At 50.2% G+C, this 134,325-nt stretch overlaps 10 protein-coding genes, 1 long non-coding RNA gene, 1 other non-coding gene and 1 pseudogene across 44 annotated transcripts; 7 read left to right on the top strand and 6 right to left on the bottom strand.

Moving 5' to 3' along the window:
- Window positions 1–9,214: 9,214 nt before the first annotated feature.
- RESP18 (regulated endocrine specific protein 18) lies at window positions 9,215–14,981 on the top strand. Of its 4 annotated transcripts, none has more exons than XM_044937838.1 (6): window positions 9,216–9,459; window positions 11,330–11,434; window positions 12,647–12,779; window positions 13,007–13,046; window positions 13,168–13,257; window positions 14,826–14,981. In XM_044937838.1, exons 1-6 carry the CDS (start codon window positions 9,336–9,338, stop codon window positions 14,874–14,876), a joined length of 543 nt encoding a protein of 180 aa, XP_044793773.1. In that variant the 5' UTR covers window positions 9,216–9,335; the 3' UTR covers window positions 14,877–14,981. The 4 variants fall into 4 exon arrangements, with proteins under 4 accessions (XP_044793775.1, XP_044793773.1, XP_044793774.1 ...); XM_006058971.3 differs by having other exon boundaries at window positions 9,217–9,441; XM_044937840.1 differs by lacking the exon at window positions 11,330–11,434 and having other exon boundaries at window positions 9,215–9,459.
- A 9,911-nt stretch (window positions 14,982–24,892) lies between these two features.
- On the top strand, window positions 24,893–26,046 carry LOC102394884 (annotated as a pseudogene).
- Window positions 26,047–28,988: 2,942 nt separating this feature from the next.
- On the top strand, window positions 28,989–48,342 carry PTPRN (protein tyrosine phosphatase receptor type N). Of its 3 annotated transcripts, none has more exons than XM_006058973.4 (23): window positions 28,989–29,182; window positions 30,620–30,670; window positions 30,939–31,052; window positions 33,749–33,845; window positions 34,821–35,082; window positions 35,165–35,519; window positions 35,944–36,075; window positions 37,295–37,329; window positions 38,005–38,279; window positions 38,491–38,577; window positions 38,877–38,956; window positions 39,142–39,206; window positions 39,857–40,075; window positions 40,496–40,696; window positions 40,797–40,899; window positions 41,096–41,169; window positions 41,379–41,456; window positions 41,579–41,698; window positions 42,937–43,103; window positions 46,424–46,477; window positions 47,140–47,204; window positions 47,412–47,485; window positions 47,693–48,342. In XM_006058973.4, the coding sequence occupies exons 1-23, from the start codon at window positions 29,068–29,070 to the stop codon at window positions 47,762–47,764; spliced, it is 2,895 nt and encodes a 964-aa protein (XP_006059035.3). In that variant the 5' UTR covers window positions 28,989–29,067; the 3' UTR covers window positions 47,765–48,342. The 3 variants fall into 3 exon arrangements, with proteins under 3 accessions (XP_006059035.3, XP_006059034.3, XP_044793772.2); XM_006058972.4 differs by having other exon boundaries at window positions 28,990–29,182; window positions 40,797–40,944; XM_044937837.2 differs by lacking the exon at window positions 38,491–38,577 and having other exon boundaries at window positions 28,990–29,182; window positions 40,797–40,944.
- A 1,880-nt stretch (window positions 48,343–50,222) lies between these two features.
- Window positions 50,223–57,584, bottom strand: DNAJB2 (DnaJ heat shock protein family (Hsp40) member B2). Of its 5 annotated transcripts, XM_006058979.4 has the most exons (10): window positions 57,424–57,583; window positions 57,073–57,174; window positions 56,274–56,383; window positions 55,144–55,197; window positions 54,839–54,961; window positions 53,874–53,966; window positions 53,565–53,667; window positions 53,306–53,376; window positions 52,254–52,460; window positions 50,223–51,153 (listed from the first exon to the last, which is right to left on the bottom strand). In XM_006058979.4, exons 2-10 carry the CDS (start codon window positions 57,135–57,137, stop codon window positions 51,143–51,145), a joined length of 837 nt encoding a protein of 278 aa, XP_006059041.1. In that variant the 5' UTR covers window positions 57,138–57,174; window positions 57,424–57,583; the 3' UTR covers window positions 50,223–51,142. The 5 variants fall into 5 exon arrangements, with proteins under 5 accessions (XP_006059041.1, XP_006059039.1, XP_006059040.1 ...); XM_006058977.3 differs by lacking the exon at window positions 50,223–51,153 and having other exon boundaries at window positions 51,950–52,460; XM_025278304.2 differs by lacking the exon at window positions 50,223–51,153 and having other exon boundaries at window positions 52,321–52,460; window positions 53,565–53,639; window positions 57,424–57,584.
- Window positions 57,585–61,917: 4,333 nt separating this feature from the next.
- Window positions 61,918–62,997, bottom strand: LOC123332183. Its single transcript, XR_006548956.1, has 3 exons — window positions 62,858–62,997; window positions 62,381–62,498; window positions 61,918–62,249 (listed from the first exon to the last, which is right to left on the bottom strand). It is a non-coding gene; the product is annotated as an uncharacterized LOC123332183 (long non-coding RNA).
- Window positions 62,998–64,792: 1,795 nt separating this feature from the next.
- Window positions 64,793–70,734, bottom strand: LOC102397197 (tubulin alpha-1D chain). Of its 2 annotated transcripts, XM_006058980.4 has the most exons (4): window positions 70,607–70,734; window positions 66,991–67,213; window positions 66,535–66,683; window positions 64,793–65,791 (listed from the first exon to the last, which is right to left on the bottom strand). In XM_006058980.4, exons 1-4 carry the CDS (start codon window positions 70,607–70,609, stop codon window positions 64,808–64,810), a joined length of 1,359 nt encoding a protein of 452 aa, XP_006059042.1. In that variant the 5' UTR covers window positions 70,610–70,734; the 3' UTR covers window positions 64,793–64,807. The 2 variants fall into 2 exon arrangements, with proteins under 2 accessions (XP_006059042.1, XP_044793770.1); XM_044937835.2 differs by lacking the exon at window positions 66,991–67,213 and having other exon boundaries at window positions 70,607–70,623.
- A 5,468-nt stretch (window positions 70,735–76,202) lies between these two features.
- Window positions 76,203–76,309, top strand: LOC112583146. The gene has a single exon (XR_003107490.1). It is a non-coding gene; the product is annotated as a U6 spliceosomal RNA (small nuclear RNA).
- Window positions 76,310–83,098: 6,789 nt separating this feature from the next.
- On the top strand, window positions 83,099–86,994 carry LOC102397626 (tubulin alpha-4A chain). The gene is made up of 4 exons (XM_006058981.3): window positions 83,099–83,240; window positions 85,021–85,243; window positions 85,557–85,705; window positions 85,950–86,994. The coding sequence occupies exons 1-4, from the start codon at window positions 83,238–83,240 to the stop codon at window positions 86,919–86,921; spliced, it is 1,347 nt and encodes a 448-aa protein (XP_006059043.2). The 5' UTR covers window positions 83,099–83,237; the 3' UTR covers window positions 86,922–86,994.
- Window positions 86,995–88,418: 1,424 nt separating this feature from the next.
- On the bottom strand, window positions 88,419–91,880 carry STK16 (serine/threonine kinase 16). Of its 6 annotated transcripts, none has more exons than XM_006058989.4 (8): window positions 91,738–91,880; window positions 91,191–91,380; window positions 90,428–90,647; window positions 90,044–90,177; window positions 89,753–89,873; window positions 89,532–89,627; window positions 89,016–89,137; window positions 88,419–88,908 (listed from the first exon to the last, which is right to left on the bottom strand). In XM_006058989.4, exons 2-8 carry the CDS (start codon window positions 91,274–91,276, stop codon window positions 88,770–88,772), a joined length of 918 nt encoding a protein of 305 aa, XP_006059051.2. In that variant the 5' UTR covers window positions 91,277–91,380; window positions 91,738–91,880; the 3' UTR covers window positions 88,419–88,769. The 6 variants fall into 6 exon arrangements, with proteins under 6 accessions (XP_006059051.2, XP_006059052.2, XP_044793768.2 ...); XM_006058990.4 differs by lacking the exon at window positions 91,738–91,880 and adding an exon at window positions 91,588–91,724; XM_044937833.2 differs by lacking the exon at window positions 89,532–89,627.
- GLB1L (galactosidase beta 1 like) lies at window positions 91,874–100,275 on the top strand. 3 transcript variants are annotated; one of them, XM_006058988.4, is made up of 17 exons: window positions 91,875–92,031; window positions 93,566–93,692; window positions 93,872–94,038; window positions 94,288–94,438; window positions 94,600–94,660; window positions 96,826–96,920; window positions 97,019–97,193; window positions 97,282–97,340; window positions 97,444–97,565; window positions 97,677–97,717; window positions 97,916–98,034; window positions 98,348–98,422; window positions 98,522–98,611; window positions 98,726–98,839; window positions 99,112–99,243; window positions 99,465–99,680; window positions 99,849–100,275. In XM_006058988.4, exons 2-17 carry the CDS (start codon window positions 93,624–93,626, stop codon window positions 100,104–100,106), a joined length of 1,944 nt encoding a protein of 647 aa, XP_006059050.4. In that variant the 5' UTR covers window positions 91,875–92,031; window positions 93,566–93,623; the 3' UTR covers window positions 100,107–100,275. The 3 variants fall into 3 exon arrangements, with proteins under 3 accessions (XP_025134081.3, XP_006059050.4, XP_044793766.2); XM_025278296.3 differs by lacking the exon at window positions 99,465–99,680 and having other exon boundaries at window positions 91,874–92,031; XM_044937831.2 differs by lacking the exons at window positions 93,872–94,038; window positions 94,288–94,438 and having other exon boundaries at window positions 91,876–92,031.
- Window positions 100,216–106,735, bottom strand: ANKZF1 (ankyrin repeat and zinc finger peptidyl tRNA hydrolase 1). 7 transcript variants are annotated; one of them, XM_045164599.1, is made up of 14 exons: window positions 106,594–106,735; window positions 106,139–106,317; window positions 104,950–105,062; window positions 104,632–104,734; window positions 104,316–104,509; window positions 103,809–103,921; window positions 103,568–103,715; window positions 103,071–103,299; window positions 102,752–102,898; window positions 101,576–102,047; window positions 101,304–101,415; window positions 101,004–101,171; window positions 100,775–100,866; window positions 100,216–100,553 (listed from the first exon to the last, which is right to left on the bottom strand). In XM_045164599.1, the coding sequence occupies exons 2-14, from the start codon at window positions 106,284–106,286 to the stop codon at window positions 100,430–100,432; spliced, it is 2,163 nt and encodes a 720-aa protein (XP_045020534.1). In that variant the 5' UTR covers window positions 106,287–106,317; window positions 106,594–106,735; the 3' UTR covers window positions 100,216–100,429. The 7 variants fall into 7 exon arrangements, with proteins under 7 accessions (XP_045020534.1, XP_045020533.1, XP_045020532.1 ...); XM_045164598.1 differs by having other exon boundaries at window positions 106,139–106,314; XM_045164597.1 differs by having other exon boundaries at window positions 106,139–106,314; window positions 106,431–106,705.
- Window positions 106,736–106,887: 152 nt separating this feature from the next.
- ATG9A (autophagy related 9A) lies at window positions 106,888–124,568 on the top strand. 2 transcript variants are annotated; one of them, XM_044937826.2, is made up of 35 exons: window positions 106,888–107,069; window positions 108,062–108,119; window positions 108,545–108,676; window positions 108,799–108,842; window positions 109,366–109,430; window positions 110,188–110,349; window positions 110,531–110,672; window positions 110,898–111,646; window positions 111,730–111,883; window positions 111,993–112,172; window positions 112,571–112,819; window positions 113,023–113,201; window positions 113,308–113,425; window positions 114,398–114,620; window positions 114,823–114,968; window positions 116,618–116,850; window positions 117,224–117,620; window positions 117,918–118,055; window positions 118,302–118,488; window positions 118,685–118,786; window positions 118,954–119,137; window positions 119,962–120,083; window positions 120,591–120,700; window positions 120,886–120,951; window positions 121,123–121,248; window positions 121,389–121,465; window positions 121,553–121,616; window positions 121,727–121,812; window positions 122,037–122,094; window positions 122,667–122,771; window positions 123,196–123,370; window positions 123,514–123,626; window positions 123,871–123,965; window positions 124,039–124,107; window positions 124,295–124,568. In XM_044937826.2, exons 3-35 carry the CDS (start codon window positions 108,574–108,576, stop codon window positions 124,398–124,400), a joined length of 5,127 nt encoding a protein of 1,708 aa, XP_044793761.2. In that variant the 5' UTR covers window positions 106,888–107,069; window positions 108,062–108,119; window positions 108,545–108,573; the 3' UTR covers window positions 124,401–124,568. The 2 variants fall into 2 exon arrangements, with proteins under 2 accessions (XP_044793761.2, XP_025134072.3); XM_025278287.3 differs by lacking the exons at window positions 116,618–116,850; window positions 117,224–117,620; window positions 117,918–118,055; ... (15 more) ...; window positions 124,039–124,107; window positions 124,295–124,568 and adding an exon at window positions 115,254–115,392 and having other exon boundaries at window positions 106,890–107,069.
- Window positions 124,569–124,683: 115 nt separating this feature from the next.
- On the bottom strand, window positions 124,684–127,611 carry ZFAND2B (zinc finger AN1-type containing 2B). 9 transcript variants are annotated; one of them, XM_025278302.3, is made up of 10 exons: window positions 127,512–127,610; window positions 127,313–127,386; window positions 126,968–127,062; window positions 126,596–126,727; window positions 126,315–126,466; window positions 125,987–126,082; window positions 125,851–125,911; window positions 125,698–125,765; window positions 125,274–125,383; window positions 124,684–125,077 (listed from the first exon to the last, which is right to left on the bottom strand). In XM_025278302.3, the coding sequence occupies exons 2-9, from the start codon at window positions 127,365–127,367 to the stop codon at window positions 125,305–125,307; spliced, it is 738 nt and encodes a 245-aa protein (XP_025134087.1). In that variant the 5' UTR covers window positions 127,368–127,386; window positions 127,512–127,610; the 3' UTR covers window positions 124,684–125,077; window positions 125,274–125,304. The 9 variants fall into 9 exon arrangements, with proteins under 9 accessions (XP_025134087.1, XP_044793769.1, XP_006059055.1 ...); XM_044937834.2 differs by having other exon boundaries at window positions 124,684–124,973; XM_006058993.4 differs by having other exon boundaries at window positions 124,684–124,973; window positions 125,311–125,383.
- Window positions 127,612–134,325: the final 6,714 nt, after the last annotated feature.

Raw genomic sequence — 134,325 nt, 5'->3', positions numbered from 1 at the left:
CGAGTTTCCCTCCCCTCAGACCCCAGGGACCAGGGTGAACTGGGAGCAAGATGAACCCGGAAGCGGTTTCAGATAGAGGTCCTGAACCAAGAGATGACCAACCCTACCCAAGTCCTCACTGCAGGTGAGGGCCTAACCTTGTCAGGAAGGTTGAGCCCACCAAAAGCCCATTAAAAGAGGGAGGCAGGGGGCAGGAGGGGGTGAATGTTGGTTGATAAGGAAAGACAGGACTCCACTGAGCCTGACGGAGAGCCTTCTGAAAGAGAAGGCCTGAGGATGGGAAAGAATAGCACTTTCAGTACAGACAGCCAACCCAGTCCTGGTTCTGCCGCTGCCAGCCGTGACCTGGGACCCATTGTCTAAGCTCTTCACGTCCCTTCTTCCACAGCTGTGTAATGGGGATGGTAGTAATGGCAACCCTCACGGAGGTGGCTGTGAGGATTAAAGACAATGTGTGAAAAATGCGTAGATGGTGAAGGACAGGGAAGCCTGGCGTGCTGCAGTCCACACGGTCGCAAAGAGCCGGACATGACTGAGCAACTGAAACAATGAAAAATGCCTGCCAGGGTGGCCGGATTCTAAGGGAGATTCTTCCCCTCCCCACTAGAGGGCGCCCTGTGTTCTCGGTCTCTCACACACCTTCACACAGATTTCATCAACCGTGGGATGCTGGGGCTCTGGGGCCTCCAACAGCCCGGGGCTCTGTAAGATCAAGCATAGGAACAGAGCTTAAAGCGCCTGCAGAAATCTACTTCAGAGCTTTCCTAAATTAAAAAATATAGATACACACAGGTTCTGCTTTTCGAAGAAAATCTTGAGTATGACATGACCCTAATCCTCCCCTCCATCCATGAACATTGTGTGAATATACCAGAAGTTTTTGTCCTTAAATGGGAGAGAAGTATCCAGAGCCCCTCGCATTCAGCCTCCCCCTTGATCTTCTCTGTGGTGTGGAGGAGGTCCACTGAGCAAGGCTTTCAGACATCTCCCTGGGACCCTTGAGTTCTCTGGAGCCCAGATACCTGCCCATCTAGCAGGCATCCATCCATCTTCATAGCTGAGAAAATTAGTGGTCAAGCATGGGGCTGGACCAACCCAAGTCCCAGCCTTCCCCCGCACTGCCGCATCCTTCCTCGGAAAGACCCCTCAGTAGAGGCTGGGCTGCTTCACACCTCAGGTGTCTTCACACTAAGGACAGCCTGAGAAGGTGACTATTTAAACTTTGACTTCAAGGACACAAGGCAATAGCCCTTGTGTGTACTGGAAGAATAGCACTTTCAGCAGAGAGTAGAGATTTGGAGGAAGAGTCCCTAAGCTAGGGAGACCTGCAAGTACAGTTGCCCTTAGGTTTGTGATGATGGTGGGGCTCTTAGGGCAACAGCTTGATATGAGGCCCAGGACTACTCAGGGTTTATAACCTACAGTCAGCATTTGGGTTTTATTCACAATGCAGTAGGAAATCGTTAAGGGATTTCAAAGGAAAGGCATGGGAAAATACGAGCATTTTCTAAAGATACATTGATGCTGATGGAAAATAGATTATGAAACAGATAAGAGTAGGGGCAAGTAGACCTGTTTGGGGCTAGTGAATTATCCAGGTGGAATCTATTGGTGCCTTGGCAGCATTGCTGGGCATCTCCTAGCTGGGCTCCATCCGGAGGCAGCCAGCCCCTCACCCTTTTCAAAGACACTGATCTCCATTCCTGTCACATGGCAGCCGGGCCTCTTTAGCTTAGATTGGCTGCTGCACCTCATCAGTGGTACTGTGACTGACCCCGTGGTGGATACTGGTCACCATGGTTCTATCAAGTTGGTAAACAAGGAGCTGCCAATCTCCTCTGGGCTCAGGGGATCGACCAGCCCTGTGTCTAATGGAAAATCCCCAGAAGGAAATGGGATTAGAGATGGGGACAAGGTAAGGGCCTGTAGTCTGACAGTTCCTGAGTCACCAGTCTTAGAGCTTATTCAGATCAAGACTACTATTGAGACTTGTTCTGAATTTGCTGGGGGGCGAGGTGGGCGAGGGAGGAAGTGGCAACACCTGCCTCATGGCATTCATTGAAAATCCCTAGTTTCTTCCCATTTTAGGATGTCTTTGAGCTGTTCCCTGCTCTGAGTCACAACGTTGCAACTGATTAAAGCCTCAGGGGAAGACTCCCACCCCCACACTTTGCCTGGTGCTTTCAAGAAGCAGTTTCAGGCTGACCCAAATTTGGATTATTCATGCCGATTTTCAAGCAAACTCTTTCTACAGGTTTGTCTGGAGGCAGGAAGTGGGGTTTAGAATTGACCAGAGTCTCTGAGGTGAGGGAAGTGGGATCCGAACACAGGGCATGAGACATGCAGAGCACAGCCCCTGTTTGCACTGAAGGCCTCGTTTCAGATTGCTTCCTCCTCCCACGGACCATTTCTGAGGTGGGTAAAAGGCAAGGTAGAACAGTAGCTGGAACAGCCGCCATCCCCACCCACACCCCTCCTTTCGTGGAAGGAACTCTTCCCCCTAGACCCCAAGAAATCACACAGAGAATAACACGGCCAAGGCTTTGCACATTCAACAGGTTGATACCTATGACCAGTTTGCCCCTGTGAGCAGGGAGATCAGCCCCACCAAACTCCAGCTGTCCCATGCCTCAGGCTTTATCATTTCTCAAAGCACTTTCATACTCAGTTCATTCGATCCTCACAAACGGGAGCACACTGGAAAGGATCAAGCCCACTGTTTTACTCTGTTCAGGCTTCTATGCCAAAACACCATAAACTTGGTGGCTTATAAACAATGGAGATGTATTTCTCACAGTTCTAAAGGCTGTGAAGACTAAGCTTAAGGCACTGGCAGATCAGGTGACTGGTAAGGGCCTGCCTCCTGCTTCATAGAGGGCTCCATCTTGCTATAACCTCACATAGGAGAAGGGCAAGCGGTCTTTCTAGGGTCTCTTTTATAAGGGCACTAATTGCATTCATGAGATCTTGACCCTCAGGACCTAATCACCTCCCAAAGTCCCCACTTTCAAATACTATCACCTTTGAGGTTAGGATTTCAGACCATAGAACTCAACCACTTATACAGCCCAGAGAAATTAAGAGACACTCCTCTGGTTGTTGTTGCTGTTGTTCAGTCGCTTGGTCAGCACTCCAGGCTTCCTTGTCCTTCACTGTCTCCCAGAATTTGCTCAAACTCATGCCCATTGAGTCGATGATGCCATCCAACCATCTCATCCTCTGTTGCCCCCTTCTCCTCTTGACCTCAATTTTTCCCAGCATCAGGGTCTTTTCCACTGAGTCGGGTTTGCATCAGGTGACCAAAGTATTGGAGCTTCAGCTTCAGCATCAGTCCTTCCAGTGAATATTCAGGGTTGATTTCCTTTAGGATTGACTGGTTTGATCTCCAAGGGTCTCTCTGTAATACGGGCTTAAACATGTTGCCAACCATGTCCTCTCCTCTTATCCTTGCATCTAAGGACATAGCTAAACATAACCCTCAGCCTATTTCTCTATATCTAGTTCTTATTAACTAGGTTGACCCCAATCACCCACTTTGCTTTTTCCCATCATACATTCACTGTGCCTGGCCACTGCAGTGCATGGTTCCTGCCTTAAGGCAGTTGAAGGCTAGTCAGGGAAAAGAGTCATAGATACAACATATTCATACAATAGTTGTGTAGCTGACCCTGTAGAAGCTTTGTTTCCTGTCCCCTGGCCTATCTCTGTGCTCACACGTAGGTGCAGGTGGAGGGTGTCTGCATGTGCTGACAGCTTCCCACCTCAAGTCATGGGACTCTTCTCATCTAGTGGATTTTCTGGAATGCCTGGGGAAGTTGCCTACCTATGCTCAAGACAGGCTTGAAATATTTGGGGATTAACACCTTCTGGGGCTCCCCTCAACCAATTAAGGACTTAATTTAGTGGATAAATGTTCCAGTATATCCTTCCCTTGGTGGGAGTCGATCTGAAATAAGTCCTGCACAGATCCTCAGGGGTCCCCAGCAAGGTTCACTCCAGTTGCTCACTGTGAAGATTAATTTTCTATATCAATTTGACTGGGCTAAGGGATGCCCAGACAGCTAGGAAAACGTTATTTCTAAGTGTGCCTGTGAAAGTGTCTCTGCAAGAGATTAGAATTTGAATCAGTAGATTGAGTAAAGAATGCCAATGCAGGGGATTGAAGTTCAATTCCCGGTCAGGGAACTAAGATCCCACATGCCCTGAGACAACTCAGCCTGTGCCTGGCAACTAGAGAGTCCTAGCATGCTGAGCATGCATGCTCTAGAGCCCATGCCCTGAAACAAGAGAAGCCTGAGCACAGCAATGAAGACCCTGTACAGTAAAAAAAAAAAGAGAAAAGGTAAAGAAGACCACCCATGCAGGTAGGCATCATTCAATTAATAGAGGATCTTAATAGAAGAAAAAGATGGAGGAAAGGCAAATTTTCTCTCTCTGCTTGAGCTAAGATGCCCATTTTCTCCTGTCCCTGTATGTCATAGTAAAGAATACTAGTTCTTACACAAGGGGCAGAAGAAAATCACCAGAGGTTTTAAGGAAATGAATAGAATGATGATATAAAAATTTTAAAAGACTATCTTAGCACTGTTGGAGAATGTACTGAGAGAGGGCAAGAGTAGAACAGATAGATCTGCTAGGAAGTATTGTTTCAGCTCAAGGGATGCTCTGGAGGCTTGGACTGGGCAACTGCACAAGGCTGAGCACCTCTAGCCGGCCATGAACTCTACCCAGAGGAGCTTGAGCCTCAGGGCGAATCCAGACCCGCACACTCACCAAGGGAACAGCTTCTGACTCCTGTCACCATGGCAACTGTGCTTCCTTTGCCCAGATCGGTTGCTAGGGTAACATATCAGCACTGAGTTGACTGAGCCCCATGATAAGAACTGGTTACCATGGTGTAGTCTGCAAACAACAATCTGCTGTTCTCCAGGTGAGGGTCCTTGACTGGCTCTAAAACAAAGGGGAAATCAAGGGGCTGGAGAAAAGATCAAACACAGAAGCCAAGGTGAGGCCAGTTTGTGGGGCAGGTGCTGACTCACTGTGCCTCAGGGCTTGCACAAATCAGGACTGTTATTAGAGCCTGTTCTTTACTGGGAGAGGAGGAATTTACATTTTAGAGGGGGAGCGATATAGCACATATACACACAAATTGAGAGTCCCGTGTTTCCTCCCATTTTAGGGTTTCTTTGAACTATTTCCTTCTCCAAGCAAAACTTTGCAGCTAACTGAAGCATTTCTGTCCTCCCCACCCCAGCCACCTTGCTATCTATAGGGGCAGTTCTAGGACAGCCTGTTTTTGAAATTTTTAAGTCATATGAAGCATGTTCTCAGGCCACATTGAAATTAAAAAAAATAAATAAATAGCCAAAAAGTCTTTAAAAATCCCCTATAGCAACATCCTTCTAAATAATCCATGGGTCCAAGGAGTCACAAGAAAAATTAGAAAACATTAGTCATTGATAGTCAAAACATGAAAAACTAATGCTTAAAGGGAAATGTATAGATCTACATGCCTTTATTGCAAAGAAGAAAACATTTAAATCAATGATGTAAGCTACCAACTCAAGAAGATAGGAAACAATAAGTGAAACTCAAAAAAATAGAAGGAAATAATAATAAAGAATGGATATCAATAAAACGGGCAAACCAGAGAGAAAAAGCAATGAGACCAAAAGTCAGTTCTTTAAAATGATCAATAATATTTATCTCTAGCTACACTGATGAGTAAAAAGACTGAAAAATACAAAGTATCAAAATCAGGAATTTAAAAAGTGAAATCACTTCAAATTCCTGCAGCTATTTAAAGGATAATAAATAAATATGAATATCTTTATGCAACAAATGTGATAGCTTAAATGTTGTGAATAAATTTTTTGAAAAATTCAAGTTTCCAAAAGAGATGTGAAAAGAAATAGAATATCTGAATAGCTAAAGAAATTAAAATTGTAATAAAACTTACTCACAAAGAAATTCTAACTCCATACACTCAGAAAAATATTAATCATACAGAAACTCTGCTGGAGAGAGTGTGGAGAAGCCTCCTACACTGTTGGTGGGAACGTAAATTGGAACAGCCACTATGGAGGACAGTATGGAGGCTCCTTAAAATATTAAAAATAGAGCTATCATGTGTGCACACGTGCTAAGTAGCTTCATTCATGTCCGACTCTGCAACCTTATGGACTGTAGCCTGCCAGGCTCTTCTGTCCATGGGATTCTCCAGGCAAGAATACTGGAGTAGGTTGCTGTGTTCTCCTCCAGAGGATCTTCCCAACCCAGGGATTGAACCTGCATCTCAAGTCTACTGCATTAGCAGGCAGTTGTTTTTTGGTTTTTGTTTTACCACTAGCGCCACCTGGGAAGCCCAGAGCTAACATATGACCCTGCAGTTCCATTCCTGGGCATATATCTGGAAGAAAACATGATCCAAAATGATAAATGCATCCCAATGTTCATTGCAGCACTGTTTACAATAACCAAGACATGGAAGCAACCTAAATGTCCATTGACAGAGGAATGGATAGAGAAGAGGTGGTATATATATACAGTGGACTATTAGTCATAAGAAAGAATGAAATAATGCCATTTGCAGCAACATGGGTAGACCTAGAGATTGTCATACTGAGTGAAGTAAGTCAGACAGAGAAGGAGAAATATCATATGACCCCTCTTATGTGTGGAATCCAAAAAAAAAAAAAGATACAAATGTACTTACTTAAAAAACAGAAAGAGACTCACAGACTTGGAAAACAAACATGGTTGCCAGGGGGAAGGGTTGGGGCGGAGGAATAGTTAGGGAGTTTGGGGTGGATATATACACACTGTTATATTTAAAATGAATAACCAACAGGGATCTACTGTATAATGCATGGAACTCTGCTTAATGTTATGTGGCACCTGAACAGGAGGGGAATTGGGGGAGAATGGATACATGTATATGTATAGCTGAGTCCTTTCTCTGTTCACCTGAAACTGTCACAACATTGTTAATTTAAAGAATAAAATAATTTGTATCCAGATCATGTCATCTGTCAATAAAGATAGTTTTAATTTTTTCTTTCAAAAACAGTCATACTGAAACTTTCAGAGCGTAACAAAAGAGAGAATGCTTTCTGATTGTTTTTATGTGGTCTGTCAAATATTTGGAAGAAAACATAGAAGAAAATCCTTGTGAGTTTGGGGTAGGCAAACATTTCCAAGAACAAAAAAAGCTTTAGCCATAAAAGATAAACTTAATAAATTGGATTTCCTCAAAATTAAACATTTTGCTCTTCAAAAAAAAAGCACTATTAAAAAATTTAAATGAAATGCTCAGAGTTGGGGAAAATACTCACAAACCATTAATCTGTTAAAGGAGTTGTATCTGGAAGTATTGGGGATTCCCAGTTGGCTCTGTGATAAAGAATCTGCCTGCCAGTGCAGGATGATGCAGGAGACATGGGTTCGATCCCTGGGTTGGGAAGATGTCCCTGGAGAAAGAAATGGCAAAACACTCCAATATTCTTGCCTGGAAAATTCCATGAACAGATTAGCCTGGTGGGCTACACAGTCCATGGGGTTGCAGAGTCAGATGCAACTGAGCACACACACATCTGAAAGTATTAGAGAATTGTGTTAATTAGGGAATAGTAAATATTTTTAGACGTGTTGATTTCCAAATGCTGGTGTAACAAATCACAGCAAATCAAACTTAGTGCCCCCAAACAATTTTGTTATATTTCTGGAAGTCAGAAGTCTAAAATTAAAATGTCTGGACTTCCTGGTGGCCCAGGTGTTAAGATTCTGCCTGCCAATGCAGGGGACACCAGTTTGATCCTTGGTCTGGGAAGATTCCGCATGCCACGAGACAATGAAGCCCATGTGCCACAACTACTGAAGTCCACATGCCTAGAGCCAATGCTTCACAACAAGAAAAGCTACCACTATGAGAAAACTGAGCACTGCAACGAGAAAGTAACCCCCGCTCTCTGCAACGAGGGAAAGTCCCTGAGAAGTAATCAAGACCCAGCAGAGCCAAAAATAAATAAATAAATATTTTTAAAGATAAATAAAATGTCAGCAGCTCTCTGCTCCTTCTGGAGGTTTAAAGGGAGAAAACACGTTCTTACCTTTTCAGCTTCTAGAGGCTGTTTGTATTCCTTGGCTTGGCCCCTTCCTTGAATCACTCCAACCCCTAGCTTCCAATGTTATATCCTCCACTACTGACTCTAACCCTTCTGCTTCTCTCTGTGAAGACCTTTGTGATGATGTTGCACACACTCAGAAAATCCAGCATATTCTCCCCATTTGAAGTGAACCATCTTCAAAGGCTAATCACACCTGCAAAGTCCCTTTTTCTATGTAAAAAAACATGGTCATTATTTCAGGGATTCAGACGTGGACATCTTTGGGGTTCATTATTCAGCCTACCATAGGTATCATAATGGTATTGTGGCTATGCAGAAAAATATCATTAATTCTAAAAGATGTATATTGAATTATTTAGGAGTGAAATGTCATGGTGTCTGTAAATTACTCTTAAATACTTCAGCAAGGAAAAGAAGCAATTGTGACAAACTCTTAACTCTTAAGTCTGGGTGATAAGAATATTCATGTTTCATGTTTATTCATTTGAGACTTCTCATTTTTAATATTTGAAAACTTTCATAATAAACTTTTAAGATTAATGAAAAAGATATTCAAATGTCTAGAGCTTAGGAAGCTCCATATTAGCCTGTAACTAAGAAAGTGTGGAAGCTACGGATCAGTTAGTTACTTCAGCAGTTAGTTATTGCAATAGCTCTATTAAAATGGGTACAGTGATTTGAACTAGGATGATGGCAGTGGATGTGGAGAAGATAGTTTTGCATATACTTAACAGGTCAAACCCATGATGGTTGGGGATTTTAAGGCAGGTAAGGGTGAAGTAAGTATCAGGAAAATCAAAATAGACTAGATTCATTGAATGCCAGCTATCCAGTTGCTGTACATATTTAACCCTCACAACAAATCTATGAGGCAGGTGCATTTCACACCAGCATTTTACATGCAAGCCCTCTCTCCAACTTTGGGACTGGGAATAGAGGCAGTAGTCCTTGGGATCTGTTTTATTAAAAGAGGAGTGGGCTCCTAGGAGTAGGTTTGGGTGGCTGTGGGGCCGGTAGGAGAAGTAGGGGCTGGGTAGGCGTAGGCAGGGGCAGGGCCCGCCAGCGATTGGCCCAGCTGCCAAGGGAGGGTTGTGCAGATTCAGTCTGGCTAGCCAGCGGGTGGGAATCGACAGTCCGGCGCAGTCCCTCCGGCAGCTGTCTGCCATCTCTTCGACTTAGGTGGGGAACCAGCGCAGCAAGCCCGGGAGGATGCAGCGCCCGCTGTGGCTCGGGGGCTTCCGGGGGCTCTGGCTGCTCGTCTGCTTCCTGCTGCTGAACAGCCACCAGGGGGGCTCCAGCGACGTTAGTGGTCACGGTCAGGAGGAAACCTGGGGTGGGGTGCGGGCAGGGCCAGAGAGCGGTGAAGTGGGTCTGGGGACCTCAAGGTTAGGAACTTCGGAGGAAAACAATGTGTTTGAGGAGTAAAAGAAAAGTGCGCGGAAGGACGCGCAGGCTTGGAATGGGGCTCGGTGTATGGGATCTGGACCTAAGAGAAGCCGACTCAGGGGAAGACTGGGGATTAGGAAGAAGGACGGAAAAACACAGGGGCTCAGGGAAGTAAAACTGGCATGTGCGGCCACAAGAGAAGCCGAGGAGCGGGGGAAGAGATGCCTATGGCTCAGGGAAGGTCAGGGGCCAGGATCTCTGGACAGTAGGAGCAGGGACCCCGGGTATCCGGGCCCTGGGAGAAGACTGGGCCGAGAGATGAACCAAGGCTTCTTTGTAAGCCCCTGGAGTCTGGTGTTTGCGATCCAGTTTCCGGGAAGAATGGGAGGGCTAGGCTGGGGGAAAAGAAGATGAGGCAGAAAAGGTCCATCTTCTTCCTCCCCCTTCACTGCGCCATCCGAGTAGACCATGGCTGACTTACATTTGAGCAGCCAGAGACCGACTGCGCAGACTCGAGGATTCCAGCACCCGGAGCTTCGGGCAGACGCCGCAAACTCCTAGGCTGGCGCCAACTCTGCTCGCCCGATTCTTGGATTTAGAAGCCAGTGCAGAGAATTCACGAAAACCTGTAGGAGGAGGCCCGGGCTGTGGGGGTGGGGAGAGGGTAGAACCCTGAAGCTTCTTAGGGATGCCTAGCTCTCTTTACAGCTCGGAGCTTCCTCCATGCCAGGGTTTGGCCACCGCTCAGCACCGCGGACAGCGCCAGGTGCCCCTGTAGGTTTGACTGAGGGTGTCCGGGTCACCCTGCCAGTTCTGGGAACGCTGCCCCAGAACGATCTCTCCTTCCAGAACTTATAGTCCTTCTCAGTATGACGTTTTCCTCCTTCTCAAAGCCAGGGAAATAATAGAATCCATTTAAATAGGGAGGAGAATTTCCTTTCCATAATGACTCATGGTAATTCCACCATCGGAAACAAACAACCACCCCCCCCCAAACAAAACAAAACAAAACAAAGAAATAAGCAAACAAAAAAACCAGACTCCAACTCTACCCCATCTACTTGGAATGAGAAAAGTGTATAGCATTAGGGATTATCTCCATCCCCCTAGCCTTTCCATATGCCCAGTGGCAAATTTTAGCCTTCAGGACAAGGATCCAGACACTCAAAACCTATGCATACCAATACTTTCTTCCTCTAAAGATTTCAGGACTCCTCTCCAATCGTCATGCGTGTGTGCTCATGTGTACTCACATACTCAGTTGTGTCCAGCTCTTTGCGACCCCATGGATTATAGCCCACCAGGCTCCTCTGTCCATGGAATTATGCAGGCAAGAATACTGGAGTGGGTTGCCATTTCCTCCTCCAGGGGGTCTTCCTGACCCAAGGATGGAATGATTCTTTACCACTGAGCCACACTCAAGTCCCCTTCAATCCCCTCCAGGCTTTAAAGCCTTTCCTAAATGCAATTCCCCTGCTTTCCATGCCCAACCTGTTCACCTGATTATCCATTATGTGTGTGGCTTTTTGAGTATCTGCTTACCTCACCCTTCATGGGCTGCTCTTTGCCTGTAAGCTTGGCTCTTATCTGGAAGTTGCTACCAAAGTGAATGAGGTGGCAGGGGTTAACAAACAGGAAAGGTGGTGATGTGGGGAGGGAAGAATAAAAAGGAAGACCTGAAAGGAAGAGGGGATCAGGTGAGGGGGACAGGGACCATTGAACCCAGGGGAGATAGTGGAAGGAAGCTGCTTTATTTCAACTGGAATTTGGAAGGCTTCTAGTCAAGATCCTTTCTCACACCACTTTTTTGCCCTCAGATGGTCAGAGCCAAGTGGGAGTGGGGCAGCTCTGGCCCCTCCCAGGATTTACCACCCCCATCTTCAAGCACTTCCAAGTTTTACTCCAGCAGATTATGCCCCACGGTGAGTAAGAGCTAGAGAAGAAAGGCTGGGGTTACATACAGAGGTATAGTGAGGGGCTTTTGATCTGAGAACAGGCTTTCTTCCCCTAATGTCTCTACTTGACTCTCTCTGTCATGTTCACTTCATGGAGAATGGGGAGAGACCAGAATGGGGATGGACCTGGAAGGGCAGGCTGTTTGCCCTCAAACCCCTGGAAGGGCCCAGCACAGGCTTCTAGAAGAAGCCCCTGGAAAAGGTCAGCATCTAATTCCTTGAGACTAGCCCCAACTCCAGGCACTAGCAGATTTTTTCCAGAACCAGGAATCCTTAAATTCTCAGCCAGGAAAACATACATACACACACACACTTAAGCCTCTGAGTAGGAAGCATAATAAATTGTATGACAAATACAAAAGAGGAAGGAAGGGAGTGGGAAGTCCTTTGAAGACAGATGGTTGACCGTTTCTTAGAGGAGAGTTTCATGAATGAGGGAAGAGTCAGATAGGAAATCTGGCCAGAATTCATATTACTACTATCATTACTGATGTCTAATATGTGTGTAATGCCTTAGCGCAGTCATTCTCAACATGCATCCTCAGACCAGTAGTATCAGCATCACCAGGAAACTTCTTCAAACTGCTAACTCATGAACTTCACCCCAGACCTCCGGAATCAGGAACTCTAGAAGGGAAGAACAGCAATCTGTGCTTTAACAAGCCTTGCAGAAGATTCTGATGTACCCTGAAGTTCAGACCTCCGGAATCAGGAACTCTAGAAGGGAAGAACAGCAATCTGTGCTTTAACAAGCCTTGCAGAAGATTCTGATGTACCCTGAAGTTCAGACCTCCGGAATCAGGAACTCTAGAAGGGAAGAACAGCAATCTGTGCTTTAACAAGCCTTGCAGAAGATTCTGATGTACCCTGAAGTTTGGGGATCACTCACTGCCTTAGAGTTTTCACAGCACTCTTCACATCCCTAACTCATTCAATCCTCACAATAGTATCAAATGAGTTAATGAAAAAAGTACAGTCCCAATCTTAGCCGAATATATATTACATGCCAGGCACTGTGCTAAGCAACTTTTATGTGCCATCTCATTTAATTCTCTCCATAAATTGTGATTCTTTGTCTTACTTTGAGGGAAAGGGGGAGTGTTTGCTTCACCCTGGTCCCTGGAGTGGGCCAGTCAGAGCATCCCACGTGTTAATTCACCACATCCTTTCACCCTGCAGATTTGTTCTGGAAGGATGACATGACCCAGGAAGTGATGACCCAGAAGATGGGTCACACCAGCAAACTCCATCCTGAGGATCCATGTGTGAGGAGTGGGCCAGCAGCCTTGCCCACCAGAACCCCGGGGGTGAGGTGTGTGAAGCCTATGGTCAGCCCATGCTGTCTAGTGGAGGGATGGAGCAGGGAGGGAATGGGTGTTCAAACTGCAGGAAAGAACTGCCAGGAGTACTCTGTGAATGATTCAGAGGTCCTGTCTGGGATCTGCAGGAGAAAATTCCATGAGCCTTAGTGACCTGCAAAGGCAGACGAGAGGGGTTCTGGCAAGCCTAGGTCCCATTTGCCATCCTCATCTCTTCTAGGGGCAAGCAAGAGGAGAAACTTCGACTCCTGTTCCCCAAGGTGAGACTCATGTGTCTTCTCAAGACTTCTAAAGCCCTGACTTTGAGTCCTATCTCTTTTTCTCTGGGGCCCTGACACCCTTTTCAGCCTCCTTCTTGACTCCTGGCTTCCCTCCTCACAGAGCCCAATGGTCAAGGTGAACAAGGATCAATGCTTTACCTCCAAAGTGGTTTCAAAGGCTCTGAAACGTGAGGTGGCTAACCCAGTCAAGGTGAGGGGCTCTCGCTTTTTCAGGGGAGATTGGAATTGCCAAGGACATGTTTAAAGGAAGGAGGCAGGTGTGAAGGACAGAGTGGGTATTGGGTTGTGAACAGAGAAGCTGAAGAAAAGATCTCCCCCAATTGAAGGTTACCCTTACTTTCCTGCCTTTCTCAGACTACTTGTGAACATCCATGTAAGAGATTGGGGGCATGATGCAGGTTCTGGGCATCCCTAAGGATCATCGCATACAATCATGCTTCAGCACTGAGTTTACAATAGACATGGGAAACTGCAGAGTTTTCAATATTGAGTAAAAGGTCCTCCTTTTCTCCACACACTCCCTTGTATACAGGAAGTGACAGCAAAGCTTCTTTGGATGAACAGGAGAGAGTCCAGAAGCCTTCAGCAATTCCTGACTTTGCTCTACTTTGTACCCTGGGCAAGTCACCTGGGCAAGGCTCTGGGTTACCTCCTTAGGAGGCTTAAACTCTTCAGAATCCAGGTTGAAAACACCCATCTAGCCCTCCCATCTATCTTTACATCTGAGACTTTGAGGCCCAGGCTGGTCCAGCGACTTACTCAGGGCTGCAAAGGAGGTTCTTGGCAGACCCAAGACTGGACCGAGGTCTCTTGATTCTTAATCCTTTCCATTGCACAGCTCCTGCCCTTCTTTCTGCTCAGACACTGCAGTGGGCATGGGGCTACCCCAGACATCAGACTTCTCCACATTGACAAAAGTCTTTTTTTTTTTTTTTTTTTGGACTAAGACCTAAATTACAAGAAGGTGGTAGCCAACAGAAGATATGAAGGAAGGGCCTCCCAGGAAGAGGACAACACAATGAACATGTCTGGAGACAAGGATACTATGGCATGTCTGAGGAACAGATGGGAAAGTCAGTGGTAGAAGATTAGGTTGGAGAAGTAGGTCCAGGGTTGACCACACACCAGCTCATAGATCTTGGTGAAAGTTTGGATTTTATTCCAAGTGTGGTGGCAAGTTGACTGGGAGATTCTGAGGAGGGGAATATTATAATGTGGTATGATATTAAGAGGCCACTCCAGTGATATCGGGGATGGACTATAAGGAGAGTGAGAGTGAACACTGAGACCTGGAAGGAGCTGATCAACCTGGTCTAGGGGAGACAAGGGTGTTGGCTGTGGAGCTGGCTCTCCAGAAGCAGTCTGCACCTCTGGGGGCTTCTAGCCCCTCATGCTCTCCTAGGAAACCACTTCCCACTCATAGGATCGCAGCTGGGCTTCCAAAGCCCAGATTGTTTGCTGGGTCCACACACCCAGAGCTGAGTGACAGACCCACCTTGAAGAACAGGTTGTTGGAGAGCTTTTGTGAAAGCAAACAAGGCCCTGCCATTCTTCTCTAGGCCAAGCCCTAGGGAAAACCATGGGACAAGAGCTCTGTGAATTCTGTGTGGGAGTAAAGGTGACAGGCCCTCAATCGATGGGCTGAGTCACTGCGGGCTGACTCAAATCAGACTGTTATAGAGGCATCTGGGGGAGGAGTAGGTGAGAGAGGGGCCACCTCCCCGCGTACTGATTCCGATCTTCTGTTTCTGGTTTCAGGGCTTCTTTGAGTCGCCCCCCACTGTGGGCCACAACCTTGTCGCTGACTGAGACCTCATGTGAAGCCTCTTTGCCCCAGTGCCCTCCTCATTGCCTTCCAGAGGGGCAGTTCCAGGATGATCAAAACCTGGATCAATAAAGTGACTTTGATGCAAACACTCTGTGACTTTCCTTGAGGCAGGACAGGTCAGGTTTGGATGTGAGAGAGGTGGGGCCAGAACAGTGGCTGGGGTGAGGAGAGCACAGCTCCGCAGTGCTGCCGCAGAGTCTTCTGTCTTGTTTTCCTTCCAGTGACCATTCCTGAAGTGAGGATAGTAAGGGTGGGACCACAGCTGGAATGGCAGCCTTCTTTACACATATCCAGCCATGCTGTGTGATCCAGTTGCCCATCCTTCCATGTCATTGGAAAAGACCCCAATGCTGGGAAAGATTGAAGGCAGGAGTAGAAGGGGCTGACAGAGGTTGAGATGGTTGGATGGCATCACCAATCTGGACGGGCCTGGACTCTGCTGTTTTATGAGGGTCTCCACCTCCAGTATTATAGCCCCTGCCAGGGCTGCCCCACTCTTCGTGCCCCCAAAAATCAACACACAGGTGCTACAATCAAAGTGTACACACGTTAAATGATATTTTGCTGACTCTTCCCAGTTTGCTCCTGGTAGCTTGTTCAGTTGCTCAGTCATGTCTGACTCTTTTCAACCCCATGGACTGCAGCACCCCAGTACTCCCTTTCCATCACCAACTCCCAGAGCTTGCTCAAAGTCATGTCTGTCGAGTTGGTGATGCCATCCAACCATCTCAACCTCTGTCAGCCCCTTCTCCTCCTGCCTTCAATCTTTCCTAGCATCAGGGTCTTTTCCAATGAGTCGGCTCTTCACATCAGGTAGTCAAAGTTTTGGAGCTTCAGCTCAGCATCAGACCCTCCAAGGAATATTCAGGATTGATTTCCTTTAGGATTGACTGGTTGGATCTCCTTGAAGTCCAAGGGACTCTCGAGTCTTCTCCAGCACCACAGTTCAAAAGCATCAATTCTTTGGTGCTAAGCCTTCTTCATGGGCCAGCTCTCACATCCATACATGACTACTGGAAAAACCATAGCTTTGACTAGACGGATCTTTGTCTGAAAAGTAATGGTAGCTTAAAAATCTTACAATGGAGTGAGTGATCTGATCATTCATACTCAGCCCAGTCAAACACCAGAATGTCCTATTTGCAAAGCTTTATACTTTCAAGGTACTCTCAAACTCATTTGACATTCCCAGATGTAAGCACATGGGCAGATAACAAGATTTTATTCCTCTGAAGAACTGGGATTTGGCCACACATCTCATCCAATTAAGCAACCCGGAGAAGTTAAGTGACTAGTTCTTGATGGCACAGAGTCATGGTCATGCTGCTATTTTTTTCCCTCTCTGCCTCTACTTGGTGTGTTCAGGAAATGTTTCTAAACCCAACACTAGACCAGTCACATTCATTTGTACCTAGTTCTCATTAAACTGAAGGCAATTCCTGCACTTACCCACATATCCCCCTTATTCATTCCCTTTTAATTTCTAAGAAGGAAAATGGGGAGAAAAAGATGGGTATTTTTTAAAAGGAAGGTAAGTTCTTATTGCAGAGGAGCAGGTTATATGATTTGGATGATATAATTTGATAGAAAATGGGAAGCCAGTGAAGGTCTGTTGAGCAAGGGAGTGACACCATGAAAGCTGAGCTTAAGAAGAACAATCTCACATTTCTGTGTAAGGATGGACTAGAGACTGGGAAAGGGGTGGAAACATGCCAGAAAAACTGCTGAAATGGTGTGGCATGCCACATAAGGACCTGAATTGGAGTCAAAGAGGACATATAAGAGAGATAGTTTGAAGGATAAATTAATAAGCCTTGGCAAATATTATGGGTTGAATCCTGTCCCCGCCTAAAACTCATATGTTGAAGTACTAATGTCTTGTACCTCAGAACATGATGTTATTTGAAAATAAGAATGTTATAGGTGTAAATAATTTAAGATGAGATCATTAGGGTGGACCCTAGTCCAGTACAATAAGCTTCCTTACAAAAAGGAAATTGGAGACAGACAAGCATAGAGGGGAGATGACATGCAGAGATACAGGGAGAAGATGGCCACCAATAAGCCAAAGAGAGGGGCCCTGAATAGATCCTTACAGCCCAAGAAGGAACCAACTCTCGTTGATTCTAGACTTCTAGCCTCCATAACTATGAGACAATAAATTTCTATCATTTAAGTCCCCAGTTTGTGGTACTTTGTTTCAGCAGCCATAGGATACTAGTTCAAGTGACTTTTGTTTTTGTTAGATATGTTCTATCTCAGTGAATAATGGACATCTGGATGGTTGGTCAGGGAAGAAAAATGGATGTTCTTTTAAAGCTTAAAGCTAAAAGCCTACTCAAGGACATCAAAACGACAATGCTCTCCTAAACCATTACTTATTGCCTGCATGCCTGATTATTTTCATCAACATATAAGTATACTACAATATCTCCTTTGTTTACTTCAGTTTAGTTGCTCAGTTGTGTCCAGCTCTTTGCGACCCCATGGACTGTAGCATGCCAGGCTTCCCTGTCCTTCACAAACTCCTAGAGCTTGCTCAAACTCATGTCCATCGATTCAGTGATGCCACCCAACCATCTCATCCTCTGCCATCCCCTTCTCCTCCTGCCTTCAATCTTTCCCAGCATCAGAGTCTTTTCCAATAAGTCCATTCTTCACATCAGGAGACCAAAATATTACAGCTTCAGCATCAGTCCTTCCAATGAATATTCGCAACTGATTTCCTTTAGGATTGATTAGTTTGATCTCCTTGCAGTCCAAGGGACTCTCAAGAGTCTTCTCCAACTCCACAGTTCAAAAGCATCAGTTCTTCCATGCTCAGCTTTCTTTGTAGTCCAACTCTCACATCCATACATGACTACTGGAAAAACCATAACTTTGACTAGATGGACCTTTGTCAGCAAAATGTCTCTGCTTTTTAATATGTTGTGTAGGTTGGTCATAGCTTTTCTTCCAAGGAGCAAGTGTCTTTTAATTTCATGGCTGCAGTCACTATCTTCAGTGATTTTGGAGCCCAAGAAGATAAAGTCTGTCACTGTTTCCTTGTATCTCCATCTATTTGCCATGAAGTGATGAGACCAGATGCCATGATCTTAGTTTTTTGAATGCTGAAATTTAAGCCAGCTTTTACACTGTCTTCCTTCACTTTTATCAAGAGGTTCTTTAGTCTTCACTTTCTGCCATAAGGGTGGTGTCATCTGCATATCTGAGGTTATTGATATATTTTCCCACAATCTTGATTCCAGCTTATGCTTCATCCAGTCTGGCATTTTGCATGATGTACTCTGCATATAAGTTAAATAATCAAGGTGACAATATACAACCTTGATGAACTCCTTTCCCAATTTGGAACCAGTCCGTTGTTCCATGTCTGGTTCTAACCGTTGCTTCTTGACCTGCATACAGATTTATCAGGAGGCAGGTAAGGTGGTCTGGTATTCCTATTTCTTTAAGAATATTCCATAGTTTGTTGTGATCTACACAGACAAAGACTTTAGCATAGTCAGTGAAGCAGAAGTAGATATTTTTGTGGAATTCTCTTGCTTTTTCTATGATCCAACAGATGTCGGCAATATCTCCTAAATTTATTTATTTTTTCTCAATTTCTGCTTCTTCTGGTAATAGTTCACTAGCTAATTCATGCTATCTGACCTGCTGACAATTTGTCTTAATCTGGTTCCTCCTCAAATCAAAGCCTGAAGTAAGGGTTTACCTGGGAATCATGTAAATTAGGATTAGATTTCAAGATGAAGACTGAGAGAATGCTAAGGCTGAAATGTGGGGACTCTCTTAGGCATCAAGTACAGTGCACCTCAGAACTGTCCTCTGAGATAGAGAAAAGGAGAGTATCCTATAGGTCTAATCTCCATTAGATCAAACGTTTCACTGTAAGATGCTAAATTCCTCATATATTCAGGTTTTTCTTGCATGAGAATGTCTGAGCAGATTCCCATGGATACCTAAAGTTGTGGTAACAGAGAGGACCCAGGCCAAAAACAAAAGATCTGCAGTGTTTTTGCTAGTGGGCCAAGTGGTGTCAGCTTACATCTGTATGCAGGTGGTGACTGCAGTGACGGCTGGAGTTGAAAGGTAACCAGCAGGATGCAAACTGGAGCAATAAGTGGTGTCTGATATACCTTAAAAGCTGCCTGGAAAAATATCCAGAATCCTCTTAAAAGCATTAAGAAACTAGCAAAAGACTGAAAAGCGATAAACTCGGGTCAAGATCCAGGAAAGGAACAGAATCCAGAGGTGGTAAACCCAATGTTCACAGTTGCTTTGGCCTGGGGAAATTCTGCATTTTAAGAAGCAGAAAAAAGCTGATTTAGATAGCCTGTGGAGCTAGAGGAGCAGGTATCAGTGTCCAAGCCCTTGAAAGGAAGAACTGCTCTCTGTTTTGATCTGGGACCAAGAAGCAAACTTTAGGAATAAGGAGAAAATGAAGTCAATCTACCCTTACTCACATTGCATCATGTATTAAGGTTAAGGTTATACAAAATCACTAGTGCTTTTAGGCACCTGTAGAAGTAAATTAAAATCCTCTAAGACTTTAAATTATTTCTACAAATAACTTTTCAAATGCCATACTCTGCACGATAGATAGGGCTTCCCTGGTGTCTCAGTGGTAAAGAATCCACCTGCAATGCAAGAGAGCTGGGTTCATTCCTGGGTTGGGAAGATCCCCTGGAAGAGGGCATGATAACCCACTCCAGCATTCTGGAAAATCCCAAGGACAGAGGAACCTGGCACGCTACAATCCATGGGGTTGCAAAGAGTTAGACACATGAAGTGACTTAGCATCGCCCAGCACAATAGATAACAGAAACAGACTCACAGCAATCCAGTGTTTCCAAAGCAAAGCAACTGTGCTTTACCATGTTTAAGTATATAAATGCCAAATTGTAATTTTTGACAAGGATCTATAAATCACAGAAAGTAATATTGGAAGATTTTTTTTAAAGAATCAAACATGTCAAAATACATGAGGCAAAAACTGATAGAATTGAAAGGAGAAATAGAAGAATTACCTTTTATAATTGAAGACTTCAACACTCCTCTGTCAGAAATTGATAGATCAAGCAAGCAGATCAGTAAGGATATACCTGAACAGAACAATTATTTGATTTGATCTAATTAACATTTTGGCAAAGGAAATGACAATCTACTCTAGTATTCTTCCCTGGGAAATTCCATGTCCATGGGGTCAAAAAGAGTTGGACACGGCTGAGTGACTGTCAGTTTCACTCAAACATGTAGAATATACCATCCAACAGCAGCAGAATACGCATTCTTCTCAAGCTCATGTGAACTGTTCATCAATACAGACCACCATAAAGCATGCCTTAACAAATTTAAAAGACCAGAAATCATAAGATACGTTCTTCAACCATAATGGACTTAAACTAAAAATCAATAACAGGAAGATAGCTAGAAAATCCCCAAATATCCAGATACTTTCCAGAAAACACCTTTCTAGACAATCCATGGGCCAAAGAAGAAATCTCAAGAAAAATTGTAAAATATTTTGAAATAAATGAAAATGTAATTTATCACAATTTGTGGCATGAAGTGAAAACAGTACTTAAAAGGAAATTTATAGCATTGCATGCACACATTAGAAAATAAGAATGATCTAAAATCAATAAATTAAGTTCACACTTTAATAAACCAGAGAAAGAAGAGCAATTGAAGTTTAAACAAGCAGAAGAAAACACATAACAAAAATTAGAGCAGAAATCAAAAAAACTGAAAACAAGAAAATAATCTCAAAACAAGAAATCAATAAAACTCAAAATTGTTCTTTGAAAAGAAAGAGAATCAAATAAAAATTCTAAAACTTAAAAATGTGAGAACCCAAATTTTAAATTAATTGAATAGATATAATAACAGATTCAGTTCAGTTCACTTCAGTTGCTCAGTCGTGTCTGACTCTTTGCAACCCCATGAATTGCAGCACGCTAGGCCTCCCTGTTCATCACCATCTCCCAGAGTTCACTCAAACTCACGTCCATCGAGTCGGTGATGCCATCCAGCCATCTCATCCTCTGTTGTCCCCTTTTCCTCCTGCCTCCAATCCCTCCCAACATCAGAGTCTTTTCCAATGACTCAACTTTTCTCATGAGGTGGTCAAAGTACTGGAGTTTCAGCTTTAGCATCATTCCTTCCAAAGAAATCCCAGGGCTGATCTCCTTCAGAATGGACTGGTTGGATCTACTTGCAGTCCAAGGGACTCTCAAGAGTCTTCTCCAACACCACAGCTCAAAAGCATCAATTCTTCAGCACTCAGCTTTCTTCACAGTTCAACTCTCACATCCATACATGACCACAGGAAAAACCATAGCCTTAACTAGATGAACCTTTGTTGGCAAAGTAATGTCTCTGCTTTTGAATATGCTATCTAGGTTGGTCATAACTTTTCTTCCAAGGAGTAAGCGTCTTTTAATTTCATGGCTGCAGTCACCATCTGCAGTGATTTTGGAGCCCAAAAATAAAGTCTGACACTGTTTCCACTGTTTCCCCATCTATTTCCCATGAAGTGATAGGACCGGATGCCATGATCTTCGTTTTCTGAATGTTGAGCTTTAAGCCAGGTTTTTCACTCTCCTCTTTCACTTTCATCAAGAGGCTTTTTAGTTCCTCTTCACTTTCTGCCATAAGGGTGGTGTCATCTGCATATCTGAGGTTATTGCTATTTCTCCCAGCAATCTTGATTCCAGCTTGTTCTTCTTCCAGCCCAGGGTTTCTCATGATGTACAAAAAAGATCTTCACGACCAAGATAATCACAATGGTATGATCATTCACCTAGAGCCAGACATCCTGGAATGTGAAGTCAAATGGGCCTTAGAAAGCATCACTACGAACAAAGCTAGTGGAGGTGATGGAATTCCAGTTGAGCTATTTCAAATCCTGAAAGATGATGCTGTGAAAGTGCTGTACTCAATAATGGACTAGAGATCGCTGAAACAGAACTGGTGTACCAGAAGATAGGTCACAATAAACTTGGTCCATCCCTCCAAAAAATACAAAGAGGCAAAGGGTGGAAAATGCAAAAGAAAGGGTAAGAAACCAAGAGCATCCAGTGAAGAGGTCCACTATTCATTTACTTGAAATCCCAGAAAGAGAAGAGAGAGAATAGGACATAAGCAATATTTTAAAAGATTATGGCTGAAAAATCTCCAGAGCTGTTAAAAGATATCAACCCACTGATTCAAGATTGGCAACAAATCTCAAGCAAACTATTAAAAAAAATAAAACTAAAGCAAAAAATATGATGAAACTGCAGGAAAGCAAAGACGAAGGAAAAAAATTTTTAAAGCAGCTGCGAATTTGGTGGAGGAGAGGATTACTTTCAAAAGAGCAACATTTAGTCTGATAATTGACTCTAAGACAGCAGCAATAAAAGCCAAAAGACAGAGAAATGATATCTTAAGTGTGTTGAAAGAAAATAACAGTCATCCTAGAATTCTATAACTAGCAAAATTATCCTTCAAAAGAAAAGAGCTCCACTTCTGTCTGGGTTGCAGGAAACTCGAAAGATAAAGACTCTCATTCTAACAACAAGAAGATAGCTGAATCATTTTTTTTTTTTTTTGAGCACATCACAGGAAATGTCTGGTGTACACAATAAGACTTCTAGGGTGCTGCTGCTGCTGCTGCTAAATCACTTCAGTCATGTCCAACTCTGTGCGACCCCATAGATGGCAGCCCACCAGGCTCCCCCATCCCTTGGATTCTCCAGGCAAGGACACTGGAGTGGGTTGCCATTTCCTTCTCCAATACATGAAAGTGAAAAGTGAAAGTGAAGTCGCTCAGTCGTGTCCGACCCTTAGCATGGACTGCAGCCTACCAGGCTCCTCCGTCCATGGGATTTTCCAGGCAAGAGTACTGGAGTGGGGTGCCATTGCCTTCTTCAATTTCTTGACCTGGATTACATGGGTGTTCATTTTGTAATGATTTATTGAGCTATTCCCTTTTGCTTTATGCATTTTTCTGTTTTTTATGTTTCACAATTTACAAAGTTTTTAAAAAGGAAATAAATGGGGTGAAGTGATAGATAGCAGGGGCAATTGTGGATGGTGTAGAGAAGACTTTCCTGAGTATATTTTATTATGTGAGTTTGATCTTTAAACAATGCAAATATTTTACATATTCAAAAAATAAAAGTGTAAAAATAAAAAGCAAATCTTAATACTGAAAACAAACAAACCAAATTATATATCAGATTGGTAAAAAATGACTAAACAAACAAAAGAATTATTTCAAATGACTTTAGAACACAGTATTTTGATGGCATAGGAAATAGATGGGGGAACAGTGGAAACAGTGTCAGACTTTATTTTGGGGGGCTCCAAAATCACTGCAGATGGTAATTGCAGCCATGAAATTAAAAGATGCTTACTCCTTGGAAGGAAAGTTATGACCAACCTAGATAGCATATTCAAAAGCAGAGACATTACTTTGCCAACAAAGGTCCATCTAGCCAAGGCTACGGTTTTTAGTGGTCATGTATGGATGCGAGAGTTGGACTGTGAAGAAAGCTGAGCGCCAAAGAATTGATGCTTTTGAATGGTGGTGTTGGAGAAGACTTTTGAGAGTCCCTTGGACTGCAAGGAGATCCAACCAGTCCATTCTAAAGGAGATCAGTCCTGGGTGTTCTTTGGAAGGACTGATGCTAAAGCTGAAACTCCAATACTTTGGCCACCTCATGTGAAGAGTTGAGTCATTGGAAAAGACTCTGATGCTGGGAGGGATTGGAGGCCGGAGGAGAAGGGGACAAGAGAGGATGAGATGGCTGGATGGCATCACCGACTCGATGGACATGAGTTTGGGTGAACTCCGGGAGTTAGTGATGGACAGGGAGGCCTGGCGTGCTGCAATTCATGGGGTCGCAAAGAGCTGGACACGACTGAGTAACTGAGCTGAACTGAACTGAACCCTAGGGGTTATAAGGACAAAATAAACTACCCAAAGTCTTAGGTATGTTTGCTGTTTTATTAGGAGAGAAATATTTATATTATTTGCAAATTATTGTGTGCATATTGTAGGATCAAACATATAAATGATTGTGTTGGTATTATTAGAAACCAAATTTTTCAGATACATGTATAAAATTAAGAGGTCAGTAAAAATCAAGCTAAATTTTAATTGGAAATAGTGTGAGTGAGGTGTGTGTATATGTGTGAGTGTATCTTTATATCCTAAGTCTATGCACTGAAAGGACCTGAAGCAACATCAATCATCTCAGTAGTCATTATGACCCCTAGGACCCAGATTGTGGTCCCTAAAATCAGTTTTTACTAAAAGCTACCAAATCTCTGGAGGAATGGCTGCTTCCATGTCTAGGGCAAGGAATAAAAAAGATTAACACATCTTCAATTCAGTTCAGTCACTCAGTCATGTCCGACTCTGCGATCCCATGAACCACAGCACACCAGGCCTCCCTGTCCATCACCAACTCCCAGAGTCCACCCAAACCCATGTCCATCGAGTCGATGATGCCATCCAAGTATCTCATCCTCTGTCGTCCCCTTCTCCTCCTGCCCTCAACCTTTCCCAGCATCAGGGTCTTTTCAAATGAGTCAGCTCGGGTGGCAAATAAGTTTCTAAACAGTAATACAAAAATTGTCTATAAATATATTATTCTATAATATAAAGCAAGGAAAGGAGCTTTAAGTGATTAATGGGATGTTTCAAATGGAAACAAGAGCCAGTTTAAAAAGGCTTTCACTTACTTACTTCAGGACAATTTTTATATTACTGTGATATACAGATACACATTGAATATATAAAAATCCATACTTCCATAGTAATGCTCAAACAAGAAAAGTGATAACAAATATGTTTAGAAACTTATTTGCCACCCTTAACAGTAACTGTTATACCAACTCATTACTCTGCAAATGAATAGTTAAAGAGAAGAGACTACCTTCTGAATTCTGAATTCTTCTTTATGAAATAAGATCAGCTAAAGGAAATAAGATCGGTTAAAAGAATGATAGATGGCTCTCTGCTCCTGCCCGTTCGACAGATAGCCGTAACTTCTGTGCTGTGCCAGCCGCATCCCTGAGACAAGATGGTGAAGGTCAGAGTAAATGGATTCGGCTGCATCGGGCACCTGGTCACCAGAGCTGCTTTTAATTCTGGCAAAGTGGACATCGTTGCCATCAATGACCCCTTCATTGACCTTCACTACATGATCTACATGGTTCCAGTGTGATTCCGCCCATGGCAAGTTCCATGGCACAGTCAAGGCAGAGAACAGGAAGCTCGTTATCAATGGAAAGGCCTTCACCATCTTCCAGAGCGAGATCCTGCCAACATCAAGTGGGGTGATGCTGGTGCTGAGTACGTGGTGGAGTCCACTGGGGTCTTCACTACCATGGAGAAGGCTGGGACTCACTTGAAGGGTGGTGCCAAGAGGGGCATCATCTCTGTGCCTTCTGCCAATGCCCCCATGTTTGTGATGGGCGTGAACCACGAGAAGTATAACAACAACCTCAAGATTGTCAGCAATGCCTCCTACACCACCAACTGCTTGGCCCCCCGGCCATGGTCATCCATGACCACTTTGGCATCGTGGAGGGACTTATGACCACCGTCCACACCATCACTGTCACCCAGAAGACTGTGGATGGCCCCTCCGGGAAGCTGTGGCATGATGGCCGAGGGGCTGCCCAGAACATCATCCCTGCTTCTACTGGCGCTGCCAAGGCTGTGGGCAAGGTCATTCCTGAGCTCAACGGGAAGCTCACTGGCATGGCCTTCTGCATCCCCACCCCCAACATGTCAGTTGTGGATCTGACCTACCACCTGGAGAAACCTGCCAAGTATGATGAGATCAAGAAGTTGGTGAAGCAGACGTCAGAGGGCCCTCTCGAGGGCATTCTAGGCTACACTGAGGACCAGGTTGTCGCCTGTGACTTCAACAGTGACACTCACTCTCTGCCTTCGATGCTGGGGCTGTCATTGCCCTGAATGACCACTTTGTCAAGCTCATTTCCTGGTACGACAATGAATTCGGCTACAGCAACAGGGTGGTGGACCTCATGGTCCACATGGCCTCCAAGGAGTAAGGTCCCCGGACCCTCAGCCACAGCAGGAGCACTAGAGGAAGAGAGAGTTCCTCAGCTGCTGGGGAGTCCTGCCCCACCTCGATCCTCCACCACACTGAGAATCTCCCGACCTCCACACGTTTCCATCCCCAAGGCCCTGAGGAAGGGGAGAGGCTTAGGGAGCCCTGCCTTGTCGTGTACCATCAATAAAAGTACCCTATATGCCTCCCCCCCAGAAAAAATGAATGATAGAAAATCATGATTTTAGTCAAGGATCATCAATGAATGGCAAAACAATTAGGTGAAAAGTTGATGGGGGACTAGATATTCTCACAGTGCCAAAATATTTTTCGACAGATTGCATCCATACTGGTCACAAGAGGGAAATGTAACTTTACCATAGAGATCTGGCTGTCTCTACCTTAAATCAGTGATCAATTTTAGCATCACTAATAGTGAGACAGCCAGACACTATGCACTTCCTGAAATAATGTAATTGGAATCATGTAGCACCACCTGTGAATTTTAAAATATTTTTACCTGATCCAATCAAGACTTAACTCCTATTTTTCAGGAAATACAGGGGCTACACAGCATACATACAGGGGAAATATAGGGAAACATGTCATGAGGAAACAGTCAGACAAATCAGGAAGGTGAGGAGTTAGAAAACCTGACCTGATCTCTTCCACAAGAAACTGTCAAAAATGGGGGGAGGGGTGGCGAGGAAAGCACTGTTTATGCTAAAATTATTAAAGAGAATTAAGAAATATAACCAAATACAATGGTGGTCTTTGATTGACTGCTATTTTGAATGAAACAGTGGAAAAAGGACATTTTTGGAAACGGTTTGAGACATTTGAACATGAACTGAGTATGAAATGCTATTTAGAAATTATTGTAAATTTTGTTAGGTCATAATGGCAATTTGGTGGTATAGGAGAATATCCTTATTTCTTGGAGATGCATGTTGAAACATTTAGAAGGGAACCTGGACTTCCCTAGTAGCTCAGCTGGTAAAGAATTCACCTGCAATGCAGGAGACCCCGGTTTGATTCCTGGGTTGGGAAGATCCCCTGGAAGAAGAATAGACTACTCACTCCAGTATTGTTGGGCTTCCCTGGTGGCTCAGGTGGTAAAGAATCTGCCTGCAATGTGGGAGACCTGGCTTCAGTCCCTCGGTTGGGAAGATCCCATGGAGAAAGGCATGGCAACCAACTCCAGTATTCTTGCCTGGAGAATCCCATGGACAGAAAAGCCTAGCAGGCTATAGTCCTTGGGGTCACAAAGAGTCAGGACACAACTGAGCAACTTTCACTTTACAATGTCTATTGTTTACTTTTAAGTACTAAAAAGAAGTAAATATAGCAAAATAATAACTGTTACGTCTAGGTGATGAGTATATGACTATTTACTATGCACCACTATCTTCTTTATCTTTTTATTTATTTTTTTGTATTTTGGAGAAGTTTTACTGAAAAGCAAGAGAGAAAAGTGATCAATTTTGAACTTTAGAAAGCTCACTCCCAAGCTTATTGGGTGACAAGAATGGAAGCAAAAGTCTAGTTATGTGATTACAGCAATAGTCATGAAAGAGCACGTTGGTTGGGGTAGGACCATGAGCATGGAGAGAAGTGGGATAATGGGAGATATATTTTTCAGGCAGAAGCCATAAGATTTTAATAGACCAGCCATGGAAGGGGGTGAAATAAAGGTGAGGCAAGGCTAACAAAAAAAGCCAGTACCTATCCAGTGTTTAGTACAATGGCTGTTCTAAGTGAGCCACATGAGTGTAATTCTCTCAGTCTTCACAGCCACCTCGTACTGCTGGTACCTTCATTTCACAGACCAGGAAACTTGGGAGTAGAGAGGTTAAACATCTTCCCCAAACTTATATCCCTAGTAGGTGGCATTTCTAAAACTGGAGTCCAAGCACACATGTGTAACCATTTCTGCTTTTAAGGATGACAGTCAGTCAGTCAGTTCAGTTGCTCAGTCGTGTCCCACTCTTTGCAACGCTATGGACTGCAGCACACCAGGCTTCCCTGTCCATCACCAACTCCCGGAGCATACTCAAACTCATGTCCATCGAGTCAGTGATGCCATCCAACCATCTCATCCTCTGTCATCCCCTTCTCCTCCCACCTTCAGTCTTTCCCAGCATCATGGTCTTTTCCAGTGAGTCAGTTCTTTGCATCAGGTGGCCAAAGTGCTGGAGTTTTAGCTTCAGCATCAGTCCTTCCAATGAATATTCACAACTGATTTCCTTTAAGATTGACTGGATGGATCTCCTTGCAGTCCAAGGGACTCTCAAGAGTCTTCTCCAACACCACAGTTCAAAAGCATCAATTCTTCGGTGCTCAACTTTATAGTCTAACTCTCACATGCATACATGACTACTGGAAAAACCATAGCTTTGACTAGACAGACCTTTGTTGGTCAAGTAATGTCTCTGCCTTTTAATATGCTGTGTAGGTTGGTCATAGCTCTTCTTCCAAGGAGCAAGCGTCTTTTAATTTTATGGCTACAGTCACTATCTGCAGTGATTTTGGAGCCCCACAAAATAAAGTCTCTCACTGTTTCCATTTTTTTTCCATCCATTTGCCATGAAGTCATGGGACCAGATGCCATGATCTTAGTGACAGAGGAATCATTAATTGAGATGCGAAAGAGGACACATTCTCTTCACTTTTATGCTCCACATCTTAAGGTTATCCTTATCACTTATCCTTCCTGGTCCCCACCCAACGGGAACCCTTCCTGCCAACCCTGAGACTGGGTGATAGAGGCGGTGGCCCTTGGAGAGAAGAATATGTCAAGTTGAGGCCAAGCGAGAATTCTAAAGAGGCACCTACAGTTGGGTGTAGGAGGGCTGAGGTAAGTAGGAGCCCCACGAAGACTGCGCTTTTACGCCATGAATGACGCAAATCGACGCCAGAGCCGGGGGTGGGAATGTCGTCACCAGCCGCCTGGGGTTGGCAGAGTTGCGGCGAGAGGGGCGTGTAGACCCCGCCTCGGTGGGTGGGGAGTGGCAGGCCCCGCCTCGGCCCCGCTGGCAGGCTCGGGCTGGCGTCGCTGCGGCTCTGGCTGCCGGGCTGGAGAGCCGAGCCGGGAAGGATGCGGCTCCCGGGGCGGCCTGGGGGTCCCGGGGGATCGGGGGGTCTCCGGGTGCTACTCTGTCTGCTGTTGCTGGGCAGCCACCCGGGAGGCTGCAACGCCATTAGTGCCCACGGTCAGGAGGAAATGGGGGGTGGGGGCGGGTGCCGAGAGCAGAACTCGGTGGGGTGTGCTGGGGGTGTGGAGGGGAGGGAATGGGAAGTATCACGAAGGTCGGAACCTCGGCTGGAAGGTGTGTGTGGAGTGGGGTAGGGGGAGGCCCGGTGAGCGGAGAGAGAAGAGAGGGCGTCTGCGAGGAAAGGGGCGTAGGCCTGGAGGTGGGGCTGGGAACCCGGGGGCGGGACCTAAGAGAAGAGGGCTCAGGGCAAGTTTGGGGTTTGGGGAGAAGGAATGAGGGTGCGTGTGGACAGAGGGACCTAGAGACGGGATACAAGAGAAGGAAGTGTCCCCGAGGCGCCAAAAAGTGGCGGCGCTGAGGGGTGGAGGAGGGGAAGGAAGGAGAGAGAACCCTGATTTCCAGGCAGTAGAAGTCGGGCCCACGAGCTCCGGGGTCCCATATTTCCGTAGAGGATCAGGCCAAGGGAAGGGCCAGGGTTTCTCTCTTAGCGTGGAGAGGCCGATCGCTGTAATCTGATCTCCGATAAGAAGCAGACGGCTGGGGAAGGGGGCCAAAGAAGGTGAAGAGGGAGGGGTCGTCTCCCGCCCCCTCCCCACAGCCAGGCCTGGTGCTGACTCACATCTGAGCGGACGGAGACAGTCAGCGCTGACTCATGGGCAGGGGGAGGGTAGGGGCCAGGGGCGCGTGGGGGAAGGGGCGCAAGCTCGCAGTCTGACGCCCTACGTCCCCATCGGGCTTGGAGGCCAGGGCAAGGTACTTCTTGTGGCGCTGCGGGTTGGTTAGGGTGGAAGGCTGGAATGGCGGAGAGGTCAGGTCTTTTGAAGGCTCCTCACCCGGTCGCCCTTCCCTCCCCCATAACTGCTTCCAGGCAAACCCTCAGAGGCTCCGGGCTCAGAGCTTCAGCACCGCGAACAGCGCCAACAGCGCTAGGGCCACGGACTTAGAGGGACAGTGTGGGGAGCACTGCCTTAGAGCCATCCCACCCTTTCCCATGCGAAGCGAAAGTGTGCTAGGGTTCCCATCTCTTCTGAGTCCCAGGCCAGCATAAGATACTTTTGGAGATATGGGAAGGAAAGTCCCTTTTCCCTCTGAATTTGGACATAAACTACCCCGCAGTAATTCTATCAGAGTAGAAGTTTATGATTCTCCACCATCACCATCCCCACGCACCTGAAGGGCTTCTTCTCCCCATTACTTAGTTAAACAAACTGAGGCTTTTAGGGAAAGAATCCAAACTTGCAGATCTTTGAAAGCCAAAGCCAGATCCCCCACTTAAGAAGAGGAGGCCTCTTCCCTCCTCTCCTCCCAGCTTAAAGCCTTCCTTAGAATGAAAGACTGGATCCCATCTGCTTCCCCCTTCCCTAGCCTGTTCATCCATCTGACCACTGTATGCATGGGGGTATCTGAGCCTCTCTGCTCACCTGTTCTCTACAGGCTGTCTGTTTGACCGCAGACTCTGCTCTCATCTTGAAGTCTGTATTCAGGGTGAGTGAAACCGAAAGTAGGACTTACAAGTCGGTTGGGGGATGGGGGGAGGGTACACAATGAGACAGTAATGTGTGTGTGTGTGTGGGGGGGGGGGTCCCTGGAAGTCAGAAGGGGAATTGCACTTGGAGAGAAGGGGGGATGACCTGGAGGAGCAAAGCCCTCTGAAGCCAAGAGAGGAGATAGAGACAGAGCTGTCTATTTGCAACCTGGACTTTGGAAGGCCTCTTGTCCAAGCCCCCTGCTGACACCACTTTTGTGCTCTTAGATGGCTTGTTTGGACAGTGCCAGGTGGGAGTGGGGCAAGCCCGGCCCCTTTTGCAAGTCACATCCCCAGTTCTTCAACGCTTACAAGGTGTGCTCCGGCAGCTCATGTCCCAAGGTGAGGTCTAGATGCACTGGAGGAGAGAGGCTGTAACTTGGTTAGAGGAAATGGGGAAGGGAGGGGCCATCTGACTCCAGGTTTTCTCTCATGGAACATTCCTATCACACCCACTGTGGAGCCTCAACTTCCCAGACCTTACTGGAGACAGGAGTGGGAGTAGAACCCTAGAGATATGCTGTTCACACTTAGACTCTCTGGAGGAATCCAGAGGAGGCTTCTGGAGGAAGCCACTGGAAGAGGCCAGCATTCATCTCTTTGAGATCAGCCCACTCTCTGGAACTGACTGAGTATTCCAGAGCTGTGAATCCTGGGGTCCTCAGCCAGGAGAACACCCCACTCATTCAATTCATTCATTCAAATAAATTCATTCATTTATTGGGTACTTCTATGTGGCAAACATAGTTTTAGGTGTTTAGGATTTATCAAGGGGTGAAATGAAGATCTCTGCCTACTGGGGTTTATATTCAGGAGATGAAGGGAGGTGCTACATTATATAAATTAGAAAATATTAGTATGTTAGAAGGGGAAAAAAACAATTACAGCAGGATAAAGGGATCAGAAATGGTGAGGTAGGAAGCCATACTATTAAAATGAGTGGTCAAGATAGATCTTAGTGAGGCTATGAAATTTGAATAAATACATCAAGGAGGTGGGGATGTTTTCCAGAAGGTTATCTTAGGAAAGAGTATTTTGGTTGGCCAAGGATCTAGAACAAAAGCCCTAAGCATGAGTTTGAGGAACACCACGGAAAACACCTCTACAGAAGGCTGTAGAGGAGTGATGGAGAGGCAGAGCAGAAGATGCAGTCAGGTAGGTAATGATGTTCTAAGATTTTATAGGAGAATGTGTGGACTCTGACTATACTCTGAGTAAAAGAGGAAACCATCACAAGGTTCGAGCATAGGGGTACTTGATATCACTTCTACTTTAAAAGGATCACTCTTGCTGCTGTGCTGAGAATAGGATGTAGGGAATCAATGGTACAAACAGAAACACTAAACATTAAAATATTAACTATTCAGAAGTATAAACTTGGGGAAGGGGCGGGGCTCAGTTTTGATTATACTGAGTTAAGATGTCCACTCAATTAGAATGGAAAGTTGAGTATATAAGATTGGGTTTTGAAAGAGAGAGAGAAGTCTGAAGTAGAGATATAAATTTGGAATTCTTTGGTGTATAGATGGTAATTAAATCCATGAGATGGATGAAATAGTCAAGGGATTGAGTCAATATGAAGAAAAACCCTAAAGAATTCTATTAAGAGGACCAGGAGAAGGAGGGGAATCAACAAGAGAGACTGAGAAGGGAGAGCCAATGGGGTAGAAGGAGAAACAAGAGTGTTTGGTGTCCTAGAAGCTAAGTGAGAGTGTATCAAGGGGGAAGGAGTGATCAACAGTGTCAAATGATGGTGGTAGCTTAAGTAAGATGAGATCTGAGAACTGACCCTAGATTTAGATATGCAGAAGCCACTGGTGATCTTGATGATAGTTTTAGTAGAGTAGTTGGGGGGGGGAAATCCTGAATAGAGTGGGTAAGAGGGAATGGAAGGAAAGGAAGTGGATACAGCCAGCAGAGATAACACTTTCAAAGAGTCTTGCTATAAATAAATGGGGTGACAGCTGGAAGGGAATGTGGGGTTCAAACAGTATTTTTATTATAACATGGGAGAAATTGCATTGTGTTTGTATATGAATGGGAATAATTCAGTAGACAACAGGAGAAAACAATGATATAGGAAAAAGAGGAGAATTGTGGGGAAGATGTTCTTGAGTAGGTTAGCAGGGGATGAAATCTAGTGCCCAAGTGGAGGATTGACCTTTTATAGAAACACAGTTCATCTAATGTTAATAGGCAAAAAGGCAGGTATAGATCCCATGATATGAGTTAAAAGCAGTATGAGTATTAATCCAGAAGCAAGCAAAAAGGAATGGGAGTAGGTGGGACTGGAGAGTAGGAGGTTATCCTTTTAGAATAGATGACTGACTTTTCCTGCAAGCAGAGTTCATTGAGGGAAATGGTCAAACAGATCTGCCTTCAGGATAAGATGATGATAATGAAGGCTTAAAACAGGTGTATAAATGCTTTGGAGGTTTCCAAGCATTTTCAAGTCCCTGATTGCATTTAATCTTTACTACTGAACTGAACTGAACAGACCCATAAAGTATATGTTATTCCCACTTAAACCACCACCACCACCAAAATAAAGAAAACTAAGGTTCAGGATCAATAAAAATAAGGTGAATAATAATATTGATGATAGTAATAATAATAGCATTTATTGAATACTCATAATATGTCAGGTACTATTCTAACCATTTTATATTGTGTTTTAATTATCACAACAATTTTAGGAGGTATAAAGCCCCATTTTCCAGATGAGAGCACTAAGGCTCACAGAGGTTCAGCTAAGGACATACAGTTAGTAAGTGGCAGAGGATTTAAACCCAGTCTCACCGGAAGCAGTCTCATTTCCAGATTTGCACCTGGGGGAGGGGTGGGGGGAGGCGGAAAGGACAACTCAGATCACCCACCAGGTCTCTGGACCCCCTCCACTGCTCCTGGGCTCTTCCCAGTTCAGTACACTGCAGGGTAGAGCGTGCAGTTTTGATCTGTGCTGGCCCCTGTTACTGAGCCCTCAGACTGTCCCAAGCCTGAGGGACAATCTCCATCTCACTCTTTTCTCTCCCTGGAAGGACTGTCCTGGCATGATGACCTCACCCAGTATGTGATCTCCCAGGAGATGGAGCGTATCCCCAGGCTTCGCCCCCCAGAGCCTCATCCAAGGGACAGGTAGGCATCATTTGTCATCAGCTCTAGCATTGCAAGGCTGGTGCATCTGTGGTCCTCCTGATGGAGAGAGGAAAGTATGTACAGAGACCAGCAGGTTAGGGCATGGGTGAAAAAGGCTCTGGCGTGGTCAATTGATATTCCCACATGCCCAACATGAGCTGAGCTCATCCCTGGGAATCTAGCAAAACAAGGGCATTCAAAACTGGGGGATTTTTTTTTTTTTTTTTTTTTTTTTTGCCGGATAAAGTCTTTTCTTAAAATTTTCATCATAGCATAGTTGATTCACAATGTTAAAGACTACTTTGAAACATTTGGACATTTGGTATTTTAAAAGAAGCATCAAAGCAGTCATCATGGAACAGATTAGAATTTTGTCAGACTGAGGCTGTTTAATGTTCATTTTTATTACTACATGGTAAGAAGTACCATCTTCCTATTATGGTTAGGGGCTCTGAAGGCATCATTCAGGCCCTGTAAAGCAAAGGAAAATAAATGAGGGCTTGGGGCTCAGAGGATGATACCAGGTGAAGAAGGCAGAGTTGGGTAAGGCAGGACATGGCATTGAATGTTTGGATGTGTACTTGGCGACATGCACACAGGGGCAAGCTGCAGCCACAGTTCATCTAGAGCAGTTCCCAGCTCCCTTCCTCTGCTCCCCACTCTCCCCTTTTCTGTCCTTAGCTTCATGCTTCATCAGCTCTGCTGCTGTGTTTCAGGGACCCAGGCATGCTTACCAAGGAGGTGATGACCTCTACCCAGGCGTAGACCTCTGGCCCTTCTCCACGCTACTCTCTCCTCTCCTGAGGCTACCTCATCTCTTGAGAGATCAGGTTTACTTTAGGCTAAGCCTGCCTGGCCCCCAGCATCTCTGCCTCATAGATTCTGTACACTGTTGCCCCACACAACCAACATGCGTGCGCACACACACACGCACACACACACACACACACACACACACTTTGCTTTCCTCCTCAGATCTGGCTTGGTGCCCAGGAGACCTGGTCCCGCTGGGGAGCTGCTTTTACAGGGCATCCCCACTGGCTCCGCCCCAGCTCCACAGCATCGGCTTCCTCGACCTTCAGTAGGTGGGGGCGGAGCTGGGGCAGGCTCCCCCCTGTCCCCTTTGCAGGCTGAGCTGCTGCCCCCTCTCTTGGAGCACCTGCTGCTGCCCCCACAGCCCCCGCATCCTGCCCTGAGTTATGAACCTGCCCTGCTGCAGCCCTACCTGTTCCATCAGGTGAGCTCTAGACACTGGCCCCCTCCCAACCCTAATCCCCATGCTGACATCTGCTCTTATCCCAATCTCTGGTTTCCCACAGTTTGGCTCCCGCGATGGCTCCCGGGGCTCAGAGAGCTCCCCAGGAATGGTCAGTGTTGACCCCCTGCCCAAGGCTGAAGCCCCTGCCTTCCTCAGCCGAGCTGGCTCCAAGGGCATGTTTGGGGCTCATCCTGGCCACTCCTATGGGGACCCTCCAGGGCCTCCACCTGCTCAGCTTTTCCAGGAGTCAGAGCTGTTCTACCTGGCCCAGGAGTCACAAGTGCCCAGCAGGGCCAGGGCACCAAGGCTGCCAGAGCCAGGGGGCAGCAGCCGGGCAGGGGACTCCTCGGAGGGCTATGAGGAGGAAGGACTAGAGGGTCGTGAGGAGACACCTCCTGCCCCAGCAGAGCAGCCAGGTAACCGTGGCCTCAGCATCCACTCCATGCCTATGGGGCTGCTTTCTGGGGGGGCAGAGCCGGGGGTTCTGTCCTGACTATGCATGCACTTGTTAATTTGTCCTTAAAGTCATCTGTACACTCAACTAATGCCTACTGACTGCCTGCTCTCTGCCAGGCATAAGTAGGCATTGAGGATACAGTAGTGGGTGGAGCTGATATGCCTTCTCCAGCTAGGGAATTGAGGAGTCCCTACTGGGCCTGAAGTTTGGTCTTGACACCCGAAGGGCTTTCCCCCAAAGTGTGGACAAAGATGGGAAGGGGAGGGCATCCGTGTCCTGGTGTCTGAGAAGTTCCTAAATGTGGGGGTCCCTGCCCACCTGCAAATTCATCCTGTAAGTTCATCCCGGCACCAGTCCTGAGCTCCGTGTCTGGCTCCCAGCAGATGTGACTCTGCAGAGAGTGGCCGCTGTGCTGGCGGGCTATGGTGTGGAGCTGCGTCAGCTGACCCCGGAGCAGCTCTCTACCCTCTCGACCCTGCTGCAGCTGCTGCCCAAGGGTGCTGGACTAAACCCGGGTGAGTGTCGGGGCAGAGAGACTGCCAACCCCACAGAGGCCTCTTGCCCCACTTCTCAAGGCCACAAGAAACAGTCTAGAGGGGAAGAGCCAAGCTCAGGGGAGGGAGTTGGTTTGAGACACGGAGTCATTGACAGCCATGGTCAGGAAGCAAGGGGTGAGGTGGTGAGCTGAGGAGTTAGAGCAGGAAAGGACTGGGAGATGGAAGTAATGGGGAAAGAAGCCAATGAGGGTGTGAGCTGGGGATCTGGAGGCACCGGGAAGGCTAGGCAGAAGATGCTGAGGACCTAAGGTCATTGTCAAGAAGCCACTAATTGACAGGTAAGAGAGGACTGTGCAAAGAATAGCTTTGAGGGATGTGGCCAAAAATAGGGAGGAGTTGATCAAGCAATGGTTGCTTAGAAGGTAAAGAGTCTGCCTGCAATGTGGGAGACCTGGGTTCCATCCCTGGATCAGGAAGATCCCCTGGAGAAGGAAATGGCAACCCCACTCCAGTGTTCTTGCCTGGAAAATCCCACGGGTGGAGGAGCCTGGTGGGCTACGGTCCGTGGGGTCACAAAGAATCAGATACGACCGAAGTGACTGAGCGTGCATGCATGAAGCAGAAGGGACTTCCCCAGGTGGCGCTCGTGGTAAAGAACCTGCCTACCAATGCAGGAGACATAAGAGACGTGGGTTTGATCTCTGGGTTGGGAAGATCTCCTAGAGGAGGGCACAGCATCCCGCTCCAGAATCCCGTGGAGCCTGGCGGGATACAGTTCATGGGGTCACAAAGAGGCGAATACAACTGAAGTAACTGAGCCCATGATGCAGAAGCCCAGAAGCATGGGGCTTCCCAGGTGGTACAGTGGCAAGGAATCCACCTGCCAATGCAGGAGAAACAAAAAAAGTGGGTTCAATCCCTGAGTCAGGAAGATACCCTGGAGAAGAGCATGGAAATCCAGTCCAGTATTCTTGCTTGGCGAATCCCATGGACAGCGGAGCCTGGTAGGCTACAGTCCCTGCAGTCACAAAGAGTCAGACATGACTGAGGGACTAACACACTCAGAGGCATGAGGCCATGCTTAGGATGAACTCAACAACAGCCTCGGTTACTGACTGCCAGGAGAGCCCATAGCAGATGCCACAGACTCAGAGCTACCAGCCCTTTCTCCTACCTGCGTTGTGTGGACCTTGGCCTTGGCCCTTTGCCCAGAGTTTTGTTTTTCCTGTCTCTACAGGAGGAGCTGTAAACGTTGGAGCTGACATCAAGAAAGTGAGTTTGCAACACCTCCCTGACCCATAAGGCAGCAAACGCCCTTAGCTGAAATCTAAATCTCAGGCTCAGGACCCAGAATCTGTATTCTCTGACCCTTCAACAGAGGCCCGGAGGCTGCAAGTCATTGTTTAAAGTCTCACCTCAGGCTGAAGGCAGAGGTGGGACCAGAAGCAAGAATTCTTGATTCACTGCTTTTTTTTCACTACGGTCGTGTCAGACCATGCTCTTGAAATGAGATCCTTAGGCAAAGGGAGGGAAGGGAGCAGGCAGGCTCCTGACTGCCCTACAGCTTGAGGCTCTGTCCGTTTCACACGTTGGATTTCTAAGATTGTGTGGCTAAACAAAAGTTGAAAAAGCACTGCCTGCCTGTTCATCTTCTCCCCTAACTCCAGCTTTCCTCACTCTGGAATTTCTCCCCACTCCAGCTCCATCCTGTCGATTATTACTTATCATGAATAATCATTCATTCAGCCCTTTATTCATTCATTCATTCATTCACTTGGCTCACTTTCCTGGATGCCCTCTCAGTACCCAATGCTGACCTGGGTCTGGGGATAAAAAGAGAAACGAGTCATAAGCACCCCTATGGGAACTCAGGGTCCAGATTGTAGACCCCCTTTCCTTAACCCCTTCACTGTTAGAGACCTTACCTCTAACCTATCTTCTAAACAGACAATGGAGGAGCAGGTTCAGGGCGAAGACCCAGCAGAGCCTCCACCCCCAATGCCCTCCCTGCCTGGATCCCCCACGGGCAGTTCCACCTCCAATAAAGCCCAGAAGGAGCTGAGCACTGGATCCTCTGAGACCCCAAAAGCTGCTGGCCCCCCCGCCACGCCGGTCCTGGTAGAGAAGAAAAGCCCGCTGGGCCAGAGCCAGCCCACCATGGCGGGGCAGCCCTCCACTCGGCCATCAGCAGAGGAATACGGCTACATTGTCACCGACCAGAAGTAAGGGCTCCCACGCGGGGCAGCCTCTTGTTCCCTTGGGGGTTGGGCTGGCCTGCCTTGGGAGGTAGAGAGCAGAAGCGCAGATGTGAAGTAGATGGGGGTGGGGGGACTGCTCTGCACCCCTGGATGTCTTGGCACCCTTGGAGGGTGTTTCAAGAAAGTGGCCAAGAGGGTCCCCACTTTCCTTCCTCTACCGGCTCTGCAACTCCAGGCCCTTGAGTCTGGCTGCGGGAGTGAGGCTGCTGGAGATCCTGGCTGAGCACGTGCACATGTCCTCGGGCAGCTTCATCAACATCAGGTGGGGCTCAATCTGGCTGGTAGCTTGAAGGGGGTGGGGCCTAGGGGGCTCAGGGGAGGAGGGGAAGACAAACTCCAGGTAAGGGGCCGAGGTCAGGTCACAGATGTTTCCAGCTTCATTGAAGGTACAGCCACACTTTGCCCTGCTGCTGGCCTGTCCAGTATCTTCCCTCCTGAAACACCCTCGTATGGCATGGGTTTCAGCCCCATCCTCTAATAGGGAGAGGACCAGAGCGGATCTCTCATTTTGAATCTGGGATCTGTGATGGGTGAGGCAGTAATATACCTCCTATTCGGCAGTGTCGTGGGACCAGCCCTTACCTTCCGCATCCGGCACAATGAACAGAACCTGTCTTTGGCCGATGTGACCCAGCAAGCCGGTAATTACTTCTTCACCCCAGCCCTAGTTGTATAGACCCAGACCGGTGGCTGATGCTCTCCTTGAAATATTCCCAGATCCAGGAATATTCCCAGACCCGGGCCCGGCCTGCCACAGGGCATTGCATGGCATGGGGTGGAGACCATATAGGGGCTGGAGAGGATCTGACCTCCATCCTCCCTGCAGGGTTGGTGAAGTCTGAACTGGAAGCACAGACAGGGCTCCAGATCTTGCAGACAGGAGTGGGACAGGTATGAGATAACTGAAGAATCAGTCAAAGTCCCTGCTGGCTGATGCTGCCCACCAGAAATGAAGGCAGTCTTGGCAGAACAGGAGCTGAAATACACCACCTTTGCTGAAGCAGCCCTCCTCCATACAGTTTTCTTTCCAACCAGCAGATGGCCCCAGTGGCTCCAGCTCCCTGCAGGATCAGCCTTCTATAGGCAGCCAGGTCACCTGGAAGAACTACCTGAGATGGCCCAGCCATCCATAGATATGCTAGAGCAAAGTCTCAGATTCCAAGGGAAAACACTACACAGAAAGGACTTTGACCTCAAAATATGCTTCTATTATGCATCCAACACTGATGCCTCATGTTCTACTATTTGACTTCCTGGGTCTCTATACTTCTCTACATCCATTTTTTAATGCAAAAACTCCTAGGGAGAGTCACCCACTAAGTCTCTGGCAGTACAATGTGGTTGAGTTGGTCCCATGGGGATTGAGAAAGGGATCTTGGGTCTACATGAGTCCCTCTGCCTGTACCACCATGTCCCTGCCTCTCAGCTTTTCCCCAGGAGATATCCTAGCAGGGAGTGGGGTGTGGGACAGGAGTGAGGAGCAGCTCCTAAGTCTCCCCCCACCACCACTGCCCACCTTGATTCTAACCTTGTTCCCACAGAGGGAGGAGGCAGCCGCCATCCTTCCCCGACCAGCCCACAGCACTTCTCCCATGCGGTCCGTGCTCCTTACTCTGGTGGCCCTGGCAGGCGTGGCTGGGCTGCTCGTGGCCCTGGCAGTGGCTCTGTGTGTGCGGCAGCATGCACGACAGCGGGACAAGGAGCGCCTGGCAGCCCTGGGACCCGAGGGGGCCCATGGTGACACGACCTTTGAGTACCAGGTGTGCAGCCCCAGAAGCTTGTTGATGAAAAGGAATGGAAGGGGCTCAGGAGTCTGGGTCTCATGTAAGATGAGGGCAGGGAGTTGGATATCCAGGCAGGGGCTGGAGAAGCCCCAGCAAGGGGGTGTCGTGGGGGCATTTTGAATGGATGGGAATTGAGAACAGGTGGTTCCTGAAGTTCTCCCCAGTACCACCATTCAGGGGGTTCTGGATTCTGCTCTGTAATATCTGAGGTTGTCATGGGCCACACCCAAGCAGAACAGCCCTGGAAAGGATGAGGCAGAAGACCCCACCCCAGAGGAGACAGGTTTCATTCAAAAGCAATCCAGGACCATCCTAAGGACTCTGTTGAACTGAGTCCAGGACTCTGTTGCAAAGGCTTCAGGAGAACATGGATCCTGCCCTGTCCTTCTTCTGCAGGATCTATGCCGCCAGCATATGGCTACAAAGTCCCTGTTCAACCGGGCGGAGGGTCCACCCGAGCCTTCTCGGGTGAGCAGCGTGTCCTCCCAGTTCAGCGATGCTGCCCAGGCCAGCCCCAGCTCCCACAGCAGCACCCCGTCCTGGTGTGAGGAGCCCGCCCAAGCCAACATGGACATCTCCACGGGACACATGATTCTGGTCAGGATGGGGCATGGGCCCAGAGGCAGGGAGGGGACCGGGTGGTGGGAGGGGCAGGGCTGGCAGTGGGGGCCGGCGCCAGGCTGTGGTGTCCCTGCAGGCCTACATGGAGGACCACCTTCGGAACAGGGACCGCCTGGCCAAGGAGTGGCAGGCCCTGTGTGCCTACCAGGCGGAGCCCAACACCTGTGCCACCGCCCAGGGTGAGGGCAACATCAAAAAGAACCGCCACCCTGACTTCCTACCCTGTGAGTGAGTCCTGTTGGCCCAGCCTTCTGTCTGCTGGGAGTCCGGAGGGCTTGGGGTAGGGGCTGGGCTCCTGGCTGAGGCTGAGTGGCAGAGGTACCAGGACCCCAGTGACCGGAGGGGTTTCTGGGGTGGGGTGTGGGGTCTGTGCAGATGACCATGCTCGCATCAAGCTGAAGGTGGAGAGCAGCCCTTCTCGGAGCGATTACATCAACGCCAGCCCCATTGTGAGTGGCTCCCATATCCTCCCCCATATTCATCCTGCCCCTATAGACTCCATTTCCTGCTCCCCAAGGCCCTGGAATTGTGGGCCTGATATCTGGCATGGAAACAGGAGTTCCGAGGCTCCCCCAGACCCTGGCCTGCTCCCTTTGACCAGACCTCTCCATAATGGCGTTTCCTATTCTGGTTCATGATGTATTTTCCCTGCCCCCAGATTGAGCACGACCCTCGGATGCCAGCCTACATAGCCACACAGGGCCCGCTGTCGCATACCATTGCAGACTTCTGGCAGGTGGGCTTTTGGAGGGAGGGTGTCTCCAGGGACCGGGGTCCCTTGTGGGCAGCCAGGGCCAACCAGGTCCCAGGGAGGTTAGAATGGAGCTGACCCAGGTGCTAGACATCATCTGTCCCTAGATGGTGTGGGAGAGTGGCTGCACTGTCATCGTCATGCTGACCCCGCTGGTGGAGGACGGTGTCAAGCAGTGTGATCGCTACTGGCCGGACGAGGGTTCCTCCCTCTACCACGTCTATGAGGTCAGCAGAACCCCACGGCCAGGAGAAAATGGGGGTGGGGAAAGTGGGCGGTGCACCCTTCATACATGTGCAACTGTATATGTATATAAACATCCATGTATTACACACATTCACACATGCTGTGCTGTGCTTACTCACTCAGTCGTGTCCAACTCTTTGAGACCCCATGGACTGTAGCCCGCAAGGCTCCTCTATCCGTGGGGATTCTCCAGGCAAGAATACTGGAGTGGGCTGCCATGCCCTTCTCCAGGGCATCTTCCGAACCCAAGAATTGAACCCAGGTCTCCTGCATTGCAGGTGGATTCTTTACCATCTGAGCCACCAGGAAAGCATTCACATACATACATATACGCATATACGTGTGTGTATATGTGTGTCTAGTCTAGGGCTGAAAAGCACTTGTAGGGACCTATGATGAAAGGTACAAATATAAAACTATAAAACCACTGAAACTAAGGTAAGAAGCTAAAAGCCAGGAGTACAGTTTTGAGACAGGGAAGATAAGTATACTTGAAGACTAAGACTTAGTCCTACTTTTATTGAGTCTAGTTTAGATCTGAGTTTCTTGGAGGCCAAAGCAAAGAAAGAAATACTGCCAATCACACATGTTGCTGATGAAAAATAGAAAAACACTGGGGGGGTCTGGGCAGAGACAAAGTAGAGGAAGAAGAAACATTCCTGACCAATAGGAAGTGACCCCTCTCCCCAATAAAACAAGAGATATTATTTGCACAACAGAAGCTTCTTATCTCTAAGTGAGCTCTGGATAACAAATTTTCAGCATTAGATGAGCACACAATACTTTCTCTTTTTAAGCTTTAAAAATTGGTCCTGCTTGGGGTTAAAGAAAAAAATCAAATGAAAATACAGAATTTTATCAAAGTTTATGGTGTGTAACACAGACACTGTGCTAGTCTTTGCACAAAACAGGAATGAGACACTGATTTCAGGAAGCACACAGGACTTCCCGGAGGGTCCAATGGTTAAGAATCCGAGCTGCCACTGCAGGGGGCACGGGTTCGATCCCTAGTCGGGGAGCTATGGTCCCGCTGTGCGGCCAAAAAGACTAGTTGTGTCTAGGTGGAAAAGCCTCCAGTTGTCCTGAGCAGTCCATAAGTTCTAGACACAGATGGCTAGGGTTCTTGGGGACAGCTGACTGAGCTTCCTAACTGGCCTGGGAGGCCGGGAGGATTTGGAGAGGCCCTGCCGCGCTCAGGCCTGCGCGCCCACCCTCGCAGGTGAACCTGGTGTCAGAGCACATCTGGTGCGAGGACTTCCTGGTGCGGAGCTTCTACCTGAAGAACGTGCAGACCCAGGAGACGCGCACGCTCACGCAGTTCCACTTCCTCAGCTGGCCGGCAGAGGGCACCCCGGCCTCCACCCGGCCCCTCCTGGACTTCCGCAGGTGAGCCGGCACCCCTGGGCGGTGGGGCGGCCCGAGGAAGGCTCCCAGAAGCCCGGGAGAGAGCAGCCCAGGAGCAAGGGGGCCGGGAGCCGGGCTCTGGCGCCTCCCCGCAGCCTATCAGCTTCTTCTGGGGCCCCAGGTCAGGAGAGGTAGGCTCTCTCGCCCGACCTGGAGCCTCAGCTTCTGGTCTGCTGGTGTCCCCTTCTAGACACCCCCAAACCAGGACTGACTCTGACCTCCTGGCGTCCCTTTCCGGACACCACCCCCCAAACCAGGACTGACGCTCTGTCTCGCTGTGCCCATCCGTCCACTGCTGTGGTCCAGCTCCTGACTGCTTGCTCTCTCTGCTGGCTGGCTGCCTCTTCCCTCTCTCTTGCCCTCTTTTTCTATCTCCCACTCTTTCTCCATAACCTTCTCCCTCCGCCCCCCTATACCCTGAAAGGCTCATCTTGTTTCTAGCCCCCTCCCTCCCTGTCTCCTTCTCCTTGATCCTTGCTATTTCCTCCTGTCCTGTGTTTCCTGGTGTCCAGTCTCTATGTCTGCTGTCCCCCTGCTTTCTCTCACTCCCCCCTGCCTTCCCCCTTCTTTACCCTCTGTATCTCTTTGCTTCTGTTTTTATTTCTTTCCCTCTTTCCCTCCCTTCCTTCCCACTTTTCTCTCCCCCACCCTCCCTCTCCCCCTCAGCTCTCTCTCCATCGTTCTGTCTCTCAGTCTGTCTCACTCCCCCACTCCATCCACATTTCCCCGCTCTGCACCTCTCCCTGTTCCATCTCTCAGCTGTTTCCTCCACCTCCCTCCCATCTCTGCCTATTTACTCTGCCTCTCTTTGTCTCTGTCTCCCCCCTCCTCTCTTTCTCTACATGTCTGCCTCTCCGTTGCTCTGTCTGTCTCCCCTCTCTGCTCCTCCCTCTTCTCTCTCTCTCACGGCTGCCAGCGTCATTTTTGTGATCTGCAGCTAGTATTCTCACTCCAGTTGCATAGTCACAAAAGTGATCACTGGCAGGTGTGGCCGCTGCATGGATGGGACATGAGGACATGTGGCCCAGGGACCACCCTGAAGGGCGCTGGGAGAGCTGGGGGCTGGGGAGATTCAGGGAAAGGACAAATACTATCAAAGGGAGTGGGGGGAGCGGATCTTTGGACTCTTGGGGACTCATGGAACCAGGTGGGGGCTGGGACAGGAAACCAACAGGGGGACTTGCCCTCTTCAGATGCTAAAACCGTGTCCAGGCCTCCAGAGGGCCCTGCCTTCCCTCCACAGATAGGTGGCTGAGAAGCCTGCTGCCATGGCAGGGACCTCATCCACACTGCAGCTTCCTCCTGCTTCTCTGCCCCTTGCCAGGCCTCTCTGAGGTCTCTAGGTGCTGGGCAGAAAGCAGAGGAACAGAACTGGGGTGGGAACCTGGGGGTAGTTTCTGAGCCTCAGGACAATGGTTTCTAACTGGGGTCCATGCAACCTGAGGTACAGGCTTCTTGAAGGGTATCAGGGGTAATTTTTGTTTTCCATATTTAAAAATCTTTATAAAATGAGTGCATGGATTTATTTTAAGACTGTACAGGTAAGTGAAAAGGTTATGTTTCTTTGCTTCAGGCTGGAATTATGTAAACTCAATTGGCTTAGAAACCCAGAACAAATTAATTGCTGCTTTAATAAATGTTTTGGTGAAGGTCCATCAGAGGGAAGGCAAAATAAATTTTGAAGTCTTAGAAAATGACTCTGATCAAGTTTCTTGATCTCCATCTGTTTTCTTACCTGTGAAATGAGATTGGTGACCCATACCTTAAGGGATTGTTACAAAAGTCAATAGCATGACATCTATAAAATCTACTTTAAGTGCCAGGTACATAGCAAAAGTAAAAGTCGCTCAGTCGTGTCCGACTTTTTGTGACCCCCTGGACTATACAGTCCATGGGATTCTCCAGGCCAGAATACTGGAGTGGGTAGCCTTTCCCTTCTCCAAGGGATCTTCACAACTCAGGAATAGAATCCAGGTCTCTTGCATTGCAGGTGGATTCTTTACTGAGCCATCAGGGAAGCCCAAAAATACTGGAGTAGGTAGCCTATCCCTTCTCCAGTGGATTTTCCTGACCCAGGAATTGAACTGGGGTCTCCTGCATTGCAGGTGGATTCTTTACCAGCTGAGCTATCAGGGAAGCCCCAGCACATAGCAAAGGCTCTGTTAATTCTAAGTACTATTTGTTGTCATTATTATTAACTGATTGGGAACCACCGTGACAACTTCTGTTCAGCCCCAGTCCTGATCTACCAGCCGATACGCTAAGGAATCATGTGGACTCCTAGAAAACCATTCAAGTCACCTGGCCCCAGCAAGTCTGGGGGTACCAGACTGGGAGACCACTAAGTTCCAAGCTCCTCTGCAATGCTCTAATAACCCCTCAAAAGGTTCTCCCTCACCCTTGTCCTTTGGGAGTATCAGGAGTCTGCAAGTGACTCTCAAATCAGGAATGTCAAAAGGAACAAGGGCAGGTTAGACTGGGCCACGAGAGAGGGAGAACCCACCTGCTCCTTGCTGAGCTGTGGTCCAAGAAGCAGAGTCTGAGGTCCAGGTGGAACCACAGTCTGAATATGACCCAATCACAGAGCACCTGTGCTGGGGTAAGACTTATCCAGGGAGACAGTGGGCGGCAGCATATTCAGAGCTGAGGGGTTGTCATCCCCTTGCCAGAGGAACTCTGCACCCAGGGCTACAACCAGACCTCACTGCTGGTGAGGACCACAAGGAGCCTGGGTGGGGAGGGGAACACCCAGGGGCAGAGCAATAGTGTGCTCTGACACTCTTGAAGTCACCTGAACACCTATCCTCCCTGAACTTCAGGCAGGGGAGACTGTTAATATTATGACACTTTATCTTTAATAGTGCCATCATGTAATGAGCACCTACTGTGTGCCAGATTTAGCACTTAGTCCTTTATATGGATTAGCTCATAATCCATGTAATAAGAACCCTAAGAAGGAGGTTACTATTACTATCATACCCCTTTTACATGTAAGAAAACTGAGGCTTCAAAGGTTTTTATCGGTTGATCTGATTTATCAGGTTTTATCTGATAAATCAGAGCAACTGATTTATCAGTTGTTCCAGGTGCATAGCCTAGGCCTATAGCGACAAGGCAAGTCCAGTGCCCCCCAACACCATCTCTGGTTCTTAGCCTCCAGCCACGACTCCTCCGTCCAGCCCTCTTCCCTCCTCGGCCCTGGGCAGGTGGGGAGAAAAGGAAGACAGGCCCACGGGTGTGTCTCTCAGCTCCCCTTTGCCTCTGCTGGTGCCCCCTGGCCTCATGCCCATTTCTTGTTGCAGGAAGGTGAACAAGTGCTACCGGGGCCGCTCCTGCCCCATCATTGTGCACTGCAGGTGCGTACGGGACTGGAGGGGGGTGGGGGGTGGGCGGACAGGCCAGGCCCAAGCCAGAGGGCCCTGAAGGGGGCACATTCCTGGTTCCCACCCCCCTCCAGTCCTGCTCTCCGTGTGCATCTCCCAAGCACGCTGTTTGCCTGTCCCCTTGATACCAGCAAACAACAGCCCATAGGCCAAATTCAGCATACCATCTATTTTCTTAATGGCCCATGAGCTAAGAATGATGTCCCCATTTTTAAATAGTTGAAGGAAAAAAAAGAACACACGACAGAGGCTATATGTGGCCCACAAAGTTGAAAATATTTACCATCTTGCCATTTACATAAGACGTTGGCTGAAGGAAAGCCTGCCCAGTGGCTGGAAATGGCTATTCCCATTCCCTCTCACTGCCTCCACCTCAGGGTGGAGCCAGGGCTCTCCTTTTCAGTTGGCTCACTTCCCAAGAGACACCCCATGAGTCACAGGTTCCCCACTCAAGGCCCAATTCTCAGGACCCAGGAGCTGTGACCCCATCCCTAATCCTCGGCTTACTCGTGCCCTCCAATGCCGCAGCTAACCCTAACGGCTCCACCACCGTCTCCACCCCAGGCCTCCATGTCCCCTCCCCTCCCCCTTCCCGCTGGGTCCCCAGCTCAGCCTGTCACCATCTCCTCCTGCAGTGATGGTGCAGGGAGGACAGGCACCTACATCCTCATCGACATGGTACTGAACCGCATGGCGAAAGGTGAGGCCCCGCCCCACCACGTCCCCAGCCCAGCCCCAGATTAGAGTCTCCCCAACCCCTGGGGTCACAGGAGTTCGTGGAGGGCAGGTTGCCACACCCCCAGGTAGTCCTCTGAGCCTCCCATCCCAAGATGCCCTAGGCTTTCTGGGTCCTCCCTCCTCTGGACACCCTCTGAGCATCTGTGTGTCCCCACACCCCTCCCACCAGGAGTGAAGGAGATCGACATTGCTGCCACCCTGGAGCATGTCCGTGACCAGCGGCCTGGCCTTGTTCGCTCTAAGGTGACTGTTTCTCTCTACACCCACCCTAGCCATGACCTTTCCCCAGGGAAAGTGGCAGTGGCCTGCCTCTCCTGCCTGCCTCCAAATCTCCCCCAGGAGGGCTCCCTCCTTCTCCCCCAAGTAACCGCCCCAAAGCTGCGCCCCCATCCCAGGGCAGGAGCAGAAGCCGAGCCTCCCCATAACCCTCCTCCCTCTACCCTTCCCCAGGACCAGTTTGAGTTTGCCCTGACAGCTGTGGCGGAGGAGGTAAATGCCATCCTCAAGGCCTTGCCCCAGTGAGACCCCTGGGGCCCCTCAGTGGGCAGCCCAGCCTCCACTCCCTCCTTGCCTGTGTGAGCATCTATCTGTGCACTCGCTCTCACCGCCACACCCGCCACCTCGGCCCCTCCTGGGTATGTCCAGCCCTTCCAAGAGGAGCGTGTAAGGAAGGGGAAGCAAGATGGGGCATACAGGAACCCCCGGTGTCCCCTGGGGGAGCTGGCAGCCAGTCAGAAGGAGAGGAAAGTCATGGGCACCAAATTCTACCCACAATCTCCTCCTGTCCAAGTTCCCTGACCCCCATTTCCCGCCACTCTGGATGCTCCCAATATGTCTGTGTGGACGCCCTCCGCCCTCCAGTGTGGCTAGAATGGGGCAGAGGGGCCACCATGCCCAGATCGTTCTGCTCCCCTAGCCCCTGCTGCCCGCTGTCCTGCCTCCATGACCCACACTGTGGCCCTTGCCCCTCCTGCCCCCTCCCCTCACCCTTCCGCCACGTGCCACTCAACTCACTCCCCCTGGCACAAGAGAACATTTCTGGAAAAATCTACTTTTGTATCAATGTGAATAAAGTTAGTGTGTCGTGTGTGCAGCTGCAACCCAGACCTCCTACGCATTTCTCTGCTCTGCTTCCAGGCTTCAGCCCCAGCCTCAGCCTGGAGCAGGCCCTGCTGTGTTTCAGGAGGTGCAGACAATTATGGGAGAGCCAGGCAGTGGAGTCAGGCTCTTCAAGGCTTGCATGGAAGCAAATGACAATCGGGCAGTAGTTTTTTATGCTGTACTTCCTACATGTCTGATAGCCTCCAAGGTCCTTGACAACCATTAACTGGTTTAATCTTCAGGACACGCTACCAATTAGCCCCATTTTATAGACAGAGAGACTGCACAGAACTTGCCTGAGGTACCACGACTAGTTAAGTGGTGGAGTTGGGATTCCAACACAGGCACGCTTGGCCTCTGTGCTGCATCTCCTCTCAGTTCTAGGGCAGCATCTTCGCACCCTTCGGCCTCAGGAATAATACACATCATGCAGGATGGAGGTTAGGACTGAATGAGGTGATACAGGCCAAGTGCTCACCACAGCTTAAGCAGAATTAGCTAAACTCTGGTAACGACTCACAGACTAGGCCTGTGAGATGTCACAACATCCATTCACCTCAGGGCAAAGGGCACTTTCTCCCCATTCCCCTGGAATGCCCCCACTCTGTATGGCCTCAGAGGAGACTCCATCCGCGTGTTCCTTGGACAACAGTGGTACACACAGAAATGAGGCAAAAACAGCCTTGAGCCTGGAGCTACTCAGGAATTAGGGCCACCTCACCCTCCCAAGGCTCAGAAAGTGAAAGTGTTGGTCACTCAGTCCTTTCCAGCTCTTCACAACCCCATGGACTGTAGCCCACCAGGCTCCTCTGTTCATGGAATTTTCCAGGCAAGAATACTGGAGTGGGTTGCCATTTCCTTCTCCAGGGGATCTTCCTGACCCGGGGATCAAACCCGTGTCTCCTGCATTGCAGGCAAAATTATTTACCGTCTGAGCCTCCAGGGAAGCCCAAGGCTCAGGCCCCCACATGAAAGATGGGCGAGTACCACCTGTCCTGCTCAGAGAGCGAAGGGACAGTGAGTGGACCTCTGGCCCCCCACCCCTCACCTGTGCTCTGCTGCAGCTCACCACCACTGTTGGTCATCGCAAAGGCTGGAAGTGGGCAGAAACTTCTGACAGATTCTCTCTCTCTCTCTCAAGACAGAGGCTTGAAATTCCTTTCAGAGCATGCTGCTTCCTTGTTTGGAGGAAAATACAATATAGGTCCTTTGGCCATTGAGAATGAAGCCCAGTGCTTACCCCCAAATGGAAGAGAGAGTTGGAGGCGAACCACACTGCCCTGCATGAGGATGGAAAAGTGCTTGTCCTGTGGCTGGGAGGGCATCTCTGCAGGTGTCTGAAGAGACAGGATGGGGGAGGTACCTAGTTTTCACCTCCCTGGGCCCTGGACCCTGCGTGGGGCAGACTTACGCCACTCCATGCAAGAGAGGCAGGCTTCTGACACTGGATGCTAGCCATAAGCTAAGAGGACCTGTGGAGGGGGTGCTCAGTCTCTGGGCCTCGGGAGGAGGTTTTTAGAGGTGTTTCACCACATGTCTCTGGCTTTCTGTTGGCCTCAGCTTTCAGTCCAGTCAGATCTGGTCCTAGCTGTGCTTGCAGACCCTGCAGTAGTTGGGTGGTGGGGTCCTGCATTCGGAGAACAATAGCTGCCTGTGAAAGCCCGCTGTGGGGCCCCCAGAGGTGAGGCATGTGAGCACAGCCTGGGATTCCACACCATATTAGGGGAGGGCCGCCTGGTCAAAGAGGGCACTTCTGCTGTCAGCCGGGAAGGCTTGCGACCTCTGGATGCCTGAGAAATAAAGGGAGGTGTGTCACCCGCTGGCCCCACAGGGTTGGCCGGCAGGAAGGAAGCACATAGGACACAGCACACCACCAAGCTCTCGAAACTCAGCTTTATTGACTTCCAGTGTTTCCCTCTTGGTCTGAGCTCAGCCCAGCTGGCTTTGATAGGTCACTGAGACTCAACGGCACAGGGGCTGGCAACACCCCGGCTCCACCACTTCCCTCCCCGGCCACTGGGCTCCCCAGGGAGGGAGGAGGAGAGGCAGCTTCTGTGGTGTTGGAGAGAAAGAATGGGCAGCAGGGTCAGAGGCCAAAGGAGCCATACAAGCAGCAGCATGCCTGGAGCACCCATCATACGCTGATTCCAGCCACACACACACACACTCACACACCCCAGAGCGCTAGGGTGGCCTTCCACCTTCCAAGCTCTCACCAGCCCATGCCCATCAGCCCTCTTGAGACCACGCCCTGCTCAGCCAATCCGCCCTGGCTCATTCTCAGACCCCAGGACTGCCCACAGGAAAATAACGTCTCCCAGGTGCCTCAGGGCCTTGATTTGTACACTCTAACCCCAGCACTAGCAAGAGGTATCAGGGGAAACGAAGCTCAGGCCATTCCCCCTTCATCCACATTCTTGCCACCCCTGCCAGGGACAAATCAAATGACAAGATGTCCCCATCCCACAATGAGTTAACAGGCCGACCAGAGCTGGAACTACATATCCCAAGATGCACAGCTCCGTTAACTGCGCACCACTTCCCCCAAGCATGATCTAACAGAAAGGAGGCGAGGTGCGTTGCATTCTGGGACTTGTAGTCCCCAGGAAACAGCACCAAACACCCTGGGACGCGTTTACAGGCTAAGCCTACCTCCCACCCGGCCCCCGCCCACCGCCCAGGCCCGGCTCTATGCTCAGCACGGGTGAGGGAGAGGGATGGAGGGTCCCCTCCCAGTGCACAGGGTTGGGCGCTGTCCTGTTGGAACTGTGCAGCAACTCTGGGTCCCGGACATCCAGCTCAGAACACATCTGGGGAGAGAGCGGGGGTGGGGTGACAGGAGAGAGGATCAGCCGCAAGCCGTGGAGGGCAGAGCTAAGCATGCAGCCCTGGGCTAGCCCTGTGGCCTCTCCCTGAGCCCTGAAGCATGGTGCGGGACGATGGGGTATGGTCCCTCCTAGACCTCCCTCCTGGGGCACCCTGGCCCTATCCCCCCTCTCCAGGGTTAGCCGGCCTCACCTCTGGCTAGTCCGGAGGCTGGGGGCAGGCTGAGGCAGCAAGAGGAAGGGAGGAGGAGTAGGCTCCGGTTCTGAATCTGGACGGCCGAGAGGCTCCCGCCCCACCCAGCTAGCCTCCCCGGAAGACCTTATGGCCCTTCGGGCCACAGCATCTTCCTCGCCACAAAGAGGCCTTCTGGGGAAAAGGAAGAAGGGAGTCCCAGCCAGGCAGGAGGCAGTGAAAGCAAGCGATGTAGCTCGCGGGGAATTGCAGAGAGAAGAGTGCAAGGGAGGAGAAGCAGCACCAGGAGGGAAGCAACAGAGACGTCAGAGCTCAACACTGCGCACGGAAACCAGGGTGGGGGTGTCTGCAGCAGACCAGGAGAGCTGTGGCTGCCCACTCTGGCTCAGAGAACCTCAGGCCAAGTCCTCCTTCCTTGACATCATTCAGCAACACAGGTGGCAGAAGGCCTGGGCATGAAAGACCTGACCCAAGCCACTAATGCCCCTTAGAAACTCCCCGTCTAATAAGAATTAAGTTCATCCTGGCTCCTCAGGCCCTCCCGCTGCCCTGAGGTCCCCCCACCCTGGACTTCACCAGGGACCTATCAGCCGTGGGCTGAGCACAGCAAATCCACGCTGGAGGGAGGGGTGGACCTGGGAGGGGGCACCGAGGTGGAAAGGGTCTCCTGCAACTCAGGCCATGCCCTTCTCTGACCAGGACTCCCAGTCCCCCTGAATTGGGTGGGCTGGGCCTGGTGATCAGAGGATGAGGCAGCGTGTGGCCTTCTCCTCCGGAGAGGGGCTGGGCTTGGCTGTGTCACCCCTTGCACCCTCATGGGGCTCCCGCATGCCTGGATCGTGGTTCTGGGCCTTGGGCTGCCCCTGCCGTCGCCGCTGTGCCCCCCGCCCACCTGCCGGTTTCTTCCCAGCTGCCTCCATCTCTGACAGGCTGTAGGCCATGGCAAGCTGCAGGTCCTCGTCCTCTTCAGAGAGGCTGCCGTCAAGGGGTCGTGACACAGGGGTCTGCCGGACCTGCGTGGCCCCTGACCTGGAGGTGACAGACTGCTGCTGCTCACGACGGCTCAGCTCCAAGCCCAGGGCCAGGTCGTCTGGGATACCTGCAGGAGTCACAGCCACCATGAGGCCCTTTGATCCAGGCCGCCGGAAGCCTGCCAGGTGGCCTCATGCACTCTGGCCACTCTCAGCCCCTCCTTTGGAAGTGGGGGTGCATGCATTTTGAAACCTAGCATGGTTATGAGCATGGCCAGTTATTCAGATTCAGCAGGTACAAGCTGTCTCTTTGGGCAAATTACTCAATCTCACTAAGCCTCCCTTTCCTCATCCATAAAATGGGAATGACAAGAGTGCCTACACCTTCAAATGGTTCCAGTGATTAAATAAGACAGCTTGCAAAGTGCCCTTATTAGCACACAGAGCTCCCAGAGTCAGCGGGCACCAAAAGGTGACCATCCTGTACCGCGTGGCATTGTGGGAAGAAGAGGTCAGCCCCAGGAACCCTGCATCCTGTAGTTTCATTCCTGGCTTCACCCTTCACTAAGTAGGTCAAAGCCTCGGGCGTGGGGCTACCCGGGAGTTAGGACCGTTTAGCTATGCTCAGGCTCCATCTCTGCAAATGAAAAGTAGGGCGAGTGCAAACTGCCCTGCTTTCCCCTGGTTCCTGTAAGAATATTGGGGATATGGTGGTGTGTGTGCAAGGGCTTTGAAACTAGTCACATGCTCTGCAAACTCCAGGCATCCCAACTTATGACAATGGTGACTAGCGGGCACTCTGAGAGCCCACGATTCTGTGTCCCGGCCCCCCTACCCCTTCCCCGGATCACCATCTCCGATCCTGCCAGTCTGATCTCCCTGGCCCAGGGGAGTTCAGAGAGGAGTAGGTTGGGGAGGGGGCTCTGGGGCCTTGGGCTTCCTGCCAGGGATCAGTGGCTGGGCCCTTCCTCACCATTGATTGTGACGGACTTCAGCTGCCCATCCTCCTCCACTTCTACCCGCTCCTGCCCGTTCTCCATGATCCTGTGGGAGACAGCACGGTTCACTGGGCAGGCGGGCCTGAATCCTGCGGGAGTCTGTCCGGGCTCCGCACTGCACTGGACAAGACGTACTGGGCTCTGCCCTCAGGGAGCTGCCTCTTGAGTTGTCTGCAGCCCCCCCACTGCCACTTTACCCTCCAGCCCTGGCATGGTCCCAGAAGAAGCCCTCACCTGCGTGTGGTGATGCGGCGTCCTTGGACAAAGGTGGTGGACGTAGAGACGGAGCGAAAAGCACCAGCCCCAGGACTGAAGGAGAAAGACGAGGAGGAGAAATCTGGCATCGGGACAAGGGGGGTGGGGGAGGAGGGGGCATTAGACAGAGGCTGCACCCGGCAGGCAGGCTGTGCTCACAAAGGGCCGAGAACCTCTGTGAGGCAGGGCTCTGGAGACATGAGAGAGAAGGCGTGGGAGAACAACAAGCTGAGGTGAGGGGCTGCAGGACTCCAAACGCTTGCAAGCATGGGAAAGAATGGCACTTACCAGAGTGCCCAGGAAAGGAGGAAGAGAAGGTGAAGAAAGGGCCCGAGTGTCGGGAACCCCGGTTCTGAAGCTCTGAGAAGGGGCCCAGGTCATCTGCAATGAGTAAGCAGATGAACCATCATCTGGTGAAAAGATCCTCCCCCGCCCCCCAGAATGTGTGAACCCTTCTTTTTTTTTTTTTAAATATTTATTTGTCTGCACTGGGTGTAAGTTATGGCATGTGGGATCTAGTTCCCTGACCAGGGACTGAACCCCAGTCCCCTGCATTGGGAGCACAGAGTCTTAAGTCACTGGACCACCAAAGAAGATCCTGAACCCTGCTTAATCTTAGTCTTGAAATAGAAGCTGCTAAGCAACTGGGTACATTTCAGCTTGGACTGATTTATAAATCAAATTCATTTTTAGTATTATATATGAAAAAGTTCCCTGGTCAATTGCGGCCACCGTTAATACAGGAAGGCGGGCAGAAGGAACATCTCCTTCAGTTTTAGGCATAAGCCTGGTGTGATGTCAGGCAGACGCTCTGCCATCTGCTGTGTGACTCTAAGCAAGTTATATGAATGTGCCTCAGTTCTCTCATCTCTAAGTGGGGATAAAGTTATCTATCTCCCAGGGTTCATTTAACCATTCAAATAGGTAGCGTCTGTTGTTGTTTGTAATGGCATTATCACTGTCCCATGATGTTCTGAGTCTTGCTTGCATGGCTGTCACTGTGGAGGTTTAACAATGAATTACTGTTGTTATCATTTACGTAAGGCGAGTCTCTGAAGTGTCACTGTAAGGTCACGCGGGTTCTGGCATGTGTGAGATTCTGTCCCAGCGCTCACTTGGATCCACCCCCACAAAGTCTTCTGTCTGTGGAATTCTGTTTCCCTCTCAGCCTCCTGCCTAAGGCCTCCCGGCTGATGGAGGGCGGGCCTGGAGGGAGAAGTCCAGCTCGTCAGACGCCCACCAAGTCCACTCACCAAAGAGCTCTGCAAAAGGGTCTCCACTCCCGAAGAACTCCCGGAAGACCTCCTCTGGGCTGCGGAAGGTGAAGGTGAAGCCAGGCCCGCCACTACCAGCTTCCGCGCGAGATGGGCCGGTTCCTGGAGGAAAGGCAGCATGGGGAGAGGGCTCAGGGCAGGCACCCTGCCCTGAGTGAGGGGACCCCACCCGAGGCTCAGAGACTCCAGGAGCCTGGAGTGAGAGCAAGAATCCACTGCAGAAGACTGGCCTCCCTATTCCTCCCTGACCCACTTCTGTCCTGGGGTGTCCCCGCTCCACCTACCTGCCCCAGTCAGCCCTTCCCGGCCATAGAGGTCATAGATCTCACGCTTATGCTCTGAAAAGAGAGACTGGATCATTTCTCCCTTCCCCTGGGATAACGGCCACCTCCCCCCACCCCCAACTTCCAGGGTAGGCCTGTCTGAAGACTGTCCAGAGACTGACACTTGGGGGGCAGGAGGGTGAACAGGGGACATGAACATGGCCATGGTTTTAGCAGCAGCTCAGCCCTTCACATAGGGGATCCTTCCCATCTGTAAAATGGACACAATAACAGCATCAACCTCATAGCTGCAAGGATTAAATGAGATAATCCACCTAAACTGCCTAGCACAGTCCCTGACACTCAGTGCTTCATAAATGTTAACTAATGATTACTGTGTTATCATTAATCAGGGCTTTAACCTAAATGTCACAGCGACCTTCCGTGACTACCTAACAAAATTTGGTGCCTGTGATTCCCTATTCCCTATCACATCACCCTATTATTCCTTTAGAATAACCTTGTCTCTGCGTTTACTTGGTTAATGTCCATCTTTCCTGACCAGACTGTGATAAACCCATCAGGGCAAGGACATATAGCCTGTTTGTCCTTCATTGTTCCTCTGCCCAACAAGAGCCTGGTACCTTGAGCACTCAGTGAATATTTTTTGAATTAATGAATGAAAGACCTGGAGTCATATTCCTTGAGCAAGTTACCTCACTTCTCTCAGCCTCAGGTTTCTTGCCTGCCAAATGGGATGATAAATCCTGTCTTGAAGAATGGCTATGAAGACTCATGGAGATTACACCCCCTAAGGCCTGGCTCAGAGAAGGCTCAGCATACCTTGGTTCCCTGCCTTGCTTCCTTCCCCTTATCAGGACATATGCTGCAACTATCAGACCCTGGGGAACAGACACTTAGACAGGGGATCAGGGGAAAAATAAAAGGGTGCTTGGCACAGAGTAGGTGCTCCTCTGAATTGAAACAAAGAATTCCAGAGTCCCTGTGAGAGAGAAGCACTTAATTGCCAGGTTGAAAGAGGCATGGAGGTGACGAGGGTGGTGGCAGCATGGCTTTGGGAAGCAATGTGATGGGCATGACGTGGGAGTGACAGGTGCTGGCCTGCCCTGACCCCTGACCCTGGCCCTTACTGTCGGACAGCACTTCATACGCCTCGGCCACCTCCTTGAACTTCTTCTCAGCAAACTCTTTATTATCTGGGTTCTTGTCTGGGTGCCACTGTAATGCCTTCTTCCTATACCTGCAGGAAGTCGGTTCAGAGGGGAGGGTCAGGGGACAAAGGCAGGCACTTCCCACAAGGAAACACAATGACCCATTTCCTGTTAGCCCACCATAGCCCTTCCACCACTCAGATCCGGGTCAGCCCCAGCTGCTAGGGCTGCCTCTGCAGCAGTGTTTTAATGGAGTCCCTCTCTCTCCCCTCTGCAGCCAGTGCTAAGACTACATACTTGTATCAGCAGATGATAACCTGAGAGTGAGAAAGTCCCAGCCCTAACCCTTCCTTGGGGCTAGCTTGGTCTGGGGTTGCAAAGGACGGTAGGTACATGTGTCCATGGAGGGTACGGAGGCTGCTGGTCCCTCCTGGTCTCAGTGCTTGAGCATGTCTGCACTGCATGCTCAGAAAGCCCACACTTAAGAGGCTGGGGGATGGGGTAGGAGTGAAGACTGAGGGAAAGGACGGGAGGGTGCACTGGAAAAAGAGCCCACACTGCAGCTCCTAAACAGAACTTCTCCCTACACATTTTCCCCTATTTATCCAGGGGTTTCCTTCCTCCCTAACGGGGGTCACTCTCTGAGGAAGCCTCCCACCCCACCCCAGCCCTTTCTAAGGACCTGGCTCTTTCCGCACTGCCTCTGAAGGGCCCGGGGGTGGCGGCTGGGGGGTGGGGTGGGGTGAGTGGCTTTCTGATGCACGGCGGAGGCACTTACGCCTTTTTGATGTCGTCAGCGGACGCACTTCGCGGTACGTCTAGGATCTCGTAGTAGGATGCCATGGCAACTCGTTAGTCGTCAGGCGGGTCTCCTTGAGGGCTGCGGGGTAGAGAAGGTAGAGTCAGACCCGAAAGAACCGAGAGCCCCTCCCTGGGGCTGAAGACCCCCTCAGGGGGCTGCAGAGCCCACTGGCTCTCCTCGCGGCTGGTGACTAGACTCCTTCCGGCAGCCTTATCGGCCCTGGCAGGCGGGTGCCACCGGCTATCTCGGGACTCAGAGCCGGGGCGCCCTATCGCAGCCCGCAAACGCCAAGGGCCCCCCAGCCTAACCGGGGCCCCCCGCCCGCACCTCCTCCGCCAGGAGTCCCTGGCCTCCAGCAGCGCCCCGCCCCTGCCCCCCTCCGGGAACCGTCTGGCACCGGCTGCCCGGCTCGCGGCTGCTGCGTAGGAGGCGGCCGGCCCAGCTGTGCGCGCAAGCGTGCGTCAGCGGCACGGAAACTACTAGAGACCCAGAGGAGGCCGGCTCGGCCTGTCACCTGGGGGGTGGACTGGGGGCCGTGCTGCTGCAGGGGCTGCCGGGAGATGGAGGCGGAGCCGGCTATTTTGGGCTTGCACCAGGACAACGTCATCCCCAGATGGGACCTGGGAGACAGCGGCAGGTTCCATTCAAGCGTGACGCATTCGCCAACAAACAAGCCGCCCAGCCCCTGGCCCCTCTGTGGCCTTCCTACAGACAGGCTCGGTGACTCGGGGAAAATCGCCACCTCAAGGGCTCACAGACTCCCCTCGGGGCCTGAATCCTCCCCTTTCTTCAGATCCTGCTCCAGCGCCATCGTCAAAAGAGGCCGCCCAATTTTCCTGAGTAGGTCAGACCTGCCTCTCATAGCTGTTCTTGGCATATTTCCTCACACTGGTCAGAGATACAGATTAGCATTTGTTTATTTGACTGACATTCACCTCCCTAACTAGGATGTCAATTTCGGAGGGTAGAGATTATGTCCTTTTTTCCTCTCTCTCTCACTAGAGTATTAAGGACAGTTAGTGGGATTCAAAAATAATCCGTTGGATGATTAAATAATGAACAGATGGGAACATGTTGTTAACGGTTTTGACACATTTGGGGTGGGGGCAGAAAGAAAATTCCCCAAATTTGAGGTTTTTCTTTCCAAAATGATCCTGAGTAGACCTCTTCCACTTTAAAGTGATTTCTAGCCCATGGCCTCATGGGAAATTGAGAGAACCTTCTAGAACTGGCTTCCACTTGCTATCCAGGCCAATCCACAAACATTAATTGAGTATGTTATATATTGTAGATGCTGCCAGGATGTAAAAAGAAGACTGTGGCCCAGTCCCTAACTTAACAGAGCTCCAACCTAAGATACCATCCCAGCAGTATAGACCACTGGGAAAACCCAAGGCTTTGGAGACAGACAGACCTGGTTTTGCAACCTGGTGCTACTGTGTGACAGGAAAACTTCTAAGGACTCGTTTTTTTCCCCCTAAATACAGGTAATGCCTAGGGCTCTTTGAAAGTCACATGAAGTATAGTGAATAGGCGGTACAAGTGGGAAAGAATCCACCTTCAAATGCAGGAGACACAAGAGATGCAGGTTTGATCCCTGGGTTGGGAAGATCCTCTGGAGTAGGAAATGGCAACCCACTCCAGTATTCTTGCCTGGAAAATTCCATAAACAGAGAAGCTAGCAGGTTACAGTCCATGGGGTCGCAAAGAGTCAGATACTACTAGGCACACAGCACAGGCTCTTAGTACAAAAACTCTGGCATCATTACAGGCTGAACAATAATGGTTATGTGAATCCAGTATTTTAAGCTGGGTGACCCAGAAATGCTTTCATCAAAGAGAAGGGCTTGAGCCAGACATGAAAGCAGAGCCTGGAGTGCATTTGTCCGGTTTTCCTGGCTGCTCACAGTCTCTGAGCCTCCTACCTACCTACACCTGGCAAATTCCCACTGTGTAGGCTTTGATGGGAAGCAGGCCACTACTTGCCACAAAACCTGACACTTGCTCTCCCAGACTCCCTGGCTCCAAGGGCGCAGGCAAAAGCCAGACACTCTGCCAGTCGGGAGGGCCAACTGGGAATCTCCAATCTGGAACAAGTCACAGAGAAGCAGGGGCAGTTGAGAATTCATTTCTACAGTGGTGGCAGCAGAGCCAGCAGTGGCCTCTAGTGTCTGGAGGAGGGAATGTCAACCTCAATGCCTGGGTGGGAGGAGGCCTCTCTGCAGTGGATGGAGGAGACAGGGGTCTTTTAGGCAGTCTGCCCCATGCCCTGACCTTGACTGTGGTACGGACTGCCCAACTTCCCTTGATGGCTACCTGTTTGCAGAGTCTTGTTTGGCAGCCCTTGTACTGATACTGTATGCTACCCAGTATCTCTCCAGTTGTGTGTGTGTGTGTGTGTGTGTGTGTGTGTGTGTGTTGGATGGGGGTGGGATTGGGTGGATGATTTCCTGTTTTGTTTTTTTTTTTTTTTTGTTTTTGTTTTTTGCCAGAGTTTCTACTGTTTCCAGTCTTGACTGACCTTGGTATAAGAGGAAGGAATCAATTAGGTTCAGTCTGTTCAGTCACTCAGTCATGTCCAACTCTTTGCGACCCTATGGACTGCAGCATGCCAGGCTTCCCTGTCTATCACCAACTCCCAAAGCTTGCTCAAACTCAGGTCCATCGAGTCGGTGATGCCATCCAAACATCTCATCCGCTGTCATCCCCTTCTCTTCCTGCCCCCAATCCCTCCCAGCATCAGGGTCTTTTCCAATGAGTCAGTTCTTCACATTAGGTGGCCAAAGTATTGTAGTTTCAGCTTCAGCATCAGTCTTTCCAGTGAATATTCAGGACTGATTTCCTTTAGGATTGACTGGTTTGATTTCCTTGCAGTCCAAAGGACTCGCAAGAGTCTTCTCCACAGTTTAAAGGCATCAGTTCTTTGGTGCTAAGCTTTCTTTATAGTCCAACTCTCACATCCATACATGACTACTGGAAAAACCATAGTTTTGACTAGACGGACCTTTGATGGCAAAGTAATGTCTCTGCCTTTTAACATGCTGTCTAGGTTTGTCATAGCTTTTCTTGATTAGTTTAGGTCACTCCAAAGTCTTCCAAATCTCTTTCTTTTTACTTCTCTTATCTCAACAGACTTTTGTCTAGCACTTACCATGTATGTGCTATTATGTTAAGACTAGGAATATAAAGAGGTTTAAGTTTCAGTCCCTGTACTGAGAGAGATGAAAACCTTGTTAGGGCACAGACAAATGACAGCTGAGGGGAATTATGTGGAACACGAGTAGCAAGCAAAGGGTTAATTTCCTTTGTTCACAAAGGATTCCAACAAACCTATGAGCAAAGACAAGCAGTGTAATTTTTAAATGGGCAACGGGCACAGAAAAGACAGTTCACAGAAGAGAAAGTACTGGCTTTTAAATATGGAAAGCTGTTCAATCTCATTCATAGTAAGAGAATTATAAAGGAAAGCTGCAAGAAAATACTTTCACTCCTCAGATGATTGATGCAGATCAAAAAGTGTATGTTATATGGGCAAGGCTGTGAGCACAGGAGGTCTCATACATTGGTAGTGGGAGGGGTAATTTGGATATAACTTTTAAAGAGAGCAGTGTGAGGTATATATCTAAATTAAAGGCGTGTGCCCTTTGACCCAGTAATGCCAATTATAGTAATCTGTAGTTGTACATATGTGCAAAAAAGTATGTGCAAGTGTTGCAGCATTCTTTTCAATAGCAAAGAATTGGAAATAACCTAAATACTACACCATTAATAGCAGACTGGTTAAATAAGTAATGATACAATGCACTATGGAATACTATATTGTCACCAAAAAGAATGAGGCATATATATATGTAATGCTATGTTATTGTTAAGTGAAAAAACAAGATGTAGAACAAAGTATATTTAAATGTGTGCACACATTAGTATACATTAGTGTGCACACTTCAGCAGTCTGAAAGGAAATACCATAATAATAAAAAGCATGAACAATGATGGCTGCCAAGAGGGGAATAAATGAAGGGGACTTATTTTTGCTGTTTGTAAATCTCTTTGGTACCTTTTGAATTCTGAAGTGTGTGTACATAATAACTGGTCAAATGCACATGTAATCTTTTAAAATCTAGTTGGGGAAATGGGATATCAGAAAGAAGCTGAGTGCTACACTACAAGGCGATCCATGCCAAGTATCAAATGAGCAATAGAGACAGAAGAGAGAGACTCTAGAGGAAGGAGAGGTCTCGGAGCTGGATGGGTTCTGGATGACTGTGACCTAAACTGGAAGGAATGGCAACAGTGAGGCAAGCAGGGGGAGGGAGGCTAGAAGGGAATGCAACTTTGGAGGCAGGCATGTTCCTGACACATCAGAGGTAAGGGAGAAAATGTGTTGGGTGGAATCCAAAGTTGGGGCTCTGTCTCTTGTGTCTGCCTTCAGGAGGTAATTGTACCCTGGCTTTAGAAGCTTCAGGGATGAAAGCATTCCCCTACACTGAGGGAGTCCTCAGGAGCTGAGCTAGATGGGCACTCCCAGCTACCCCATGGAGATCTGGGTTGCCACCTCCCACACCCACACCCAGCCCAACCTAAGCCTGCCAGAACTTGCCCACAGAGTTACTAACTGGGAGGCCTCACCAGATCCGAGAGGAGGTGGTCCTCCAACTACCCAGAGTGGGCTGGCTGGTACAGCCATCAGGAGGGGAGCCTGGCCACCTCTTTGGTTGCCCAGCCATGTTGGCAGGTGAAGACCTCACCTTTCTCAGGGCCTTCCCTCACCTATTGGTGGTCACTTGTGGGGAGCTTTTGAAGCTTGGCCCCAGAGACGCCTTGGCCCTTGTTCAGCCCTGGAAGCTGGGTCCCTGCACCGGCCCCCCCGCGCCCTCTCCCACAGTGCCTGGGCAAGGGAGTGTCAAGCGTCACCCCCTCCCTGCCTTCGAGGCAGCTGCGTCACCGTCTGGGCACCGGGGACCTGGCAGGTCTAGACGAGGTGATCTCTGGAGTGGTGCCCCGATCTATTGCAGGTGGGAGGAGAGAACACTGAGGAAGAGGAGGCAGCAGTTTTGGCCAGACTGACCCAGGTTTCAATCCCCACTCCTCCACTTCCTCGCTGAGTAGCCTTGTGCCAGTCACATGCCTTCTCCAGGCTTCTGTCACCACATCTATAAAAGAGGCATTCATTAAACAGATTTGAGAATCTAATATGTGTCAGGCAGCATTCTAGATCCTGAGAGAAGAATAGGCCTTGTTCCCATGGACCTTCCAGTCCAGTGGGTACAATAATTATATTTACCTCAGGATTAAAGAAGGTAGTATTGGGCAGTCCCTGGTGATCCCATGGTTAGAATTCCATGCTTCTACTGCAGGGGCATAGGTTTGATCCCTGGTCATGGAACTAAGATCCCGTAAGCCTTGAGGGGTGGCCAATAAAAATTCATTAATTAAAAAAATCAAGAAGATAGTATGAATGTGGGCGTAGTATATAATAGGTGCTTAATAAACAACAATTTTTCTTGGGTTTTAAAAGCTCCTCAAATAACCCCTCTTCCCTCCCCAAGTTTGAATCCAGTTGATATAAAGACACAGGATAGAGATTTGAAATTCAGCCCTTTTAGAGGGGAAAAAAAAATCAATAAAAGCAGATTAGAGGATACGGCTGAGCTAGCTATTCAGCCAAAATGGGTTTCAGAATAATTAAATGATTCTCCGAAGCCCATCGCATAAGTAGACACACAATTGCAGGCCTCTGTCTTCCCAGGACAGAGCTTACCTGTCAGCTGAAATCCTCAGAGAGGCATTGAGAATCTTTTCTGTCTCTGAGAAAATCATTGCAAAATAGAGGGAGGAAACTGTTGGGCCGGGTGTGCCTGTTTTCTGCTCTAAACTTCTCACCATCGTGGTGCCGCCACTCCATCCTCTAATTACAAAATAATTATTGAGACAAGAGACAAGAGTGACAGGGACAGGTGAGGGGGACTGTATGGGGAAGGGGAGGAGTCACTTCCTTTCCAGTTTTACCTGAGTGGCCTCCTGGGCTAGGCCCAGGTGCAGGTGTGTGGAGGTACATGTTTTATTTACCTCGTTCTGAGAATCACCCACCTTTCCTGCCCTGGTTTGTATCTCACAGGCTGCACCCCCTTTTTCCTAGGTCTTCTCTTACCAACTAGTGCATGTCTTGGTTCAACCAGTGGGAACCACTGGCTGGAGATTGAGGGTGTAAGGAAAGGCGAAGCCAGTCTATTTCTCTTCCCGTCAAAATCAGAAAGTAACTCAGGTGATGCTGCGTCTCCTGCATGGCTCTGGTATAGTATAGTGTTATTTGCTCAGTCATGGTCTATGGGGTCGCACAGAGTCGGACACGACTGAAGCGACTTAGCAGCAGCAGCAGCAGTCCTACTCTTTGCAACCTCATGGATTGTAGCCCGCCAGGCTCCTCTGTCCATGGAATTCTCCAGGCAGGAATACTGGAGTGGGTAGCCATTCCCTTCTCCAGGGTATCTTCCTGACCCAGGGATCAAACCCATGTCTCCTGCATTGCAGGTGGATTCTTTACTGTCTAAGTCCACCAGGGAAGACCCTGACAAACACCCACCCTTCTCCCTGCTCCTGGTCCCTCTGAGTAGCTCTACTGTGGCTCCAGATGTCACCTGGTGATCTTGGCTCCAAAGCTCTGGCATCATCATCTCATATCTTGACTCTTCCAGCCCTAAGGGTGATAGCAGCTTCCTGGCTTTGCTGATTTTGGGATTTCCTTGCCAGCATCCAAGCCTGGGAAAGGGAGGCTGCAGGGAGGACAGTGCCAAGGACAACACTAGGCACTGCATCTCTGGGGCTGCAGTAGGGGTGGGGATTGCCCTAGTTCTAGACCTCCAGTGGTCAAACCATCCCTCCAGCCCAGAAGGCATTACAGAAAATCTACACACAAGGATTTGGGGGCAGTCGTCCGGTTGGAAGTTGTGCTTGTGGCATAGGTTTGAAGACAGGTTGTTTGTCTTTATCTAAAAGTGATCAGTGAGATGATGATTTCAGGGGGGTAGGCTCCCTCTTGACCCCCAGCCATTGCTCCATGGTTGCTGCCGCTGTGCCACCATTCTTCCTTAATGCCAGCTTCTGGACTCTCTACCTCTCTTCACTCAAATCTCCTGCCTGAAGAGGACAGGAGGGGCACTAGTGAGCACCAGCTCTGTCAGACACCTCTGTCAGACACCATGTCAAATCTCCTGGCCTCAACCAGGCTCTTGTTGCAGCCCTGTGTGGCTCAGACCAGCTTCACAATTTAACAGCGCCTCACCTCCTGGCCCCAGGTCTTCCCTGTTGACCCTGCCGCCCAAGTGTGTGCAACCTGGAAGTACAGGCAAGTTAATGCTTGATGCAGGGAAGATTTAACCAAGGCGAGAATGGAGCCAGTGTAGAAATTCCCCACCCTCACCTCCTCTCCTGCTCAATCTCCCAAGGAATGGTTCTAATATGCCATTTATCCCGCTACATCCTCTCCAGGATGAATTCTCCCTCCATCTCTGCTTTACCCACCTCAGCCTTCATTCTGCTCCCTGGAATGAAATCTGAAGTCAGATCTGCTTTCTGGGGAACCCAGGCTAAGATACTAGCCTTCTTATCTCTTATGAAGGAACCCACCCCCAGTGGTTTTCCCAAGAGAAAAAGACATTTGGGAGACAAAGAGACCGCAGCACTTTATTTAGGACAGACACAAAGGATTCTGCTAGTATTCATCCCCCTCCTCCTCTTCTCCCTCCCCCTCCACACTATCCATGCCCACCTCCTCATAATCCTTCTCCAGGGCAGCCATATCCTCCCGGGCCTCGGAGAACTCACCCTCCTCCATGCCCTCGCCCACGTACCAGTGCACAAACGCCCTCTTGGCATACATCAGGTCGAACTTGTGGTCCAGGCGGGCCCAGGCCTCAGCAATGGCGGTTGTGTTGCTCAGCATGCACACGGCACGCTGCACCTTGGCCAGGTCTCCCCCGGGCACCACAGTGGGGGGCTGGTAGTTGATACCAACCTTGAAGCCCGTGGGGCACCAGTCCACGAACTGGATGGTACGCTTGGTCTTGATGGTAGCAATTGCAGCGTTGACGTCCTTGGGTACCACGTCTCCACGGTACAGCAGGCAGCAGGCCATGTACTTGCCATGGCGGGGATCACACTTCACCATCTGGTTGGCAGGCTCGAAGCAGGCATTGGTGATCTCTGCCACCGACAGCTGCTCGTGGTAGGCCTTCTCTGCAGAGATGACTGGTGCATAGGTGGCCAGGGGGAAGTGGATGCGAGGGTAGGGCACCAGGTTGGTCTGGAACTCGGTCAGGTCCACGTTGAGGGCGCCGTCAAAGCGCAGGGAGGCTGTGATGGAGGAGACGATCTGGCCGATGAGGCGGTTGAGGTTGGTGTAAGTTGGACGCTCGATGTCCAGGTTGCGGCGACAGATGTCATAGATGGCCTCATTGTCCACCATGAAGGCACAATCTGAGTGCTCCAGGGTGGTGTGGGTGGTCAGGATGGAGTTGTAGGGCTCGACCACGGCCGTGGACACCTGGGGGGCTGGGTAGATGGAGAACTCCAGCTTGGATTTCTTGCCATAGTCAACAGAGAGCCGCTCCATCAGCAGTGAGGTGAAGCCAGAGCCAGTGCCCCCTCCAAAGCTGTGGAAGATGAGGAACCCTTGGAGTCCCGTGCACTGGTCAGCCTAGAGCGAAGAGAAACGTGGGCTCTGAAGCACTGCTGACCAACAGCAAAGAACCAGCTTGTGCTCTTTGCGATTTCCCCAAAAGTTTCATAAAATCCTTGGAAGACTTTTCCAGGGGCAAAATATAGGCTCTGATATAGCAGTCCCACTCTCCTCTCCTTCCCCCTCCTCCTCTCTCGAACCTCCCAAGACCTTCCACAGACATTTCTCTGGACTCTTGTGCCAACAGTCATTTATTATCATAACTTGCCAATTCCACCTGGTTTCCTACCCATGCCCGCCTCCCGATCTAACTTCTGATGTCTCTGGAGGGCTTCTTTACTGAGATCAGCAACCTAGAAACCTGGTCCATTTCCTTGCTGAAGGCCCAAGTTGATCAGAGAGCCTTGGGCTGGTGTTGCTTGGATCCCTGTTTTTCACAGGGCCTTCTGTCCACATCCCTACAATACAGGCTGACAACCTGGGACTGCGTATGGGCATTCATAGCTTGGCCAGGCAGCCTATCGACTGGTGGCCACTCTGCACAGCATCGGGCCAGTTACTGTAGGAGATAAAGGGGACACCCAGCTCTGGGCTGGAACCCACCCTTTGCCTCCCCTCCTCACTAGTCCAGATCCTGTGTGTTTAATTCTTGTCTGGGAGACTCTCCCAAGGATGGAAGCTGCCCTTCTTCATCTGGCCTCCAGATCACTTCACGATAGGAATGCAAATTTCCCTTCCCCATCCCTCAACTCTTCTCTCACCAGCTTCCGAATCCGGTCCAGCACCAGGTCAATGAGCTCTTTTCCGATGGTGTAGTGGCCTCGGGCATAGTTATTGGCAGCGTCCTCTTTGCCAGTGATGAGCTGCTCTGGATGGAAGAGCTGGCGGTACGTGCCCGTCCGAACCTCATCTGCAATGGACAGAATTTTAGGTGCCCTGCCCCTTGCAGCCTGGCTCCCAGAGCCCCAGGGTACACAGAAGGGGTGGGGTCACCAGGCCCATTCAGGCAGTCGCTATTGCTCTTGGCTTTAAGGGTACGTCAATAAAAAGGAAAGGGATATGTGGTGACCTTGAGACTCTGGAGCTGAGTGATAGCAGATCTGGAGTTCTGATTGGCTGCAGCAACTGGGAACCGCAACTCCAAGGCTCTCCAGTTATGGAGAAGGACTTGCCGGGGTACCTGGGACAAGGCGTGACAGGGCCTGATCATCACTCACCGATCACAGTGGGCTCCAGATCCACAAACACTGCCCGGGGCACATGTTTTCCGGCCCCAGTTTCACTAAAGAAGGTGTTGAAGGAGTCGTCCCCTCCCCCGATGGTCTTGTCACTGGGCATCTGCCCATCTGGTTGGATCCCATGTTCCAAGCAGTAGAGCTCCCAGCAGGCATTGCCAATCTGCACGCCGGCCTGCCCCACGTGGACTGAGATGCACTCACGCTGAGTGGGCAAAGGGCAGAGAGAAGGGTATCATGTCTGGACATGATTCCTGCCTTCCTTCCTTGAGTGGTTCTCCAGCTGAGAGCAGAAGTTCCTAGACTTTGCTCTCTGTGCCCCATCTCCTGGGGATGTGGGGTGGGGATAAAACCCTCAGGGGAAGCAGAAGATGTGACCATTTCTAAGATTATAGAGTCCTTCTCAGTGACTAAGCATCTTAAGGAACATTGAGGGGCTCAGATGAGTCTGCCAGAGCACAACAGTCAAACGACTCACATCCAGAAAGAAAGTAGCGTCCATTAATAAGGAAAGCAAGAACCAAGTGAGGTTTCAGGGCTGAGAGACAAGGATGAGGTTTATAAGAGCAGAAAGAATTCTGGATTCACTTTACAGTTAGAAATGCCAGTGAAGAAGGGGAATGTGGGCCTGGAATGGATGTGTGTGTGCTGTTCTTTCCTCTTGGCTGTGTGTGGTTCTGGAGCGAAGAGAGTCTGGGAGGAAAGTTCTTCCTCACATGGTTCAAGGCTGGTGGTCAAAGAACTCTTGCCCCTGAAGCAGGACTAGGGTAACCTGCTTGGTCCTAGAAAAGAAAAAGGTCTCTGCTCTGGGGAGCCCCATGAGCGTCAGAGAGACTTGACTCACTTGCTTCATCTTGTATTGAGCCTCCATTATGTGCCTGACATTGTGCAGATACTGGAAATTCGTAACACTTAACACCTGGTCCCTGTGCTTAAGAAGCTCACTGTCTAGGAAAGGGAGACTTTCATATGATAAGATATGTGACAGTGTGGGAAGTGGGATCCCAGAGTGTTTCTTCCTGCTCCCTTTGAGAAGTGTTTATGGCAGACCTTAAAAACAAAATGAAGGAATTCCCTGGCCATCCGGTAATTAGGACTCTGTACTTTCACTGATGAGGGTCAGGGTTCAGTCCGTGATGGGGCTGCCAGTCCCATTGTATGGCCATAAAATAAAAAAAGAAAAACAGAAAACTCAAGCACACCCACCAAATTTCCCCAAGCTTTAAGTCTTAATCATGTGGCAGTTGTGGAGACATGAGAATTCTCACACTGCTGCTAGAAGCCCAAAGTGATGCATCTGTCTTGGAAAGTGATTTGGCAATATCAGAAAAGCTGAAGATGCTCTTGCTCTAGAGAAATTCTCACACAGGTACACAAGAAAACAGGTGCAGGAACAGTCATAGCACCATAGCGACGGAAGCCAATTAGAAGGCCCTCAACAGGAGAAAGTAGATAAAGAATGATTCAGAAGTGGGCGTGGGTGAATATAAGAAAGAATCTTACTCCAGAACATTCTTACCAGAAAAGAAGAAAATCTTCAACTTGTATGCATCATCTACAGATACATGTTTATGTTTGCTATATATTCTTGGAATGTGTTACAAAAATAAAAAAAGCAAAGGAAATATTAACACCCAATTTGGAATAATGGTTTTATTTGGTAGAGGAGGGAAGTTAATGCAGTCAGAGGATTCTATTGCTTAAGCTGGGTAGCAGGTGTTCATCATATTATCCTTTATACCTTTTTGCATATCTGAAATATTTCAGAATTTTTTTAAAGAGGATGCTTTCTCCACAAATTGAACACTTCTCTGATTTTGTAAATATGACACAAGGGCCTTAACTTCTTGTGATTTTTTTGGATGACTGGGATTAATACAGAGACCATCTGTATCCCAGCCCCATAACTTCCCCACTTGCCTCAAGCAAGAGTCTCCAATACTCTGAGGGCATCTTCCCTGAGAAATTACAATAATAAGAGCCCCCTCCTAGAATTACTCTGCAGATGAAAGAATGCAAGTTGCCTGGCTCACTGCACAACACAGACTAGGTCAGGCCATATTTCTATTGGATCCCCTTATCCATTCCCCCATCACCCAACCCTGGGGGTCATAGTAAGAGAAAGTCACAGGGACTTCCCTGGTGGCTTAGTGGGAAAGAATCTGCCTGCCAATGCAGGAGACACACGTTCAATCCCTGATCCGGGAAGATCCCACATGCTGCAGAGCAACTCAGCCTGTGTGCCACAACTACTGAGCCTGTGCTCTAGATCCCAGGAGCCGCAACTATTGAGCCCTCGGCCTGCAGCTACTGAAGCCCGAGCGCCCTAGAGCCTGTTGCTCCACAACAAGAGAAGCTACCATGACAAGAAGCCCACACCCCACAGCTAGAGAATAGCCCTTGCTTGCCACAACCAGAGGAAGCTTGCATAGCAACAAAAACCCAGCACAGACAGAAAGAAAGAAAAATTTAAAAAGAGAAAATAATGAATTAAGCTGGGAAGGGTTCAGGGTCAAAGGACTCCAGAAATCCCCAGGTCCATGAGGGAGGGCTGACTCAGCTCACCAATCACCCAGCAGGGCTGATGCCTGCTGCTGTATCTCAGAGCCTGCCCAGGTCCCATGCACAGACCTGGCCTCCACAGCTGAGGGCCCATGCAAGGCATGTCTGACGTGGAGAATGCCTGAGACTCTGGAAACAATGCCCCTCACTCTGGGTGTGGGCACAGAACCCAGGCCCTGGAGTCACACAGACTTGGCCTCAAACCCCTATCCCTCTGGGACGTGGACAGAGTTGCTTCAAGGTGGCTTCTCCCATTGCCTTTCCTTGTCGGTTAAAATAGTATAATTTCATACTCTGCAGGCTTTGTCATTCGGATGCTTAGTTCCATATGTTAAGCACTGATTAGGTGCCAGACACTGTGCTAAGCGGTTCACACACTATCTCATTTAATCTTCATAACGCCCCCCTTAGGTAGGTATTTTTATTACCCTATTTTACTGACTCTCAGAGGAGTCAAACAACTCGCTCAAGGTCATGAGCAAAACCAGGAATATTCAGAGAAGGGACAGCCTGGCTCCAACCACACTTCTAACTGCTCTTCTGTCCTGCCTGGGGGGCAGGTTTTCTTAACATATCAAATAAGCCCCACCCCACCCCCATAGCACCCTCCCACCCCTTCTTTCTCTCCCCCCTGGTACATAGCTGAAATGAGGAGTCAGATCAAGGCACAGGGAAAGGACTGGCTAGGAGGATGGGTCGTTACAGCTGGGAGCTGGAACCATAGGCCAGCAGGGGCCCAGGTTTACAGGAAATTGCCTGTACTTTCTACTTGCGTCCTGCTCACCCCACTCTCCCTACCCATAAATTCGAAGCCCTTCAAGCAGCTGCTCAGGCTCTTACCCAGGTCCTAGTTACCATCACCTGTCCCTCTCCACCCCCTGAACAGGCCCCCGCATACTAGCACATTTGGGGGGCCACACTCCCATCTGCAAGTCTCTTTCCCTTTCCCCTACCTCACCTGCCTCCACACTATAGCCCGTGAACCCCTGGACACAAGGGACCCTCATTTGCATCCTCAGCCCCCACCTCTGCTTACCATGCTGCCTGGCTGGGACTAGCTGGGGTCGTCTGTCTGTCTGCTGCAAGGCCGAAGCTGGGGACAGGTCTGTGAGGGACACAGAGCCTGCTGGCCTCCTTATACTCTCTGGTCTGCTCTCAGTGGGGGGGAATGTTGTTAGAAACGGCCCCAGGAGGGCAGGTCTGTTGACTTGGTTACCGGGCAGCAGGCAGGCGCTGGGCCCGGGCCCAGGCAGGGGAGGAGGTGCCTGCAGAGGAGGGGCCCACTGGTAGCCCCACACAGGTATCCAGGTCTCTGGGTACACGGTGTCTGTTGCTCAGTCACACAACCCCTGGTGCTTCAGCCTGGCCCTCACAGGTGGGAGAGGATTTAGAAACTAAGCTGTCTGAGCTCCAGCACCACCCCCAACCCCTCCCAACCCCCCAGGGTTGGTGAGGACTGGAAGAGGAGTGGGCGGGGCTAAGAAAAGTGCAGTGGACCAGAAATAATGAGTTACCTAGGGCAGGAGATCAACTTGGGCCTTTCTGGGTGGAAACTCAGACTATCAGAGAACAGCAGAAACTAGAGCTCAGGATAGCCCCATCTCCAGGAGACGTAAGAGACATGAGTTTGATCCCCAGGTCAGGAAGATCCCCTGGAGAAGGAAATGGCAACCCATTCCAGTATTCTTGCCTGGAAAATCCCATGGACAGAGGAGCCTGGTGGGCTATGGTCCACAGGGTCACAAAGAATCAGACATGATTGAAGTGACTTAGCACACACTTAACTTCTTTTGCCTGAGTTTTCTCATCTGTAGACTGGGGAGAAGTTGTATACTGTGAGATTAAACAAGATACATGTGCTTAGTCCAGAACTGGCTGTTGTCCACAGGCAAGGCAAGATACTGAGCAGGGTTTCAAGGCTATTCCTAACAGTCTCTCCCTGTTCTAATGCAAGTCTTTGCTTGTCTAGTCTGGCCTTATTTCCCACAGAAGTAGTCACCATATGGCCTGGGACAATAAAAATGTTACTCTCTCCCATTTGTATCCTGCTTTGTTGTTCCCAAGGCAGCCTCAACCTGACCCCCCCTCCCCACGCCCTTATCTCCTTTGAGTCCCTCAACAACTTTGTGTGAGGTAGGCAAGGGAAGGCCTCTACACCCTGAGGAAGAAAAGGAAATTGCTGCCTCTTGGCACAAGGGAGTTAATTAGGGGCAGAATTACGGTTCTTCTGGGACTCAGGGTCTGTTCCTCTCCCATTTCCACATGGCAGAGTTTTCGATATTCCTCATCCTCTCCTGTGTTTTTATTTTAAATTCCATGGTCAGTGGTGATCATTCCCTTACATACTCCTCAACTCCCTTGTCTCCCTTTAGCTTCAGTTTCCTTGACTGACCAAACCACAACTCTGGTTAAATCCATTTGTTCACCAATTCTGCCTGCACTGACCCACTAAACAGTGGCTGTAGAAAACCCCAGAACTATATTGACTGATCTAACTTCAAATGCATGACCACTAACCTCAAATGGTCCCTAATGCTGCCTGGAAACCACGTTGCCTCTCTCCAGTCATACTTCCAGCCAGCACCGTGACCAGGAATAGGAATGTCAGATTTAGCAAATAAAAGAATCTTGTCTATTAATAGCAACCCTCTCCAGGAAGTAGTTTCTAATGTGAATTTTCAGTCAGTATGGCAAATGGTGAAAGAATTATCTTGAGGGTGGGGCTTTATCAGAGCCCTTTTCATCCTAGTATACCAGGGTGTGACCCAGAATATTAAGATGGTTAACCCTGGTTTGGGCCATGAACTGAGGTCTTCTCTCTCCTGCTGCTGCTGCTGCTGCTGCTAAGTCACTTCAGTTGTGTCCAACTCTGTGCGACCCCGTAGAAAGCAGCCCACCAGGCTCCCCTGTCCCTGGGATTCTCCAGGCAAGAACACTGGAGTGGGTTGCCATTTCCTTCTCCAATGCATGAAAGTGAAAAGTGAAAGTGAAGTCGCTCAGTCGTGTCTGACTCCTAGCGACCTCATGGACTGCAGCCTACCAGGCTCCTCCGTCCGTGGGATTTTCCAGGCAAGAGTACTGGAGTGGGGTACCATCGCCTTCTCTGCTTCTCTCTCCTACCTGGAACTAAAAGGCCAGGATCCCTGGAGAGAAGACACAGCCAACCAACACTTCAAAGGTGAGAAAGCCCAGTCTACACTGAGTTGATCCACGAAGCCATAGACCTCTGGAATTATTATCCAGATGGAAGGATTTGGGGCCCATTGTGCCCCAGAGTCTCCTGCTAGCACTCCAACTTCTCCCAACTGGTCTTTGAAGTTAGGCATCCCAAAGTCAACCTTGAAACACTAATTCTGCAGAGAAAATTCTCTTCAAGGCAGGCAGGGGGAGGAATCTCATATAAAACAAGAGTAAAGAGACTTATTTTTTAAGTTTTTTTTTTAATATGGATCATTTTTAAAGTCTTATTTAATTTGTTACAATATTGCTTCTGTTTTATGTTTTGTTTTTTTGGCCATGAGGCATATGGGATCTTAGCTCCTGGATCAGGCATTGAACCCCCACCCCCTGTACTGGAAGCCGAAGCCTTAACCACTGGACCACCAGGGAAGTCCTGAGATTTTTTTAAAGAGCATGTAATGCATCTAAGTTATAAAATGAGAGGTAATCAATATTCTTCATTCCTTGAACAATGTTTATTGTCTGCTGTGTGCCAAGCACTGTTGCCAGAGATACAGTGGTAGTAGACAAAAAGCGTCTGTGCTTTCAAGGAGTTTGTATTTTTGTGGGAAGACAGAATAACTAAACAAACAAGAAAATTTCAGATAGCAACAAACACTTAATGAAAATAAAACAGATAATGGCACAGAAGGAGATGGGGTAGGGGGAGAGTAGGAGAGGGGGCTACTACTGAGAAGAAGCCACTCTCCAGGAAGGTGATGTTTGAAATTAATAAGGAGTGGGCCACACCAAGATCTGAATTGTAGTGCTCTAGGCAGAGAGAATAGCAAGTGCAAAGGAGCAAGCCTGGTGTGTATAAGGAAAGGGAGGGAGGGAGTTCACAGAGGTAAAGGGACCTGGGAAGGAGAATGGCTTTAAAAAAAAAAGTATTTACTTATTTGGCTGCACCAGGTCTTATCTGAAGCCAGTGGGATCTTTAGCTGCAGCATGCAAACTCAGCTGTGGTGTGTGCGATCTAGTTCCCTGACCAGGGATGGAACCAGGCCTCCTGAATTAGGAGCTTGGAGGTTTAGCCAATGGACTACCAGGGAAGTCCTGAGAATGGCTTTTATTACAAGTGTGATGGGGGGTGGGGGGTTAAGCAAGCCTCATGGCCTACTTCGTGTTTTGTTTTAGAGACAGTATTGCAGCTGCTATGTGGGAAGTACATTACAGAGGTTCAAGAGTGGGAGCAGGGAGCTGTGAGGAGACCATGGCTAATATCCAGTAATGAGGGGATGGTAGCTTGGACTAAACTGGGGGTGAGGGAAGTAGCTGGGCTGAAGCATAGGACATGCTAATCTGGGCTGTGCAGACCTACCCAACAGCCTTACCTGACCCCTGCCTCCATGTTTTCTTTGCTGGCATGGTCCTGATTTTGTATAATTTTTCACCCTTCCACTTGGTCAAGGAAGATGGCCTTTCTCTAGACCTAAGGATAAGTATGCTGCTGCTAAGTCACTTCAGTCGTGTCTGACTCTGTGTGACCCCATAGACAGCAGCCCACAGGGCTCCCCCGTCCCTGGGATTCTCCAGGCAACAACACTGGAGTGGGTTGCCATTTCCTTCTCCGATGCATGAAAGTGAAAAGTGAAAGTGAAATCGCTCAGTCGTGTCTGACTCCTAGTGACCCCATGGACTGCAGCCCACCAGGCTCCTCCATCCATGGGATTTTCCAGGCAAAATACCGGAGTGGGGTGCCATTGCCTTTTCCAAGGGTAAGTATAGGTTAGTCCAAACCATTCATGGTAGTTCCAGTCCCCTGTTCCAATGACTAGTTTAGGCCTGAGGTCAGTGAGATACAAGGGAAAGTCTGCTGGGGTGCTTTAAGGAAAGGTTTTTCTCTCTGATAAAAAGAGATGTGGGAGGAAACCACCCCCCCCCCCCACTTTCCTGCCTTAGGATGGTGTCGTATGAGGGCATGATACTTGGAGCTGTGGTAGTCATCCTGTGATCAGGAGAGAAGACGTCACAAGGCCTTTGAGGATGCCAGAGCAGAAAGCTGGATATACTGGACTTATTGGTGACATCACTGAACCAATCCTGGAACCGCCCTCCATTCAGATTTCTTGAACACCCATTGTTTAAGCTGCTGGTAGCTAGGCTTTCCATGATTTGAAGCTAAAACATTCTAATTAATAAAAGAGGGGAGGAAGAGAATGAAAGAGGAATAGAGGACAGTCCTCCGTTTTTACCTAAGGACTTGGGAGGAAGGTGGTATTATTCACTCAGACTCGGGGCTTCCCTTGTGGCTCAGCTGGTAAAGAATCTGCCTACAGTGTGGGAGACTCGGGTTTGATCCCTGGGTTGGGAAGACCCCCTGGAGAAGGAAAAAGCTACCCATGCCAGTATTCTGGCCTAGAGAATTGCATGGACTGGTATAGACATGACTGAGTGACTTTCACTTTTGGGAGCCTAGGACAGAAGCAGGTTTGGCAGGGAGTGTGATAAGAATTCTACTTTGTGCTGTGTTGAGATGTCTAAGAGGTTTTCAAGGTATGATATCAAAAAGCCAAACAGTCATGTGACTCTGAACCTCAGAGGAGAGGTCCAAAATGGAGGAGTACTTTTGAGAACCATCAACATATAGGTGATATGGCTTTCTTTTTATTCTATTCTTGCACTGCAGCTTGGGATGTTTATACTCTAGCTATTCTTTTTTGAGTAACCCTAGATAAGTTACAATTGCTTTTAATTACAGACATTTAAAAATACACCCCACAGTAGAGATAACATAATAAAATCCCATATACTCATCACCCACTTGCAACTATAGCTCCTTCAGGGAGAAAAAGCATGTGGAAAGCCTGGGAATGAGCTATGAAGAACACCCTTTAGAGGTAAGCCATCAAAGACCACCAAGAAGGAGTGGCTAGGACAAAAACCAGGAGCAAAAGTGTTATCAAAGCCAAGAAGGAAGTACTTCAACTATGAAACACTATAAAGGAAGGATCAGTTATGTTGCATACTACTGAGAGGCTGAGAAAGATGAAGAGAGGGACATGATCTCTGGTTTGGCAAGATGGAGGTCACTGGCGACCTTACCAAGAACATCTCAGTGGAGCATGTGAACCAAGCCAGCGTGGACAGCAGGGAGGAGAGAAGACATGGAGCTATCCCATAGGAAAGATGGTGCTGTGAGGAGGAGGACAGCTAGTAGACGCTCCAACTGAAAAAAAAAAAAAAAATGGATGTGCGGTAAGGCTCAGCTCCACCTCTCCCAAATGGAATCCATGGAGACATTTTAAACCTTGATGGGGACTTTCCTGGTGGCTAAGACTTTGAGCTTCCACTGTAAGGGGCTCAGGTTTGATCCCTGATCAGGGAACTAAACTCTCATGTGCCATGTGGCACAGCCAACAGCAAACAAAGAACTTTGATGACCTTGCCACACTGCTTCAAGATGGAGGTGAGTGCTCACTTCGGCAGCACATATACTAAAACTGGAACGATACAGAGAAGATTAGCATGGCCCCTGCGCAAGGATGACACGCAAATTCGTGAAGCGTTCCATATTTTTAAGACCAGAAACTATAAAACTCCTAGAGGAGAATATAGGCAAAACACTCTCCGACATACATCACAGCAGGATCCTCTATGACCCACCTCCCAGAATATTGGAAATAAAAGCAAAAATAAACAAATGGGACCTAATTAAACTTAAAAGCTTCTGCACATCAAAGGAAACTATTAGCAAGGTGAAAAGACAGCCTTCAGAATGGGAGAGAATAATAGCAAATGAAGCAACTGACAAACAACTAATCTCAAAAATATACAAGCAACTCCTACAGCTCAACTCCAGAAAAATAAATGACCCAATCAAAAAATGGGCCAAAGAACTAAATAGACATTTCTCCAAAGAAGACATACAGATGGCTAACAAACACATGAAAAGATGCTCAACATCACTCATTATCAGAGAAATGCAAATCAAAACCACTATGAGGTACCATTTCACACCAGTCAGAATGGCTGCGATCCAAAAGTCTACAAGTAATAAATGCTGGAGAGGGCGTGGAGAAAAGGGAACCCTCTTACACTGTTGGTGGGAATGCAAACTAGTACAGCCACTATGGAGAACAGTGTGGAGATTCCTTAAAAAACTGGAAATAAAACTGCCTTATGATCCAGCAATCCAACTGCTGGGCATACACACTGAGAAAACCAGAAGGGAAAGAGACACGTGTACCCCAATGTTCATCGCAGCATTGTTTATAATAGCCAGGACATGGAAGCAATCTAGATGTCCATCAGCAGATGAATGGATAAGAAAGCAGTGGTACATATACACAATGGAGTATTCCTCAGCCATTAAAAAGAATACATTTGAATCATTTCTAATGAGGTGGATGAAACTGGAGCCTATTATACAGAGTGAAGTAAGCCAGAAAAACACCAATACACTATACTAACGCATATATATGGAATTTAGAAAGATGGTAACAATAACCCTGCGTATGAGACTGCAAAAGAGACACTGATATATAGAACAGTCTTATGGACTCTGTGGGAGAGGGAGAGGGTGGGAAGATTTGGGAGAATGGCATTGAAACATGTATAATATCATGTATGAAACAAGTTGCCAGTCCAGGTTCGATGCACAATACTGGATGCTTGGGGCTAGTGCACTGGGACGACCCAGAGGGATGGAATGGGGAGGGAGGAGGGAGGAGGGTTCAGGATGGGGAACACATGTATACCTGTGGTGGATTCATTTTGATATTTGGCAAAACTAATACAATTTTGTAAAGTTTAAAAATAAAATTAAAACAAACAAACAAACAAAAACAAGATGGAGGTGAGACTCTGAGAAGGAGTTAGGAAAGATGGAGATAACAGTAGGCATGGTGAAGAGAGAGAGCGATCCAAAGAGAGAGTTGACACCCACGCTGGGTGAGTGGACTAAACAATACCTCATCAGGGAGTGTTTGGCATTGTCTTCTGGATTCTATGTGAATGTCCAAGAGTTTTCTGTTTGGTAATATGGACTATTACCTGCTCACCTACCAAGAGCTTATGGCCCTTATTCAGGGGATCTGTCTATATCCTGAGAAAATAGATATACACTCAGTCATGCCTGTTTGTGCATGAGCATGCACGCTCAGACACACATTCCCAACCAGATGCAGACTCTATATTCCACCAACATGCCTTGGGTGTGTCTCCCTGCACCCTTGTCTTCTCCGTTTTCCCTGCCAAGAAGCCTGCTTAGGGCTGTGAACTCGTTGCTGCAAGAGCCAGGCTAACATAAATGAGTGATGTGGGTTAAGCATGTGATGTTAAATGACAGTGGGCACTGGTCTTCTGTGTCAGGGAGACACAGCGTAATGAGGGCTGGGTGAACTGGAGCAGCTTGTTGCCCATCGTAAGAACGTAGCCATCACCCAGCTACATTTGTTGCTGCAATGGTTTCCTATCCAGGCTGTAACAAATTGCTACAAACTTAGTAGCTTAAAACAACACAAATGTATTATCTCATGTTCTGGAGATCAAAAGTCCAAATAAATCTTATGGGGAATTCAATATTATGATTTATAAGAAAAAACTGTGGCTACTCATATGACCAAAATGTATTTCTTATATATTATTTGGTCTTTGTCCATTCTTCTTGGCTCACAGTTCCCAAAACCCTGAGAATTCCCTAAGTGTTGAGAGTGGTCAAGGTGTCTTGGTATGTTAATGAAGTGACTTTTGGACCCACCTAAGGATGGGGGCCAGAGAAGGCAATGGCACCCCACTCCAGTACTCTTGCCTGGAAAATCCCATGGACGGAGGAGCCTGGTAGGCTCCAGTCCATGGGGTTGCGAAGAGTCGGGCACGACTGAGTGACTTCACTTTTACTTTTCACTTTCATGCATTGGAGAAGGAAATGGCAACCCACTCCAGTAGTCTTGCCTGGAGAATCCCAGGGACAGAGGAGCCTAGTAGGCTGCCGTCTATGGGGTCACACAGAGTCGGACATGACTGAAGCGACTTAGCAGCAGCAGCAGCAGCAAGGATGGGGGCTGCTTGCCAGTGGAGCCAACTGAGCAATTAGAGGTTTAGAAATTTCAGTCCCATCATGCCCTTCTGACCTCCTGAGAGGGTTGGGTAGCTGGAGATTGAGTTCAATCACCAATGGTCAGTGATTTAATCAACCATGTTTATGTAATGAAGTCTTCATCAAAACTCAAAAGGATGGGGTTGGGAGACCTTCCAGGGTGGTGAACACATGGAGATGCTGGGAGAGTAGAGCACCTGGAGATGGTATGCAAGCTCATGTCCTTTTACCATACATTGCCCTCTGCATCCCTTCTATCTGACTGCTCCTGGCTCATATCCTTGTATAATAAACCAGTGATCTAGTCGGTAAAATGTTTCTCTGAACCCTATGAGCCTCTCTAGCAAATTAGTTGAACCCAAGAAAGAGGTGATGGTAAGTTCTAATCTGCAGCCCATCAGTCAGGACAAGTAACCATATGGACTTGTGGTTGGTATCCAGAGCTGGGGGGGGGGGGGGGAGGGTTGTTGGAACTTCCAGTTTGTAGCAGGCGGGTCAGAAGCTTAGGTAACAACTGGGACTTGTGACTGGCATCTGAAGCAGGAAATGGGGGGACAGTTTTGTAGGATCAAACCTTTAACCTGTGGAACCTGATGCTATCTCCAGGCAGAAAGTGCAGAATTGAGCTGTATTCTAGAACCCCTTGCTGGTGTCTGAGAATTGCTTGGTGGTGTGTGGGGAAGCCCCCTCTCCCACCATTGGAATTGGAAACCTATTTACGGATAAATTCAAGGTGTTGGCATGGTTGCTTTCCTTCTAAAGACTTTAGAGGAAAATATGCCCCTTGCCTTTTCCGTCTTCCAGAGGCTGTCCGCATTCCTTCACCATGGCCTCCTTCCATCTTGAGAGCCTTCACTCTGACCTCTCCCCTTCCCTGACTCTGACTCTCCTGCCTCCTTCTTCCATTTAGAAGGACCCTCCTATTTCTCTTGGTAAATGTCACATTCCACTTGAAAATAGGTGGGTTATTTTCAAATATCTTTTGATATTAATTTCTAACATGATTCTACAGTGAAAAGGGGAACAATTCTGTATGATTTCAATACCTTTAGACAGTGAAAGTTTTGCACCTTGTTTTATTCCAGTGTCTTCTAGTTTACAGTCTACGGGAACTTGAACAGAATTTGTATTCTATGGCTGTGTGAAAATTGTATAAATCTTAATTTTGTTGAATTGGTTCATAATGCTTTTCAGGTCTACTAGATCCTTCTACTCTGTAGGAGAGAATTGTTAATTTTTTGAGAAAATGGTATTGTACTCATCATATTAATTTTTGAGAGTTTGATATTGAAAGCCCAACTAAAAATCTTAATTCATCTACTTTTAAAAATAACTATAATGTATAGTGAAACTATATGTAACCTTGTTCTGTATTTTCCAAGTCTCCTGTTAATGTGTTATCATACTTTCATAATTAAAAAAATTTTTTTTAATTAAAAAAGGACTTGTGATTACACTGGGCCCACCCAGAAAATCCAAAATCTCCCCATTTCAAGACCTTTACCTTAATCATATTCACACTGTCTTTAGCCATGGAAGGTAACATAGTCACAGATTCCAGGGACTAAGATGTGGACATCTTGGGGGGAGTGCTATTCTGCCTATCACAGTTGCTAAATGGGAATGCAGGCCTAGAATAGCCATCTCTCTCAATTTGTTTCATGATAAGCTAGGATCTGGATTTTTACATGATTAAAACAGTTAACCTAGCAGGCCTGAGACAGCTATCCTTGGAAAGGCCCGCTCACATGGTTGCCCCTCGGCTGGCATCTGAGAACTTAGCTCTTAGAGTACTCCCAGTCAACAGCTGATTGATCAGGATGGTTTGTTGTGCCTGGACAGTGTGTATAAACAATGTGATTTATGCTGAACACCCATTTTTCTTCTGAGTCTGGAATTTTGGCACATGCAAGGCAGAAGTGCCTCTGTGAACAGCCCCCACTAAAAACCTTGGGTGCTGAGTCTCTAATGGGCTTTCTTGGGCAAAAGCACTGCAGGGAAATGTTGCTCCATTTTCATTTAGGAAAACGAGTACATTGTGTAAGCCCTTATGGGAGGGACAGGACATGGATTCCTTCAGACTCCTGTTGTGTCTTTTCCCCTTATTATCCAGCTGTGTATTGTTCTTGCATCACTGTAATAAACCCTAGCTGTGAGTACAAGTTTATGCTGAGTCCTGTGAGTCTGTCTAGTAAGTCTCCTAACATAGGGGTGGTCTTTGGCGATGCCCCATACAGAAAAAGTTCCTAATTTTTTTTCATATTCTAAACGCAATAGCGGTTAACACTGTAGGGGCCAGATAAAACATTTCAGAGAGGCAATTTGTTTTCCAATTTGAAACTTCTGGCTTCTTAAGAGTTTTACCTTAATTTCAGTCCCATCTCTATAGTGAAACAATTCATCTGACACACACTTAGCAAATGTTACCATGTGCCAAGTGCCATACTGGGAACTGGGGACCACAAAAGTGAATGAGACAGTCTTCTGCTTCAGCAAGATCACTGTCTAATAAGATGGACATATGCATGAATAACTGCAGCATAGGTGCTACACGCACGAAAATAAATGAACAAAATGCTCTAAGAATCCAGGCAGCTGGATACATAGTGCTTTATTGTGTACGTATGCATCCTCCAGTTCATCTGGTCCTCACAATCCAAAGTTATTATCCCAGTTTTACAGAAAAAGAAGCTGAACCTGAAGAACAAATAGGTTTTGGGTTTTGCCTAAGATAGCACAAGTCTCTTAAAATACTCACTCTGCAGGGTTGGGCTGCACAAGGAAAACAGAGGGCTAGGGAAGGTCTGAACGAGACCACGTGTTCTGTAGTCGCCAAGGCTCCTTGCTCTGTAGAGACAGTGACCCCATTTCCCAAAGCAACCTCATTATGTGCCCTTGCCAGGTTTCTTTTCTATGAATGAGTCTTGTTCTCCCAACCATATGGTTAGTCTACTGGGAAAAGAGACCTTGTCATATTTCACGGTATTTCTTTCCATGCCTTGGTAAAGTAAGGTATCAGTTAGCTATTTTGTTGGCAGAAAGTTGCCATTGCTAGTTATTTTATCCTGCTGTGTTATATTGTCAGGCAGCCTTGGCCCTAGGAAACACTAGGAGAAACAAATAGGAGAGACAGGTGAATCTTTTCCCAGGAGACAGGATGTACCAATAGGCAAGTAGGGTACTTCTGATGATTTCTGCAGTGAAGAGAGACAGGTAGAAAATGTAAGGCATGCAAGGGAAAGCAGAAGTAGGTTGAAAAGCCCATTCTTGCCAGACATGGGGCTGAAAAGTAGAAAGAAGGAATAGCTTTAGCTGAGACCTCTGCCTGAGCTCCGAGGGCTTTGAGATGCAGGTAGCAGATCCTACCCATGGCTTAAGGACAGAAGAGGATGGGAAAGTCAAAACCAGCCATGACATCAGAATCTCCATTTTGTTTTTTTCTCTTCAGAGTCAACAAACGTTAGTTATAACACCTCACAATGCTTTCTGGGGGTGGGATCGTTATCTCCTTTCACCCGTGAAGATGCCAAGAATTCAGTGTGGTTAAGTCACTTGCCCAAGGTCACTTAGGGCAGTCAGGATACGAATCCCAGAAGCTCCGGCGGTTCTGGCTGCAGGAAAGTGGGCAGGTGGCTATGGCGAGGGCCGGCTAATAGTGACGGTGCTGATGACGGGGCCACTGACCAGCGGGCAGCTGGAGAGACGCGACAGATTCCGGGGGTCGGCCCTCGCAGACAGACTGTGGGGTTAGGCTCTGCGGAGCAACCTAAGGGATCGGCAACCTGGGGCTCAGACTGTGCAGCTCCCGGTCCTCGGCCGCCCGAGGACGTTGGCGAAGGCCAGCCGTCCCGGCCGGGGACCATCAGGCCTCGTGCGACTGCAAGCAGTTCCTGGGGGAAGCGCCAGAGCCAGGCAGTCGGCCGGAGCCTCCAGAGAGGCGGGGCGGGGAGGGCACAGGCGAAGGCTGGCTGCAGCCACTCCGGAAAAACAGCCTCTGCAGCACCCGGCCTAAGTCAGAACACCTTAGCGACAGGCGCCCCCACAACGCAGGTGCAGGAGAGACACGTCCTGGCACCGCGCCTTGCGTCCCAACAGCGGAGCTCGGGAGCTCCGAGTGTCGGCGCAAAGCCGGGAGAGAAGGGTTTAAGCTCGGGTCGCTACTGCTCACTCACGCGGGACAGGTGAGGGACTCTGGCACGCCCCGGGGAGGGAACTCGCCCTGGCCCCACCCCCTCCGGGCCGCCTACCTTTCGGGGGCGTGGCGTTTGGGCCGCCCGGCTCCTAGTGGGCGGTCGGAGCGCGCGGGCCCGCCTCCCGCATATAAGAGCGGTGCGGCACTGCAGCTAGCGCAGTTCTCACTGAGACCCGTCACCCGGACTCCACGTGAGACCCACCACCCGGACTCACCATGGTGAGTGCGGCCCCGCCGGCATCGCGCCCGTCCCCTAAGTTCTCCTCTTCTTCGGGGAACCTCCCTCTAGGGCTGCTCAGGGCCCTCTATACGGAGTTTCAGGTCTCGAGGTGTTGTGGGGGGTTGCCTTCCCCCACCCCCTCCCAGTGGCTTTGGCTGGGCCAAGTTGTCCACTTTCGGATGCTAGGGAGGGTGGTAGAGCGGGGTGGGAATCATCAGTAGCAGAGAGGAGTCCTCCTGGAATCCCCTCCTGCTCCTGCTCCACCAAGTATTTGTGTCCTAACCCTCCTGAGGGGAGTCACGAGGTCCCGCGGCCCGTCCTTTCCGCGGTCGAGGGAGACCCCGCTTGGCTGTCCTCCGCCCCTAGCCTCTCTCTCACTCCCGGGTCCTTGGAACTGACCAAACACGTGTTTGGTGCAAGAAGGTGGGAAGGGGTCAGATCACTTGGTTCAGCATCCCCCTTTCCTCCGACTGTGGGCGCATCCCTTCTACCCACAGCACCCCCCCCCCCGTGACTCAGCACCCCTCTTTTGATCCTGGAGGGGTGGCGAGAATGGGGTTCGGCCTAGTGAGGCGAGCCGGAATCTCTCCAGCGAGAGTCCGCGTGCACGGACGGGCAGAGACAGCTGGCGCTGAGCGAGAGCGCAGGCCGAGGCCAGGTTGGGGGGAGGGGAAAGAGGTGTGTGTAGGGGGTGGTATTTATAGCCCAGGGACGGGGGCCGAAATCCAATCCTCGCTTTCCACTGGGATGGACCTGGAAAGAATCTAGAAGGGGCGAATACGGGGCCAGAGTGCAGGATGGCGCTCACCCCGCCCAGGGCAAGGCAGGTTACCTTCGGGGCCTCACCGCAGGTTCCGTTTCCTTTTCTGGGTGTTTGCAAACCGTCACCCCGCCATTTCGGTGTCGAAAAGGAAGGCCGCGCCGGCCCTGCTCTGCACCACTTTGGCTCTTCAGAGGTTAATTCCAGACTGGCAGGAATGAGCCTAGGGCAGCGAGTGCCCCAGTGCCCACAACCCTCACTGCCGGCGCCTGCCGTTTTTTGCTCTCTGCAGTTTCCGTGAGGGCACCGCAGTGGATGAACGCGGTGAAGATACCCAGGGTGTGGGGGTAGAGGTGGGGAGAGCAGCCAGATGGGATTGATCCCCAGAGCCAGATGGGATTTAAAGGTAGTGAGAGACAGGGCATCCTGCTGGCCAGCATGGTCAGTTGATGCCTGACTGGAAGGCTGAGACACCTCTACAGTTCGCAAGAATGAAAGGGCGAGAGGGTTATATGATATTCTAGTTGTTCATTCTCAAAGCAAAGAATTAATCAACAGCGGACCTCTAGCTATAAATTCGTGGCTCTGGAAAACCTTCTGTCCCTTCTCAGGCACTTGAGAAGCTGATCTGTGGGAGTAGGGATTGGGAACAGCTGAAAAAATCACTTGTCCTTGTCTCAGTGACTACAGTGTCTTGCCTGTCTCATATGCACTTGACCTCTCCGTCCTGCCTGAGTGTCCTGTGAATATGGCAGGGTCATATGGAGCCACAGCTCTTACTTGACAAGGTCCCCATGGAGAAGTAGGCTGAGGGAACTGGCCTGCCCTACTGGGTGCCTCCAGTTGGGAAGTCCTATGCAGGACAGCCTGGGCAGGATGCCAGCCTCTTTGACCTCTGCTCAGGCCCTTTTGCCAACTGAGTCATCCTAACTGGTAGGTGATCGGGTGGGAGAGAGGCTCATGAGGTAAGGACTTATGTATGTGGGGCTTATGCCATGTCCCCTCTCTTTACCCTTCAGCGTGAATGCATCTCAGTCCATGTGGGGCAGGCAGGTGTCCAGATGGGCAATGCCTGCTGGGAGCTCTACTGTCTGGAACATGGAATTCAGCCGGATGGACAGATGCCCAGTGACAAGACCATCGGTGGAGGGGATGACTCCTTCACCACCTTCTTCTGTGAAACCGGTGCTGGAAAGCATGTGCCCCGGGCAGTTTTTGTGGATTTGGAGCCTACCGTAATTGGTGAGCAGAGGAAGAGAGGGTGGAATTAAGGGGCTGGAAAGTGACTCTAAGCTTCTCTCTGGAGAGAGGATGTCTAGACCTGGCTTTCCTGGCCCTGAAAACCCCTTGCCCTGCTGGAAGCTGAAGAAAGGAGGCTGATCGCAGACTGGCCTGGGCAGCAGCTCTGGGTTTCTCTCACACACTGCTATCTCAGGCTGGCAGGAGATGAATGCTTCCATATATCTAACCACAGCCACCAGGCTGAGGGAGGGAGGTCTGTGTTGAGCATAGCCTTGTGGTTTCTGCTCTAACGATGTGGTGTATGCCTTTTCAGATGAGATCCGAAACGGCCCATACCGGCAACTCTTCCACCCCGAGCAGCTCATCACTGGGAAAGAGGATGCAGCGAACAACTATGCTCGTGGTCACTACACCATTGGCAAGGAAATCATTGACCCAGTCCTGGACCGGATCCGCAAGCTGGTGAGAATTGGGGGTAGAAAGAAGGAAGCTTTTGAAACGATGCTAATGGTCAGAAACATTTTTTCCCAAATCCATTTCATGGAGTCATCTCTAATTGCACATGTCCCAGAGTGTGCTGCGGCTGTGGGATACTCATTAGTCTGCCTTAACACCTGAGAAATTTTAGACTTTTGTGAAGCCAGAACATAAGAGATCCTGAGGCCCTTTCCCCACCCACATTGCTCTTTTCCTTCTTGTCTTTCAGTCTGATCAGTGCACAGGACTTCAGGGCTTCCTGGTGTTCCACAGCTTTGGAGGGGGCACTGGCTCTGGCTTCACCTCACTGCTGATGGAGCGGCTCTCTGTTGACTATGGCAAGAAATCCAAGCTGGAGTTCTCCATCTACCCAGCCCCCCAGGTGTCCACGGCCGTGGTCGAGCCCTACAACTCCATCCTGACCACTCACACCACCCTGGAGCACTCAGATTGTGCCTTCATGGTGGACAATGAGGCCATCTATGACATCTGTCGCCGCAACCTGGACATCGAGCGTCCAACTTACACCAACCTCAACCGCCTCATCAGCCAGATCGTCTCCTCCATCACAGCCTCCCTGCGCTTTGACGGCGCCCTCAACGTGGACCTGACCGAGTTCCAGACCAACCTGGTGCCCTACCCTCGCATCCACTTCCCCCTGGCCACCTATGCACCAGTCATCTCTGCAGAGAAGGCCTACCACGAGCAGCTGTCGGTGGCAGAGATCACCAATGCCTGCTTCGAGCCTGCCAACCAGATGGTGAAGTGTGATCCCCGCCATGGCAAGTACATGGCCTGCTGTCTGCTGTACCGTGGAGACGTGGTGCCCAAGGACGTCAACGCTGCCATTGCTGCCATCAAGACCAAGCGCAGTATTCAGTTCGTGGACTGGTGCCCCACGGGCTTTAAGGTCGGTATCAACTACCAGCCCCCCACTGTGGTGCCTGGGGGAGACCTGGCCAAGGTGCAGCGTGCCGTGTGCATGCTGAGCAACACGACCGCCATCGCTGAGGCCTGGGCCCGCCTGGACCACAAGTTCGACCTGATGTATGCCAAGAGGGCGTTTGTGCACTGGTACGTGGGTGAGGGCATGGAGGAGGGTGAGTTCTCCGAGGCCCGGGAGGATATGGCTGCCCTGGAGAAGGATTACGAGGAAGTGGGCATCGACTCCTATGAGGACGAGGATGAGGGAGAAGAATAGAACCTCTGCCTGGAGCCCACTCACTATGTTTATTGCAAAATCCTTTCGAAATAAACAGTCTCCTTGCACGGTTTCTCGTCCCCTCTGTGAGTGCTTGAGCTTTGCTGCCTTCCCCTTTTGTGCTGCTGCTGCTGCTGTTTCTGCTGCTGCCCTCACTATGTGCTGCTCATGACTTTTTCCTTCCGTGGCTGAAGGTTAGACCTGCCAAGGGGCCTGGCAAGGGGAAACACGACCCCATGTATTACCCTAGGAGTGCCCAGGATAGGGGGGAGATGAGGACCGGATCTTGGACCTGTCCAACATGAGCCATTAAAGGATCTGAGGCTTCACTTCCTTTCCAAGTAGGAGTTTAAGCCCAGCAGTTTCTGTATTTGAGAGTTAAACTGCTACCCTATTCTTCCTGCTGCTCTGCATTCACCGACACTGGAAGCAAAGCTTGGCCCAGACACCTCTGTGCGTTTTAAGGGCTTGGGAGTGGGGCTGAGCAGGCCCAGAGTTCCTGGGCATGGAGCCTAGTCATAAGCTTGGGGGCTGGGAGGGAACAAGGGCGATCTCCTAGAGTTGTTTGTCAGTGCACCTCCCAGCAGCTTTGCAGAGCTTACTTTTGGTCTTGCTGTTTTGCTGGGGCCTAGGGTTGTGCCATTAAAAGTCAGGTCATCTCCCCTCTGTTTGTGCTTTCTTTCTGGCCTCAGCTTCTCTGCTAGCTGGTGGGAGCCTCCTGCCGGGGCCCTGGGGAGAACTTCAAGGTTGCTAATAGGCACCCCAGGACCCACACTGACGTCAGCAGTTGGGGGGTGGGCACGGTTGGCGGGGGAGGGGGACAGGAGCGTCACTCTCAGGAGCAGGAGACGCCAACCCTGCCCTCCCTGGTGATTCAGGGACGCAGTGCCCTTCCCGAGGGAACAGGTTTCCAGCCCAGCAAAGGCAGGGCCCCTGTTTACTCAGCAGAGGAGGCAGGAAGTGGCAGCTGGATACTGCCACACCACACAGGCCCCATTAATCATTAACTATGTGTGAACCAGAACCATCTGGGAGAGATTCTGGACTAAAATGTCCACCACTTCCACTCCCCTTGCCCCCAGGCAGAGGCTGGAAACCAGTTGTGTGGTTGTCCCAAAGCTTCCTCAGGTGTCTCCACCCAGAACCCCTTCCTGGAAAACCAGCTCGGCTGCTCTGACTAAGCTACCCAACCATGGGAATGAAGAAAGAATGAGGTGAGGGTGCTTTAAGGGGGCCCTTGGCCCAGTTCTTGGCATAGAAACCAGCTCAGGCCAGGGCAGTTTGAAGTTTTTGACTAAGACAAGCTAGAAGAAGAAGTGCCCACTCCCCCACCAGCCAAACCTAAGGTAGGGACACCTGCCTCCCAATGTGGAGGGATGGTTATGCCACCCCCGAGGCTTCGCCAGTCCCTCTTCTCTCCAGGCTCTCCCCGGGAAAAGGCAGCCAGCCTTTGGGTGCCCTGCACCTCCTCTCACTCCAGGAACATCGAGACTGAGATCACACCAAGCTGCTTTCACTTTATTCTTGTTTTATACATTCTCCTGCCCCCAGATTTGGAAGCAGATCATGATGTATGCTCAGCAGTCCTGCTCAGAGCCTTGACTATATTCTATCAGTTCCCCTCTCCCCATCCCCCACCGTGACCCAGGCAGGCCTCCAGTCCAGTTACTGCTCTTGGAGGTGAGACAACAGAATCAGAGACAGAAGACTGAGCAAACTGTCCCAGCCCCCAGCTGCCCCCAGTGACAAGGGCACGGTCCTGGACTGAATGCATGGAGATTCTACTGAGGGCGGGCGGCTCCTTGCCAAGGCACAGGGGCCACCTTCTCAACGTGGCCACAGGTTTGTTCAGATGTGGGTAGTGTGCTCGTCCCAAGCCGGGGGCTGCAGCACCTCCAACTGACTCAGGAGCAGAGGAATGTGAGGGCGCTGCTGGGGGTCCACAGTCATCATTGAGGTCAGCAGCTGCCGCAAGGCTGAAGAATGCCTGCAGAAGGAGGAGGGGAGGGTGAGGAGGGCGGCCGCCCCCTGTGCTCTGACTCCTGCAAATGGAAGGGAGGAGCCTGAAGTGCCCCTGCTCCTTTCAGAGCTCACCTGGGGCTCTGCGGGATGCTAAGTTGGTTCTGCACTGCAAGGGCCACGCTGTCACCCTTCTGGAACACCATGTCGTAAGGGCCTTCCCCAAACATCATGGCATATAGCACACAACCTAGGGACTGAGCATAACTTGGTTATTCCTTGGAAGGGGACCAATGGAGTCATCTCTCTTTCATTCTGTAGTGAAAGGAGACTACAGTATGTCACGTGACACCACCAGGGCCCCAGAGAAACTGCCAGTTAGCTGAGGCCTCTGCATCTTGCGCTGAGCCGCTGCCTCCAGCCCTGACATTTAGTTATATTTATCCTGCTCAAAGGACAAGATTACACCACTTCCTGAGCAACTGAGTCCAGTGTCAGTGACAGTTCCCAGGAAGGAAGTCGAGGGGGGATTGGGACATACATGCTTCCTGGGGTCCCATGCACTGGAAACCAAAGACTTGCTTCTCCAGTTCACAGCAGCTACAGAGCAGCACTCCTCCCCTCCCACACTCCCACCCACACGCTCCTCACCCAGACATCAGTCCGCTCATCGATGACACAGTGGCTTTGCACGGAAAAGAGCTCCGGGGCCCGGTAGGAGATGGTGCACCGCTGGGCTGCCCAGTCCTGGAACAGTGGCCCCAGAGCTCAGAAGCAGGGCACAGGTCTTGGTCATGTGACCAAACTGGGGCATGCACCAGAAGGGCTTGAGGATGGGGAAGAGATGGGCAAAGGACTCTGGAAACTCTTACCTGGAGGGCCAGAGCCTGGCGGGAGCCCTCCACGTGGATGCATGCTTGATTCATGGACCCCAAGTCCATTAGAACCGGCTGCCCCTCATCGCCAAGCAAGATATTGGTGGGTTTCAGGTCCCTGCAGCGAAGTAGAAATGACCCATGAGCATCCCTGAACCAGAAGGCCAGGATCCTAGCGGGGCAAAAGAATCACGGGGACTGTTCCTGGAGAAGAGCACAGAGATCTCTCATTTCTCTTGATGAGGCTCTTCCTTTCTGTCCAGCAAGTGCATGGAGCCTCCCACTGACCTGTGGGCGTAACCCTTGGCGTGAATAGCCTCAAGGCCTCTGCAGATACCCAGCAGCAGCCAAATGATTTGCTCTTCAGTCAAGAAGTTGCCTTTGTCCTTCAGCTTTTCTATCTCATTCCACAGCGTACCTCTCTGCAAAACAAGTTTCCCCGCAGTTGATGTTTTTAGCCTCCACTCCCTGAGCCTGATTCTTTCCCTATGTCAGAATCTATAGCAATTTCACCACACACCCTACAGCCCCAGGTGGGTTCCTTAAACCCCAAATCTGAAATGCTCAAACCAGAACATGACTTCTGCTTCCTAATGTGCTTGACTGCTCATAATAGCCCTTGGCACACACGGCTCTGTTGCAACCCCCTCCATAGCCAGGAGACTTTCTGACCTTGAAGAAGGGTAGCAGCAGCCAGGCCTCATGTTTAGTGCCTCGCTCTCTCAGACAATAAGCCACGAGGCGAAGGATGTTGGGGTGATGGAAGAGGCGATGCATGTCTGCTTCTCGTTGGGCCTCCTCCTGGTCCTGCTGCTCATGACACAGGATTCGCTTCAGGGCGTAGAACTGTCCATCATGTAACCCCTCCACTAGGTCCACAAAGCTGAACCCACTGTGGGCCAAAGGGGTCAGTGAAGGACCAAGGTCATCTCCCATACTGCTGGGATCCAGAGGAATTCCCTGGGGAGAAGTGCGGGGGAAGGGGGGGTGTCTTTCCCATTTACTAGCAACCCTCCCAAGGTGTGACTCTAAAAAGAAGTCTGAAGATTATTAACATTGAGCAAGGACACAGTCACTTCCTAGGTCCTATGGTCTTAATGCAGGGCTTCAATAAATATTAAATAAATAACAGCCAACCTTTATCAAGTGCTATGAATCAGGCAATAGGGGAGACACTTGATACGAATTATCTCATTTAGTCCTCACAGCCCCGCCATTGAAGCACAATTAGCTCTAATAAGCAGATAAAGCAACTAAGTCTTATCAAGGCCATACATGGTGACTCTAGGAAGACTGGTTCCACAATCCACTTTCTTGACCACCAAGGAGCTGGGCTTTGTCCGGTGAATCAGAGGCTCTGTGCCCCTATCCTGTGCTGACTGCTGTCCTTCAAACACCACAATTCTTGGGACTAAATGATTTCCAAAACACTCACCCCTCCCCCAGTTTATGGATGAAGAGATAGCGCTTATGGTCAATGCTGACAGTTCCCCGAGAGCAGATGCAAAGCGCGTGGCCCATAGTGTCTCAGTCATCCTACTCAAGGACGGTCTGAAGCTGCCAAAGGGTTCGTCCAGGTCGAGTGGTCTCTTTCAGGCAAGTTGCTGGGGCTCCAGCAGATCATGCTGGAAGGAAAAGAATGGCAGGTCGTGCGCGGGGCACAATCCAGAAGACCCCCTAAAGGGCCAACGTGGAGCGCTCAGGCCCAGGTCTCCGAACCTAGAGAAAATAAGCCCTGACAACGCCAGCTCCAAGAAGGCTGGAGTCAGGTGCCTTAAAAAGGCCCAGGCCCCGCGGCGACTCCTAGGCCACTTCCTCCAACCCCGGCCCACCTTCAGGCGGCCCCTCACTCGCACACCCTACTGGGCTGCAGAGGCAGGGCACGGGGTAGTTCCGGGAAGAAGTGCTAGGCCCGGACCCACCACTTGCAGAGCCCACTCCGGGTCTTGGTCTGGGTGGGTCAGCCAGGACACCGCACTCACCCGGCTTTAGCTGCAGGGAAGCGCCAGAGACCGGAAGCATTGGATACGTCATCAGTCCGCGCCGGCGTAACGGCCCGCAGTATCCTAGCAACCGCTGAGCACTAGGACGATGTGGGGGCGCGGAGCTGAGAGGCCGGGGGCGGGTTAGGCCTGGGGGAGAACGGGTCCCAGGACCCGGGTGAGGGTTCCACACCTGGCCTGCAGTGGGGGTCAAGACGCAGGCACCTACGTCAAAGGGGAGCAAAGCTGGGCTTGGCCCGAGGCCCCCAGGACCTGCATCTCCCAATGCCAGAGGTAGGAGGCGCCATACCTCCCGTGCACCGGGTGGCCGACTGGGGGTCCAGCCCGGAGGTGGATGCTCAGAGAGGGCGGGAGCTGGCAGCCTGCACCCCTTTGCAGCTCTGATCAGTACAACCTTGCGGGCTCTGGCCTGTATCCTATTACCGTAGTCTCAGTAGTTAAGAGCTCAGGCTCTTGAACTAGATAGACTAGGGTCTGAATCTTAATAAACCATTAGCTGTGTCACCTGGACAAGTTACTTAGCCTCTAGGAACCTCACTTTCCCTAACTGTAAAATAGGTGTAAGAGTACCTAAAGTTAAATGCATGAACTCTGAGGCCAGACTGCCTCATTCAAATCCCAGCGCTACTAAACTAGTTATGTGACCTTGTTAACAGGCTAATATTTCTATCCTTCAATCACCTCATCAGTAAAATGGAGATTATTATCTACTTCATGGAGTTGTTTGAAGATTAAATGAGAGGTGAAGTGCTTACTATAGTGTTTGATGCATAGCCCTGAGTAGTGTCCATAAGCAGAAATAACAATAATAACTATTATTATTATCCTGGTCTTCACATCCCAGGCTTGGGACTGTGAAGGCAGTGAGTGATGGAAATTCACAAATTTCCAAACCTTGGAACTTTGATGTCTTTTGCCCAGGCAGGGGTAAATTGGAAAGGGGCGCACATCCAAAGACGATAGGATGGCCTAGATGGTCTCTTTTGTTGAAACAGGACAGGATTCTCTAGGAAGAAGATTCCTCTTGTAACCTGATCCCCACCCCAACTCCCACTCCCCTTTCATATACTGAGAAGATATCCTCTGGTTTCCCTTGGGTCTGAACCTGGATCTGACATTCATCTAGATTTAACCTGCCGTATACTGAACCCTGTGATAGCAACAGAGGATTCAGGATGGACAAGGCTCTCCCTATCCTCAGGGGGCTCAGTGTAGCGGACTTCTCAATGTAACTACTTCTCAATCCTGAATGTGCTCAGAGCACCCAGAAATCTTGTTAAAATACAAATTCTGATTCTACAGGTCTGAGGTAGGGTCTGAGACTCTGCATTTCTAACAAGCTCCCAGGTAATGTTGATGAAGCTGGTTCATGAACCAGTAGCAAGATATAGAGGGTTTTACAAACTAGAAGAGTAGCAGGCCGGAGAAGGCAATGGCACCCCACTCCAGTACTCTTACCTGGGAAAATCCCATGGACGGAGCAGCCTGGAAGGCTGCAGTCCATGGGGTCGCTAGGAGTCAGACACGACTGAGCGACTTCACTTTCGCTTTTCACTTTCATGCATTGGAGAAGGAAATGGCAACCCACTCCAGTGTTCTTGCCTGGAGAATCCCAGGGACGGGGGAGCCTGGTGGGCTGTCGTCTATGGGGTCGCAGAGTCAGACACGACTGAAGCGACTTAGCAGCAGCAGCAGCAGCAGCAGCAGCAGAGTATCAGGCAGCTGCAGGCTGGAGACAAAGTCCAGGCTAATCGCCTGGCAACTTGCGGTGGTCTCCGCCCACTTGCTCGCTGAGGTTCTCTCCCAGGAATCCTCCACGTGACCGCCGGACCACCGTCTCTGACTGGAAGAGCCCCAAAAGCGCCATGGCTCCCAAGAAACCTCTCTGCCTTCCCTTCCTGCTGCTCCCGCTCCTGACGCTGCTGCTGCCCCAGGTAGGATGGGAGAATCGAACCAGCCGCTGGGTGCGGTGAGACAGGGTCAGATCTGGCGGAGGAGAGAGTGAAAGTGAAAACAACAAAATACTGGGAAGGGCTAGTTCCGTCTCCTCTGCTCTTGGCAGACGCTGACTCCGGACTCCAGCCCCCTGTGAGCACGGTTTCTCCCCTTACAGGCAGACACTCGGTCTTTCGTAGTGGATCGGGATCATAACAGATTCCTCCTGGATGGGGTCCCGTTCCGCTACGTGTCTGGCAGCCTGCACTACTTTCGGGTACCGCGGGTGTTTTGGGCAGACCGGCTTCTCAAGATGCGAATGAGTGGCCTCAACGTAGTACAGTTGTAAGAAGTGCTCATGAGAGCTATGGAAGGGTGGGATTCACTCCTCCTACCATGCCCTTAAGAAGGGGACCAGGACAGGAAGACTGGCTGGGTATGAGGACTGTAGCTCCAGGGCTTCCCTGCCAAGGGTGGGAAAGGGGAGGGCCAGGACCTCCTTCCCACAGCTTCCTGGAGATTCCTGCAGGCCTGAGCTCCTTGGCCTCCCTGGCTTCTCCCTGTCTTGGGCCCTGTTAACCTCTTCTTTTTCAGTTATGTGCCCTGGAACTACCATGAGCCAGAGCCTGGGGTCTATAACTTTAATGGCAGCCGTGACCTCTTTGCATTTCTGAAAGAGGCAACTTTAGCAAACCTGTTGGTCATACTGAGACCAGGACCTTACATCTGTGCAGAGTGGGAGATGGTGAGTTAGTTGGAGAAGGGATAGAAGCAAAGCTTCCCATGTGCCCCGACTCTAGGGCCACTTCCATCACTACCCTCAACTCCTTCCCTTCTTACCTACCCTATCCTACTCTCAGACAACAAAGCCCACTCACTTTTTTGTTGTCATTATGTTTGTCTCAGGGGGGTCTCCCAGCCTGGTTGCTTCGAAAACCTAAAATTCATCTGAGAACCTCAGATCCAGGTGGGTAGAGAAAAAAAGACTGGACTCAGAAAAAAGCAAACAATAACAAAATGGGTCATTTGGGTACCCAAAACAGAGATCATTCATTCAAATTATTTACTGTTTTAATCCTGCCCAGCAGGATGCTGGGAACTGAGGGACCAGACAGACTCAGTGTGGAAGACACATTAATTAAAAACACACATACACACACACACACACCCCCAAAACCTATATAAGATTATTTTTAAAATATTACACAAGAAAATGGACAAGGAGTTGAGATAGTGAATAACAGGGCCTCTTTTAGGTAGGAAAGCCAGAAAAGGCTTTTCTGAAATGACATTTCAGTTACTCTAGGGAAGGGAAAGCACTGGGCATATGAAGAGTGAAGTCAGAATGACCAGGTAGAGGAATGGTGTGCTATTCTGGGGGGAGGGCGGTGCTGTGAGTCTTGTGGGATCATGGTTCAGATGAAGGATTGAAACTGGCCCCTTGGCAGTGAGAGCTCAGAGTCCTAACTACTAGACCACAGGGAATTTCCAGGTATGGTATATTTTAAGGCCCAGAGGTAGGACAGAACACTGGCATGAGTGAGGCCAGTGTGGCTGAAGCACAGCAGGTAGGGGAGAGGAGTATGAGAAATTGGAGCTATATAGTGAGTGTTAATGCAGGACCTTTCAGACCATTGTAAGGGGTTTGCCTTTTATTATAAACACAGTAGAAAGTCACTGAAAGGGTTTAACCAAAATTATCTGATTTGTTTTCAGATTACGTTAGCCTGCATGTGGAAAATGGATTGAGGGGAGCAAGGGTAGAGGTGGAGAAACTTAACTAGGAGACTATGATTGTAGTTGACGAGAGATGGCTCCTGGTGGTGGTAGTGGTGGAAATGCAAAGAAGAGGGCAGAAATGAGCTATAGGTGGGAGATAAAGGTCAACAGGACTCAACTGACAGATTTTGATGAGAACGGGAGCAGTGGTGGAGTGGTGGGAGGACAGTGTGGGTAGGATGAGGAAAGAAAGCAATCAAGTATTCAGCCAGTCAAGGTGGTGCTGCCATTTACTGACTTAGGGAAGACAGAGAAGACTAGCGGTGGCAGAAGGTCAACATTTGGGGGAAAAACAATAGTTCTGGGCATGTTAAAATTTTATCATTCAAGGGATGCGATTTAGTGTATGCTTGGATTAAAGGAGGCAGTGCAGCCTGGCCCTCCTTTATACAGAACACAAAATGTAAAGGAATTAAATGCTTTAAGAATATAAAGATAGCCTCTAAAACATCTTTCATTAACTCCACCTTTGAGAGTCCACTATCTGCTAGGCACTGTCCTCAATGACAGGGATGCAGCCAATGAACCTGACAGTCAAGGTTCCTGCTCACTAGTAGGGGAGACCGACAGGAAACAATTACAGACACACACGCTTAATTTTAATTTCTTAAGCACTTGAGAAGGGAGTACGAGGTGATGTGAGAGAGTGTAACGGGGAATCTGCCATCATCTAGGATATCAGAGGTTTTCTTGGGGAAGTGAAATGTAAGTTGAGTCCTGAAGCCTGACTTGGAGTCACCTAGGTAAGGAGGCAGAGGTCATGCATGAAGACCCTGAGGGTGAGTCAACAAAAATCACCAACAGGAGTTGAGAATTGAAGACATGCCACCTCATATAATGATCTTTCATTTGCTGACTTAATGTCCTGGACTGGCAGTTCCATCAGGGTGCAGGTCAGATATTCTACAATTTTGTGAATTCCCATACCTGAGTCTGGTGGGAGCCTGTAACCCCTAGAGTCCATGGGGTCACAAAGAATCAGAAGTGACTGAGCACACAGGCACACACACGTGTATGCTACATCATAGCGATCTCAAGTATTATATATGGTTATGTAATAGCTCCATGTGATGTGTTTTAACATTTTTTTCTGACATTTAAAAAGTGAATTCTCAAGAAACACTGCTTTGTTTCCTATGCTCAAATTTCATTGCCATGCAAATATACAAGTGCTTAGGATTCAGAGTTTCCTCTGACAAGTCACTGCTTCCCAGACGGAGTTATGGACAAGTGGGATGATACACAGTGCTTCCCCGAGTTCAGGAGGCACTCAAGATGCTAGCACTGATGTTAAGAGTAGGGGCCGAGGAGGTGGCAGTGCCCTAACCAGCAGAGCACTGCCCCTTCCTTTAGACTTCCTTGCTGCAGTGGACTCCTGGTTCAAGGTCTTGCTGCCCAGGATATATCCATGGCTCTACCACAATGGGGGCAACATCATTAGCATTCAGGTACCAGTGGAAAGTTGACTGGGCTAGGGGAAGGAGGTGCCAGTGGCCTTAATTTCTCCATCTCAGAGCTGACCTCCACTTTTCCTTTCCCCTGGCAGGTGGAGAATGAATATGGTAGCTACAGAGCCTGCGATGTGAGCTACATGAGGCACCTAGCTGGGCTCTTCCGAGCGCTGCTTGGAGACAAGATCTTGCTCTTCACCACAGATGGGCCTGAAGGACTCAAATGTGGCTCCCTCCAGGGACTCTATACCACTGTAGATTTTGGCCCAGGTCTCCCAAGCAAGGGTTCAGAATGAAGTCTGGGGAAGGGGCCCCTGTTTCATGTTGCTTACCTTGCACCTTTGCCTCCTTTCTGCAGCTGACAACATGACCAAGATCTTTGGCCTGCTTCGGAAGTATGAACCCCGCGGGCCCCTGGTGAGGAGCCAGAGGGGAGGCCAGTCAAAGCAAGAGGCAGCGTGGGGAATGGGTGGTGCTCAGGTCCCATCTTCCTCACAGCTCCTTTCACTTCACGCTCTAGGTGAACTCTGAGTACTACACAGGCTGGCTGGATTACTGGGGCCAGAATCACTCCACACGCTCCATTCCAGCTGTAACCAAAGGACTAGAGAAAATGCTCAAGTTGGGAGCCAGTGTGAACATGTAATTGGGAAGCACTGGGGCCAACATGAAATCTGTAACTGGGTGTTGGGGATGAAGGTTAAGATTCAATGGGTCAGCTTCTACCTTTCTCCCCACTCTCCCCTACTTCAGGTACATGTTCCACGGAGGTACCAACTTTGGATACTGGAATGGTGAGTCTAGACGGTCTCTGGGGTGGAGGCAGGGAGGCAGCAAGGAATTAAGAGTCTGAGGAATGCGTGAATTAGGATGTCTAGAAACTGGATATGGCTACCACTGCCCCTTCTGAGAGCAAAATTCTCTGCATGAATTTCTTTGCTTAGGCCTATCATCTGAAAGATGCATTGAATTAATTAAATTGGTTTGACTAGGTGCTGATGAGAAGGGACGCTTTCTTCCAATTACTACCAGCTATGACTACGACGCACCCATATCCGAAGCAGGGGACCCCACACCCAAGCTTTTTGCTATTCGAAATGTCATCAGCAAGGTGCCCTACCACTTCATTAAGCGCCAAAGGCTTTTACTAATTTAGGGGGAGGGGTGCCCAAATTATTTGTAAAGGGGTCCCATAAGTCAATGATTGTTGTCTGGACCACAAACCCTCTGAGCAGCCTATTGCAGCATTTCTCACTTACTCAGATGGGACTTCCTGGGGAGATACAAATACATACAATATTAGAGAATCTTTATGACCCCTGAAGCCCTTCCCTGGACCCCCGGTTAAGAACCCTGCACTAGGGTCTGGGAATAGGGTTTCTTTGTGTGCTTTTCCTATGGCTCCTGAGAGAATTTGGGCTCAGTTCCAGGAAGTTCCCTTGGGACCTTTACCTCCCCCCAGCCCCAAGATGACGCTTGGACCTTTGAACCTACACCTGGTAAGCTCCTCCCCGTTATTCTCTGATACTGCCCAGCCTGTCCTGCCCTCTATTCTGAAAGTTCCCTTATATTCTGATACTTTCTCCTTATTCTAATAGGATGGGAATTTGCTGGATTTCTTAGACTTCCTATGCCCCCAAGGGCCCATCCATTCAGTCTTGCCAATGACCTTTGAGGCTGTCAACCAGGTAAAGCATAATCCACCAACAGCTATACCAAGGGTCCCCTCAGTTATGCATCTTCCTCAGAGCATCCTTTCTTGTCTCTCAGCACATCTTATTTACTCGTTGTTCCACACCTAGGTCCATGGCTATATGTTGTATCGGACCTATCTGACCCATACTGTTTCTGAGCCAACACAACTCTGGGTGCCTAACAATGGAGTCCATGACCGTGCCTATGTGATGGTGGATGGGGTGAGGACCTAATTCCAGGTGACCTGTGAGCCCATTTCCTTTCCTCCCCAGCAAAGTTTCTGGTATCTACCTTTTCCCATTGCCTGCTTACATTTGCAGAGGGTAAGGTGGGATGAGGAAGAGTTTGACAAAGGCTAAGGTTCTAGAAGGAACTGACAGAAGGGCTTCGTTCTCTTTGCCCTCTAAATAATAGTGTCCTAATGTAGCTTTCTGGGTGGTGGCCACAAGCTAGATGCTGAGCCACTCCCTTTCACAGATCCTCTCATCCACAGGTATTTCAGGGTGTTTTGGAACGAAACATGAAACATAACCTATTTTTGATGGGGAAAATAGGGGCCACACTGGATGTCCTGCTGGAGAACATGGGGAGGCTCAGTTTTGGGTCTAACAGCAGTGACTTCAAGGTGAGCTCACTTTGCCCTCTCCCTCGCCCCCATACTCTTTACTGAACTCCCTAGAAAAGATAAGGGCCTAAAGGAAGAGCTATAGCCTTAGGGCTTAGAGAGCAGAGCAGCAGCTGGTGGGGGATCTGGACGTGGCCACTAGGTGCATTCCAGGGCTTGAGTAGCAGTAGTCTGGCCTTAGTACTTAGTGAATGATAAATTTTCATTTGCCTTCTTCACAGGGCCTGTTACAGCCACCAATTCTGGGGCAGACAGTCCTTACCCAGTGGCTGATGTTCCCCCTGAAAGTTGATAATCTTGTCAAAGGGTGGTTTCCCATCCAGCCGCTGAAACGCTCACATCCTCAGACCCCCTCTGGCCCCACCTTCTACTCTACCACCTTCCCAATTTTAAACTCAGGCGGGGACACATTTCTGTTTCTACCTGGATGGACGAAGGTATTGCTGATAGTGGGGGTGGGGTGAGGGGTAGGGTGGTAAGAGGGGAAAACCATGGAAGAAGGGAGAGCACAAATTATTCCTCTGATTAGGAGTCCCCCCACCCCCCAGCAAGGGGATAATTCTACCTCTCTGAGAGCTGATCCTTTCTTTTCCTCTACTCCCCAGGGCCAAGTCTGGATCAATGGGTTTAACTTGGGCCGCTACTGGACAAAGCGGGGGCCGCAGCAGACCCTCTATGTGCCAAGACCCCTGCTGTTTCCTAGGGGAGCCCACAACAGAATCACATTGCTGGAGCTAGAAAACGTGCCTCCTCAGCCCCAAATCCAGTTCCTGGATAGGCCCATCCTCAATAGCACCAAGCACAGGACGTACGTCTATTCCCTCTCAAGTGCCTCTGAACCAATGGAGTTAAGTGGGCACTGAAAGAAAGGTAATCCTTGGACCTGGGACAAGAGCAGTGGGCAGGATCCCTTCATGCTAGCCATGGTGACCGTAAGGAAACAAAGGCCACGGGCCTGAATGGAAGTACGAGTGCAGTTTCCTTGCCAAACTTTATTGTGATTAAAGTTCCAGAGACAGTACCAGCTCCACACACCTCTGTGGCCCTGTCTTTGCCCTGGTTCCTGAATGTCTTCACCCTAATCTTCCAAACACTCTGTGGTTCCGTGGGGGAAGAAGCAGCCTAGGGCCAGTGGGAATGTGCCCTCTCAGGGCCTAGCACTGGCCCCAGGTGGAGCTTTAAGAGATCAGGAAGAGGGCTTCCCAGCCTGACAGCGATGATCCCGGAGGCAGCGTGTGGAGCAGAAAGAGAAGTCAAGGTAGTGAAAAGGAACAAGGCCTTGGAGAGACATCCCACAACTCCAGCAGCGTCTGAATAAGAGGGAGAAAATGGCTGGAGAGGAATCCCAGAAACATTTCAATCCAAGCTTTCCCCTCCCACCCTGTCACTTCTGTTTTTATTCCAGAGGTTCCCAAAACATCTCAAATCCCCTCAACAGCCTTTCTGAACACAGAGCAGCACTTGCTCTACTTGTACAGAATGGCCCCGCCCACATCACAGCCCACCCCCCACACCTGCCCCCTCCACATACGGAATATTGCTGACTGTGACGGCGGGGTCGGGGGTCTGAGGGTTGAGGGCTCCCAACTGGGCAGCTAGTCTGCGCTCTGCAGCCAGAGCTCTCTGAGGGGAAGAGAAGCTGTGTTAAGCACAAGGCCTCAGTGGTGGACAGTGTGTCCAAGAAGTGATGGCTGCACACCAGGGAAGGGATCAGACCTCTGGGGAAGTGTTGCTGTGGAAGGAAGAACCCCCAGCCTCACCTTCTCCCGGTCGCTGAGGGCAGCAAATCGCTGCTGCTCTTCTTGCTCCTGCTTCTCCTGCTCCTGCCGCTTCCGCTGCTGTTCCTCCCTGTGCCGCCGGGCTGCCTTCTGCTCCCTTCTCCGAGTGGCCTGCCGTGCCTCCATTTCTGCTGTTAGCGGCCCCGGCACCTGGAGGATTTCCGGGAAAGCATAAGGTAAAGATCTGTACAGACTATCCTTGATAAGACTGTAGGAGAGTAGAAAAGATCTAGCCAGCATCTCTGATGCCTTCCCATTCTGCTGCTTCCTTCTTCAGCTGACCTGAGCTTTGCTGTAATCATAAGCATCTGGATTCTTCTCCATGAACCTCCGGAATTCATTGCGTGTCGATCTGTCAGCTGCAACTGTATACGGTGGCCGAGCTCGGGAATCCCTAAGTGCGAAAACCCCCCAGACAGGTTCAGTTTGCCTGCTGCACCTCCCAACATCGCCCAAGCAGACCAAGGGAAATACTGTTAATTAGGCAAGGCCAAGATTAGCGTCCAGATCATCCTCTGTACCCTAGTGGGGATCGGCATGAGGACTTCACTTACTGCACAGTGGGGTCCGCACCTGCCTCCAGCAGCAGGCGAACCACTGAGCCTCTCCCAGCTGCGGCTGCTGCGTGCAGGAGAGTGAAGCCACCGGAGCCCAAGGGGGCACTGAGCAGAGGCAGAACTCCAGGGTGTATGGGGCTGGCAGTGAATCGGTCCTTCAGCATCCCCACATCTCCAGCTCGGCAAGCAGCTAGAAGCACATCCCAGAGCTCCGACTGACAGGGGGACGTGGCCTCATCCCAGGGAGGCCGCAAAGGGGCTGACCCTGAAAGGGCCTCATCTTCCTTTGGTTGCTGGGAAAGAGTCATTTGTGCCCCAGACTCCAGGTCTTGCTTTCTCTCCCTCTTATTCCTTTTTCTCCTCCTTTGCTTGGGAAATACGTCAAACTCAAGAAGATCCAGCGTTCCCAGTGTCACCTCTACTAGCTCCAACTCTACCTGGGAGCCATCTCCTCCTTCTGACTCTGATCCTAGGGGAAAAAAGTTGCTATGTTAGATCCATCTAAGGAATAAGAAGAGGGTAGAAGGGTGTGGGCTGCCCCAGATGCCTAAGAATGTACACAGAGAGATAATCCAGATCACTTGAAATAAAATTGTATTTTGTCACCCAAGATAAAATAGCATATCAAGAGCTGAAGCCATTAGTATCATGTGAAGAAATGAGGCTCACAGCCCCAGGGCAGGCCCAGAAGAAGCTATTCAGGGACGAGAGTCCCTGGACATTCCCATGACAGCCTTAGGGTAGTCAGAACAGAGGCACATGGAGCAGTTGACAGCCCTGCAGGTGATAGTCTGCAGCATGGGAAGCAACCCCTAGCTCCAAACCAGTGCACCCAAGAAGGCAAGTAAATTATGTTAAGATCCACACAACACATGTCCAAGCATCAACTTCATGCTAAGACTTTTCTAAGAACTAGAGATACATCAGTGATCAAAAGAGATGATAGGAGATTTGGAAAAATCACAAAACATATTTCAGTAATTGCTACCACGTACTGAACAGATGTGTGTGTGTGTGTGTGTGTGGGAGGCGGGGCGGCGGGGTTAGTGTGTAAGGGCTTACCTATAAATAGGGAAGTGGGTAAAGTTATGACAGTAGGAGATTTACCACTGCATTTCTAGGACAGACATCCCCCCAGAGAGAGACCTGACAATTGCCAGGTAGTGTGCAAACCCTGTGTGGGAGCTTCCTTGTTCTGCCCAAGTGCCTCATTTTCATCACTGGGGACTTTGCTTTCTTCCTCGATAACCTTCCTTTCTCTCACTCTCTTCCTGTGTGTCTGAGGTAAGTCCAACCTGCTTGTCTCCCGGGGGTCTTCTCCTGCCATAAAACAAAAGACTTAGCTGAGGAGAAGCCAGCTCAGGTTTCTGTCAATGAAAATGGCATCAGACTGCAGTCTGAGGGCTAGAAAACCATCTGGATGCATGCGAATGAGAACCCGAGGCCCGGGTGGAACATTTAGGGAGCATGAGGATCTAGAAGGAAAGCTCACCATGGATGTATAACGTGGTCAGCTTATGGATTACACGCTGTAGCTCTTGAAAGGTGGGTCTTCGGGTAGCGAGGGGGATATCCCAAAGTCGGGGATCTCCCCGGCGCAGGGGAGCCTCACGGCCCCCGAAGAACAAGGACCGGCCAGAGCGGGGTGCACGCAGCAGTATTGTCCCAGCCTCCTCCAGTGCCTTAGCCCAGTCTGGCCCTGCCAGCAGGTCACGAACTTCCTAGAGAAGACAGTAACTCAGCTCTGTAATTCTTCACTTGCTACTTTTAAACCTCCAACCAAAAACTGACGTACAGATGACGTGTAGGGAATGGGGAGTGGAGAATGAGAGGATTAAGACTCCTGGGCATCCACCCCATTCTACCTTCATCTACCCAGAAAGAACAAAGACAGGAACACAGGAGTCAGCCTCCCTTCTATACCATTTAATCAATCAAGAGGAGAGAAGTGGGGATTAGAGGCACACCAGACCTGGGCACGTAACTCACCTTATAGAGTGCGGCTTCATTGTAGCGCCTCAGACTGGCCCCAGCAGAGTGAGCAGCTGCACCCCGGGCATCCCGAAGCCCCTGGGCTATGCCCCGCTTGGCCCGCACTGTGTAGCGGTGAAAGGTTTTGTGTGTCAACACTTCTCGTCTGTAGACAGCACAGACTCAGTACTGGAAATGAGATGGTACTCCCAGGCTAACAGGATCCATTCCATCCTTGCCCCATGCAGCACCCTCTCACCCTTGGAAAATGGCACCAGCAAAGTGCCCAGCAGCAGCCATGAGCACCACACAGTCCCTGGGACCTCCACTCTGCAGGTTCTGAAGGAGCAGTTCTGGTTCTTCAAGGGGCACCTGGAGACACAGGAGCAGCACAAACATCTCTGCGGCACTTACTGGGAGTAAGAAACAAGTGCCAGTGCTACATGATTCACAGGCACCATCTCTTTTTGATACAACAGCTCCATGCTTGTCTCCATTTTATAAATAAGAAAATTAGAGGTTTGCAGAGGTAGTCAAGATCAAGTAGGAGAACCACAATTCCAACCTAGATCCGTCTATTTCCAAATTGAATTCCACTGCACTTGACCCTTCTAAGATTCAGGCCAGTTCGACTGTGCCATCAAGTGTGACACCCACCCTGAACAGGAAGGAAGGGAAGAAGTGAGAAACAGACTGTGCTGAGGGGAAATCTAGGCTGAGTGTACAGAAGGCTGGGACTGACCACACAATGTGTGCTGGCACTTGCCTGGCGAGGGCCTAGGACACAGCGATAGGCATAAAGAAACTGGCCCTGGGCATTCTGGAAAAGAACCCGATGCGGGTGGAAGCCTCGGGGTCGTGTAGGCTTCTCCAAGTCAGCCCTCTCCTCATCCAGTATCTGCAGATCCTCCTCACTGTCTGAGTCTGAGTCTTCTGATCCTGAGATGCTGGAAAGATCACCTGAGAACAACGAAAGATACGAAAGCTTGGTGCCCCATCTTTGACCTTTCTTCAAGCTCCTCAACTAGGGTCTTTCTCCATCCCCATGACCGATTCGCACATGCTCTCCCACCAGTCATCACCTGTCGAACTCTGCTTTTCAAAGTCCAGGGCAGACAGGACAGGCTTGTCCTTTAGACGCTGCTTTAGGTTAAACCGATGCCAGTCAAGCTTGTAATGTTCCCTCTGGTATGAGGCAAAGAGGGAAGAACAATGTGGAAATATGCCTGACCCAGCCTTCTATGGTACCCGAGACCTAAAAAAGAACTCCACCAAGTATGACCAGGTAATACTAACTTCCTTACTTAAAATGTAGACCTTCATTAAAGACAAATTTCTACCTCTTTACCCCAACCATGACATTTTTGCTTCCACATTTAGCTCTGCACCTGGTCTTTTACCTGTTCCTGGTGGTTCTGGAAGACTTGGTCACAGGTTGAACAAAACAACTTCTCTGAAATATCCAGAGGACCCTGGAATGGTCTTCTTTCTGGGCTTATTTGCTCCTCTGTACCTAAAAAAGGGGAGGGTAAACAGAGGTAGAATGGGGGCCCAAATCCACACTAATCTAGGATTACACTCAGTGTCTGATACACAAAGCAGAAGATACAAATGAGAGAGATAGCATGTCATTGCCTTCAAGGAATTTAACAATCTAGTAGTCATGAAATAAATGACACAGCAATCACTTTATAGAATAAATATGCTTCTGAAAAGATATGCATAGGATGAATATAAACATTGTGTGTAAATAAACAACAGGGATTGTTTAGAGGAATCCTGAAAGTGAAAGTGTTAGTCGCTCAGTTCTCTGACTCTTTGCAATCGCATGGACTGTGGCCCACCAGGCTCCTCTGTCCATGAAATTCTCCAGGAAAGAACACTGAAGTGGGTTGCCATGCCCTTCTCCAGATCTTCCCGACCCAGGGACTGAACCTGGGTCTCCCACATTGCAGGCAGATTCTTTACCATGTGAGCCACCAGTGAATGGTTTCTGGTAAGGTTAAGATTATTTTTAAACTGTGCAAATAACTCTTCCCCAATACCATCTTTTTAGCTTATATTTCCAATTACTGTATGCAGTTGTTATTTAAAAAAAAAAAAGTATAAGAAAACAGTTAAACTAAAGTAGTATGAAACCAACAGTAAGTTGTTCTATATTCAGCAAGAAGGAATGATTTGATTGGAATAGTTAAATTTGGGTGGTATCAAGGAATGGTGACGTGTTTTTGCAGGCAGTGGTGTTAATGTGATGAGGCATAAGCAATGGCAAGAGATTTGCTTGGAGACAATTCAGGAGCCTGTTCTAGAATCCAGCGATCGAGTGAAATTTTTTCTTTTTTAATCAGAAAACATGTACAAATGTTGCCTTAAATTCATAACAGTTAAGAAAAATATACACAAACTTCAGCGTAAAAGTAAAAAACAAACACTTCAGTTGGGAGCTGATAAATTTTATCCAGTGGAAGGAGATGTCAACAAGAGCTCCTAAGCTGGGAAACACCAGTAAGAATGTGTTCCCTGGAGGAGCAATAAGCTCCAAAGTGTCCTGTCATCTCTCTCAGGTCTACCCCACATCTTCCCAGATACCTGGACAGGAAGTCTGCAGAGACTGGGCCAAGGCCTCCTCGGGAAAGTGGCTCACCAGGCGCAGGCCCTGAAGGACCGGAGCATCCGTGCTGAGGTCAAACAGGGAGACCGACACAGGAGCCTGGGTTGCAGCTGGAGCCGGCGACATGGCTGAGCAGAAATTTACTTAGAAGCAGCTGCTGGAGCAGAAAGGTGGTTAAGAAAGAGAGCTTGCCAAAGCAAGGTCCTATGCCGCGTCCCCAGCCAGCGTGACTTCGTTTCTCCCACTCCGCAAGGCACCACGGCCACTCACCCGGGTACCAGGGGTGGACCCAAGGTTAATACGTGATCCCAGCCCGCTTTCTGAAATCCCCAGTCTCGGACCACACAAGAGTGAAATGGGCGCGAATTCAGCAACCAAATCGACTCCAGCAGAGTTAAAATCACCAGTCCCTTAACCAACTTCTCCTCGTTACCCGTGCGGTGAGTTCCAGCAGGGACTACACTGCGTGGACTCGCCCCGGCCCGCAGATGCTGCACTTAAGGTCAGAGGGAGCGGAGAGGCACGGGAAGTCTGCAGTTCGAAGCCGGGATTTTTGCAACACCGTAACAAACTCGTCACTACGGAGGAGCGAAGAGGACAAAAGGCGTTGCTTGCATCTGAGCCCCGCCCCAGATAGAGCGCACAATTGGTTCCCTGACTTCCAGGGCCCGCCTCTAGCCTTTAGTCCCGCCTCGGACGCCGAGCATTAGCCGTCGTGTCTCCACCCCCATGTTCATTGGCCAGGCTAACTGCGGCTGACAGTGAGTGGCAGACGCCGGGCCTAGCGCTCCCGGTCTGATCGAGCCCAGTGGAGGCGACGGAGCCCTTGGAATCACCCGGGTCACCCTTCCTGAGGTGGAACGCGAGCCCGGTTACCGAAATCTCACGACCCGTGTCGGGCCTGGCCAGGTATGCCCGCGGAGTCCTAAGCGGACTTGCGACGGGTAACGGGGGAAGGGGCACCGCGGGCGGGGCGGAAGCGCGCAGCCGGAATGTTTTGATAGCGGGGGCGCGCGGACGGGGGCGCGCGTGAGCGGCGGGGCCGCGCGCAAGATTGTCCGCTGTTGGGAGCCGAGCCCTTGGCCTAGGGCCGGGCGGTCTAGGGGCGCGCTGGGCTCGGGTCGTGGCAGCTGGGTGTAGGAAGGCAACCCAGCTCAGCTTGGGGTATCGGCTGTCGGACTGGCTCGATTCTTCCAACGTCCGCAGGAACCCCTGAGCCCGGGCCCGGCTGACAGGGGCTCTATGGGCCCTGGGTCTACACTGACCCTGTGAGTGGTGAGTTCCCTGAGGGCTTGGTCAGATTCTTAGGATCCAGGGCTCTCACTAACTCGGGGAATCCCACTGGGGCCAGGCTGGGCAGTGCTCCACAGTTTCAGGGTCTGCACTGACTGAGTGAGTGCCACCTAGATCATGCCTGTCTCCGGGACCAAGGGAACCCACAGTTGAGCCAGGATCTGGGTCTACACTGACCCAAGTCAGGATATCCCATCTAGGAACTTTGGCTGCCTGCTGGGTGTTTGCTAGGGAAGCAAGGGCAGCTCCTTTTTAGGAGAGACTCTCTTCTTGGGTTTTGGGTTTGGGACTTTGCAGACCCCCAAAGGTCCACCTAATTCCTGAGGCTGAGGTGGAGCATGGAGAAACAGTCCAGCCCTGTACAGACTCAGTCTCCACAGGTTCATTAAGCCACAGCACGGGACCCTAGAGTTGAATGAGTGGCCTCATATGAGGAGGAAGTGTGCATAGCCTTAGGCTAGGAGGGGTGCCTCGCAGCCTCCCTGCCACTTGCTTGGCTTCCCCTGAGCAGGGGTGGGGGAGATTGGGGGGGTAGGGGGGAGTGGTAGGGTTGGGTTTATTTCTGTTTCCACTCCCCACTCTCTGGGGCCTGACACCTTCTCCTCCAGCAGCTGCAGAGCCAGGGCATCGAGGGCTGGAGCGGAGCTGACACTGTCCATGGAGCTGGTAGGGCCATGTGCTTATCTCAAACCTCTGTTTACAAAGTGCTTCCAAACTGCTAGTCTCTTGGGAGACCAGGGTTTCTCTAGGAGGGGAGTGGGAGGGCCCCTTCTCTCCACTGAATAGAAGATGAAACAAACCCTGCTGCCCACCCCCGCAAAAGGGGCAGAGTCTGTCTTCAGGCCAACAAGGCCTCAGCAGACACTCAGTAAAGGCTACGGGAATGACTGACCTCATTGGTCAGTGAGTGTCTCCCAAGCCCTAAGCATGTTGCTCTCCTTGGGTTACTACTCTTCCTCTGCTTTTGATCCAAGATGACTAGTAGTGGAGACCAAGCCCAGGGATTCTTTCTCATTCATTTCTGTTCTAGTAGGCAGGAAGAAGATGAAGGCAGGTCTAAACCTGGGTCTCTCTTTCCTCTGCACCCACAGGTCGACAGGGTGGACAGGGGGCAGTGGTGATGGCGCAGTTTGACACTGAATACCAGCGCCTAGAGGCCTCCTACAGCGATTCACCCCCTGGAGAGGAGGACCTGTTGGTGCATGTTCCTGAGGGGAGCAAGTGTGAGTTCTTGCACACGACAGCCAGAACTGGGACTTGGGGGAAGATTTGGTGGAGGGACGCTGAGGGAGCAAGGGGCTTCCATTTCTTCGAGGCTCTGACATCTCTGCTCCTGTACCCACAGCACCTTGGCACCACATCGAAAATCTTGACCTCTTCTTCTCTCGAATATCCTTTATGTCTCTGTGTTGGAGCTCTTGAACCTTCAGCCGCTCTCTAAGCCAGGCCCTTTGAGGGGAAGAACTTGGTGTGGGTTTGGCTCTAATCCCTTGAAGGAGAGTGGAGCGCACCTTGAACCTAAATAGAGGCCAGGGAAATAATGACAGTTAAAAATAATAATATCTGACATCTATTAAGAGCCATGTGCATTGTACTTTGTAGTATTAATTTATAAGGAACCTCTCTGAGGGTGATTTTCTTGATGGTATGCTAATAATTGTAATAATTAATGTCTTTTGACTTTGTGTCAGTTCTTTGTTAAATACTTTACATGTACTATCTCAGACCTAACAATCCTATAAGACAGGTGCTACTATACTACTACAGACAGAAACTTAGAGAGGTTAAGTAACTTGGCCAGAGTCACATGACTCGAAAGTCAGAGAGCCAGGACTTCATCTCAGATACATGACACCAAAGTCTGTGCTCTTAACTGCTGTCTCTACTGACTACTTTTTCTTAACAATCGCACGTTTATAATCTACACCAGAAGAATGGTTTCACTTGTATGCTCATCGGGGAGATCTTTGAGCTCATGTAAGTACAAGGACGGATGGTGCGGTGAAGGAACACATCACAGTGTTTCCTGTCTCTGAGCTCAGCTCCTGGCCCAACTGCCAGTGCAACTAGGTGCAAGGCTCCAAACCGCAAACCTTTATAGTTTAAGGCTGGGTGTGGCACCAAGTTTTACAGCCTTATCTTTTTTAATCACCCTTATAAGGAAGGCTTTCCAAGTCCTGTCTCTTCCACAAAGAGAAGTCAGGCTCATCAGAGCTCCAGTAGAATGAGCATGGTTCAGTCAGGAGGTATCAGATGCCAGATGCTTACTTGAGAAAAATGTCTCTGTTCTGCCTTGGATGTACCTTAGACCCACTGCTGAGTAGAGGGGCTTCTGGGAGGAAGGAGCCATGTGGCTTTGCCAAAGAGTAAAGGGTGGAAAACCTGCCCTCCCTAAGAAAAGAATTCAAATCTGCAAAGGGGTTCTACAATCTCAACAGGAAATCAGGGACTGGGGACCAGAGACCACACAGTCTAAAAACCTTTGAAAGAGTGAGTGGTGGCAGAGATTACCATGAGATAGAAAAGCAGGCTGATTCTGTGGTACCTGAAGCTAAGAGCCAAAAACAGGTGCTGCCTTGGGTTTCCTGGGGCCAAGCAGTAGAGAGAGGCCCTCCATTTCCCCAGAGGCTGCTCCCTAGTTTTGGTCTGCCACTTCCAGACTCTCACTTTTTCCCGGTTATTTCACTGGTGTCTCTCTGACTCTCAGACCGCACCCCCTCTGCCCAACTCCCAGGCAGTTCCTCTTTGTGGTTGCCTTTACCACCTTCCTGGTCAGCTGTGTGGACTACGACATCCTATTCGCCAATAAGATGGTGAACCACAGTCTTCACCCGACCGAGCCTGTCAAGGTCACTCTGCCAGATGCCTTTCTGCCTGCCCAAGTCTGTAGTGCCAGGTAAGCACTACAGGTCAGAGGGCACTAGAGCCTGTAGTTCAGCTAGCAGGTGGGGGATGGGGTGTGAGGCGGTAACATTCCCCAGAACACAGGCTCAGCCTCTCCGAACCTTTCAGGACAACAGCATTTCTGCCCAGAGGCCTCAGGCCACTCTTCCTCCCCTTTCCTGTTCCCCTACCAGGATTCAGGAAAATGGCTCCCTTATCACCATCCTGGTCATCGCTGGTGTCTTCTGGGTCCACCGGCTCATCAAGTTTATCTATAACATTTGCTGCTACTGGGAGATCCACTCCTTCTACCTGCATGCTCTGCGAATCCCCATGGTGAGACTGGGAAGCTGGGCAGTTAGCACCACAGTCCAGGATGTCTTCCACCACCTGGGAAGGGTGGGGTATATTCCTGGGCATCAGGCAACCTCCTCCATCCTTGGTAGGTCAGGCAGGGTCTGCTTGAAGGCTCCCAAGGACCCCTGAGCCTCACAGCTCATGGAGGGCAAGGGGCTGAGGCAACCACCCCGCCTTCCATCCCCTGTCTCTTCCCTACCCCAGTCGGCACTTCCATACTGCACATGGCAAGAAGTGCAGGCCCGGATCGTGCAGACCCAGAAGGAGCACCAGATCTGCATCCACAAGCGTGAGTTGACAGAGCTGGACATCTACCACCGCATCCTCCGGTTCCAGAACTACATGGTGGCGCTGGTGAACAAGTCCCTCCTGCCCCTGCGCTTCCGCCTGCCCGGTCTCGGGGAGGTTGTCTTCTTCACCCGGGGCCTCAAGTACAACTTCGAGCTGATCCTCTTCTGGGGACCTGGCTCTCTCTTTCTCAACGAATGGAGCCTCAAGGCTGAGTACAAACGTGGGGGGCAACGGCTGGAGCTGGCCCAGCGCCTCAGCAACCGCATCCTGTGGATTGGAATTGCCAACTTCCTGCTGTGCCCCCTCATCCTCATCTGGCAGATCCTCTACGCCTTCTTCAGTTATGCCGAGGTGCTCAAGCGGGAGCCGGGTGCCCTGGGTGCGCGCTGCTGGTCGCTCTACGGCCGCTGCTACCTCCGCCACTTCAACGAGCTGGAGCACGAGCTGCAGTCCCGCCTCAACCGAGGCTACAAGCCCGCATCCAAGTACATGAATTGCTTCTTGTCACCGCTGCTGACACTGCTGGCCAAGAACTGCGCCTTCTTCGCTGGCTCCATCCTGGCCGTGCTTATTGCCCTCACCATCTACGATGAAGACGTGCTGGCTGTGGAACACGTCCTCACTACCGTCACACTCCTGGGGGTCACCGTGACCGTGTGCAGGTGGGCCAGGGCAGCAGGGGGGAGCAGGCTGACTGTCATTTCCGGGAAGGGCTTCCATCTCACCACAGCCCTGATCCCACCAGGTCCTTTATCCCAGACCAGCACATGGTGTTCTGCCCTGAGCAGCTGCTCCGCGTGATCCTCGCTCACATCCACTACATGCCTGACCACTGGCAGGGTAATGCCCACCGCTCGCAGACCCGGGACGAGTTTGCCCAGCTCTTCCAGTACAAGGCAGTGAGTGGAGTTGGAGTCAGGGCCTGCTAGAGACTGGCTGACAGCTCGGTGCCGAGGGCTGGTCTCCCTCCTGCTCTCTTGTGACCTCAATCCCTTTCTTCCTCTCTAGGTGTTCATCCTGGAGGAGTTACTGAGCCCCATTGTCACACCTCTCATCCTCATCTTCTGTCTGCGCCCACGGGCCCTGGAGATTATAGACTTCTTCCGCAATTTCACCGTGGAAGTTGTCGGTGTTGGAGACACCTGCTCCTTCGCTCAGATGGATGTTCGCCAGCATGGGCATCCCCAGGTATTAGGAAAGGAGCGGGGCAGTTGGCCAGAGGTGATGCTGGCCTATGCAGCATCTTGGGGCAAACTGCAAAAGATACCCCTTCAGAGCCAACGAATCACAAAGTGGCAGCCCAAAATGCACCAGGGCACACACGGCTTTGTAAACAGGAGCCTGGACTGGATTATAGCCTTAAACTTGTACCCTTGGCCAAGCTCCCCTGAGAAAGGCACAAACCAAGCAGCTAGCACAGTATGTGGCTACTCGTAGGGTGGCCACTAGGGCCCCTAGACGAAATACAGCAGTGCAGTGTGGCCTCTGTCCTCCAGGGGCAAGGCCTCCCCACTCTGCCGCAGGAAAGGTACCAAAAGGGCTTCTGTAAGGGGCCAGTCCTGCTCACTGCAGCCTCCTTTGTGCAGTGGCTGTCCGGTGGGCAGACGGAGGCCTCAGTGTACCAGCAGGCCGAGGATGGGAAGACAGAGTTGTCACTCATGCACTTTGCCATCACCAACCCTGGCTGGCAGCCACCACGTGAGAGCACGGCCTTCCTAGGTTTCCTGAAGGAGCAAGTTCAGCGGGATGGAGCAGCTGCTGGCCTTGCCCAAGGGGGTCTGCTCCCGGAAAATGCCCTCTTTACGTCCATCCAGTCCTTACAATCCGAGTCTGAGGTGCGTTCCTAGGGACTAGGATATGATGGGCAGAGTGGACGCCAGGAGCTGGGACTTGAGGGTGTGGGGCAGAAGGGTCCACCCCGTCAGTTTCCTTCTCTCTGTTCATTCAGTCTGTGCCACTGGGTCCTAATGTGCAGAGTCGTCGGGGACCCAGAGGCCTCCCTGTGCCCTGAGAATTCTACCACCCCTTTTATTCACAGCCACTGAGCCTTATTGCAAATGTGGTAGCTGGCTCATCCTGCCGGGGCCCCCCACTGCCTAGAGACCTGCAGGGCTCCAGGCACAGGGCTGAAGTTGCCTCTGCTCTGCGCTCCTTCTCGCCTCTGCAGCCTGGTCAGGCTCCCACGGGCCGGGCTCCCAGCACCATGACAGGCTCTGGGTGAGTAGCAGTGGGCCATGAGGGGAGGGCGTGGCAGTAGCCCCCAGTAGTTTGTGCCGGTCTCAGAAATGTTGATGACTGCTGTCTGTGCTGGCGGCGGGGACAGGGTGGATGCCAGGACAGCCAGCTCCGGGAGCAGTGTGTGGGAAGGCCAACTGCAGAGCCTGGTGCTGTCAGAATATGCATCCACTGAGATGAGCCTGCATGCCCTCTACATGCACCAGGTGAGTGGGCAGGAAGGGGCAGGGCCGTAGAACCAAGGTGGCAGCTGAAAATAGAATTGAGGGTTTTAGACATGGAGAAGCAAGACATGGGCTCGAATCCCTTCTCTGCCATTTACCTGCTCTGCAATTTCCATTCCCCATGTTTCCTCTTCCTATCCTTTTCAGATAAGCTTACTTTCACCCAGGGCTTTTCCACACTTGTGGTTTCCCCCGCTAAGAATCCACTTCCCTGACATATCCACATGGCTGCCTCCTTCTCATTCAGGTCTGTACCATCTCTGGCCACCCTGAGTCAAAGCCTCCCTTGCCTAGGGATCTGAATCTTCCAGTTCTGTTTTTCTCTCCATAGCATTTAGCATCATCTAACACTGTATTTTTTCCTTATTTATTTGTTTATTGTCTATCTCTCCCCACCCCATCCAAGTATATAAGCCCCAGGGAGTGAGTTGGGAGTTTTGTCTATTTTGTTTACTGCTGTATCCCCAGCACCTAAAAGAGCTCCTGGCACTTAAATTCACAATTTATTCTGGAATCAAATAACTGGGGAAAATGAGAGCCATTACAATCTGTGCACAGGGTTTTTCCTGAAATCTGCTGAGAATTTAACTTGGAAAACATTACATGTATTGTACATGTTATTAACATGACAGGTACTCTGAGTGAGTGGTTCTAGATGAGGCAATATAAATCAGAACTGGCCAATACCATGGTGGAGGGTAACTATTTTAGATATTCTTCTGTCCCCAACTGCTTCCCTTGTGGCTCAGCGAGTAAAGAATCCACCTGCAATGGGGGAGACCTGGGTTCGATTCCTGGGTTGGGAAGATCCCCTGGAGAAGGAAAAGGCTACCCACTCCAGTATCCTGGCCTGGAGAATTCCACAAAATGTACAGTCCATGGGGTAGCAAAGAGTCAGACATGACTGAGCAATTTCACTTTCTGTCCCCAACTAACGAATCCCCCACTTCTCAGCTCCACAAGCAGCAGGCCCAGGCTGAACCTGAGCGGCATGTGTGGCACCGCCGGGAGAGTGATGAGAGTGGGGAGAGTGCCCCTGAAGAGGGGGGAGAGGGGGCCCGGGCCGCCCAGCCTATCCCCCGCTCTGCAAGCTATCCCTGTGCTGCACCCCGGCCTGGAGCTCCTGAGACCACTGCCCTGCAGGGGGGCTTCCAGAGGCGTTATGGAGGCATCACAGGTATGCACTGGGGGTACAGAAGACACAGAGCCTTCAGGGAAGAGTGGTCCTTCTGGGGCCTCTAGGGGAGGAAAGAGGTCAGAGGGACCAGATCCAAGGAGACTAGTCCCTCCCTGGCGCCTCCAACTCCCCCAGCAGCCCCAGAGCCCGTCTCCTCATTCCTGTCTGTGTGCAGACTAAGAGTACTCACTTGTGTCTGCAGATCCTGGCACAGTGCCCCGGGCTCCCTCTCACTTCTCTCGGCTGCCCCTGGGAGGATGGGCTGAAGATGGGCAGTCAGCATCAAGGCACCCGGAGCCTGTGCCCGAAGAGGGCTCAGAGGATGAGCTCCCCCCTCAGGTGCACAAGGTAAGGGCTCCAAGACCCGAAACCGACAGCCAGAAGTAGTAACTTCCAGGCTGAGGTCAAGGTTCTCATGTGAAGGGAGGTGGCCTCCTGAGCAAATGACACTGCAACTTCTCCTCCACAGTAGACTTCCTTCTCTCCCCTCACCAACTATGAAACCCAGGACTTGATTTTTCCTTTGCTTACCTGCCCCAGAATCAAAATTTCCTTTTCCTTTATATCCAGGCTTCTGTTGTGTAAGCAGATTGCTGAAGACCATCTCCATCACCAACCCATTTCTCTCCACAGGTATAGACAAGGCGGAGGAGGGTCCCTATGCCTCAGGATGGAGGCCGTCGTTGCCCTATCATCCCAGAGGAGGGTCCCTGTGCCCCAGGATGGAGGCCATTGCTGCCCTGCCATCCCATCCGTCCGTCATGGAGGGCTCCCGAGTGCTGCCTGGCTCCACGTGTGTGGTGTTTGTGTGTCCGTGCCTGGCCAAGGGAGGTGCCAATGCTGGGCTTGCCACAGCCCCAGGAGAGAGAAGGGGGGCCTAGGAAACAGGGCACACGGGACTCTAGCCTCATCCCCAGGACCCCCCTTGGCTCAGAGTGTGGTGCTAGAAACTGGTCCCCAGCCCAGCCCCAGTACTGCCACCTTTGCACCCACCCCTGCAAGTCTCCAGAGGACTGTCCACCCCAGAAGCTGCCAAGCAGGGAGAACGTGTGCCAACTGTGGAGTGGGGAGGTTGGGCCTGGACCCTCAACCTCTGCAGCCTCCCTCCCCACCCCGAACAGATGAGCAGCTCAGGCTGTGGCCCTTACCTCACCCCCAGTTCTCTCCCAGTGCTGCAGCCTGCTCACCTCTCCCCTGCTTCCTGCATATACATCACTGGCATGTTTGCCACTTGCTCCCCTTCTGTTCTTTTGCTCCCCCCTTCTGTTCAGCTTTTGCTTTGTGTTGGTGTGGAAGCTTTAGCTCCCAGCTCCCCTCATGCTATCTTTTGACACTAAGAAGGAAGGTTTCTAAACTGTGGAGCAGGGATGGAAAGTCTTTGCTGTCCTCTCCAACTTTTTAGGATGGGCCCCTGGGAGACTTGAGGCCTTCCTGGCCCCCATTGCTGCTTATTGTACCCCGTACCACCTGCACATGGGATGGAAAGGGCCGGAGTGTGACTTCGGCTGTCTGTCTCCCAGCAACAGCGCTCTGGCCTGCATCCCGCTGTCCCGACGGGGACGGAGGGGCGACAGGATGGCTTCGCCCTCGGCTGTGGGCTGCCGCATTGCATGCTGGGACCCAACTCCTTTCCCTCCCCCCGCCCCCCTCCCCCAGCTCGGGTCCGCTTCGGGTGAGCGGTTGAACTACGCAGCCGAATTTACAGCGGAAAGGGGTGGGGGACCGTGTACAGCTTGACAACCTTTAATAAAGAAGGGACTGACTAGGTCGCGGCTTGTTGTCCGGAGCGGCCAGGGTTTGGAGGGGCAGGAGGGGTGGGGTGTCTGTGAACCACCCAGGTGGCTGGGAACTGCGTGTCCGCCCCGTGAGGAAGCTGGTCTATGCGATCACTTAGATATACCGACCTAGCGGGCGAGCAGAAGGGCAGCTTCCCGAACCACGGTTCCTTGGAGGTCAAGGACTTCGGCAGGACGTGCGGTCAGATTTCCCGCCCTGAGCACGTGACCATGCCGGCTCCGCCCGTCTATTTTGCCCTTTGCGTGTACCATCCCCCTCCTCGCACCTTCGGAGACTCGGCCAATGGGGACCTGAGTAGGGGCCAGGGGCGGCCCCCGGTGGGCGGGGCTGCTGAGGAGGAGAGTCGCCGGAGTCGGTCGTTGAACACTCCCGTGGGCTCGGACCCGGCCGGAGGGCCACCTGCCGCGAGCAGCGGCCGAACGGCGGAGACAGCGTACGTGCCCGGCGTGAGTGCGTGGCGGCGGCGCGTGCGCGAAGCGAGTGGGTGGTGTGGCCGGGTCCACGTGCGAGCCTGCCCGGCGACCCCCGCGGCTCAGCGCCCAGAGGATCCATGACCCGAGATACTCGGGATTCTGCGCCCCGCCCCGAGCGGCCGCCGCTCCAGTTCTTCTGTCCCTTAGTCCCCGCAGTCTCGGTCGGTGACCACGCATTGCCATGGTGACTGTGGGCAACTTCTGTGAGGCCGAGGGACCCGCGGGTCCGGTCTGGGCGAAGGGTGGGCTCAGCCCCTGTTTCTTCTTTACGCTCGTGCCCTCGATTCTGATGGCCCTGGGGGCTCTGGCCTTGGTGCCGGCTTTTCCCTGCAGACGTCCGGAGGGGCCTGGTGGCGCCGACAGGGTGTCTTGGGCGGCCGGCCCTCGCGTCGCTCCCTACGTGCTGCAGCTGCTCCTGGCCACACTTCAGGTAGCGCTGCCCCTAGCCGGCCTCGTTGGCCGGGTGGGCACTGCCCAGGGTGCCCCATTACCAGGCTACCTTTTCCTGGCTTCTGTACTGGGGACTGTGGCCAGCGCCTGTGGTCTGGCGATGCTCGTGACAGAACGGAGCCAGGCACTGCAGAAGCTAGCAATGGGCGTCTGGATCAAGTTCAGGCACAGCCCGGGTCTCCTGCTCCTCTGGACTGTGTCTTTTGCAGCCGAGAATTTGGCCCTGGTGTCTTGGAACAACCCACAATGGTGGTGGGCAAGGGCGAACTTGAGCCAGCAGGTGAGGGACCTCGTGGGGGGAGGGGGAAGCTGGCGTGTCTGCTCACATTGCTTCCAGGCTTTTCAAATGCCTTTAAGAAAGGGAAGAAAGGAGGGGCCAGTGCTGCTGGGAGCTGATAGCCAGCTGGTGGGGAGTGGCGGTGCTGAGTCACTGTAGACTTTTTTAAAACCTATTAGATGCTGGGCCCCTGAAGAGGACCTGGGTGTGTGTACTACCCCAGTGCCCAGCCGTGTTACAAGTAGTGAAAATGGGACTTTGGCCCTCAGTGATAGTCTCCCCGCCTATGTTTAATTCTAGGTTCAGTTTAGCCTGTGGGTGCTGCGGTATGTGGTCTCCGGAGGGCTTTTTGTCCTGGGACTCTGGGCCCCTGGACTTCGACCGCAGTCTTACACCTTGCGGGTCAATGAAGAGGATCAAGATGTAGAGAGGAGCCAGGTACATCTCAATTTCTAAAACTTAGGGTCCATTGTAATTCCATTCCCCGTCATCATTTCTACTCATCGTAATAACTCACTTCTTTCCTAAATCTAAATCCCTGTTAGCCTTTCTGAGCCCATCAAGGGTCACGTGTGGGTCCAAGTTACCTGGGAGCTATAATCCCATACGTTTTCCTTAGGGGGTTTCTGGCTAATGCCATTTTGACTTCTGAGCTCCCCTCCCCTACATGTTTCACCATCCTAGGTTCCATCAACAGAAGGGCCACCGAGGTCTACCTGGCGAGACCTAGGCAGGAAGCTCCGCCTACTGAGTGGCTACCTGTGGCCTCGGGGGAGTCCAGCTCTGCAGTTTGTTGTGCTCATCTGCCTGGGGCTCATGGGGTTGGAGAGGGGACTGAATGTGTTGGTCCCCATCTTCTATAGGGACATAGGTGAGGGGGAGAAGGACGGGGTCAGCTTAGCACTCTGGTCCTTCATTGGCCTGGATGGTGGCAGAGACTAGCCCAGGGAAGTGTGACAGAGTTGAGAACTGGGTGGTCAGTAGAGGCTGTGGCTGGTGCCTAGGGCAGTTTCTCCCAAAGAGAGTGCTAGGGTCTCTGAGTGGGCTTGGACTCATTTTCTCCATAGTGAACTTGCTGACCCAGAAGGCACCTTGGAACTCCCTGGTCTGGACGGTCATCATCTATGTCTTCCTCAAGTTTCTCCAGGGGGGTGGCACTGGCAGTACAGGTATGAGGGACTCTGCTCTCACCCTGGTTGGTATTGGCCGCTGTCCCTCCTCCCACAGGCGTCCCTCCCCCAGGCCCCTCGGTGCTCTCAGACCTTTCACATCTTGCTGCTGGGCTGACGTCATTGGGCCGCTCAGCCCTACTGAGGCCTTCCCTGGCTCCCCGCAGGCTTCGTGACCAACTTGCGCACGTTCCTATGGATCCGGGTACAGCAGTTCACCTCGAGGCAGGTGGAACTGCGCCTCTTCTCCCATCTGCACGAGCTTTCACTGCGCTGGCACCTGGGGCGCCGCACAGGGGAGGTGCTGCGGATCGTGGATCGGGGCACGTCCAGTGTCACGGGGCTGCTCAGGTGCCATGGCAATGGAAAGGAATTGCGGGAGGGCAGGGCTGGGGACGCTGGTGGAGGGGCTGTCAGGACAACCCACCCAGCTGGAGGAGTTGCCTCTCTGTCCTCTTTTTTTTTCTTAAATTATAAAATTAATATACACATGCCCTCATAATAATTCCAATGAAGCAGACAGAGCAAATCTCTCTTGAATTCCACTCACTAGAGGTTCCCACTCTGTTTAGTATGTAGAGTTCTGCCTTTTTGCATTTTTTTACATATGTACATGTAGAACTAGTAGGTATTGTGGAGGTGTTTCCTAAAACAGATGGTATCATGATGTAGGTGTCATTTCTCAGAATGGCTTTATTATCAAAATGTTAGGGAGATGTGTTCTTATCTGGGCTTCCCTGGTGGCTCAGTGGTAAAGAATCTGCCTTCCAAGCAGGAGAGGCAGGTTCAATCTCTAGGTTGGGAAGATCCCCTGGAGAAGGAAATGGCAACCCATTCCAGTATTCTTGCCTGGAGAATTCCATGGACAGAGGAGCCTGGCGTGCTACAGTCCACAGGGTTGCAAAGAGTCAGACACAACTTAGTGATTAAACAACAACATTCTCATTCATACGTGAAGATCTTTCTCATGCATTGTAATTGATCCAAAGCATTCTATAGTTTGGGCATGCTATGGTTTATTTAGCCATAATAAGGGGCATTGATTCTTAAGGGGCATTTAGCTTGATTCTAGTCTGTTGCTATGGGAAACAAAACACTATGTCAAAATCCTCCTAGGTAGAGTTGCTGGCTCTGAGCCCTTAAACTATTCTTCGTTGCTTGACTTTGCCTCCTAGCTACCTAGTATTCAACATCATCCCCACGCTGGCCGACATCATCATTGGCATTGTCTACTTCAGCATGTTCTTCAATGCTTGGTTTGGCCTCATTGTGTTCCTGTGCATGGGTTTTTACCTTGGTGAGTGATGAGAGATGGCTTGGTGAAACCATCTCCCTGAACCATTTATGGAGTGCCTTGAACATGAGTCCTGCCCCAACTCAGATGGCCCAGCTTTGAGAGGCTGTAAATCAGTGGGCTCCAATAGGCTCCTGCTGCTCCCCAGTGTGATGGATGAGCATCCTCTGTCAAGGAAACCCCAGCTCTCCGTAGGGAAGGATTTCCTGGTCACTTTAGAGTCCCGCTGTGAACCTCAAGTCAAGGAGGAACTTCATGTGATAGGATGCAGCTTGCTTCCATTGGTTCACCAAAACTGTTTTCACACAGGCTTTATGCAGACTGTGATGATGTCTTGGACACTGCCCCTTCCCTCAGGGAGCTTAAGACTCCCTTCCTTGGGAATCTGGGTCCCTGGGTTATAGCACAGGGTTAGTGTACACGTGACCAGCAGCAGACATACACGTGGTCTCTGCTGCTGGGAGTGACTTGCTCTCTTCTCTTCCCTCTCCCTCTCCTGTCACTCTCTAGCCCTGACCATTGTGGTCACTGAGTGGAGAACAAAGTTTCGACGGGCTATGAACATGCAGGAGAATGCTACCCGGGCCCGGGCTGTGGACTCTTTGCTAAACTTTGAGACGGTAACGGTAGACCTCGGTGGCAGTTTTGTGAGGTTTGGAGATGTAGAGGAGTGTGCCTGGGGTCGTTGGGGCTGACAAGGAGCAGGGAGGATGCAAAGTGTGCTGCTTACAATCAGGGAGGAGGGATGGGGAATGGAGCTGAAAGCTGTGGCTGTGTGAAACAGCACAGGTTTGAAATTCATCAGGTGAAGTATTACAACGCAGAGAGTTATGAAGTGGAACGCTATCGTGAGGCCATCATCAAATATCAGGTGAGGATGCTGGTTTGAGGCCTACTGAGAGCAACAGCCAGGACTTGTGGAATCACCAGGCCTGAGAGGAGTAAAATTTGGGCTGTGAGGTTGATGTGCCTGGGCCCAGGTTGGGATTTGGTGACTGTCAACATGTGTATGACATTCCTTCCTTGTTTGTCATTGCCCAAGAGTTTAGAGTGGAAGTCAAATGCTTCTCTGGTTCTGCTAAATCAGACCCAGAACCTGGTGATTGGACTTGGACTCCTTGCCGGCTCCCTGCTTTGTGCCTACTTTGTCACTGAGCAGAAGCTACAGGTGAGGGAACTGTCCTGGGCCTGGGTACTTTGTCTAGGCCATGAGGTTCATGGGTGGGAAGGAGGTAGGGGGTAGCTAGTGGGCAGGGTGACAGCCCACCAGCCTCCTGTGACCCTGTCCTCATCCCTGGATGTCCACAGGTCGGGGACTTTGTGCTGTTTGGCACCTACATCATCCAGCTGTACATGCCTCTCAACTGGTTTGGCACCTACTACAGGTAACCTGATGCCAGCCCTCACCTGTCCGGGTGCACTGTTATCTCCCCAGCTCCCGAGAGGAGCTCCAACCAGCCCTATTCTTGCAGGATGATTCAGACCAACTTCATCGACATGGAGAACATGTTTGACCTGCTGAAAGAGAAGACAGAAGTGAGTGAGGAGAGAGGAGTGGGTTTGTAGGGAGTGGGAGCTGGCATGGTGTTCCTCGTGTCTGGAAGATACCAGGCCTGTAATGGCACACAATGGTGGCACTCTCCCAGGTGAAGGACCTTCCTGGCGCAGGGCCCCTTCGCTTTCAGAGGGGGCAGATTGAGTTTGAAAACGTGCACTTCAGTTATACTGATGGGTGAGCCCCTCCCCTTCCACTGTCCCACAGTCCCCTTTCCCGTGTCCATTTACACACTGCTCCTCCCCTTGTCCCACCCCCCACCCCCCACCCCACTTCTCAGCCCACCACCATCTGGGAAGACAGCCTGAGTGAGAGGTGGCAGGGCCCAGTAGTAGCTCTCATGGTGGAGGGGACCCTGGCAGTATAGCCAGCCTGCCGACCATGCTCACCCTTCCTTGTAGGCGGGAGACCCTGCAGGATGTGTCCTTCACCGTGATGCCTGGACAGACACTGGCCCTGGTGAGAGGAGACCCAGCCAGCTGACCCAGACTCCTTGAGCTTCCCTTATTCCAGTGCCCATGGTAGCTGGGGACCCAGGCTGTGGAGGTCAGAGAGCCCTGTCTTATTGGGTCACAGGACTGAATGTGGCAGCCTCCATGGACATTGATGGCCTCTTGGAGAGAAAGCCTTAAAAGCCAATGGGCCTGAGAATGTTTTTCCTTCCTTTTTAAAAAAAAATTTTTTTTTTTTGGTTGTGGTGGCTCTTAATTGCTGTGTGAAGGCTTTCTCTAGCTGCAGTGAGCAGGAGCTACTCTGTTGCAGTGCACAGGCTTCTCATTGTGGTGGCTTCTCCTGTTACAGAGCACAGGCTTCCGGCACATGGGCTTCAAGAGTTGCAGCACGCAGGCTCAGTAGTTATGGCTCTTGGGCTCTAGAGTACAAGCTCAGTAGTTGTGGTGCATGGGCTGAGGTGCTCCGAGACATGTGGAATCTTCCCAGACCAGGGAGCAAACCCATGTGCCCAGGTGGGCATATTTTTAGCCACTGCACCACCAGGGAAGTCCTTTCTCCCTCTGTTTTTCATGCAACAGGTGGGCCCATCGGGAGCGGGGAAGAGCACAGTTTTGCGTCTGCTATTTCGCTTCTATGACATCAGCTCCGGCTGCATCCGAATAGATGGGCAGGATGTTTCACAGGTAAGGATGCTCGGGGGAAGACTATAATTTACGGGCCCGTATGTAAAAGAACGGTGGGTACTGGGCATCCAGGGAGTAGAGAAAGAGCTGTCATCCCTGCAAAAAGCTGGGTCAGGAGACCTCAGCCTTTCTAGCGGCACATGGTCTGTATAAGGAAAGTAGTCACAGGAGTGATTCCTAGGATGCTGTATGAGGCACAAAGATCTGCAGCCATCCAGGGCAGCAGGGAGAGAAAATGAATTTTCTATCAAACAGGGAAACAGAGTTAAAGAGATTAAGTGATTTGCCCACGCAGCTGAGGTCTGGGGAGGTGAAGGCAGGACTCTCATGCAGAGTCTCATCTCATGTGCTTCCCACCAGCCCATCCTACCTTCTAGGCCTGGAGGGATCTCACAGGCCAGAGTATATGGTCTTTTGGCCCCAGGTGACCCAGGCCTCTCTCCGGTCTCACATTGGAGTCGTGCCCCAGGACACTGTCCTCTTCAATGACACCATTGCCAACAATATCCGCTACGGCCGCATCACAGCTGGGAACGACGAGGTGAAGGCTGCAGCTCGGGCTGCAGGCATCCACGACACCATCATGGCTTTCCCTGAAGGTGAGCCTCCCCTTCAGGGTCTACCCCCACCCAGTTCAGGCCTGTTACTGCCTCTGACCTCCATTCTACCCCGTCCTTGCCCATCTGGTCACAGAAACCAAGTGTAGTACATGTGACTTGAGAGAGGTGGGCAATTTCCACAGGGTATGATACCCAGGTGGGCGAGCGGGGACTGAAGCTGAGTGGTGGGGAGAAACAGCGTGTCGCCATCGCTCGCACCATTCTCAAGGCTCCAGACATTGTTCTGCTGGATGAGGTGAGGGCCCTGAGACGCCTTGTCCCCCTCCTTCCTCCCTGAGCCTGTGCCCAGCCATTCCTGCTGAACACCGTTCTTCATGTAGGAGAGCCAGCACAAATGCATGTTTTACAAAAATACTTAACAGTTTTCAAGCACAAAACAAGGTCCTTTTTGATTCCTGAGGCCTCAGCCAGCAACTTGCATCCTCCTCCCACCAGGGAACTGGTGGGAGGGACAATTTTAGCTAAGTCCCTCTCTGTAGGCAACGTCTGCATTGGATACCCATAATGAGAGGGCCATCCAAGCTTCTCTGGCCAAAGTCTGCGCCAACCGCACCACCATCGTGGTGGCACACAGGTATGGGACAGGCAGCAGGTGGGGGCCCCCTCGGGTGTTGTGCTGGGTGACTGACTGACCTCTGACCTCTCAGGCTCTCCACGGTGGTCAGTGCTGACCAGATCCTCGTCATTAAGGATGGCCGCATCGTGGAGCGAGGACGGTAAGGGACACAGCATGATAAACAGGGAAGGGCCTCTGAAGTGGGGGCCCCAAGGAAAGGTCGTGGAATCCCAGGGGTTTCTGGAAGGATCTCCCTCACCAGTTCCTTGTCATCTCAGACTGGTGGCGAGGACTCTTGGGGTATAAATAACAGTTGGTTAGGACTTACATTTTTCTCCTTGCCCCAGGCACGAGGCTCTGCTGTCCCGAGGTGGGGTGTATGCTGACATGTGGCAGCTACAGCAGCAGGGACAAGAAGTCTCTGAAGACACCAAGCCCCAGACGAAGGCATGATGACAAAAGCTGTGGCCACTTCCTTCCTGAAGGATAACTCTGAGGGGAATACACTGTATCCCTCTTCCCTGCCATGTTTCATCCTGGTCTTGGTGCTAGCTACAGTGATGGAACGGGGACTTTCAGAAGAGCATTGTGGGGGAAATAAAAGTGTGGACTGTGTTAGGATCACTATGACTTTGTGGTGTGGGGAACTACAGCAGGCCTCCACTGCAGGTCAGATGAGCATTCTTGATGGGACTCTTGTTTTTGATTGGAAAAGAGAAAGAAACACACCACTTTGTTGTCTTACAGACTGCCCATCCTTTATTGTTTCTAGCCCCCCTCCCTGCCCCCCTGTACATGGAGGGGAGCCCCAGTATATGGGGGATGACAAGATGCAGGGGGGCCGAGTGGGACCTGGCCAGGGAGCAGTTCAGAGCGGCTCACTCCCATGCAGCTGGAGCGGCCAGCAGAGCCCTCTGTAGGCTCAGCTCCACATGCTGTTTCTCCAGATGCTCCCTGGAGGTGGCCTCCACGTCACTCCTCTTCGTCTTCACTCCGGCTGCTCCGGGCCTCCTCTCCCTGTGGACCCTAAAGGTGCGAGGGCCACAGTCTTCCTCAGCTGAGCCTCCCTCCCCAAGCCCAGGACCCTAGCACAGGTTGCAGTTGGACGGCTTCAAGCTGCGGCTTTGAGCCTGGAGCAAGGGGAAGGGAAGGAGAGGAAGACAGGGTGCAACGTCAAGGAAATGAGGGACAGTCCTTACTGCAGAGCTCAGCATGCGCTATGAGTGGAGTCATAAGGAAAACAAAAGGATAAACACCATCATAAACTCTACCACTTGGAAGAACACCCTCCCTGCCTTCCCCCTACCCTGCAAACTCCTTACTTACTCCCAGCACAGGGCCCATCTCTACGCCGTCCTCATACCTGCTGCTGTTGGTATTCTGCCTCACTGGCTGATAGTGCTTGTGCTAAAGCTAAGTCTTCTTCCTCCTGAGAACTGGGAGGGAGGAACAGCTTAATTAGTATCTAAAATGTGAGCATCTCCTCTGTTAGGCATCACTGTGCTGAGCCCTTCTAAGTACTGTTTCAATTTTCACATGTAGGTTTTTACAGGATGTTGGTATTGTCCTCATTTTATTGAACATATTAAGACCCTAATGGGCCAAAGAACTTGTCCAAGGTCATATTGTTCAAAAACTGAATTTTGAGCCCAAGTTCCTATTATCCTGTATTGGATGACAGCAGTCCCACCTCCCTCCCTCCAAACTGAGCCTTCACCCACACCCCACCCTTTTATCAGTGAGTAGGTACCTTGGGACCTGGGGTTTGGTCTCTGCCAGGGACAGTTCCAGGGCTCGTTGCAGAGCCTCATCCTCACTCTGCAAAAGGAAAAATAAGACCAGGTGCCTTGGACTTCACTCTCTGTGGGTCTGCTTCTGTCCATCCAACCTCTGCCCCACTCACCAAGCCACTTTGCAAAGTAATCACTGGAGCGGCTGTCCGGGTTGGAGACTGAGTTTTGGCTCTATGGCAGATATTCAAGAGGCTCAGGTCAAAGATGCGAAGGGAAAAAAGGGGGAGGGGAAACAGGCAGGCCTACCTGCTGGTAGAGGAAGATGAAGGCAAGGTCTGGTTTGGGCTGGGGATGGTCTTTGTAGAAGAAGCCCGGGTTTGTGCTCTGGAGATAGCAGCCAGTCTGTAGGAAGAGACACTCTGGGCATGCCTCCAGGCACCTTCGGCTTACAAGTTCCTCCCACCCCTGATCCAGGAAGTCAGGAGGGGAGCTCCTCCAAAAGATCTGGAAAACATGCAATTGAAAAAGAAAGAAAAGACTCCCTAGCCAAAGGAGATAGGGTGAAGCTTCCCAACTGTTATGACAAAGGTTCATTCAGGTCCCAAAGGCAAGTAGAGAACTTGGTTGCAATTACCCTGCCCTACTGGTGGGGTGCCCCTCCCCAGAGCAATCATGATCCAGTGGGTGACGGTGCTTGATGCAGAAATTTCGGCCACAGCGATCACAGGTCAGTTTCATCATTTCCCGCTGCCGGCAGCCAGCGCGTTCACACTTATTGGTGAAGATCTGAGGTGGAGTAGGAAGGATTGTCTCTGCTGAGATCTCTGCTCCCTTTTCAGTCCTGTCCTAACAGCTGTGCAGAGTTCCAGGCGTTTGTAGTCCCAGGTGACCATGGTTGATCCCTCTAACACTTACCTTACGTTTTTGTTGAGCTGGATCTGAGCGACAGTCTCGGTCAATGTGCTCCCCAACAGCACGGTCAGGGGACTCCCCTCTGGCCACAGGAACAGGCACGTTACAGAGCGGGCATACAGGCACCTGGATATCCTATAGTTAGGGAGCAGGGTTCGGTCTGTGGCCTACTCCCAGTCCAGCCAGATCTCTGGTCCTGAGAGAATCCCCCTGAAAGAGCCTGGACATGCCCTCCATAAACGCAAAAGGAAATAATGTTCCCAGCACTGAGCCTCAAGAAGACAATAAAGGAGGGGAAATGTGAGGCAGAGGGCTTCCGGAGATTTTGCACGCATCCTCCACCCGCCCCCTTTCATCCTCAGACCGCCCCCTCACCTTTTGGTAAGCAGATCCACAGTGATGCTGGGCGTAGGCCACATGGTCTGCGCAGAAGATGCCCGAACAGGCATCGCACTTGAGCGGCAGAAAATCTGCAGGAAATGGGTCAGACTGCAGGTCCAGTGGGACCTCGACGTTCCTGCTCACTCAAGCCTTCCACTCAGGGGCAGGAAAACGCTGCCGTACTAGGAACCAACTGGACCCTGGCCCTACTCCACTATCTCCTACGCCACGCCCCAAGCTCGAGCCCCGCCCTCCTCGGGCACTGCCAGCCCAGGAGCCCGCCACTCCGCCCGGCCCCGCCTCTCGCGTGCTCCGCCCCTCACCCCTTCACCCGCTTACCCAAGCGCTTACAGCTCGGCTCCGAACAGTGAGCCCCAAGGTCCGGAAACTCCATCGCCGGGCCGGACGGGGACCTGCTGGGAGAGGACGCGATGCTGAGCTCCCCGAGGGCTCCAGCTCTGGGTCCAAATCGCGACCCCGTACTCTGGGGGGAACTCCTTGTCCCGCCCCTTCCTCCCCCCGACCCAGCCCGCTTTACCAGAGCGTCAGAGCCTCCCGGACCGCAATTCTCACTCCTCCCTTGGCGCGCGCGGGCGCGTCACGTCATCGCGCAGGGCGGGCACGTCCCTCGCTGTCGGCGGGGGCGGGGCGCATCCCGGAAGAGCCGAGGCTCGCCCCTCCTGTTTTGCCAGGCGTCCGGGAGCTGGATGGTGTCTCCAGGGCTACCGAGTGGCCACGGGTGGGTTTGGCCTCGAAGGCGTTAGGGCGGGCGAAGACAAGGAGAGATTACATCTTCGAGGCTCATGTAACCGGTTTGGGGTCTTTCACAGTTGGGTCCTTCGCCTGCTTCTCGGCACCCTCCCCCAGCCATTTAGTTCACAATCGCTGCTATACTACTCTACGAACTGAAAACACCCATGTTTTTGTGAGATACACATTTTTCATCAGAGCCGTAGCTCCTCCACGTTTGGTTTCGCTGTCCTTTGGTAAGACTTCTCTGACCCTCCTCAGTTTGAGCCCAGTGCATCTTTTGTGGTTTCCCGTCGTTCTTTTCTAGCATCCTATCACCTTATTGTAACCATCTCTTCTCTCACTCCCTCACTGCCCCCTTCCCACATAACTATAGTGGTAAGACGAACCATGTCTGCCTTCCCTTGAGTTGGGCCCAGCACCCAGTGCAGTGCCTGCAACTGTGAATCACCTGCTTTAAAATGCGGATTCCTGAGCTCCCGCCCCCTCCCCACCCCCGGAAGCACGGGAGAGAATTCAGACAGATTATCCATTTACTACAATTTGAAAAACACATGCCTGGAATATTCTGAATGCTTACTTAATGTTTCTTGAATGAAGCTAGAGAGTCGCTGGATTGGTGTCCTGCTTGACCCTAGGGAGCCCTAGGTTGAGACTTCCATTTCAACACATTTTCTCACATGCCTCTCTGGCCCTTCGTGCATGGGCTTGCTTGCCCTCAGTTCAGCTCAGTCGCTTAGTCGTGTCCAACTGTTCGAGACCCCATGAATCGCAGCGCACCAGGCCTCCCTGTCCACCAACTTCCTGAGTTCACTCAGACTCACGTCCATTGAGTCAGTGATCCCATCCAACCATCTCATCCTCTGTCGTCCCCTTCTCCTCCTGCCCCCAATCCCTCCCAACATCAGGGGCTTTTCCAATGAGTCAACTCTTCGCATGAGGTGGCCAAAGTACTGGAGTTTCAGCTTCAGCATCATTCCCTCCAAAGAAATCCCAGGGCTGATCTCCTTCAGAATGGACTGGTTGGATCTCCTTGCAGTCCAAGGGACTCTCAAGAGTCTTCTCCAACACCACAGTTCAAAAGCATCAATTCTTCGGCGCTCAGCCTTCTTCACAGCCCAACTCTCACATCCATACATGACCACAGGAAAAACCATAGCCTTGACTAGATGGACATTTGTTGGCAAAGTAATGTCTCTGCTTTTGAATGTGCTATCTAGGTTGGTCATAACTTTCCTTCCAAGGAGTAAGCATCTTTTAATTTCATGGCTGCAGTCACCATCTGCAGTGATTTTGGAGCCCCCAAAAATAAAGTCTGACACTGTTTCCACTGTTTCCCCATCTATTTCCCATGAAGTGATGGGACCAGATGCCATGATCTTCATTTTCTGAATGTTGAGCTTTAAGCCAACTTTTTCACTCTCCACTTTCACTATCCTCAAGAGGCTTTTTAGTTCCTCTTCACTTTCTGCCATAAGGGTGGTGTCATCTGCATATCTGAGGTTATTGCTATTTCTCCCCGCAATCTTGATTCCAGCTTGTGCTTCTTCCAGCCCAGCGTTTCTCATGATGTACTCTGCATATAAGTTAAATAACCAGGGTGATAATATACAGCCTTGACGTACTCCTTTTCCTATTTGGAACCAGTCTGTTGTTCCATGTCCAGTTCTAACTGTTGCTACCTGACCTGCATACAGATTTCTCAAGAGGCAGGCCAGGTGGTCTGGTATTCCCATGTCTTGAAGAATTTTCCACAGTTTATTGTGATCCACACAGTCAAAGGCTTTGGCATAGTCAATAAAGCAGAAATAGATGTTTTTCTGGAACTCTCTTGCTTTTTCCATGATCCAGCGGATGTTGGCAATTTGATCTCTGGTTCCTCTGCCTTTTCTAAAACCAGCTTGAACATCAGGAAGTTCACGGTTCATGTATTGCTGAGGCCTGGCTTGGAGAATTTTGAGCATTACTTTACTAGTGTGTGAGGTGAGTGCACTTGTGTGGTAGTTTGAGCATTCTTTGGCATTGCCTTTCTTTGGGATTGGAATGAAAACTGATCTTTTCCAGTCCTGTGGCCACTGCTGAGTTTTCCAAACATGCTGGCATATTGAGTGCAGCACTTTCATAGCATCATCTTTCAGGATTTGAAAGAGCTCAACTGGAATTCCATCACCTCCACTAGCTTTGTTCACAGTGATGCTTTCTAAGGCCCACTTGACTTCACATTCCAGGATGTCTGGCTCTAGGTCAGTGATCACACCATCGTGATTATCTGGGTCATGAAGATCTTTTTTGTACAGTTCTGTGTATTCTTGCCACCTCTTCTTAATATCTTCTGCTTCTGTTAGGTCCATACCATTTCTGTCCTTTATCGAGCCCATCTTTGCATACAATGTTCCCTTGGTATCTCTAATTTTCTTGAAGAGATCTCTAGTCTTTCCCATTCTGTTGTTTTCCTCTATTTCTTTGCATTGATCGCTGAGGAAGGCTTTCTTATCTCTTCTTGCTGTTCTTTGGAACTCTAATTCAGATGCTTATATCTTTCCTTTTCTCCTTTGCTTTTCGCTTCTCTTCTTTTCACAGCTAATTTGTAAGGCCTCCTCAGACAGCCATTTTGCTTTTTTGCATTTCTTTCCCATGGGGATGGTCTTGATCCCTGTCTCCTGTACAATGTCACAAACCTCATTCCATAGTTCATCAGGCACTCTATCAGATCTAGGCCCTTAAATCTATTTCTCACTTCCACTGTATAATCATAAGGGATTTGATTTAGGTCATACCTGAATGGTCTAGTGGTTTCCCCTACTTTCTTCAATTTAAATCTGAATTTGATAATAAGGAGTTCATGATCTGAGCCACAGTCAGCTCCTGGTCTTGTTTTTGTTGACTGTATAGAGCTTCTCCATCTTTGGCTGCAAAGAATATAATCAATCTGATTTCAGTGTTGACCATCTGGTGATGTCCATGTGTAGAGTCTTCTCTTGTGTTGTTGGAAGAGGGTGTATGTTATGACCAGTGCATTTTCTTGGCAAAATTCTATTTGTCTTTGCGCTGCTTCATTCCATATTCCAAGGCCAAATTTGCCTGTTACTCCAGGTGTTTCTTGATTTCCTACTTTTGCATTCCAGTCCCCTATAATGAAAAGGACATCTTTTTTGGGGTGTTAGTTCTAAAAGGTCTTGTAGGTCTTCATAGAACCGTTCAACTGCAGCTTCTCCAGTGTTACTGGTTGGGGCATACACTTGGATTACTGTGATATTGAATGGTTTGCCTTGGAAACAAACAGATCATTCTGTCATTTTTGAGATTGCATCCAAGTACTGCATTTTGGACTCTTTTGTTGACCATGATGGCTACTCCATTTCTTCTGAAGGATTCCTGCCCGAAGTAGTAGATATAATGGTCATCTGAGTTAAATTCACCCATTCCAGTCCATTTGAGTTCGCTGATTCCTAGAATGTTGACATTCACTCTTGCCATCTCTTGTTTAACCACTTCCAATTTGCCTTGATTCATGGACCTGACATTCCAGGTTACTATGCAATATTGCTCTTTACAGCATCGGACCTTGCTTCTATCACCAGTCACATCCACAGCTGGGTATTGTTTTTGCTTTGGCTCCATCCCTTCATTCTTTCTGGAGTTATTTCTCCTCTGATCTCCAATAGCATATTGGGCCCCTACTGACCTGGGGAGTTCCTCTTTCAGTATCCTATCATTTTGCCTTTTCATACTGTTCATGGGGTTCTCAAGGCAAGAATACTGAAGTGGTTTGCCATTCCCTTCTCCAGTGGACCGTATTCTGTCGGATCTCTCCACCATGAACCGCCCATCTTGGGTTGCCCTAAGGGCATGGCTTAGTTTCATTGAGTTAGACAAGGCTATGGTCCTAGTGTGATTAGATTGACTAATTTTCTGTGAGTATGGTTTCAGTGTGTCTGCCCTCTGATGCCCTCTTGCAACACCTACCATCTTACTTGGGTTTCTCTTACCTTGGGCGTGGAGTATCTCTTCATGGCTGCTCCAGCAAAGCACAGCTGCTGCTCCTTACCTTGGACGAGGGGTATCTCCTCACCTCCACCCTTCCTGACCTTCAAAGTGGGATAGCTCCTCTAGGCCCTCCTGCACCTGTGCAGCCACTGCTCCTTGGTCGTGGGGTTGGTCCTCCCGGCCGCCCCTGACCTAGCTTCCCATAAATTGGGGCATGGAGATAAGTAAACAGATGAAATGCTTAGAGTTGAAAATGTCCTCCAAAATGGAGAGAGAACCAGCTACAACTGAGAGAGGCAGCTTTCTTCTCTTCTCCCTCTCTCCCTCCAGCTTTTGGTTTTGTTTCCCTCTGTGTCTGCTGCTTACATCCTTACAGCTCTAAGGCTACTGGATGGAGAAGGCAATGGCACCCCACCCAGTACTCTTGCCTGGAAAATCCCATGGACAGAGGAGCCTGGTAGGCTGCAGTCCATGGGGTCGCACAGAGTCGGACGTGACTGATCGACTTCCCTTTCACTTTCCTGCATTGGAGAAGGAAATGGCAACCCACTCCACTGTTCTTGCCTGGAGAATCCCAGGGATGGGGGAGCCTGGTGGGCTGCTGTCTATGCAGTCACACAGAGTCGGACACGACTGAAGTGACTTAGCAGCAGCAGCAGCAGCAAGGCTACTGGAAATTAAAATCATTTTTTCCTTGTTCCTCAAGCAGAAGGCCTAATTTCAGCTCCTACTGTGCCCATTTGCCTTGACTTGGATCATCCGCCAAGCTCTGACCTGTGGCCTGGGGTCAGGGTATGTGATGTTCTGATGTGCCAGGTCTGAGCCTCATGTTTGGGGGAAGGGAGTCAGCAACACTAAAGTGAAAATTACCAAACTGGCTTGGACAATCCTAGAAAACCCAAGAGAGTCCATTCAATTCCTTCCTTCATTCAACAATATACTGAGTATCCTCCCATGTGCTTGTCACCGGATGACATAGGCAAAGACTAGGAAGTACTAGGCAAGACGGCAGTGCATTTCAGGTACACCCATTCTGGCATTGACAAGGCAAAACCTGAAGGGTAAGTAGATGTTGGCTAGTTGAAGGCCAAGGGAGAAAGGAAGGAGGTGGAAGTAGGTGCGATTTCAAGCAGAGGAATCAGCAGGGAGAAAGACCTGGAGATAAGAGAGAACAAGATCCTTTAGATAAAACTTTTAAAAAGCTGATAACATCAGGATCTTAGAGTGTAAGAAACAGCTTGGCAGGAGATAAAGCTGGAGAGTTAGCAGGGGTAAAATCTCCTCAGATCATGGAGGCCACATTAGTTGTTGAGAATTTTAACATAAACATAATATCAGCTTCCCTTGTGACTCAGTGCTAAAAAATCTGCCTGCAATATGGCAGACTCAGGTTCGATCCCTGGGTCAGGAATATCCCCTGGAGAAGGAAATTGCAAGCCACTCCAGTATTCTTGCCTGGAAAATCCCATGGACAGAGGAGCCTGGCGGGCTATAGTCCTTGGGGTCACAAGAACTGAAGAACAACAAATGAACTATAGATAGCTTTAAGAAGGAGAGTAATACGATCAGATTTGTATTTTGGGAAAGTCACTCTGGCTTCAGAGTGGAGAACAGATTGGTAGACGGGAGGCTAGGCTGAAGGCTGTTGCTATAATAGAAGCAAGAGATAATGATGGCCTGAACTAGGTGGGATGATACTTAGAATTAATGAAAGCTCAGTATAGAACTTAGATGTGAGATAGATATTTTAAAATAAGTAACTTTCAGGACTTCCCTGGTGATCCAGTGGTTAAGGCTTTGTCTTCCAATGTAGAGGGTGTGGGTTCAATCCCTGGTCGCGAAGCTAAGCTCCCACGTGTCTTGGGGCCATAAAAGCCGAAACTTAAAACAGAAGCAATATTGTAACAAATTCAATAAAGACTTTAAAAATGGTCCACATCAAAAATCTTTAAGTAGCTTTCCAGTGTATCACTGAGAAGATAAAATGGTTAAAAAAAAAAAAAAAAGAAAAGAACTCTTTGGACTTTCCTGGTGGCACAGTAGATAAGAATCTGTCAGCCAGTGCAGGGGACATGGGTTCAATCCCTCCTCGGGGAAGATTCCACATGCCACAGGGCAACTAATTCTGAGCGCAATAACTACTGAGCCCATGCTCTAGAGCCCATGAGCCGCAATTACTGAGCCCTCGCCTAGAGCCCGTGCTCCACAACAAGAGAAGCCACAAGGAGAAGCCTGTGCACCACAGCAAAAAGTAGCCCCCACTTGCTGCAACTAGAGAAAGCCCATGCAAAGCAACAAAGACCCACAATAACCAAAATAAAAATAAATAAATAAATGATTATAAAAAAGAAAAAAAATTTTTGGCCACACTACACGGATTATAGGATCTTAGTGCCCCAACAAGGAATTGAGCCCCAGCCCTTGACATTGAGATCAAGTCTTTCAGGGAAATTCTGGCAGCTTCCTCTTAAATCCATCCTCACCCCTGGGGTAGGCTCTGGGCAGCAGTGTTTCTGCCAAAGATGATTGGTCTGGGAGTGGTCATCTGACCCACACTGGGTATCTGAGTTTGTGTTCCCCAGAAGCATAACCTGAAACAAGGATTTCGATGCAGA

This window comes from Bubalus bubalis, chromosome 2 (genome assembly GCF_019923935.1).
Source record: "Bubalus bubalis isolate 160015118507 breed Murrah chromosome 2, NDDB_SH_1, whole genome shotgun sequence".
In the NCBI taxonomy this organism is placed as follows: Eukaryota; Metazoa; Chordata; class Mammalia; order Artiodactyla; family Bovidae; genus Bubalus; species Bubalus bubalis.
Note: the sequence above shows the minus strand (reverse complement) of the source record. Positions and strands in the feature narration are given on the sequence as shown.

Bases quoted from the DNA above. Each gene is read 5' to 3' on its own strand.
- RESP18 (XM_044937838.1), top strand. From the start codon at position 9,336: ATGCAGCGCCCGCTGTGGCTCGGGGGCTTCCGGGGGCTCTGGCTGCTC. The intron at 13,047-13,167 runs GTGAGACTCATG...CCCTCCTCACAG, and splicing joins TTCGACTCCTGTTCCCCAAG to AGCCCAATGGTCAAGGTGAA. The intron at 13,258-14,825 runs GTGAGGGGCTCT...TTCTGGTTTCAG, and splicing joins AGGTGGCTAACCCAGTCAAG to GGCTTCTTTGAGTCGCCCCC.
- PTPRN (XM_006058972.4), top strand. From the start codon at position 29,068: ATGCGGCTCCCGGGGCGGCCTGGGGGTCCCGGGGGATCGGGGGGTCTC. The intron at 38,578-38,876 runs GTGGGGCTCAAT...CCTATTCGGCAG, and splicing joins GGCAGCTTCATCAACATCAG to TGTCGTGGGACCAGCCCTTA. The intron at 39,207-39,856 runs GTATGAGATAAC...TTGTTCCCACAG, and splicing joins TGCAGACAGGAGTGGGACAG to AGGGAGGAGGCAGCCGCCAT.
- DNAJB2 (XM_006058977.3), bottom strand. From the start codon at position 57,137: ATGGCATCCTACTACGAGATCCTAGACGTACCGCGAAGTGCGTCCGCT. The intron at 54,962-55,143 runs GTAGGTGGAGCG...CCTTTCCTCCAG, and splicing joins GGAAGGGCTGACTGGGGCAG to GAACCGGCCCATCTCGCGCG. The intron at 53,668-53,873 runs GTAAGTGCCATT...TCCCGATGCCAG, and splicing joins CTCCTTTCCTGGGCACTCTG to ATTTCTCCTCCTCGTCTTTC.
- LOC102397197 (XM_006058980.4), bottom strand. The intron at 66,684-66,990 runs GTGAGTGATGAT...TGTCCATTGCAG, and splicing joins TCTGGAGCCCACTGTGATCG to ATGAGGTTCGGACGGGCACG. The intron at 65,792-66,534 runs GTGAGAGAAGAG...TCTTCGCTCTAG, and splicing joins TGGACCGGATTCGGAAGCTG to GCTGACCAGTGCACGGGACT.
- LOC102397626 (XM_006058981.3), top strand. The intron at 85,244-85,556 runs GTGAGCAGAGGA...ATGCCTTTTCAG, and splicing joins TTTGGAGCCTACCGTAATTG to ATGAGATCCGAAACGGCCCA. The intron at 85,706-85,949 runs GTGAGAATTGGG...CTTGTCTTTCAG, and splicing joins TGGACCGGATCCGCAAGCTG to TCTGATCAGTGCACAGGACT.
- STK16 (XM_006058989.4), bottom strand. From the start codon at position 91,276: ATGGGCCACGCGCTTTGCATCTGCTCTCGGGGAACTGTCAGCATTGAC. The intron at 90,178-90,427 runs GTCAGAAAGTCT...CTTGTTTTGCAG, and splicing joins TGCTGCTACCCTTCTTCAAG to AGAGGTACGCTGTGGAATGA. The intron at 88,909-89,015 runs GTGAGCTCTGAA...CTCCTTCTGCAG, and splicing joins AGCATCCCGCAGAGCCCCAG to GCATTCTTCAGCCTTGCGGC.
- GLB1L (XM_006058988.4), top strand. From the start codon at position 93,624: ATGGCTCCCAAGAAACCTCTCTGCCTTCCCTTCCTGCTGCTCCCGCTC. The intron at 98,035-98,347 runs GTGCCCTACCAC...ATTTGGGCTCAG, and splicing joins TTCGAAATGTCATCAGCAAG to TTCCAGGAAGTTCCCTTGGG. The intron at 98,840-99,111 runs GTGAGGACCTAA...TCTCATCCACAG, and splicing joins CCTATGTGATGGTGGATGGG to GTATTTCAGGGTGTTTTGGA.
- ANKZF1 (XM_045164599.1), bottom strand. From the start codon at position 106,286: ATGTCGCCGGCTCCAGCTGCAACCCAGGCTCCTGTGTCGGTCTCCCTG. The intron at 103,716-103,808 runs GTGAGAGGGTGC...TGCTGTCTACAG, and splicing joins GCTGGTGCCATTTTCCAAGG to ACGAGAAGTGTTGACACACA. The intron at 100,554-100,774 runs GTATGTGGAGGG...CCTCTTATTCAG, and splicing joins GTCACAGTCAGCAATATTCC to ACGCTGCTGGAGTTGTGGGA.
- ATG9A (XM_044937826.2), top strand. From the start codon at position 108,574: ATGGCGCAGTTTGACACTGAATACCAGCGCCTAGAGGCCTCCTACAGC. The intron at 119,138-119,961 runs GTGCCATGGCAA...TTTGCCTCCTAG, and splicing joins AGTGTCACGGGGCTGCTCAG to CTACCTAGTATTCAACATCA. The intron at 121,813-122,036 runs GTGAGCCCCTCC...CCTTCCTTGTAG, and splicing joins CACTTCAGTTATACTGATGG to GCGGGAGACCCTGCAGGATG.
- ZFAND2B (XM_006058993.4), bottom strand. From the start codon at position 127,367: ATGGAGTTTCCGGACCTTGGGGCTCACTGTTCGGAGCCGAGCTGTAAG. The intron at 125,384-125,697 runs GTACCTACTCAC...CCTCCCTCCCAG, and splicing joins ACCAAACCCCAGGTCCCAAG to TTCTCAGGAGGAAGAAGACT. The intron at 124,974-125,310 runs GTATGAGGACGG...TCGCACCTTTAG, and splicing joins CAGAATACCAACAGCAGCAG to GGTCCACAGGGAGAGGAGGC.